The 143,286-nt window shown below is 42.0% G+C and overlaps 3 protein-coding genes, 1 long non-coding RNA gene and 2 pseudogenes across 12 annotated transcripts; 4 read left to right on the forward strand and 2 right to left on the reverse strand.

Annotated features, from left to right (window-relative positions):
* Window positions 1-3,006: 3,006 nt before the first annotated feature.
* On the reverse strand, window positions 3,007-41,178 carry Avl9 (AVL9 cell migration associated). Of its 6 annotated transcripts, none has more exons than XM_087210116.1 (16): window positions 40,883-41,178; window positions 31,129-31,249; window positions 29,433-29,518; window positions 26,525-26,596; window positions 24,536-24,625; window positions 23,214-23,280; window positions 21,921-21,961; window positions 18,037-18,075; window positions 15,699-15,768; window positions 14,809-14,855; window positions 11,531-11,665; window positions 10,040-10,259; window positions 7,589-7,706; window positions 6,051-6,104; window positions 5,490-5,578; window positions 3,007-3,504 (listed from the first exon to the last, which is right to left on the reverse strand). In XM_087210116.1, the coding sequence occupies exons 1-16, from the start codon at window positions 40,973-40,975 to the stop codon at window positions 3,389-3,391; spliced, it is 1,458 nt and encodes a 485-aa protein (XP_087066242.1). In that variant the 5' UTR covers window positions 40,976-41,178; the 3' UTR covers window positions 3,007-3,388. The 6 variants fall into 6 exon arrangements, 5 of the variants coding, with proteins under 5 accessions (XP_087066242.1, XP_004872265.1, XP_087066243.1 ...); XM_004872208.4 differs by having other exon boundaries at window positions 14,809-15,350; XM_087210117.1 differs by lacking the exon at window positions 11,531-11,665.
* Window positions 41,179-47,229: 6,051 nt separating this feature from the next.
* On the forward strand, window positions 47,230-51,486 carry Lsm5 (LSM5 homolog, U6 small nuclear RNA and mRNA degradation associated). Of its 2 annotated transcripts, XM_021250162.2 has the most exons (6): window positions 47,277-47,382; window positions 47,604-47,848; window positions 48,338-48,433; window positions 49,719-49,746; window positions 50,644-50,716; window positions 51,228-51,486. In XM_021250162.2, the coding sequence occupies exons 1-6, from the start codon at window positions 47,309-47,311 to the stop codon at window positions 51,258-51,260; spliced, it is 549 nt and encodes a 182-aa protein (XP_021105821.1). In that variant the 5' UTR covers window positions 47,277-47,308; the 3' UTR covers window positions 51,261-51,486. The 2 variants fall into 2 exon arrangements, with proteins under 2 accessions (XP_004872266.1, XP_021105821.1); XM_004872209.4 differs by lacking the exon at window positions 47,604-47,848 and having other exon boundaries at window positions 47,230-47,382.
* A 4,313-nt stretch (window positions 51,487-55,799) lies between these two features.
* Window positions 55,800-63,758, reverse strand: LOC101720900 (uncharacterized). The gene is made up of 4 exons (XR_206372.3): window positions 63,398-63,758; window positions 62,254-62,345; window positions 57,906-58,124; window positions 55,800-57,212 (listed from the first exon to the last, which is right to left on the reverse strand). It is a non-coding gene; the product is annotated as an uncharacterized LOC101720900 (long non-coding RNA).
* A 4,169-nt stretch (window positions 63,759-67,927) lies between these two features.
* On the forward strand, window positions 67,928-70,846 carry LOC101721138 (polypeptide N-acetylgalactosaminyltransferase 1 pseudogene; annotated as a pseudogene).
* Window positions 70,847-76,596: 5,750 nt separating this feature from the next.
* On the forward strand, window positions 76,597-116,100 carry LOC101703279 (cyclin-Y-like protein 1). 3 transcript variants are annotated; one of them, XM_021251581.2, is made up of 10 exons: window positions 76,597-77,159; window positions 87,460-87,534; window positions 89,218-89,252; window positions 92,427-92,527; window positions 100,129-100,164; window positions 102,005-102,056; window positions 102,951-103,070; window positions 104,920-105,086; window positions 106,428-106,590; window positions 113,976-116,100. In XM_021251581.2, the coding sequence occupies exons 1-10, from the start codon at window positions 76,940-76,942 to the stop codon at window positions 114,081-114,083; spliced, it is 1,077 nt and encodes a 358-aa protein (XP_021107240.1). In that variant the 5' UTR covers window positions 76,597-76,939; the 3' UTR covers window positions 114,084-116,100. The 3 variants fall into 3 exon arrangements, with proteins under 3 accessions (XP_021107240.1, XP_087066245.1, XP_087066244.1); XM_087210119.1 differs by lacking the exons at window positions 76,597-77,159; window positions 87,460-87,534 and adding an exon at window positions 83,853-84,035; XM_087210118.1 differs by lacking the exons at window positions 76,597-77,159; window positions 87,460-87,534 and adding an exon at window positions 84,426-84,555.
* Window positions 82,800-84,404, forward strand: LOC106008575 (BTB/POZ domain-containing protein 2 pseudogene; annotated as a pseudogene).
* Window positions 116,101-143,286: the final 27,186 nt, after the last annotated feature.

The raw sequence follows: 143,286 nt of genomic DNA on the forward strand, positions 1-143,286 counted from the left end.
TTCCGCTCCGGCCTGTAGGGTCACTGCAGGACGCACACATTCCGGGGTCACAGGCGTGTTTCTTGCACAGGGGATGGGGTACGGAAGACGACGTGCGAGTCCTCAGTGGAAATGTCGGGGCCGTTGTCAAGCGTATCCCGGGCAAACAAGGGGTGCCGCGGCTCTCGGGGCTGCCCATGGTGCGCTAAGCCATCGAGGTAAGAGCCATCTCTTCCGCACTTTGCGCATCACTGCAACCTCAGGGCCCCACGGGAGCGCCGGGGGTTCTTGGGGATATCGCCACCCGAAAGCCAAGACACCCTGAGCAGGTCCGAGGAGGCACCAGCCCGCACAGGCGCACGCAGCACAGAGGGCAGCTTCATTCTGTCCTCTTAGATACAGTATAAGTTTTACAATCCAGTATGATTAGATGTGATCTGTGATTTTAACATTTAATGACAACAAAGAACAAATTATAATCCTAGAGCAAAAAAACAACAACAACGAAAACCTTTCTGATCAAAACATATGCCGCAGCTAAACTTCCTTAGAAACAGTTTGTAGAAAGCCTTGAAACTCAAACATTTAACCTATATTTTTGTGACCACTAGGTACGTTCATCAACTTATTAATCAAATGCTTCCTAAATTTAGGAACTGATGACCAAGTGGCTTAAAAATGTAAATCTTGATCTTATTTTTCCAGCTATAAAGTAGTAATATTTTGCAAAAACAACAAAATATTTAAGCAAAGAAGCTTTTTGAAAACTTCCATGACCTTTTCTGGCTCAGTACCTGACTGAAATGTTCAGAAGTTTATATTGCACAGAAAAAAATTTCAGCAGCATACCATGTGTGAGAAGCTGATAAAAAACAAGACTGGGAAAACCCTCTAAATTTACATGATTTAAACATACAGTTTCTATATCGTTAATTAGTATAAGTAAAAAGGTAAACTTTTGAACAGCACAGAAATACAAATGTATTTAGAAGTTTACAAAATATACCCAACGCTTAGACGTGGTCTTTTAATGTGGAGCCACCACACAAGGGAGCTCGCCTCCTTCGTAATGGACACAGGAAGCCAAGTGCAGCTACAGGTATGGAAAGAATAAAGCCGCACGCCTCCTTCTGTCTCGGGAAGGCTGCACATTACAGAACGCACTTCCTGCGCCGAGAAGCCTGAGGGGCTGGAACGCCGTCACGCCGTGAGTGGGAAGCCCCGAGCGGTGCACCAACCCGACCAGAGCGCAGGCGAACCCTGACGGCAGTCCCCACGCCCTGCAGGGCCACCGGCCTGCGCTAGGGACAGGGACGAGGGCTGGAAAAGGGCAAATGGGTGGAACTCTCCCAAAAGTTTTCTCCACAGAACACAACACTGCAGCAACACCTGCCTGCCAGGGAGGCACTACCTCAGCTTCATATAGAAACTTGAAGCCAGCAGACTAAAATTCCAACTTCACTCTAAAGAATTCTCTCAGCAGATTAAATACTGCTCTCAAAATGCTCATTCAGACTTTAAGTACCTTGTTCCTCAGCCATGAAACAACTCACCTCTTCCTCCTCCTCATCTGCTTTCTCTGTGGCTTTCTGAAGGAAGTTACTCTAAAAACATTAAATGCTTAGTAACAGAGCTTGGAAAGCAGACACCCGAGGAAACGACATCCTACGCTCCGGTTTGCTGCCAAAGAAAAAGAGCTGCTGTAACGTAAAGCAAAAATCAATGAGAACTATTTTAGGGGTCGGGGGCCAGTGAATCAGGAGGGGACCTGGGGACAGATTACTCCCACTGGTCCCAGGAGGCACGCACATAGGCAAGGTCACGGGAAGCCCTTGCGATTTGCAGCTGCCTCTTGCCCTACTCCACGCCTGTAGCCGTACCTCCTCCTCCTCCGTGCCGCTGTCGTTAGGGTGCCTAAAGGAGTATGCACACCGGAGTCTTTTTCCAAATGCTACTTTTAAGTTGTGTGGGCAGCACGGAGGCTACTGACAGGCTGCAGATGTGCCCGCCTACCTGCAAAGGCTGGGCCTAGTCAGGCAGTTCTTGGACGCAAGTCCTCAGGGATCACAGCAGAAAGCGAGGCCCCAACAGACCCCCTTTCTGGTGATGTCACAAGATGGCCCGTGACTGCCGCTAGCCCAAGGCGTGTGGGCTCGCAAGGGCCAGGCACCCTGCCCTCAGCAATGGCCTCAGAACTTCCCTCTCCCACGAAGCACAGGTGGGTCTCGACAGCACCTCTCTTCTGAGGTGCTCATTTTATGCTGAACGCCGAAGTGTCCACTTTGAGAATTAAACAACTAAAAGTATGAGTAGAAGACTCAAAATACACATTCAAATGGAGAACCAGTGAGCAAAATGTAATTTCATGTGACTTTGTGGATTAAAAGCTATCGGCAGGACTGCTTCTGAAGAGACGGGACTCCACCCCAAACACCAGTCCGGTACCAGTGGAAGGGTCCTCAGCCTCTTGGCTGGGTGGGCCCTAGGGGGCGCTAGGCCACACGTACAGCAAGCTGCTGGCCCGAGGGGCGACAAGCACACCGGAGCACACCACCGCACTCCAACCTTCGGTGCAGCCCTGGGATGATGGTCTCAGCACAACCTAGAGAACCTTTCAGGGTTTCCTGCTGTTACTTAGGAGGGAATCAATGGGGTTCTCATGGTGAGCCCTCACTGTATCCGCTGAGTTTCGAGTTATTATGCTCAAACAGAAGCATGCTTTTAGGTGTGCTGGAGTTGTGTTCAAACACAAATTAGGAAACTGAGAGGTTCAGATTACGCCCTATGTTCACTTCGCATGCCTTAGGGTTACTACTCACTCACAGTAACTGTTTCGTACAGGATAAAGCCAACGTAACCTGGAACCCCAGCATTCCTTACAGACAACAGGTGACGCTGGCACGGGACTTCTCAGAGAACAAACCCGCCCTGAAGCAGAAGCCCCACGCCACTCCCGCCGGCTTGCAGTGCTTGGGAGTGAAAGGGTCAGTGTGCTTTGTGGACCGGCAACAGAAATCCCAGAGCTCAAACGGTTTACGGCCCTTTACCTTGATAAGCACATTTTACAGTTAACATTGGAGAAATTAGGAATAGTAATATAACTTAATTTTAGCAAATGTAAATTATAACAGGCATCTATATATTCAGACTGCAAAACAGAACAAAATTTACATACACATTTTTCTCAAGTGAACAGATGCACAATCTCAGAACTTAGGAATCACTGGAAGGTTCACTGCGAGTCTCCGGCTCAGAATGAAGGGAAAGTGGTTGACCTGGGGTCCCCGAGTGTCCCCGCCGTGGCCGGGCTGCCTCCTCAGCGCCTGCAGGCTCCACACACAGCGCACCTGCCCAGGCCCGGGTGGCCAGGGGCACTCACACCCGGAAAGGACATGGCCTCTGGCTCGGCTCAGGGCTTCCCATCGGGGGGCTCGGGGAGACTCTGAGGGGCAGAGGCGGTGAAGGTTGAAAGCCATGAGGACATCGCTGTCTTCGCACTGGAAAAAGCTCCTCCAACTGACTGGCCTGGTAGGAAGAAGAGGAAAAACCATGTGAATATGTTACGGAACTGCGAAAGAGGAGGGTTTATCAATAAATGGTAACCCCCCCCCATATGTTAGTTAATAAAACAGTGAATTTTCTAATTTCAAAATAGTCCCTGTCCCTTTCCATAGCAAACAGGACGGCTCCTGGTGTCGGAGCCCACTCTCGTCATCTGAGGAGTTCATCGATCTGTGCTAGCAAGGCTGGCTGTGCTTGAGAATTACCCGACTGCTTAAGAAGCTAACACTCTCTGGACCTTAAACACTGAGCTGATGACCAACTCCACCTGCACAGGGAAGCGAGGTTAAGCAGTCTGGGAGAAGTTTGGCTTTAGCATCTAAAACTGCTACATTGAAGCCATACAGCACTCGACCTGGCTCGGGTCTATTTTGTTCTAAAGAACATCTCAAAAGTTGAGGCTGTCAGAACCGGGGATGGAGCTCAGTGGTTTTGCCGCCTGCTGCGCAAGCCCGAGGACCCGAGTTTCGCCCCCAGAAAGAAAAAAAAAAAGTTGAGGCTGTCAAATTATACAAATTGAATCTACTCTTACGCAGAGGAACGTGGGAGAACGTGGTCTTAGGGTTTAATGCTGGCAGCAGCACCCCTGAAACCCGGGCACAGCAGTCTTCCCTTCTGCGTGGTTCCACTTTCCACGGGTTCAGTTACTTATGGTATGAAAATATTACATGGAAAATGCCAGAAATAATTTCTAAGCCTTAAGCTGCACGCTGCCCTGAGCAGGTGGGGTCACTGCCTGCCTGGCGCCTGCACTGAGTCCTTTCCTCGTGGCCCTGAGGTGCAGGCCGTACTCTGCCAGGACCCCGACCGTTGGGGCTGCCTCGTGCCCGGTCCAGGGCAGGAGCAGTGGTGCTGCCCTGGACTGGCAGAGTGGGGCCGGCAGGCGCTCCTCGCGTGAAGGGTGGAGGTGCCAGAGCTTCTGAGAGGATCACACTCAACTCACTTTCATTATAGCAACCCCACAACACAGTAAATAGCTTTAATACAGTAGACAGTATTTGTACCCGGGTTCCATTTTAACATTCTTATTAATTTCTTACTGTGCCTAGCTTGTAAGTCAAACAAATGAAAAATATTGTGACAAGATTTTAGATTTTGTATTCCATTTTATTTGCAGAGCATTGCAGATTTTCTGTTTCTTACTGCACTGGTTTTGTAATTTGAGTCTTTCAAATAATTTTTATATTTTATCTACGTTGTCAAATTTGTTGGCATAAAATTATTTACCATACCCCCTAACCTTTTAATTTCCGTAAGATCTGTAGTGATGTCCCTTCTCTTTTTTTGGTTTTTTGAGACAAGATCTCGCTATGTAGTTCAGGCTGTACTTGAACTCATGGCAATCCTCCTGCCTCAGCCTCCTGAGTTCTGGGATTCCAGGCTGGTGCCACCACACCCATCCGCCCTTCTTCATTCCTATGGTGGTCATTGTCTCTTCTCTATCAGTTGATAGAAGTTTTATAAATATTGATTTTTAGGGCTGGGGATTTAGCTCAGTGGTGCCGCGCCTGCCTTGCAAGTGTGAGGTTCTGAGTTCAATCCCCGGTAGCAAAAAAAAAAAAAGGAAAAATATAGATTTTTAAAAAATCAACTGTAGTTTTGTTAATTTTCTTTATTGAGTGATACTACCTTAGCAGACAGCAGCTCCTCTGGGCTACTCTATTATGAGAAGCTGCTGTCTATAAAGAACCAGTGCAGCCCAATGACCAGGGAAAACTTCTCATGAGGCTTCAACCAAGCTGGGAACAGAAAGTGCACTTACTGGGATATCTGGCTACTATCCCTCAGATGCATGAAATTATCTGCTATCACAATAACTTGTTAAACAACACAGAGTTTTATTATGTGATGCAAAGATTTCCACAACCATATCCTTTTATCAATTACATGCTGAGAACAAAGTGGGTCTGTAGGACTTGGGTCTGCTCCTAGCTAACGGCAGGCCTTACCCACAGCTTTTCCTGTTTGTACCACATTCCTGCTGGTTGTGACCATGGCGTTTCCAATTTTTTTGCCACGTTCACTATTCTGAACAGAACTGAATAAAGGAGAGAAGTGTTAATACAACTGAAAAAACATCTTACACACGCATGCCCATACATTAACCACTCTACAACCACCCCAAACCAGAATTACTGAGAGGATGAATTATTATCTATTATGAAAATTGATTTATGAATCTTCTAAAGGTATATTCAGAATAGAGTAAAAAAATGAAGATGAACCAAAAAGCGGGGAGGACATAAGTATGGTTAAATCTCCTCGAAAGACATGGTTTGCTAAGGCATTTCACCCAAATACTGGCAAGTCCTGCTATTAGTTCACACCATTCTATGGAACAGGACTGTTTTTACTTGAAACACACACGCTGCCGAGCTAGAGAATGTTATGCACATATGTGGTTACTATTTGAAGCACAAGTCTATTAGGGAAACGAAATTCCTAATCAGCAGCGAAACACACGGCATAAACTCAGAAGAACTTTCCTTGTGTTTTTCCTAAGTACTCACTGTGAGAATCTTAACTTCATGTCTGACATGGAGTACTGCCCTTGAAATGGATGGCTGTAAAACAAAAAGTGTGAGCTTAGGTTATGAGCGGTTTTTAACCAGTAAAGCTGTGAGGAGTTGGCACAGGAAAAGTATGAGTACATCCCTCAGGGGCACACAGCTCAGTGGCTGTGCTGATTTGCTGTAAGGAAATGAGGCTTGGATCCCAGCGTTCTGCTTATGCTCCGCGAGTCAGAGTGCACTTACCCTCCTGACGTTAGTCTCCTCCCTGTTAGAGTGTGAGCGTGCATGTGAGTGTGTGTGTCAGTACCATCCCGACACTCTGGCCTACTGGCTTGAGGGTGGGGGCACAAGTATCAACATTTCTTTTTCTTTTTCTTGAGACAGGACCGCTCTTGTCCAGGCTGGCCTCAGATTCCAGAGCTCAAGTGATCTTTCCACCTCAGCTTCCCAAGTAGCTGGGTCTACAGGTCTGTGCACTGCGCCTAGGCATCAGCAGGTTAAAAGCTTCCTAGAACAGTCAGGGAAGTCACTGATTTAGTTAGGTCATGGTCATGGACTGCATCTTGATCCTGCTCATCTTGCAAGTGTGGAGTACTGGTCATGAAGAGAATTATGGATGGACCAGAAAAGTCCACATTTTGTCCAAAAAAAGGAGAAAGAATAAAAGCAACTCAATATGCAGTTCTTAGCTGGGTGTAGTGGCACATATCCGTGGTCCTAGCATTTGGGAGGCTGAGGCAGGAGGATCACTGTGAATTTGAGGCCAACCTGGGGTACACAGTGAGACCTTGCCTTGAAAAAAAAAATGCAGTTCTTAAAAGTGGTGCTATCATTTAGTAGGGAAATTCATTAGTTTTACTTCCGCACGTTTATTACATGAAAAGAAAAAAACAATTATTAAAAAAACAAACAAATGGGACCAAATGGGTTTGCTTTAACCTATGGCTGAGGTCGGCCTGGGCAGTACAGTGAGACTGCATCTCACAAGTGCAAGTGCAAGGTCCAGAGTTCGATCCCTGGTACAAAAAAAAAAAAAAAAAGAACCAAAAAACCCCCACCATTTAAAGTCCGTGCCCAGTCGATCCCCTTCGCCTCGGCTGCCTTACACACACCCGGATGCTACTCTGCAGCCGCATCAGTGTAGTGTGCCTCTTCTGCCCCTGCAGAGGGAAGCCTCTGTCCAATCAGCATCCCAAGAGCAGTGTGCGAGCTGTGTGCAGTGCGAGGTATGACGGCGCTGCCTCCAGGCTTCTCCCTGGGCGAGCACTCTGCTGAGGCAAGGCTCAAGGAAAGGGGGCAAACCATCACGGCAGCACCACTGGGTGGCAGTAGCTGCCCTCTGAACTGTGCCCTGTGCTTTCTGTGTAGAACTTTAGAATACGAGAGCTGTTTTTACCTTGCTTCTCTTTCTAACCCACTTACAATGATTCTTGAAGAAGCTCACAGTATCAAAAACAAGACTCTCTTTGTTTTGGGCCTTGGTAAAGCAACCGGTTTATGTAGTGTGTCTACTGGTCTCCAGAAGATGCGCTTACTTGGGGTTTATTTCTGCAAGTGCTGGGTGCTTGTTGCTGTTCCATACCCTGTAGTTGTGAGTATTCTTCCACGCTGTAACAAAAGTGGTCCCGTAGTCCGACAGTATCTTTTCACTATCTGTCAAGTAAACATTTGAAAGAAGTTGAGCTGGACCGTGCCATTCAGGGATACGAAGGTTAACAACCACAAAGGGGTACAGAATGGCTTTATCCACCCAACCTCCCAGTTTTGTTTTTTTTTTTTGAGAGATAGCCTACCAGATGTCAGGAAACTTGTGTCTAGTTCCAGAAATCCTGTTAAGAAGCTATGTGGTCTTTGGCAAGTCACTTAATCACTCAGAACTTCATTTTCCTAACTGGAAAATAAGAGGGTTGAGCCAGATATTTTCCAAGGTTCCTCACAACTCCAACATGTTTCCATGGTCATTTTGATGTTGGGGAAGACCAGAAGTCACACGGTGGTAGATCCGGTGAACAAGGTGGAGGAGGACACACTGTCAACTGTCATGCTTTTACCAGCCCACCTTTCTGCTAAATACCACTTGGTAGCAGCATTCACCATATTTTTGATCACACTTCATAAAGACACTCATGAAAGGCTTCCAGAACTGCTTCAGAAAGTGGGAAGAACTGTGGGATGTGTGTGTTTTTAATTGATGGGGAGCATTCTGAGGGCTCATGGTAATGCGTCTTACTGTAATAAATTTTAAACATTTACTGTACACTTTGATCATCCCTTGTGTATTGATTACATGTTGCTCTGAAGGCACAATAAGGTACTGTCTGTGGCTGAGAAAGGAAGAGTAAGAAATACACAGTTTCATCTCTAACACAAAAGTGTTCTTCTAAGAACGTCTCTCTTAGCAATTCATTGGGCTCAATTTTCTCGCGATCAGGTAAGGGTATGGCCTGAGCCAGACTGGGTTTAGATGCTACCTCCGCTTCCTAACCACCTCGATGTGCAAGCTACGAAGCTTCCTGCTGCTCACTCTCTTCCCTACCTTGGGGAGGACAGGGACCCACCTCCAGGACTGATGAGGATGGAATGAATTACCAAGTGTAAAGTGCCTAGAAGAAATCCCTACATATTTTAAATGATAAAATAAAAAGCTAGCTAATATTATTATTCAGTGTGTTTTGGGCTCCGGAGAGATATTTTACAAAGGTAAATTAATTACTCTTGAAGCCAAAGACACTTTTTTGGTAGACTGCTGAAAGAACCTGGGTCAGATTATTGATGCAGCAGAAATTATCCCACTAAGAATGAGGACTTGGTTGTTAGGTTCCCTTTACAAATGATGAACATAGCCAAAGCCTGGATTTTAAAAATCCATATATAAATATATATCACATGGAGAGCCAACCTCAGAGGTGGTGGTGGTGGTGCTGATTTAAAAACCTGCTGCCAAAACACTGGGAATGCACTGAATGCCACTATGGAATTATATATTTAAAAACGTTAAGCTTGGCATGGTGGTGCATGCCTGTAGCCCCAGCACTCCGGAGGCTAAAGCAGGAGGACTGCAAGTTCCAGCCCAGCTTAGGAACTTAGTGACTTGGTGAGACTCTGTCTCGAAGTAATATAAAAAAGGGCTGAGGCTGGGTGTGGTGGCACACGCCTGTGATCCCAGCACTTGGGAAGCTGAGGCAAGGGGACTGCCTCGAGTTCAAGGCCAGCCTGGGCTGCACAGTGTGTCTAAGGACAGCCTGAACTGCATAACGAGACTCTGTCTCAAAATCAAAACCAGAAAGGGCTGAGGATATAGCTCAGTGTGAGAGCCCCGAGTTCAATCCTCAGCTCCACAAAAACAAAACAAAAAAGGCCAGATGGTAAATTTTGTTATGTGTATTTCTTCACAATTTAAAAAAATAGTGGCAACTGAAGAGAGAAAAACTCAAGCTCAACATTCTTTTATTAACAACAGCAAAACTACCGAGTATCTGCCAAACATCTAAGGTTGAAAAGCTCATTGCAGAACTTCAATTTCACTTTATATGCAGCTCCTAGAGCAATTACTTTTAACATGAGTTAATCTGTTTTCCTTGCCCCAGTTTAGCCATTTGATAGGCACAAGAATATACCTTAGATTGGGTATAAATTTGAAGGTTTACTCACTCAGAATGTTTTTTTCACTGAGTGACAAAAATCAGTATTTACTGTCTTCATATAGGCTTGTGTTTCTATTATAAAGTAAGAAAAAGTAAGTTTCAGAAAACACATTTAAAGAGATCCAGCTTTGCAAAAGGAGTACCAGAGACACCGTGGGAAACAGACATGGTGTGCAAATCCAAAATACATGCAAAGCAAAAGGTCTGGAGGGACACAAAGTACTCAAAGTATGAAGAATCTCTGTATGAGGAGCAGTGGGTTTCTACAGTAAGTATGTGGTTGTGGAGCTGAAAGCATCATGGATGTTACAACAGGATGGTGGCAGTGTACCCGAGTCTCACCTAGACGCAGCGTGGCAGCCAGGAGGGCATGGGTGTAGACAGCAAACTGGGCCCGGATCCACTCGTCGCCTCCCTCCCAGCCAGTGCCATCGAGGAAGACATCGTCCCGGTGGTCAGTCACGTGCCTCACCAGGAAATCTGCAAACCTGAGGTCCGCGGTGGTCGGGTGAAGCAGCTTCCTGAGCTCGGGGTCCTGGATCTGGATCAGAGCTTCCTCGACCTGAAGGGCACGTGGTGCAGGTCAGTCTGGGCAGAGGCAGCTGCCCACGCCACCTGCTAGGAGCACCTACTGGGAAGCTGGAGCCGGAATAAAGAATGCGAATAACAGCACTCCAAGGGCTGAGTCTAAGAAAGAGACAGGCTGTCACACTAAAGCTTTTTTCGTTTTGCATTTTAAAAAAAAGTTTATTTTCTGTGTTTTAGAAAAAATATGTATATATACATTATTTTTTTTTTTCGTACTGGGGATAGAACTCAGGTCCTTGTGCTTGTGCAGCAGGCGGCCAAACCACTGAGCTAAATCCCTGGCCCTAAACACATTATTTTGAATTATAAAAGTAATTCATGCTGATTGCATTCTGGAAAATAGATACATGTACATACAATAAAATCACTTTTATCTCACCCACAGAAATGAATTTAAGTATAAAGTTTTCCTTTTGAATACATACTTTAGAATATTTTTGTGATATACAGAGAAATATATGTAGCTTACTGCTTTGTTTTTTGGTTTTTTTGGGTACCGGGGATCGAACTCTGCGAGGCAGGCACGGTGCCACTGAGCTAAATCCCCGGCCCTGCTTACCACTTAGCTCTGAAGTAAAATAATAAACACCTGAGCCTGCTCCAGCTTCCCCACTGGCATGGACCAAAGTTGTCATCTGCACCTCCTATCCTGCATGGTGTATATGTTTTTCCTTCCTCAAATTTGAGATCAACATAAATATAATTTTAAGTCTTGGATTTTTCATTTCCTATATTATAACCATTTTCCCATAAACTCTGTACTTTGTGTCAGAAACTACAAAAACCTTGGTGCAGCTAAAATTTTTTTTTAAAAAAAATTACTTCAATTATAAAATTAAACTATTTAAAATTTTAATATACTAATACGATGTCAAGTAGGTACTCTTAGCTTTGTGAGTATTAAGAGAACACTAAATAGGCTAGAAGGATTCAAAGTGTTTGAGTGAGCTCACGGCAGGCTCACACTGCTCGGTAGGTCCTTGGCTACCTGTGTCCTAGGCGCCTCTGCTTCCTCGGATGTACACAGAACAGCAGCTCTGCCTACTAGTCCCTCTCCCTCACTGCCCCCTTGAAGGGCTATTACGAAAATTCAAAGGTTCACGTACACAAAGCGCTTGGGACACCCGACCCACCAAGCAATTATTACCCTACTATTACTGTTGTTGTTGTATTTTCATAACTACATTTCTGAAAGGAACAAAGGGGCCAGCAGGGCCGAGCACATGCGCTCCGACATAAACATACTTCCACAATGGCATCACTGAGGTGTTTCTGTTGTCGGAAAAGGATGTTAGTAGCTCCAGCAACGAATCCCCGAACGGTGACATCAGAGAGAAGGTGGTGCTGCTGCAGGGCCATGTAGGGCAAGCAGAGATATCCCTAGGGGTCACAAGAGCACCAGAAACATCAGCAAGGGAAGAAAGCTACGGCAGCAGAGGCAGTGAGTCTGGTTTCTAACCAGCTGATCTTCTGTACGAATGGCCAGACACTGGTGAGGTGGTTTAACATGAAGCTTGTTTTCCCGGACCACTTTGTTTTTGGTTCAATGTTAGACCCTCTACAGTAATGAACTGGACTTTAACATTGAGAAAACAGTTAAGCCCTTTAAAAAGTACCGTATGTTGTTTAGTAGAAAACTTAAACACATGTATCTCTACATAACTTCCAAAATACTACTACAAGAACAGCAAAGCACTGCACTGTTTTGCTCTATTGTTAAAAACCATGCAAGGGGCGGGGAATTAGCTAGGTGGTTCCGGAGCCTGCCTCGAAAGAGCAAGGACCCGAGTTCGATCCCCCGTACCAAAAAAAAAAAACCATGCAAAAATATGTCAAGATATTTGCTTCTAGTTAAAGGAAAAATGACACTGGCAGTAATTATGGGCACACCACCACACCGGCAGGAGACATTTTTTTGAGGCAGGGTCTTGGTTTGTAGCCCAGGCTAGCTTCAAATTCTTACCACTTCTGCCTTGGCCTCCCAAGTGCTGGGATTGTAAGTGTATGGGAGGCACCAAATCTGGCAGAAAGATTTTTTAAAATCTTGTTTTTTGGTGCCGGATACCAAATCCCGTGTGCTCTCAGCACAACCTCTGCCGCTACGCTACACTCCCTGCCACAGAGACATTTTATCATAGATGCTCTGGAAACTGACTGTTGGACTATGTGGCAGTATTTCATGTTTATAAACTGTTCAAACAGCAGTCCTCAGAATACTTTTAAAGCTTTGCCACCCATCTGATCCGTTCAGCTTGTTCTCTAATAGCCCGAAGGCACAGCAGTGGAAGAGCACAGGCCCCTCACAGGAAGCAGCCTCCACACCCAAGCCCTTCCTGGCTTTCCACTCTCCTAGGACAATTTCACCTCCACACTGGAAACTGCAGTGTACAGTGGTTAAAAAAGACAAAACACAATAACACAGAAGAAGGACCGAGCACACATCACCGTGATGTTCACCCGCAGGTTCTGCAGTTTTGCCCATGGTAGCTGGGAGGGGCAGCAACCCCAGGGCCCAGTGGAGAAAGAGTGGAGGAGGCTTCTGCACACTGCAGCTCCCGGAGCTGCTGCGCTGAAGGGCGTGAGGGCATGGTGACACCCAGAGAACACGTGGACCAACTATGGCTTGGCTTTCTCTGCCCAGTCTGAGGACGGCAGGTCTGGCACTGCAGTCTCCCTAGGCCAGGGGCCGACTCTGACATGCATCTGTGGCTTTAGGTGGAATCCCTACCCCGAACCTCCACCCACGTGTCCATGTGGAAGTGCAATGAGCTAGGAGACTCCTGAGGGGCAGCAGCAAGCCAGGAGGACTTCTCCATGGCAACAGCACTGCGTGTGGACCACTCTCGGGCGTACAGACAGACGCACACAGAGCGGAAGCCTGCAGAACAGGAGCCCTGCCCAGCCTCACGCAGGAATCCGCTCCGGCCAGATCAATTTGAAATGTGAAAGGCAAAACTGCAATGCTTTGCAAAACTAAGAGAATGTTTTGAAGACCTTGAGGTAGGGCACCATTGTTTTATTTTGGTACCGGGGATTGAACTCCTGTCTTTGTGCTTACGAAGCAGGTGGCAAAACCACTGAGCTAAATCCCTGGCCCCAAGGCACAATTTTTAAAAACAAGACTCTCAAGACACTGACATAAAATAAAAATTGATAACTAGAAAAGATATCTGGAAGTTCCACAAGTCAGCGACAAGCAGCAGAGCAATGCAACAGAACAGAGGACACTGAAAGAACCCATGAAACTCTGGTCATCTGATCCCTGACAGAGAAGCCAAAAATGCACATGGAGAAAAGTCGGCCTCTAACAAATGGTGTTAGGAAAACTGGATATCCACACGTAGAACACTAAAACTAGACACTATCTTTCACTGCCTACAAAAATCCACTCAAAATGGATCAGAGTTAATGTATAGGACCTGAAACTTTGAAGCCACCAGGGGAAAACATAAGGCAATCATTTGATGTCACAGACACAGGTAAAAAGACTTTCCGCGTGGCATGCACACAAGTAACAGCAAGAATTTAAAAAAATGGGCTTAGAACAAATTAAAAAGCTTCTACACAGCAAAGGAAACAACAGTGAAGAGACAACCCACATACTACAAAAATCTTTGACAGCTCCTCTTCTGACAGAGGATTAATATTCAGAATATATAAAGATACACAGAAAAGTTAATACCAAAAACCCAAACAGGAAAATGAAGTGAACAGACACTTATCAAAAGTAGTACAAACAGTAAATGCAAATCAAAACTATAGTGAAATATCATCTCACCCCAGTCAGAATGGCTATCATCAAGAATACAGGGCTGGACAGTTTGTTAATAGTTAAAGGTTGGAAACAGCCCAAGTGCCTATCAATTGGAAATTGGATAAAGAAGATGTGGTTTTTTTTTATAAAATGGAGTACTACTAAGCCATAAAGAATGAGAAACTAGAGACATTTATAGCTAAATGGATGCATATTGAGGCCATACTCTTAAGTGAAATAAATAAGACACATGTGTAAATACCGAATAGTTTCTCTGGTCTGAGAAATTGACAGTGTAAATAAGGACTAAAAGGATTAATAACTAATAATTGATACTTTGAAACAGGAAAAGGTCCAAAGGGGTAGGGGTGGTGGGAGGGGTAGGGGTGGTGGGAGGGGAAGGGGAAAGGAAAGGAAGGAAAGGAAAAATTATGAGAAAAGGAAAAAATGGAAACAAAGCTTTTGTAAATAGGGAAGGGTGGGGGGGGGGTGAAGGGAGGGCAGGTAATGGGGAAAAAAATAAGAACCAAGATACATCATGTACAGGTACAAGACCCCAAAGATAAATGTAAACATATTATATACCTGAAGTGTACCAATAAAAGAATTTAAGGAAAAAAAAAGAATACAGGGCCGGGGATTTAGCTCAGTGGTTCCGCTGTTTGCCTTGAAAGCTCAAGGTCCCGAGTTCGATCCCCCGTACCAAAAAAAAAGCATGCAACACTCAAAGTTACATTTTAGGTCCTCAACAAAGGCAGTAACACCTTACCTTTGTGAAGATGGCCAGGGGCATGCCGTACTGGTCCTCCTCCAAGCCTGAAACGAGTCCTGGTGTCAGTACCACTTGGCCTGTGTTAGCCTGAGGCTGTACAGTGATGGGAGGGCTGTCTGAGAGCACTGAGTACTTTGGAAGCAAGTCTGTCTGGTCTGACCCCACCTGTCCCCTTTCTTCTGAACTGGGCTCCTCTAAGGTACCAGGGTCCAAGGTTTCCCAGTCACTTTCTGAAGACTCTGGAGATGGACGAGGTGGAGGTTTCAAATGCTGACTGGTGTTGTCTGGTTCCTGTCTTTCCCTGTGCTCTGCTCCATGGAGCAAAGGCTCCTCAGTCTCAATGGCAGCACCTCCTCCATGGTTTCCTGCCACAATTCTCTTGGCAGTTCCCAGACTGGCCTTTGAAAAGTCCGCAGCAGAGCCTGACCCAGGAAGAGGGTCATCTGCAGGGAGATCACTGTCCGGAAGCCCAGCGTCTTCAGAGGTGCTTTTTCGGGGTCTGTACTGCGAACAGTCACGGAGACCATGCTCAATCATGCCTGAAACATAGCACATCGGTGGGCGGCCTGGCTGTGACAGCGCGGAGGAAACTGGGAGTGGTGTGCTCTGTCTTATACAGTGCAACCCTCTACAAACTTTTTTTTTTTCGGTACCGGGGATCCAACTTGGGTCCTTGTGCTCGCGCAGCAGACGGCGAAACCACTGAGCTAAATCCCCGGCCCCCTATACAAACCTTTAAAGTACACGGTTTAGTACAATTCCGAGAACACCCAGACAAAAGAGAAAGTGTTAATCCTAATGAGCCCGCCCGGGGACACTTCTATCACTTGAAGCCCAAATCCCAGTGAAGTTCAATAAAGAGCGAACAGACACTGCTCTTCTCTCACCTGGAAAGAGGGACAACACAGTCACCAGCACACCCACCAATTTGTTCACTGGAGAGATATAAAAAAGAACCTGAAACAGATGCAACCAAAATTAAATTAGGAAATCTACGAGGACTTAGGGGTACCACAAAACCCCCCAAAGACAAAACGGGAGGTTCTCTGTGGAGAAGTAACAGTTAATAAATGTACAAGTAATAGCAGAAATCAGCATGACTCAGGCAGTACTCATGAAAGGGCAACTAAACCGACAGATGGCTGGGCCTACTAAAGTGTGACAAGCAGCGTCTCAACCAAATGGTCAAACTGCGTCCCCAGAAGTAGACAAACAGTGGTGACCCTTCTGGGTCACACTCTGAGGACACACCATCATCTGTGTAGCATTCTTGCTAAAGAAAAAGTTTAGTCCCAAGCTAGCTACAGGAAAGCAACCACACAGCTCTAATCCTCTAACACTACTGTGGCACTTTAAAAAGTGCCAAGGCCAGCTGAGCATGGTAGTACACCCTTGTAATCCCAGCACTCTGGGAGGCTGAGGCAGGAGGATCACAAATTCAGGTTTAGCATGGGCAACTTAGTGAGGCTGGGGAGATAGGTCAATTGCAAAGGCCTTGGGTTCAATCCCCAGTAACACATGCACGTGCACACCCAAAGTGCCAATGTCACTAACTTAAAAACAAAAAGAAATGAACAAACAAGGAGGAGGAGTGGGAGATGGTTAAACGGTCTGAGGTTAGAGGGAGCTAGGGATGTAGTATATGACCCTTGACTGCATGCCAGACTGAAACAAGTCAGTTACAGATTTTTATCTCTAACAAAACACAGTTGAGTCCTCACTAGTTTTGCAAGTAAGAATATAGGTAGAGGGCCAGGGATTTAGCCCAGTGGTGCTGCTGCCTGCTTTGCAAGCACGAGGTCCCAAGTTCAATCCCTGATACCAAAAGCAACAAACAAAAAACCACCCCCAAAAATATAGGTAGGACTTGAGTTCAATACCTGGTAACAACAAAAAAAAAAGTATATAGGTAGAAAATTCAGCCCCTTACCTATTCTTCAAAACTGTAATTTCTTTGTTTTTTTGAGGCAGGGTCTCCCTTTGTAGTCCAAGCTGGCCCTGAACTCAGTATGTAGCCCAGGCAGGCCTCAAACTCACTGTGATCCTCCTGCCTCGACCTCCCGAGTGTTGGGATTATAGGCATGCACTACCACACTCAGATCTAAAACTATAATTTTTATTTTTTTTATTTTTAAATTTTTCTGGGAAAGAATTAAACTAAGGGCAGAATTGTTGAGTTGAAGGTAATGAGCCAGAGTGGACATGGTGCATAGTCCATTCCCTGAGACCCTTCCTACCCCTGCTCCACTGAGCACAGTAACACAGCATATCAAACTGGTCCTGAATCCTGGGATGGCTCCCAACTAGTCTAAACCGGAGGCTGGCAACATTTTTCTATAAGGGTGTGTTGGGAAGTATTCTGTTCCGCAGACCACAGGGGGTTTGTCACAAATACTCATCACTGCCACTACAGAGTGAGAGCAATCATGAAGAGCAAAGGAGTGGGGGTGACTCTTTTCCAGTGAAACTTCACTTACAGAAGCAGTGGCGGATGAGATCTGGGTATGAGGCCGAGCCGGCGGCCCCCACCAATCATGGGAAGTCCCAGGCCTCTGAACTAGAGTGGCCTGGAACCCCAGGGTAAGCCAGTGAGGAAAGGCAGATCTCCGACGGCAGTTAACAACTCAGGGCAGGCAAACAGCCTGCCAGGCCCAAGGGAAGAATTCATATTTAATGGTGTGGGAAGAGGTATTATCTGTGCCACCAGTTATGTCTGAGGAGGTAAACAGCCCAATTACTACTGGCCCTTTCTCCACTACAAGGCGAACCAGGGTCTGGACAAAGCCAGCACTGGGGACTGTACAAGATGAAAACTGAGCACTGTGACACTGTGAAACCACTGGGCCAGCCAACCCCAAAGTTGGAAAGAACTGGTACACTTCCTTTTTATTAAATTAGCTTAAAATTGGGTTTTCTGCTGCCTACTACAAAGACTATCCTGATAACTAAATGTACCATCAAACTGCCTCCAGAAAAAACAAGCAGATTTACATTTCTAAGGCACAGAGTATGTGCTTCAGCTTACACAATTTGACAGGCAAGAAACATCTTGTATTTTATCATTAGTTCCCATATCATGTAATATGTAAGAAATGTCAAGGGCCGGGAATTTAGCTCAGTGGCACCACGCCTGCCTCATAAGTGTAAGGTCCTGAGTTTAATCCCTGGTACAAAAAAAAAAAGTGACAAATAAACCATTCTTCTTTCTGCCCCTTCATGTCTCACCTTTTTTTCCAGAAGAATTAATTTAAATAGGATTAAGACCTACAAAAAGAAAGAACACTGTGTTAAAATAAGAAACTCAGGGCTGGGGATTTAGCTCAGTGGTTCCGCCACCTGCCTTGCAAGCACAAGGACCTGAGTTCGATCCCCGGTAGCAAAAAAAAAAAAAAAGAAACTCAGTTCTATTAATTATCTGCCATTTCCCATCCTCAAACATAATTGTATATCATTTAAGTAAGAGTTAAATAATTATAGCATTTTATTTTATTTTATTTCTTTTGGTACCGGGGATCGAACTCGGGTCCTTGCGCTTGCGCAGCAGGAGGTGAAACCACTGAGCCAAATCCCCGGCCCAATTATAGCATCTTAAAAGACAGGAAAACCATAAACTTATACTAAGAAATTAAACATTACCTGTATTCTCTAAAAAAAGTGACAGTCAGTTAAATCTCTAATTGAATTATCTTTTTTGGAGTATAGTGCTATCTTTGCTTGAAACAATACCTTAAAGGGCAGGGATCATTCACTTATTTTTGGATGTTCAGGGCATTCACACGACAGGTACCTAATAAATGTCTAATGCAGTCGTGGCAAACCTATGGCACATGTGACACAGTGGGCATGCAGAGCCCTCTCTGTCCGCAGGCGAGCTAAGTCGCCCCAGCAGCTGAGCAGCGGCTACCAGCACAATGAGTGGCCACGTGCATGCTCAGGAAGGGGTGGTGGCACAAGGCAGTGATGCCACAGGCAGGAACAGTCGGCATATGGCATATGTCTATATTATCATATGGAACACCACAGATATAATATCCAATATATGACCTGTACACGATATATAATTATATAACACCATGTATAATATGACATACTTATATATCATAATATACACTTATATACAATACATATAGTATACATTATATATGGTTGCATTGGACCTGAGGGTTTTTTTTGGTACTGGGGATCGAACTCTGGTCCCTGTGCTTGCGAGGCAGGCGGTGGAACCACTGAGCTAAATCCCCAGCCCAGGGTCTGAGTTTTAATCATTTTTATCAACACAAGACTTTAGCTTCTTTACGTATGAAAAACTGAAGTTGAGTATGTAGGATTTAGCAGAGACGTTCTAATCCAGAGACAGAGTCTGTTCATGCTATGCCGTACCCCTGCCTATTTGGATCTGCAGCATCGTGTTTATTTGTTCATGAATAATGTATGAAAACAGGAGCAAGGGGATACATTTTTGCTTGGACGGCTGTGATCTCAGCAGAAGCCCCACAAGGTAGGAAAGGCACTCAGATGCCTTTTCCAGAGCAGGCCAAGAGCTGCTCAGTGGAACACTGTCCCCTTGCACTGGTGGTCAGCAAATTAAAGAGGAACCCCAGCTGAGAATCACTGCAGCAGACTGTTGATTCAAGGAATAGCCAATTCTTTTTTTTTTTTTGAGACAGGGTCTTGCTCTGTAATTCAGGCTGACCTCAACTCACTATGCAGCCCAGGCTGGCCTTCAGCTCACAGTGATCCTCCTGCCTCAGCCTACCAAGTGCTGGGATTACAGGCGTGAGTCACCACATCCAGCTCCAATTCTTTAGTGTTCGCTAACAGTGTTAGCTGCTTCTGGTATAGGGATAGATTTGTATTGGGTGCTTCATTTAAAAAAAATTTTTTTTTGTTTTTGTAGACTCCAAGTCTTGAACACTAAAAAAATGACAACAAAAAGAGCAAAACTGAAAACAGACAGTGGAAGATCATTCCCAGAGGCCTGGACAGGGTCATGTGGAGTGACTGAATACAATGGGAAAGCGTTATGTAGTCTGTGTATTGAAAATGTTGTGTCATACATCAAGTGTCAGGCGCCACTTTGACATCAACCAAGGAGAGTTTCTTAAAGGGAAACTGAGGAACAGCATTTCCAGTATCTTAGCTTTTGCAACTATCTTTCTAAAACAAATCATGTGATAGCTGCCAGCTTTCAAATTTCACTGTGTATAGCAAAACATAGTAAGCCCCTCTCTGGTGGGGATTTTATCAAAATGGCCATGTTGTCCGGGAGTAATTCCCTTTTTCATGATTTCCCAAACAAAGATAAAATTATGCAAATGTATCTTGAGATGCCACTTACAAATACTGTGAAAGATCGAGTCCTGTGCATGGCAAGTGATGCTAGTCAGCAGCTCACCACTGACTTACAGGTACTCCATGTGCTTGGATGTAAGTGGAGATACAAATGATCATGCAAGGCTAGCAGTGACTCTCTGTTATGCTGTAGGTGACATTATGAGAGAAGAGCTGGTGCAACTGGTGTCTTTGCCTGAGCACACAAGGGATAGACACCTACAGTTCTGTGATGGAGGCTTTCTTGTCAGAAGACCTAAGATCGAAATCTACAATGTGTAGGGAGAACAGCAGAAAGGTATTTTGTGATATCAAAACATTTGGGAGAAAACTGCAAGTTTTTGAAATAGATCTTGAAAGTGAACAGCTGAAATATTTTCCAAATCTAAAAATGCACTTAGAAAATTCTGCAACATTTGTAGACAATCCTACAAGCCATCAGGAAATCTAGATGGAATCTTCTAGCATTTTAATAGGTGCAAAGGAGAATTTTAGTAATAGATTTTTACAGTGTAAGATGGAGATAACCTTGTATTTTCTTCTCCAGATAAAGGCAAATTTGAAGAACTTGATCTTTTCTGCTTACACTGGTGAGATTTTGGAAATCTAGAAATGGAGCTATTAGAATTTTAAGAAAGCTCTATCTGGAAAAATAAACTGTGACCTGCATGCAACACTCGAGAAGATGGAGTATGAAGGGAGGACAGAGGACAGCACAGTTAGTAGTTCTGAAAATGAAATCCTTGAAGTGTGGAATTCTCTGCCAAATTTTTTTTTTTTGTACTGGGGATCAAACTTGGGACCTTGTGCTTGCGAGGCAGGCAGCAGAACCACTGAGCTAAATCCCCAGCCTGTTTTCAGCTTTGAATTCTATCAAATCTGATACAGGAAACTGACAGATGACGTTAGCGCTGCATGTGTTGCTCTCAAACTACAAGGTATGAGCCAAGGTCTGACAAAGTATCAGTGTGCACACAACTGCAAGATCACCTTAATTGTGCAAAAGCACGCAAAATGCAAACTTTCACCTTTCAATGAAAAGCAGTTTGTATCACTGAAAGCTCTATTATCATGGTTTTCTTTCAAGACAAAAGATATTAATGTATGAGGTGGTTTTTTCTAAACTCAAACCTCACTATTCAGTTTGAACCTCAGTGCTGGCACCTTGCAATAAATAAGTGGGTTTGGGGCTGCTGTTTGGCATCTGGTCTCTGAAAGGCTTGCCCTCACTGGTTCACTGTGTCCCAGTCAATGTATGCTTTAACAAGAAAAAGCACAATTCCCAGCACCAAAACCAAAGCAGACCGAAAGACAAAGATCAGAGGAATAAGGACAGGTATTTTACTGGAAAATGTTCTATTCTTAGGGCAGCATAAAAATATTTTACAATATGGGCCGGGGATTTAGCTTAGTGGTTTCGCCGCCTGCTGTACAAGCGCAAGGACCTGAGTTCGATCCCCAGTACCAAAAACAAAATTTTTACAATATCAAAACATGTTTCCTTCTCCTCTAATCCTATGATAGCTGAAACTAGAAAGACAACAGAAAAAAACCCATCCTTCAATAAGTAGACAAATTGTATTTGTAGTCTTATAAATGTCTGACACTAGTACGCCTGACATTTTCAACTTCGTATAGTTGTGAAACCAAGGATCATCTGCAGCTGATGCAGCACACTGGATTTGCTCCTAAAAGCAATGCAGCATCATTATCATTTTAGTATGTCACAAGCACTGAGGCATCATTTTAGATCTCAAATACTATGGTATCATACGTACCTTGTGTCGAAAATGAAGGACAAGATCTCGAGGAGACAGACCTACAATATGAACAAAAAGCTCATCTGTGACTATTTTTGTTCAAAGTTAGGGAGGGAATATAAAAAAGAAAACAATATGCAAATATTCAAATATTTACTTAAATACACATGCTCAGAAAGTGCTGTCCAACAGAACCTTCTGCAAGGATACAAATGTTTTAAACCTGCCCCATCTAATGGAAATGTGGCCAAGTGTGACCCACAAAAATTAAACTGTATTTAATTTTTAGGGATTTCTTTCCTTTTCATTATTTATTTATTTATTTACTTACTTATTTTTTTGTACCAGGGATGGAACTTGGGACTTTGGGCTTGCAAGGCAGGCGCTGAAACTGCTGAGATAAATCCCCGGCCCCCTTTTCATTTTTTTAAACAATTTTTGATTAACACGTTTGCTGTGCACAATGATCAGACTCCTCACAGGGAGCTGGTGCATGTGCACGACACATCTCAATCTTTCTGCCATCCTCCCACCCTCCCTATTAATCGCAATGTAAATGCAGATGACCACACATTGCTCGTAGCTACTGTTTGGCTATTACAGATCTAACACCCTCCTCCAGTCTACAAAGCCAATCCTTTAAGTATGGTTTTGGTCACTGGATTACATGAGCTATTGTTTCTGAAACACAGTCTCTTCCAGTCACCTGCCTCACAGTATAAGAGCAAATAATGTAGAGGAAAACATGTCCTCAGAACAGGTGTTCTCTGTCTAGCTCACATTACACACGGGATTGCAACTGTAAACTTCCACCATTTGGCTACTTTGTGCTGGAATAGGAATTGAGGGGGCAGAAATCATTGTGTGACTAAAATGTTTTATTATGAAGATGATTCTGAGTTCCTTAGACACCAAAGGATAGTCTAGGTTGTCAAGATAGTATAAATTTAACAAAATCCCTAACCTAAAAAATCTTAAAGTAATTGAGAAGTTCGCTTTCTCTTCTTCTTCCCCTCTGTTTTACAGGGAACTGAGCTGGTCAGCATTAAAGTAACGAAGAGAATAAACTTCCAATATTCTGAAAAGCAGAAATTCACCCTGTGCAACAGTATCTGTGAAAGTTGCAACCAGTATGGGATCACAAACCTTCTCGGTATAAACAGGGCTAGAGGATCTTTAAAGCAGCAGCAGCACTGACTACCAAAGAATCAGGTCCCAACAGAGACATGGATTCTGATCATCATATTTTACATGCAACTCAGCTGAACAGAAACGAGCGCAGCTCCTCTAACCTGTGCAAAAGTTACTTACCAAGGTACACTTGGGACCCTTCTAACGGAGTTCCTCCCAAGGAACTATTCATGTGTTCATAAAGCTCCTACGAAACAGACTGAATTTAGATCATTTTTGACACTGAATTAGAAATATGATGATCAAAAAACAGAGGGCCCTTGACAAGGGAGGGTCTCTCTGACATTGCCAGCTTCCAGCCCTCACTTCCTACCTTCCAGACACGAGTGGTGCCAGAGAGCTGGCAGAAGGGGGAGAGTCCTCAGGGACTCCCTTCCTCCCTCCTCAGCCTTGTTCACCTTGCTGCATTCCTTCCCAAGCTGGTGTGAACCAGCAGGGTACCTTCCCCGCTTCCTCACCACATCCCTAACTGTCCCACTATGGCCAGCGTCCAGGAGCGTCCCAGGCTCTGCACACTGAGCATGGCCTTCGGAAGGACGTGCTCCACCTTCCAGAAAGTAATCATGTGGTCTCTCTGCTTCAGGCTATTGGAACTAGGAACCAGAAGCCCGATGAGTAATACGCACCCTATGCAGCTTACTGGTTAGATAGACAAATTTACAGAAGCAATGCCATAGCAAAAGGTTATTAGTCATTAAGAACAACACTTATTTAAGTGGTTTATAGTCAGTATTTCCTAAAGTAGACAGTCTGGTTAAATTTATTTTTATTTTTGGTTTTTTGAGACAGGATCTTACTGTGTGGCCAGGCTGGTCTTGGAACTCATGGCAATCCTCCTGCCTCAGCCTCTTGAGTGCTGGGATTATAGGTGCACACCACCATGCCTGGCTTGGTTAAATTTAGAAGTATCCTGCTGGAGCCATGGTCCTTCAATATTTTAATGTAAATGGATTTTCAAAGAATGTCTATTTTTTTTGGTGATATTGGGGATTGAACCCAGAACCTTCATACTGAGCTACAACCCAGGCCTTTGTTTTTTTTCTGGTACTGGGGCTCGAACTCAGGACCTTGCGCTTGCCAGGCAGGTGCCGGGAGCACTGAGCTACATCCCCGGCTCAGGCCTTTGTTTTTATTTGGTACCAGGGGTCAAACTCGGGACTTTGGGCTTGCAAAGCAGGCGGCAGAACCACTGAGCTAAATCCCCAGCCCTACAGGCCTTTGCTTTTTGAGACAGGGTCTTGCTAAGCTGCCCAAGCCGGGTTTGAACCTGCAATCTCCCTGCCTCATCCTCCAGGGTGCTGGTGTTACAGCCATCCACAATCATGCCCAGTTAAGAACATCTTTTTTAAGCTTATAACTATTTCACAGAATTACTGACAAGATTCACTTGATTCATTAATCTATCTTTACCCAAATACATCAATGAAGGAGTATAAAGTTACCTTTAGAATGGAAATTTGGGAAAAGTCCTTCTCTTCAAAATATGCATGTGTAATGAGCTGAAGTTTTGCTTGAAGTAAGCCATAGAGAGGCTTGAAGGAAGAGAAATTACCATTTATTAAGTTGATAACAGTAACACAAACCACCGTGTTTTAATTTAGAGGCCAAGGAGAAACAAGGAGTAACTGTCAACTCTCAGGGCCTCACCACTTATGGGTGGAAGCTGATGTCACTACTTTCACTTTGGGGCAGCAGACAGGAGGTGCCTGATGCCCTGGCAATATGGAGAGACTCCTGGGCTTAGTCCGTCACTCAGCTGCTAATTCTGGGCATTCAACCTCTCCACACTGTGCATGACAAGACAGTGTGTCTTTTTGTTGTTTTGTTTTTGAGACACAGTCTCACTATGTAGCTCAGGCTGGCCTCAATCTTGAGATTCTCCTGCCTCAGCCTCCTGATTAGGATTACAGGTATACTGCCAGTTGATAGTGCATCTTAATTTTCCTTAATTCTTATTTCTACTTAAGGTCCTCTTCTACTATATCCATCCTTTTAATCTTTTCTAGGTATTTTCTCATTTGTATGTCCTCTTTAGGATGCAGAGACCAATATATACTATAATTAGTTAAAAAAAAAAGTAACACTGGAATAGTTTTCTCCCCAATATTCCTGATGATAATGTATTATTACCATCTAAATATAAATTTATTGTATTTTTATATATAGACTACAATGCACTATGAACAACCAGGCGTTTTTGAGTGAGTTCTTCGCATTCCTGTGTCTGTTTCAGAGACAGATAAAACTAGATTTCAGCCAGGCATGGTGGTGCACACCAGTAATGTCATCAACTCAGGAAGCTGAAGCAGGAGGACTGCTACAAGTTGGAGGCAAGTCTGAACTACATAGTGAGACCCTGTCTCAAAACAAACAAACAAACCCTAGATTTCACCCCAGTTTTATCACTTAGTTCATGTCTATGAGAATTAGATATTCTATTAAGTATGTCTTTATAAAATGGGAATAGTAAACATATTTCAATGTTATACAAATAAATGACAATTATATAACATACAAAAGTGCCTATAGAATTAATGCCTGACCTAGAAATGGCTTCTGTTAGGGTTACAATTGTCCTTCAAAACATCATTACTTGGGGACACAAGGCACTTCCTTTCATAACCAACAGTTCCAGGCTCTTGTCTCTGGCCCACATAAAACAGTAATTTACTGATGTGCATTTCTCAGGTTACCCTTCTAGAAACTCTGTATAGGAATCAGATTAGCAATCTATCAATTTTCTGATAACAAGGTGTTTTTATAACAGTTTTTTTCTAGAAAAATATATTCTTGTCCTATTTACTTACTACCTTGAAGAAACGTTCTGATTCTCAAAATCTTATAAAGGCTCACAGTATTAAATTATTATTATTATTGAGTTTTTTAGCTTAGTAATAAAGACCAAAACTGGAAATCTTATAAAACTCCATTATGCAAAGTACATTTAAATTGCCTGTAGACAGAGGAAATGGACAATTGTAGAAGAAATAATGAAAATCTATATACATTTAGTGACTAGATTAAAAAAATATTCTGTTTTGGTTTAACTAGGGAAATGGTTGATAAGGTAATCATATACATGTAAGACAATATGACACAGATCTGGATTATTCCCCACAAAGGGGATTTTGAGAACTGTATCTCACATGCACAATTAGACATTTGATGTTATTGCATTATGAAAGCCAAAGACTGTCATTTATTGTCTTTTTAAAAATGATCATACATTTGCATCAACTTGTACCTAGAAGAAACACAATTTTGAAGTATTATTATAGTACAGTTTCACCAAACATTTTAAAATTTAAAGAGCAAGTTAAGGACAAAATTTTTCAATGCAATAGTGATCAATTTCTTTTATATTATCACTAAAATCTGAGTAACTGTGATACTTGACATCTCAATTATTACTACATTAGCTGGCACCTTACCAGCTTGCTGAGAACACACACACTTTTCTGAACGGTCTCTCTGGTGATGTCGGCTTCCCTTACTTTCAGTGCCTGTTACCAACAAACAGACAACATCAGATATTTCATAGCAATATGCAGAAAACATATTTTCAACAGGAAAATAGTATTTGAAAAGAAAGTGACTGTGAGGACGGCTTCTATCTAGATATCCCCACAAAGCCTTATGCACTCACAGCTGGGGCTTTTTGGAGGTGGCTGGATCTAGGGTGTGTGACACTGGGATTAAGGGTCTGAGGTACTAAATGAGTTCACTGACTGGTTTAGCATAGTTCTGGGTGTAGTTAATGGGAAGGTCCACCATGGGTGTGGGTGGCATCACCCAAAAGGCTTGCAGCCTGGACAGGATAAAAGGGACAGGAGGACAGCAGGCTGCTGCTTGCTGCCGCTGCCTCCTGCCTGGCCTGCCATGAGCTGTTTCTCCTCTGTCATGCTACTTTGCCTTAGACACAACCAACTATGGACTGAAACCTCGACAAACTGTGGGCTGAAATGAACCTTGCCTCCTTTAACTTGTGGGTATCGGGTATTGTGTCTCAGCAACAAGAAAAGTAACTGAGACAGTATGTGACATTTCTGCAGGTCTCTGCTAGTAAAAACAAGCCTTGATTTGGTCCATTTCAGACAAGGCAGAGAAGGAAGTAAAAATGACTTTTCCTGACATTTCCTTGGTCTGCCCAGAGAACTAAGGGGGCTCAGTGTCAAACTGGTCATTAAACTGGGACAAGAGTAGAGACTTGCTCTTGAGTGGATCCATCCATTATATCCTGCCTTTATTCAAAGAGAATGAAAGACTCTTTCCTGGGGTCCTAGGTCCTCTTCATGTCCAGTATATCTATTCTGTTTCTCAGAATAGCTAGGAAAACTTGAAGCCATGGGCAACTCTCATATATTCTGGAGTGGGTCAGGTGGAGGGGTTAGAGGCAATATTTAAAAGCTACACAGGGCATGAGGACTGCTGTTAATGATAACAGCTGTGAGGGGAAGAAATAATTTTACTATGTGATCTATGAGGGATAAGAGGAAGTAGAGGAGCTGATTTCTGAGAAAGGGCAGCAGCTCAATTTATTTCATAAATAATTATATAAAGGTAATAGCATGTGAAGAGGTCAGTGCACAGAATTATTAAGCTATCTTATTCTCAGGTTTCTTTTATCTGTCGGTTTCTTTTATAGTCCCCATTTTACTGAAGCATAACTGACACAAGATTGTGTATATTTAAGGTGTATGTGATAATGAGATGTAATATCTCTAATTTTAGATTGTTCATTCTATAGAATTAACTGATTTTGGGTATCCTAGAATTTACACTTATAATTCACACACGCGCAAACACACAGAATTGTTGAATCTCCGTGATGAGTACGCACATGTTTGTTGTACCATTCTTTTTTTTTTGGTACTGGGGATCAAACTCATGACCTTACGTTTGCAAGCCAGGTGCAGTGCCACTGAGCTAAATCCCTAACCCTATCGTTCCATTCTTTTGATATACCTGCATGTTGAAATTTTCATTAAAAAGTGAGAAGAAAATGAAAAGAGATTTACTAAGTTAAATGTCTACCTGAGAAAGCTTCTGAACCCAGTGATTGCCCAGGCTCTAGAACAGAGATACTAATTCAGTCAGTAGGAGAAAAGACAGCACATATTTTGGGAAAAAAAAAAAAAAAAAAGACCCCAGCTAATTCTGATTAAAAACTATTGCTCTAGAGCTGTGGTTCTCAATTCTGAGTGCGCATTAGAACCCCCTGGGTGCTCAGCATTGTCAGGGACCTGGTCACTCTCACTTTCAAAGCTCCTTGCTGATTCCAACTTTGAGCTAAGGCTGAGAAGTCCTCACTACTTTAGAGCATCAATGACCTCCCACTGATCTGCCCTGGGGTCCTGTGCTGAGACCTACAGACCAGACAATACAGAGTTTAACCACAGTAACTGAGCTTAAGGTGCTGAAGGAAGCCCCACAGCCAATTCACTAATATTAAGCTAGAACCAACTGCGTGGTTGAACGGCCAGGCTGTGGCCAAATAGGCTAGTTTCTATATCTCGCTTCTGTTTTCTAAAAATGCTGCCTGATCATTTCGCTGGCAGGAGTTCTTAGAACCTGCTCTGGTTCTGGGAGCTGCCCACTTTGTGAACTGTTTCTGTTTTGTTTTGTTCAAATAAACACTAAAGTTAACTGTTCTCAGGGAAGTGCTACGGTTTGGGTAAGTGTCCCCGGAGGCCAACGTGAGAAAGGCTTGGTCTCAGCCTGTGTGCAGTGGGGAGTGGTAGAACTTTGAAGGGTGGGAACTCACTGGAGGAAGTTGGGTCACTGAGGACTGCCCTTCCTGGGCACTCTGGGACCCCAGCCCCTTGTCTCTGCTGCCTGGCCACCAGGAGGTGAACAGCCTCCTCTGCCACAACTCCAGCCCTGATGCACTGCCTGACCCCCAGGCCCAAAGCAAGTAGCCATGGACTGAAACCGTGGAATCACTGAGCCAGGATAACCCTTTCCTTCTGTAAGCTGATTAGCTCAGGTATTTTGTCACAGGATGGAAAGCTGACAAACACAAGTACCAAATACTAGAAATAGAAAAGTGAAAGATAATATGAAACTTTAATACAATATTTAAAAGCAAAGGGATAATTTGAGGATCACTATCTAAAAACTGTACAAAATATACACCACATGATCATAGACACCAATGTCAATTTATAAAAATATTACCATGAATAAATTGGTACTATAGGAGTAACAGTGACAAATTATAAAAATCTGAAACATCACAGGCACCACATGAAACATACAAACTATGCATTTCCCTAAGTGACCAAAACCTAAGAAAAGATTCTGCAGTTTTTCTGTTGTTGTTCACATTAACTACCATACCTTGGCTTCAATTTGTCGATAGCAAGAGATACCATATACTGTGTCTCCATTTCCATTTCTGGGTGGCAAGTGAAAAAACACAGTATCTAAAAGATACACAAAAAAATATAAATACTGAGGTGAATTACCCTTATTAATAATGAAATTTTAAGTTACCATGGGGGTTAAGGTTAGGGTTAGGGTCTGGATTATGAGGGTGAAATATTCACTGGTAGATTAGTCCACACGTGAGTTTATAGCTAAATGTGCTGCTGGGAGGTGGCACCTGGTCACTGGGGCATGGGCTGGAAGAGTGTGTCTTCTTTCCTCCTCTCTTTATGTCTCTCTGGTTCCTGTTTGCTATACCATGTGTTGCTGCTCCTCTGTGATGCCTCTCTGCCATGCCACCCTGCCTTGGAGTCAGCTGAATATGGGCTGAAAGCTCTACAAACTGTGAGCCAAAATAAATTTTTCCTCCTTTAAGTTGTGGCTGTCAGGTATCGTGTCTCAGCATTGAGAGGTTAACTATGAGAATTCGCTATAATCAATTCAATTTTTCTGTAGTTTTGAAAACTTTTGTAATAAAAAGGGAGAAAAAAGATTTCTGGGGTTATAAAGCCTATATTTAAAAAATAAAGCCTATATTTAAAATGGATAGGAACAATTTGATTTATTTCATAAGGAAATTATTAAATACTATATTAGGAAAATAGGTTATCAAGCCAACTCTAACTTGGTGGAACCTCTAATACCATGGCAGGATACAGTCCTTTGTGAAGTCTGGCACGGCACTCATTTATAAGGTAGGAGGAGGCTCAGTAGGAACTTCACAGCACTGTTTTCTCTGAGGTACTCATCCTTGCGAGGAGGGCACTGACAACACTGGTTCTGGAGGTGGAGAAACGACCCCACCCGTTTCTGGGTGGGCACTGAGGTACCAAGCGCAGGAGGCCTGGGGCCAGTGCTCAAGCAGGGTGCAGCTGGTGCAGGCAGCCTCTGCTTTGTGCTTCTGAGAGCAGCGTTCAGTGTGACTGAAGGAGGGCTCCGAGCGCAGCCATGGTGCTCTGGACTTACTTAGCGAGGCTCCTGCAGAGGTGGCTGAGGATCACCACACCCGGCCAATTCACGCCGGAGGGTTCTTAGCGCATGACCAGCCATCTCCAAACAGTATTTTTCTGGCATGCGTGGCACAGGGGTTTGAACCTAGGGCACTGAGCTACAACCCCAGCATCCCTCTTTCTTGAGACATGGTCTTGCTCAGTTGTCCAGACTGGCCTTGAACTTGTGAGCCTCCTGCCTTTACTCTCCCAAGTAGCTGGCATTATAGGTATGTGCCACCTCTGGCTAGCACATCAATATTTTATAAATAGTTCCAATAAGCCAAGATATTTCTTTTATCAAAGTATTTAGAATCTTTAGGATGTCTCAGCAAACTTTTTTTTTTTTTGGTACAGGAGATCGAACTCGGGACCCTGTGCTTGCGAGGCAGGCAGAACCATCAAGCTAAGTCCCCCGCTGTCTTAGCAAGCTTTTATTTTATCAGTATGTGTTTGTGATACACAAGAAATCCATTGATCAGGGGAAACTGGTACACCTACATATCTTATCTCGATCCTTTTTACTTTTCCTTCCCCACCCTTCCCTCTTGGCTGCCCTTTACCCCATCCCCATCTTTAAAAATGGCACCTACTAATTATTCCACTGTCTTATCACCTACCTTCCTGGTAATTGTGTGCACCATCTGGCAAGGCAAGGAAGGGCAAATATCTCCATTCTTCAGGTACAGCATGGCTGGCATGTCCATCTCCCGGAATCAGGGGTGGGTAAGAGAATTCAACCTGAAATGGTGAGAAATGTTAGTGGTTAATCAAGGCACTATCTTGTCCTGAAGGCAACATGCTTTTAAACCCTGAGTGACAGATGTGGGGATAAGCCACACCTACTGATGGCACTAATGTCATTAGCAAACACGGCATAGAAGAGGAAAAGGAAAAGGAAGGAAAGATTTCTAAGTCTTTTCCACTTTCTGATTTAAGGGCTTTTAGTTGGAACTCAAAATGCTGTCTCATAGAATTATTATAAATAGGAGTTAAGTGCAGATACTACATACACTCCGAGAATTTTATGAGTAAACCTAAGGCTGGTCTTTGCTCATTTGGTACCAGAGTCCTTATAACATGGTTTTTTGGGAAAGTGTGTTTGGAATTTCAAACAGCCCACTTCTGGAACACAACTCATTCATAAACTGCAGACTGCCTGCACTGTGTTGGCTGTGCTCTAGAACTTTCGTTTCCTGTTGGGAGATTTGCTGCCAATCAATACTTGCATTTGGAAATTGCTAAACTTGCTAGTCAAGTTCAAAAGAGTTACAGAAATGCCTATGTTTACATGTATACAATAATTTTAACAGCTATATGCTACTATTTCCTTCTTTAATTGATCCTCTTGTTGAACATTTTCCTAGTTTTTTAACATTTTATAAAGTTATTCAGTATTATTGAAGTATCATATATACTTCTTTTTTCTTTCTTTGTGCTGGTTCCTAGAACAAAGCTCCCTTGGGTTCCTGAGGGAGAGGAAGGTGTGGTCAGCTGCCTCCCTATGCAAGATCAGGGGGAACCACAGCCATGCAGTTTACCTGAATGCCTCTCCCTGGAGTTGTTAAGAGTCTACACAGCTGTATCGCTGCTCGCTTGGCCTTCTGGCTAATATCAAGTGAAGTCTATACAGCTGTATATGGCAGCCCTACAAATATGAGCTAAATCATAGACAAAACCAATGTTAAGTCCTCCAAGACTAATAAACATTTAGATTAATAAACATTATTCACTATTAAATAGTGAATGTGGGGTGGGGATTTAGCTCAGTGGTGTTGCCGCCTGCCTCACAAACACAAGGTCCTGAGTTCGATCCCTGGTATGGCAAAAAAAAAAAAAAAGTGAATGTTTAGAGCCCCAAATCTAAGTTACCCTGGGGATCAAAGATGTTGTCTGGTAGGGGATGAACACATTCCACTGCCAGAGGCATTAAAGGTTCCCCCAAAGGACAATGTTATTAAATTATGCTCTCTTTATGCAGCCAATATTCATGTGGCCAAATCTACTTTGATTCCAATTATTTTACATCTTCACATGATTACAAAGGGAGAAGGGAAAGAGAAAAGACAATCCCTGACTTCTAAAGAATGAAAGCTGAGACCAAGTGTGGTGGCACACACTTGTAATTGCAGCACTCAGGAGGCTGAGGCAGGAGAATCATCTCGAGTTAGAGGCCAGCCTGGGCTACATAGTAAGTTCAAGTCCAGCTGAACTACATACCGAGACCTTGTCTCAAAAACAAACAGCCTAATTAAGACTCTGTAATCACAAAAAATTAAAAAGGCAATCTAAGAAAGGGTGACTATGCTTTTCCTTCAGAAATAGCAAAAATTAACACATGGCCTTTTCCACAATTTACAAATCAAGTCAGATCTCATTTACTTTGTTCTCAGGAAAAAATGATTGAAAAAACAACAAAGAATAACTAAAAACAAAACAATAGCATAGCTCCCTACTGTGAACTTTGGGTACCTCAGAAGTACCCTTTGTTCACTTTTAACAATGTGATATCCACTCAACTGTCAGAGAAACATCTCACAGACAGAAGATACCATTCCAAATTCCCGAGTGCACAAAGGAGCCCCATCCATGCTGCAGTCCAGACACTGAGGAGCAAGACACTCTGAGGGACGGCACGCTTCCCAGGGATTCCATCAGCTGCTCCTCTTTGTTCCCCTCCTCCCAAGCATCTCAGACTTTACTCCCTGACAGTCAGAAGCACAAAGTATTTAAGTCACATTTTAGGAACTACAGTCAGGGTTCTCTCATAACAATTTTCACTTAAGATGAAAAACAGAAAAACAGGCTGGGAATGTTAACTCAGCGTTAAGAGTTTGCCTAGCTTGTGTGAGGCCCTGGGCTCCACTACCAGCACTTATAAAAACAAAACAACCTCCCTGCCAAAACACTGAAAGAAAAGAAAAAACAAAAGACCCCTGGATGTCAAAGACATGTTTTCTTTGTTATGTTCTCTCTGCTAATCTCTTAAGAAGTCACTACAACAAACAACTGACCTTCTTCCTTTTCACTTTATTACAAAGTGGGCAACAAATTACTGTTGTCAACATGATTTTGGAAACAGCTTGTGTTTAATACTATGCCTCAGCATGATGCAGTATTTTAGTTTTATGAGTGTACTACAGCCCAGAAATAGAAAGTGTGGACTACAGAGGTACAATGATACTATTGAGACTTGCCAATTAAAAAGAAGTTTAGGGCCAGGGATTTAGCTCAGTGGTTCTACCGCCTGCCTTCCAAGCGCAAGGACTCAAGTTCGATCCCCAGGACCAAGAAAAAAAAAAAGTTTATTTTTAAATTAATGGACACATAAATCTGAGTTTAAAGCACTTGCTTTTATGGATTTAAGTAAATATAAGGCTGCTTCTGTAATTTCTCCCCCTTGGAATTAAAGAGCAATTTTACCATCCATATTGCTTAAGACAGAGTACTTAGATTATGAATAGGAAGATAAATAACATTCACTTTAATTTAAATGAAGAAATTTATTTTGATTGTAAATCCTGCTATTATAGACAGCTAAATTAGGTAGAAATAATGATAGGCAGTCAGACAGGGATAGGCCCTCAAGGGAGTCAATATAAAAAATGAAAACACATTACAACTGTGGCTGGAGAGGCATCATTTGGTGGCCAGGTCAAGATAAAGATGAATGACCAGGCCTACACATCTCCCAGAGGGTTAAGTGGTATCACCTGGTCCAATAAAGTCTAGATAGACATCAGTCACCTCCATAGGTGACCAAGACCCCTAACCCTTCCTAAAAAAATTCTATGTTCTTTCCAGGCTGCATGAGCTGGTTCTCTATTGGATCAATATTACCTAAGTAGTTATACTTGTAATCTTATTGGTTGATTGCAGCTTTTTTTTTTTTTTTGAGATGGGGTCTCGCTCTGTAGTTCAGGCTGGCCTTGAACTAGTGGTGATCCTCCTGTCTCAGCCTCTCAAGTGCTGGTATTATGGCACCAGGCCCCGCAGCTGATTGTAGCTTTAACCCACGTTGTACCCATCTTGTGATTTTGCTTTATAAAACTTCCTCTGTAAAGTGGGGTCCGCAGCAAACCATGCAGGTCCCCTCCTGCCTCTCAGGAGCTCTCTCGCTTCATAAATATTTCCTACTCATAACTTCTGTTGCTCCTTAGAATTCATTTTTCGATTTTGGGGATCACAAACTTGGCATATGTGACATTTAACAGGTTGGGAGTTACATCTATTTCCCATATATCATTTGGAGGCCCTATATCACTACCACAGTTAAATTAGAATCATGTATGACATTTTGCTAATGTCAATATAATTATATAATATTAAGTTGATCATCATACTAAAGGTTTGCAGGCACTAAATACTTCACTTTGTTTTCTGCTTTAAAGTCATAACTTTACAAGAGTGTGTATGTTTATTAACATGAAGCAGTGTATATATATAGCCACTAAGACTTTATAGAATCATGCTCCTTTTCAAGAAATATTTCTTCTAGGAAGGAAAAATCTTTTCATGCAAACAGCAATATGGAGAAACTCTTATGGATTCATCTCAATTTAATGTCTAGAGAAACAAATATAACTAATGTGAGAATAAATAGCACTGTTACAGGGATTTGGCATTGACTGATATATCAGTATTTACAGATGAGTAACACAAAAATCAGAAATGCCGGGCCGGGGATTTAGCTCAGTGGTTCCGGCGCCTGCCTCACAAGAGCCAGGTCCCAAGTTCGATCCCCGGTACCAAAAAAAAAAAAAAATCAGAAATACCTTCAGACATGGAGTTAATACAGCTTGACTTGTATTTCAGACAAACAACGTCAAGGAATCTGAGATTAGTTTTTGGAGAATTTCTTTCTATAAAGGTAGCTTCAAATGTGTTTAATTACAAGCTCTTATTCAAAAGTAAAAAATAGTTATGAAGGATCTTAAGTATGTGTCACTTACTAGGATTTTTTACACTAGTGAAATCTAGGAATCTATATTAAATCTACAAACCTCTATCACCCCAGGTTCCAAGTAAAAGAAACTGGTCATGTAGCACAAGTGTGTATAGCTAGGTGGAGAATGCACCAGCTTTTACACACTTAACCAAGCCTGGTTATTAAACATCGGGAACCCCATGCTCATTAACAGGTGCTGGGTAAATAAAATCATGGTATATTTACAGACTAGAACACTTTACAGCTACCAGTGGTACAAGCAACTGCAGCGATCAACCTTAAACAAAACACTGCCCTTGAACTCAAAGCGATCCTTCTGCCTCTGCCTCCCTAGTACTGGGATTACAGGCATGCGCCAGCACACCAGGCCACAAACAGTACCTCTTGAATTTTCATCACTGTCACCACAGGTGCCAACAGGCTTTTGGGCAAGCCATCTGTCACCAAAATCTGCACAGGCCAGGCTTAAGTACAGCTATGTTACCCTAACATATAACTATTCTCCTAATCTCAACTCACCCTGATTTGCACTGCAACCTTCTGCGACCCATGGGGCCATCCCCAGGCCAAGAGAACAGTGGCTGCTTCACTAACTCTGGAACTGCTGCTAAGATCAGCTCCCATTCATTTATAATTCTCTTCCGAAAAGGAGCCTGGCAAACCAGTTTCTCAACAAGTATTATTCAAGAATTTAAATTGGAAGTTGTGTACACAAACCATGAACTCAATCAGAAAAGTGGTAAAAAAATCAAGTAGTAATTCCAACTTTCTACACAGTGGTGGTGAACCCATGGCACACGTGTTTTTAAGACAAAAGATGTTCATGTGCGAGTGGTTTTTTAAGCACTGAGGTTGCACCGCAGTGTTGGCACTCTGCGGTAAAGTGGGTCTGGGTTGCAGTTTGGCACTTGTCTCTAACAGGTTCACCGTCACTGCTCTGTGATATCACTCTGGAGAGTAACTGTTCCCTCTTAATGCCAGCATTTTAAAACATTCCAGTCTGAACCAGGCACGGTGGTGCACACCTATAATCCCTGCAGCTGGGAGACTGAGGCAGGAGGATCACCATGAGTTCAAGGCCAGCCTGAACTACAGAGCCATACCCTTTCAATGTCCCCCCAAATTCCAGTCTATCAGTGAATGAGTTTATCTGATATATATTTAAATATATTATTTAGCAAAAATTATGCTAATCTGACAAATAGCTTATGTACTGGGACAAATAAAACTCTGGAAAGCACAATCCCTAAGCTGCAAATTTCCCGTAGAGAAGATGCGCAGAGAAATAATTTCATGTCAAAAATTCTAACTTCAGGGAAGTTTTTAAGAAAGAAAAGTCTTGCTAAATGGCAAAATTTTTTTAAAACTTAGGTAAAAGAGTTGAAATGGATAAATATTTCAAAACTATTTTGAATGTCACAGTAGTACTTTAAATCACTTAAACAATTCCAAATATTAAGCATATTAATAAGTGGAAAAGTCACCACTAGAAGCTGGCATGTTATCTACAGAATTCACTTCTTCCCAAAAATGAAAAAAATGAAGCAATACAGTTAGTTAAAAGATGTTCATTTTAATTTAAATGAAGAAATTTTTCACTTAAAATGTATCTGAAAACTTCAAAAAATCCAGAAAAGATGAACAAACATCTTACACCAGCCTATGTATTGGGTGGGCAAAGCTGTATTAGAAGATGGCTTTCCCTTTGGGGTCCACGTGAGATGACAAAGTAAGTCATCAAGCTTAACCAACCTGACTGGTAAAAGTAACAGTATTTTAAACAGAAGCGTTACCTCAGTTCACTTCAGTCTAAAGGGACAGATTCAAGTGCTGGAATTTTCCCTAGAATAATTCCAGTGCAGGGCAAGAACTGGTGATCAACATGAGCAGGGTCATTCTGAATAGCTGTAAGAGCAGGCTAACAAAGCCACGCCCGAGTTAAAACCATCTGAAGTCTGAGTCACCATCCAATGAGCCATGCACTTGTAATCCCTTATACCTAGAAGTAAATTTATAAAATGAAGAAGGAAGTAGCTGATTCACCCATCCTGGGAAATTAAATAATTAGAACCTCCAAAACCACCTGACCCACTGGTCAGAAAGAACGGCAGTGTTCATGAGTTGTTACACATGTAACACACTTTTTAAACATGAAATGTGCTTGAATTGAGAAAACAGAGTTAGTTGGGGATGTAGTTCAGCGGAACAGTGCCTGCCTAAAAAGCACAAGGCCCTGAGTTCGATTCCTGGTACCCCCCCCCCCCAAAGAAAGAAAACAGAATTGTAGGGCATCTAAGAAGACACTAATCTGCAGAAGTGAGGAAGATCCTTTTGGAACTCATATAACATATCCAGGGTACTTTAGTTTGCTGCTTTTATAATGTTCCTTTCTACCTGGTGAAAAAATCAATACTGTTTTCTTTTTTTCCAATATTTTACAAAAACTATAGCACATTCTTGTCTACAGAACCGGGTTCTTAGTGCTTCATTTTCTGCTACACTAAAGGTATATATATTTTTTTGGTACCGGGGATCAAACTCTGGACCTTGTGCTTGCGAGGCAGGTGGCAGAACCACTGAGCTAAATCCCTGGCCCTAAAGGTATAATTTTTAAAAGCTGTATACTCCAATTAATGTAAATGCTACATTCCACAGCATGAGCTAAGACAAGTAATATCAGCAAGTACGCAAAATGGGATGGGGGAGGCCGAGGAGGAGGAGGAGGCAGGGGAGAAAAGCGGATTAAAAACCAAGCCACAACACATACATGTACCCACTCCCCAAGATGACTGCAAACTGCATAAACTGCAAACGTACAAATAAAATTTCAAAAAATGTTTAAAGCTGCAATAACAAATCAAATGACTTTTGAGAATCTGAGGGGAAAAACTCAACTGGGATTCTCATCTTCCATTTGACTGTGACATAGTCTTCTGTATTTTTACCCCTTCTCTTAGTAATCCACAATTTCAAGAACTTGCCACCATCTCTGTGAAGCACCATTTGGATTATAGTAACAACTAAAACAAGGCATGTATTTTTATTTTCTAGGAGCATACAACCTAAAAATGCTATTTAAATAAATGTATATATAATATATATATTATATACATATTTTAGTGTTTTGTTGTCAGGCTCTTGCTATGTAGGTTGGGCTGGCCTTGAACTCACTATGCAGCCCAGCCTGGCCTCGAACTCACCATGGATCCTCCTGCCTCAGCCTCCCAAAGTGCTAGGATTACAAGTGTGTGCCACCACACCCGGCAGAAATATATACTGTTTAATGGGTATAGTTTTGGGGGATAATGAAAAAGTTCTGGGTATTGAGAATAGTGACAATTCCACAACAGTTGTGAATCTATTGTTGCTTATGAATGGCAAAACCTGACAATCATATTACATATATATATTTTTAAAAAGAGAAATGTAGGGCCAGGGATTTAGCTCAGTGATTCCACCGCCTGCCTCGCAAGTGCAAGGTCCCGAATTTGATCCCCGGTACCAAAAAAAAAAAAAAAAAATAGCCAAGTGTGGTGGTACATGCCTGTTCCCAGCATTCTGAGAGGGTGGGACGCGTTTCAAGTCCTACCTGGGGAACTTAGACTCTTTCTTAAAATTAAAAATAAAAAAGGGGGCGGCGACGTAGCTCAGTGAGAAGGATCTAGGTTCAGTCTCCAGTACTGAAAAAAAAAGAAAGCAGCCGTAACGACTCTGAGCTAGCTGTGCAAGAGGCTCCAGTCAGCCTCTCTGGGCGTCAGGGGACTGAGGGAAATTTCAGGGAGCTGGGAAAAAGAGCTCTAAGGACTGCTGCCAGGTCTAACGTTCTCTCAAGTCCCTGGTAGAGGAAAATGGGAAGTAAAGAAAGTTAGGTTATCTGGACCTGCTGGATGGAGGTCACCGTGCTGTGACATCATCCGGGTCTCCCGACTTCTAGGACGGGGTTCTTCTCACAGTCACTTCCGCTGACTGCTGAAAGCAAAAACCAAAGGTGGGCAGGCAAAGGCCACAGAGCCTCACACTTTACATTCTGCACTTCAGCATTCTCCAATCTCTAAGCAGCAGTGCGCGCTCTTTTCTGGAAATACAAATTGTATTACCTTTACCAATAAAACAGATAGAAAATAATAAATCTTAATTTCCAGATGACAGCAAAAATTAGGTTTCATCCTGTCTCCTGCCAGTACAGATATTTTCTTTCCTATCCAAAGTTCCATCCAGTGTGGTTCTCAAGTGAGTATCCCCGTCCTTCCTTAGCTGGAAAGACGTCTACAGCGGCACACAGAAGGAACGTGTCCCGTGTGGGAGGCAATACCGGTTCTGATTCTAGGATTATTCTGTAGTATGACTTCAACAAGATCATTTTACCCCCTCCAAGTAGCTAATAATTCACTAATACCCACAGGTGCCCTGCGATCCCAGCGCTCAGGAGGCTGAGGGAGCAGGATGACAGCACATTCAAGGCCAGCCTGGGCTACATAGTGAGTTCAAGTCCAGCTGCAACTACATTTAAAAAGGGGGGGGGGATGTAGCTCAGTGGTTCTGCAGCCTGCTGCGCAAGCGCAAGGACCCGAGTTCGATCCTCGGAACCAAAAAGAAAAAAGAAAAGACAAACAAAACACTCCCCTAAACCAAAACAAACATGGAGTTTTAAACTACTGAAAATCTTTGCGTACCACACTGAACAATGCTACTTCCTCTATGGTGTTCTTCTATACCATTTTTACCTGGGGGATGAGGAATATACCTAAAAACAGACATTTAAACACATACACAACCATCTTTGCGTGCCCTTCACCACTTTTCTGTTATCACCTTCTAATGAACGGAGCTGGTGCCAATAATTCCTCTAAAATACTCCTTTCTGTGAAAGGCAAGAAATCAAACGCCACTTTACCTCGTGATAGCAGTCAGTATTTTCAATTCCAATGTACTGTTCACTAGCACATTATGACATCACTGCCTTCCAGTGTTTGCCCACTCCTATTAAATAATTCTGCTTCTATTTTATTCCTTTGCCTTCAATACACAGACTGCAAATATTCCACCGCAGATGCTGAATTAAGGGTCCAGTGTAGAAACTGAAAAACACCTACTGGCACATTTCGCTTGGTAAATACACTTTCTGCATCCGATCTGGAGAGGTGAAGCATCCCCAAAGCAGAAGGGCCGCGCTGGCCCGGGGAGGGCAGCACAGGGGAGGCCGGCGGGGCCCAGCCCCCCTGCTCCGGCTCCGGGCTCCCGAGGAAGTCGTTTCCGGAGGCGCCGGCGCGCCCGACCCGAGGCTCCGGAGAGGCCCCGCGCCGGGAACAGCCAGTGCGGGTTTTCCTCCTCCAGACCCTGTTCCGGACAGACGCGCGTCAGCGGAGACCGGCGGGCCGGGGCCCGGGGCGGCCTGAGAAGGAAGGCCCGAGCGAGGCCGCGCTCACCTGGCAGCCTTTCTTGTGGTGGAAGCCGACCACCACAATGTGCAACACCGGCCCCCGGGGCGCGCCGCGGCCGCCGCGCCTGGCCGGCTCCATGGGCCCGCACCACGACGACTGCAGCCCCAAGCCGGCGGCGGAGGCCCGAGAGCGGCTGCCTGCCAGGGTCAGAGAGAGCGCCGCATGAGGGCCGCGCCGGGGGCCGCCGCAGGCCGAGGAGCCCAGCAGCTCCGCGCCGCCCCCACACGGCCGCAGCTCTTCCTTCAGCCGCCTCCGCACTTCCGGGTGTCACCTGACGCGGTGGTGGGAGGTGCGGGGCGGGCCCTGGAGGGGCGGGGCCCGAGGGGCGGGATTAAATGATCAGAGGGGACGCGGGCGGGGCGGGGCCTGGAGGAGCGGGGGCACTCGAGGAGGCCGAGGGGCGGGGCCTGGGGGCGGGGTCTCGAGCGAGGGCTACTCCTGCTCCTTTTTCTGTGGGTTCCGTGTTAAACCGCTTTTCTTTATTGCTTCTTCTTTCTCTTAAAATCTGCGCCCCTCCCACCTCTATTCTCAGCTTTCCTTCTTTGTAAATATCTCTGTCCCCTCTACTTCTTTCGGCTCGTAGTTGGAGTCTCTCAGGTGGAGACTGCGATCTGTCTTCACCTCTAAATTGCTTGCTTTTCCGAAAAGTTCTCTTTTGTTTCATATTGCATTTTTTTTCTAAATTAAAATTTATATATAGGAGTTTGGAATGTTTATGGAGACCTGTAAAATGATTATTCTAGTCTTGCAATTTTTTAAAAAAAGTAGTGTTTCCTTTCCACCTTTTCCTTGTTTTACTATGGTCAGCATGAAATACATGGGTCTTTTGTCACTGAAGTTTTTAATTCCTTTACTGATTTTATTATTTAAATTTTTTAAAAGTGATGAATCTCTTATCAATTTAAAGTGAAAAACAAGTCTATAACAAGTCTTTATGCAGCGGAGTTTTGGAATGAACTAAAGGGTAGGTAGGTCCCTGTTTCAGACAGGATTTGGCGTAGCACAGTAACTGGCCTTCAAGTTTACCGTGATGAGTTGCATGTATCAGTTGTAGGTGACCTTAGCGTTTTATATTTTCCGCTTGTGGTCTTGAAATATAACCAAAGTACCTCATTCTAATCTAAGCATAATGGAGAAAAACAGTAGGTTTCCTGAATGAAGTTTGATTTCTATGATTCAGTAGAACTTTTTTTTCAGTAGAATTTTTTAATGTTAATAAAAGTACCGTAGAATTTTTGCTGTGTTGTTATCCATGCTTTTCTATGTTAAAAAATGGCTCAGAACTGTGTGAAACTATACTATTTCCTGTATACAGAATATACTGTTTCTTGAAATGTCACCTGTTTGGTATGTTAACTACTTAATGTGTTGACTATTTTCTTGATGTAACATGGCTGATATTTTCCACAACTGGGATAGCTAAAATAAAAGTCTAAAAACAATTGAAAAAAAATAAAACTTTTGAAAATAATTGTCAGAACAGAGCATTTAACACTCTGCAGTGAACATCAGTTAATTCGTTATGCAGAAGGCCCAGTAACAACTTTATAAATATTTATCTTGTATCCTAGAGCTTTCACTTAAGATTAAATCATGTATTCATAGTTATTATGCTTAAATATTTTTAAAAGATACCATTTCAAATAGTGCTATAGCTGAGCATGGTGGTGCATGCTTGCCTGTCGTCCCAGCACTCCGGGAGGCTGAGGCTGGAGGGTCAAAAGTGCAAGCCCAGCCCGGGCAGCTGAGTGACTTAGGGAGACCCTGAGTCAAAGCAAACAAAGAAACAAAAAAGGTTTGAGATGTAGCTCAGTGTGAAGGTCCTGGGTTCAATCCCCAGTACTGAAATAAGCAAGTAAATAAGATAATGTTATAAATAAAGAAGCTATGAAAATTGGTAGAGAGTGTGAGGAAGGGAATTTGCAGGATTTTCCCCATTTCTAAATATACAGACTGGCCCAGTTAACAGTGTAGAATTAGGGCCGGGGATTTAGCTCAGTGGTTCCTCTGCCTGCCTTGCAAGCGTAAGGACCCGAGTTTGATCCCCAGTAACAAAAAATCAAACAAACCCCCAAACAGTGTAGAATAATAACTTCCTTACCTTAGTATTAATGAGTTGTATTAATGTAGAATTAATTCATTAGCAGTATATAGTCCACAAAGACAAATATCTATTGGAAAAGAATAGAAATGGGGCCAGGGATTTAGCTCATTGGTTTTGCCACCTGCTGTGCAAGTGCAAGGACCCGAGTTCGATCCCCGATACCAAAAAAAAAAAAAAAAGAATAGAAATGTCTCTCTTTTTTTTTTTTTGGTACCCGGGATTGAACTCTGGACCTTGCACTTTGGAGGCAGGCAGAGGAACCACTGAGCTAAATCCCCGGCTAAATGTCTTTTTTTAAAAAAAGTGAACTGAAGGAAATTATCAAGACTGGTTATCAACACTAGTTTTAGATAACTGAATACTTTTCTGAATTTTATTTATTTATTTATTTTTTGGTACTGGGGACCGAACTCAGGACCTTGCACTTGTGAGCCAGGTGTGGCACCACTTAGCTAAATCCTGGGCCCTCTTAATTTTATTTGAAAGAAAAGTCTTGGTTGTTATTTATGTGATGACATTTAATTCCAGGGGGAAAAATTAAAAATGCCTTCTGAACACACAATACATTCAAGAGCCTCTTCTAGTTACATATTTTATGATGAATTATAAATTCTATTCATGTCTGCTTGGTTAAAAAAAAGCTAAAAAGAGAAAATCTTTGACGTGTAAGGCTATGTCAAATTTTCAAGTTTGTCATTTGGACTGTTTCTTTTCATGTCTTGGCTCAGGAAAGAACACAATGAAATTGAACACTCCCATCTGGCGGTCCTTATTAATGTTATTGTGTAAATAAATTATCCATAGTACATTTTTGAGAATCTAAATAGTTTTTTCTTTAGTGGCGTTGAAAATTGCTAATATTCATTTTATTATTGTAAAGGAAAACTTAAAAACTCAATTTTTTAAAGATTTGAGGGTCTTGCTAAGTTGCCCAGGCTGGCCTTGAACTCCAGGTCACTCACAGTCTCCTGAGTGCTGGGTTAGGTGGGTGCAGCACCCAGGCCAGCTGGCACTGACTGTCTTCAAGTATATTTTTGAATGCTGTTATGAAGTGATGTTGCCTTGAATTTGGTTCATATTCTCATTCTGGTGTGATGAACATAGAACAGGGATAAGAACAGACAAGAAAAACCAAAGGGAGGAGGAATAGGGCTTCACAAATAAATGTGCCACTACTATGTATTTAGAACTTTATTTTATTTTATTTTTTAGAACTTTATTTAAAAAAAAAATTTTTTTTTGGTACCAGGGCTCGAACTCGAGTCTTTGCGCTTGCGAGGCAGGTGGCAGAACCACTGAGCTAAATCCCTGGCTCAGTATTAGAACTTTATGAAAATTAAGGAGGATGTTCATGGGTTCAAGTGAAATACAATCAATTTGGAGAGCATTCATTATACTTTGGAGTACATTTGGAAATTATGATAGCACAGTGAATTAAACGAAAGATTGCTGCCTTAAAGAGGTTTCTGTCTGGTTATAAAAATAAGAGAAATTAGGGGCCAGGGATTTAGTTAAGTGGTGCTGCTGCTTGCCTCCAAAGCACAAGTCCTGAATTTGATCCCTGGTATGGGGTTGGGGGAAGAGAGGGAAATTTGAAGCCAGCTAGTAATGCTAGCTCCATGCAGCTCCTACTCTAAGTGAATCGTCATGTTAGGTACCAAGAAACAAGGATAACAAGTAATAATAGCTCATGTTTAATAGGGTTTACGAAGTGCCAGGTCCTGTGCTCACCACTTTTCATGGATTATCTCATTTAATTTCACCATAAACTTACAAATAGTTACTATTTTTCCCAATGGGTAAATTTATACTTAAAAAGCTTAAATAAATAAACTAAATTAGGACTGGGGATTTAGCTCAGTGGTCCCCCTGCCTGTCCCACAAGTGCAAGGTCCTGAGTTCGGTCCCCAGTACCCAAACCTCCTCCCTAAAAAACAAATAAACAAAATTAAATAAATTAAAAGGAATTGTGGTGGAGTTGCAATTTGAATGTAAGCAACTTCATTGAAAACCAATAGATTTAGTCAATATACTCTACTGCTTCCTAATTTTCTTGCCCTTGAGGAACTCAGTGTTCTGGGTAGAGATAGCCTAGTTGAGTAATTAGAGAAAATATGATGAAAACATTCTGAGCGCTATTAACATTGCTACCTGAGGATGACAGAGTACAAGTCTGCAAGTCAGATAAGGTGGTCATATTTGAGCATGGTCCTGAAGGTCGAGCGAGATTTTATCAGGACTTGGGCTGTGGGAAGAACATCATAAAGTAAAATCACTGAAGGCTGTGGTTATTAAGGAAATACACTTGGGAAGGGAAGGGTTTTATCCTTAACTTAGTGGAAGTGTGTAAGATTACATCAAAGGTCAACAATAGAGGTTTGGAGGTGCACCAAATGCATAGTGTTCCCTTTGCTTGAAATGCTGCTCTTGTATTTTCTGTCTATCCAACTCGTATTCGTCCCTCAAGCCTAGACTGCTGTCAGTTCCTTTGTGAAGTTTCTTAGGTCAACTATGAGACCAGTGGGCAAGTTAACTTATCTGAATACAAGTAACTTTATCATGATATTTGCCTGATAGCATGCTTGTAAAATTACTTAGAAGTATATTTACTTCTGGATTCTAGTAGGTGTTCAATATTTATGGTGCCGGGGATGTAGCTCAGTGGCGCCGCACCTGCCTGACAAGTGCAAGGTCCTGAGCTTGACCCCCCTTACTGGAAAAAACAGCAACAACAAAAAACCCAAACCCAAAGAGCAACAACAGCCCCGGCCCCAATTATGGAAGCCCCTGTCCCTCTCAAAAAAGCTAGGACTGAATTGAAATTTAAACAGTTTAGTTCCCTAGGATTCTTGAAGCTCCTAGATATTATTATTTGCTTTATATGTTGTTTCATGGCGCCTTGAAATGAAGTTCATACTTGTTTCCCCCATTTTTTTTTTTAAATTCTTAAGTTCTTTTATTGGTACATTGTAGGTAAACAATACGTTTACATTTATCATTGGGTGTTTGTACCTGTACATGATGTATCTTGGTTCTTATTTTTTCCCCATTATCTGTGCACCCTTCACCCCCTCCAGCCTTCCCTATTTACATAGACTTCATTTCCGCTTTTTTTCTTTTCTCATAATTTTTCCTTTTCCTTCTTTCCTTTCCTCTTCCCCTCACATCACCCCTACCCCTTTGGACTTTTCTTCATATTTAAAATTATCAATTATTAATTTTAATCATTTTAATCCTTATTTACACTTTGAGTTTCTCATACTAGATAAACTAGTCAGTATTTACATGTGTGTCCTATTTATTTCACTTAAGAGTATGGCCTCAATATGCATCCATTTAGCTATAAATGACTCTAGTTTCTCGTTCTTTATGGCTGAGTAGTACTCCATTTTATAAAAAACCCACATCTTCTTTATCCAGTTTCCAGTTGATGGGCACTTGGGCTATTTGCAAGCTTTAGCTATTACAAACTGTGACGCTATAAACATGGGTACACATATATCGCTGTAGTAACCCCCATTTTTCTTTAAGCTCCTCCAAGGGCAGAACACCTTTTCTAGTCTGAAGATTGCTTTATACTCGGAAAACTGCAGGGCAAGCAGCATGCAGCAAATACCTATTTGTTAAAGGAAGGTATGACGGTTATCAAGCAACCTTTCAAAAGGTTGCTAGGGTGCAAAGTTCCTAGAATGCAAATATAAAATGGACCGCGGAAGAGTTTACTTTCTATCCTTTTTACAATAAGTGCAAAAGCATGATTTTTACAAATGACTTCCACATATAATGACAGCTGGTAGTTGCCTGTCAGACAATACTTGTGGAATAAAAAGCCTATAAATTTTAAACCAGACTCTGATAAAAAGAACGATGAATTACAGTAGTAAACTTAAATTTAAGTAAACTTAAATCCCTCGTAGTTTTCAGTCCTCTGGACTTAGAAGCGGCAGGTTCCTTAAGGAAATGAGTAGTTTTTGCAGAAATGGCAGCGTGGCGAGTCGGAGGCGGGAACTGTGACTTGATTTACTGTCCTGAACAAAGATCGTAGCGTGAGACGAGACGCAGTTTTCTGGGAAGGTTAGACGACTGTGATAAAACTTTCCGTTTAGTGGGCTACTGGCTTAGAGGAGGAATGCGTTCCCGAGGCAAGACACCGTTAAGGTCGGCCCGGACTTCGGGGCACAGTGGGTACTGCGGAGGCGCGTTGGAGCTTCACCGCGTCCCGATCGCACGCTCGGCCTCCGATTGGTCGTGCCTGCCCGGGCTGCAGGCGCAGCGGAAGCGCGCTCGCTTAAAGCCGCCGTCCGTAGATGGACGCGGTCCACTTCCGGCGTCGTCATGGCGGCCAACGCGACCACCAACCCGTCTCAGCTGCTGCCGCTAGGTAAGCGTGTGCCTTCGGGGAACCCGGCTGGGGAGCCGCGACCGAGGCCGCCCTGGCCGAGGGGGAAGCTGTGTGGCCCCCCGCGCTCCTCTCCGCGGCGGGGAGGCGGAGGCTGCGGGCCGGGCGCGCGGGAGGCGCGGGAAGCGCGGTGTGCGGGCGGGCGTGCTCGGCCGCCGCGCTGCGAGCTCTGGGGCGGTGTTAGGTTAGCGGCCCCTTTTCAGCTTATGCAGCCCTGCGAGTAGCGCCACGGCCCGCAAAGAACCGAAAAGAGGAAGGTGGAAGCCGGCCCTGCTTTTCTTCCAGTTGACCATCCTTCCTTCCATCTACCCATCCACCCATCCGTCCTGCAAGCGGTTCGCAGAACATGGCGGGGCACTGTCCAACCGCGAACTTAAACCCCAGCCATTGAATTTACATGGCACAGCAGTGAACATCAAGCTGAAGAAGGCAGCTGAGCGGGCTAAAGGTGTGCAGGCTGCTGTGCAGGAGGTAGACTTCCTGGGAAGAGGGGAAGAAGTGACAGGAAAGAGGTCTTGGCGAAGATAACTATGCCCCTTTCCTCTAGTGTTTTGTAGCTGAAGAGTGATACGTGGATGTGGTTATAATGGAAAACTTCACTCCTGCATAGGGCAGATTCTTGGAATGCCCGTATATGCCACGTTCTGTATCGGGGAAACAATTATGCCAAAAATAGCCACAGTCTGCCCTAGTGGAGTTAGGGAGGAGTGTTGTGTGTCTTTCTGTATTAGTCGAGTAAAGGATAAAGCCACAACCATATGAGTAAACTGCTACTCAGGAAGAAGAGGTGTGTGAAGGTGAAGGAAAATTTTTTTGTTAATGTTTGAACCGAAAGACCTAAAATCTTAGGTCTTGGTCATATGCAAATAATGATTACAAGTAGACACTCCAGTGATCTATTGAAATAACAGATAAAATAATCATTTTCTCTCCACAGAACTCGTGGACAAGTGTATAGGATCAAGAATTCACATTGTGATGAAAAGTGATAAGGAAATTGTTGGCACTCTTCTAGGATTTGATGACTTTGTCAGTATCCTTTTAAAAAGTGGTGGCAGCATAGGTTTTTTTTATATATTTAATAGCAGCATATGGACTATACACAGTCAGTATGTTTTTTGATTTTTTTAAAAAAATTCTTTTATTGGTACATTTTAGATAAACAATATGTTTACATTTATCATTGGGTGCTTGTACCTGTACATGATGTATCTTGGTTCTTATTTTTTCCCCATTACCTGTGTGCCCATCCCTATTTACACAGACTTCGTTTCCATTTTTTTTCTTTTCTCATAATTTTTCCTTTCCCTTCTTTCCTTTCCCCTTCCCCTCCCACCACCCCTATCCCTTTGGACCTTTTCCTATCTCAAATTATCAATTATTCATTTTAATCATTTTAATCCTTATTTATACTTTTAGTTTCTCACACCAGAGAAACTATTCGGTATTTACACATGTGTGTCCTATTTATTTCACTTAAGAGTATGGCCTCAATATACATCCATTTAGCTATAAATGTCTCTAGTTTCTCATTCTTTCTGGCTGAGTAGTACTCCATTTTATACAAAACCCACATCTTCTGTATCCAGTCTCCAGTTGATGGGCACTTGGGCTGCTTCCAAGCTTTAGCTATTACAAACTGTGCTGCTATGAACATGGGTGCACATATATCACTGTGATATGATTCTTTTAATTCTTTTGGGAAGATACCCAGCAGGGAAATAGCTGGGTCAAATGGGACCTCTAGCCCTAGTTGTTTGAGGTGTCTCCATACTGATTTCCACAGTGGTTGCACCAGTCCACAATCAGTATGTTTATTATAATGAAAATCATTTTATTTTTAGGGAACTTGTGATAGTTTTTACTGTACTGGTGATCAAACCCAAGGCCTCACGGATGTGGGGCAAACACTCTACCTCTGTGCTATATCCCTAGTCCTTTGTGATAGTGTTTTTTGTTTTTTTTGGTACTGGGGATCGAACTCGGGACCTTTCCCTTGCAAGGCAGGTGCCGGAACCACTGAGCTAAATCTCCGGCCCCTTTGTGATAGTTTTAAGAGGAAGTGTATTGAAAGAAGATTAACTTTCCAAGAGCAATAACTTTTTTTTGTTTTGTTTTTGGTTTTTGAGACAGATTCTCTCTATGTAGTCCAGGCTGGCCTCAAACTTATGGCAGTCCTCCTGCCTCAGCCTCCTGAGTGCTGAGATTGCAGGTGTGCACCACCATTCCTGGCTAGCCTTTTGTATTTTAACCATTGTTTTAGGCATAATTAAAACAATTCAACCTAGCACATTTATTTTCTTAATACCAAATTTCAGATATGGTGCTGGAAGATGTCACTGAGTTGTAAGTAGTATCAAAGAATTGAGGAAACCTCTTCAATTAAAGTTAGTTTTAATTTTAGGGCCGGTGATTTAGCTCAGTGGTTTTGCTGCCTGCTGTGCAAGCGCAAGGACCCGAGTTCGATCCTGGTACCAAAAAAACCCAAAACAGAATAAAGTCAGTTTTAATTTTAGTACGATTGAATTGCTAAAATGATTGATGAGAAAACACTTTCCACTAGATTACCTGAAGACAAATTTTATTTGCGGATGTTTGTAAAATTGGATCAGGTTATTACCTTAATGTAATCATTGCTAAATTGCTAGGAAATTAGTGTAAACAAAGCTGTAAGGTAGAAAATACTAAAAACAGCCAGCAATTTTAGGGCTCAGAACCATCAAAGAACTGATAAGAGCATTTAACTGTGCAACATAAAATGTAAATAATGGCTCAATTATATTATGAAGCTTACAACTAGTGTTTCTTCAAAATTAATTTGATTATAAATTGGTTTAATGGATAAGAATGAGTAGTAATAGATGAGTTTAAAGAGAAAGACTGGAGCATCCAAACATTTTTGTTTCATATTTGATCTTGGAAAGTTTTAGCTTCTTTTTACAAAGAAGCTTCAGTTATGTGGGTTGTAGGCTAGCCCATCTAGTCTGTTGCCTTTGATGAAGAATGTACATTACCTTTGTCTCTGAAAAGTATAAATGTAATTGCCTCACCTCAAATTCATATGCAAGAATAACCTTTTTGGTGCCGGAAATTGAACACACAGCCTCATGTGTGCTGAGCACGTGCTTTACCACTGACCTATACCCCAGTCCCAAGAATAACCTTTTTAGGGAGGAGAAGTATTTCTAAAATGTTGGCTTTGATTACTTGTTTATCCTGACTCTGTCTTATCTCTTCATTTAGTGAGATCACACCAGAAGGAAGAAGGATTACTAAATTAGATCAGATCTTGCTAAATGGAAATAATATAACCATGGTGAGATATATAAAAGCTGTTTTATTTAGATGCTTTTTGTGGTGTGGGGATTGCAAAACTAACATGACCTGCTGGTGCTTGCTTCATTTAAATCCTCATGGACCAGTAGTGTTTAAGATGGGAAAGGGATTCTCTGATGGTCCAGGCCCTAAAGCTGAGCTATTGAAAAGGCATTGAGCCTAAAGATTACTTAGCTTGAGCTTTTTTTTTTTGGTACCAGGGATCCAACTCAGGACCTTGTGCTTGCGAGGCAGGTGCCGGAACCACTGAGCTAAATCCCTGGCCCTTAGCTTGGCCTTTTTAATCTTTAGTTTTGTTAGAAATCATTGTCGAGACACTTAAGTACTAACTGATGATGACAGGAATTGTGAACAGATATGAATGACTTGGAGAAAATGAGAATGTGAGAAAGAGGCAGGGGTGGCTTTGGCTGATGGAGAACAATTCCGGGTTTTGGGATGATGGGACGTTATTTTATTAAACTCTTTTTTTTTTTTTTCCTTCAATGCAGCTGGTTCCTGGAGGAGAAGGACCCGAAGTATGAATGGATTTCCTTAATTTAGGCTAGCTTCTGTTTTGTCTTATGATGACAAGAAAATAGAATTTTTTTAAATGTTTTAATGTTTAGAGTCTATAAAGCTAAGTTTCCCGTTAAAGGGAAATGCTTTGAAAATGTATACACATTTTTCTAAGTTAATCATGATTATCTTGGAAAAAGAGAAAAGGAGTTTGTTCTTTGAAGACTGAAAAATAAAGATGTTTTTGGTTAATTGTTGTTTATTATGGTACAGTAGCCATTGGAACAAAGATTGTACTTTGTTACTTGCATTCCTGTCATTTTTCCTGTTTGTGTTGTCATTTATTTGACCATTTGATTCTCAAATAGTTTCAAGGAAATTGATGAACCTTGATTTTGAACAGGTGCACTTAAAACACCTGAAATGATTTCTTAGAAAATTCAGTTTGAACTCTGATGTCTCATAATGAAGATTTTTCTTTGGCATTGTTCACTTTTGGGTTCCAAGACTGTACTTGGCAGGACCACTGAGGATAGGAGTTGGCAACTGAGTTTTCTAAATTTCGTGTGGGGACTGGTGATAGTCTTTTGCCTCCAGTTAGCTCTGGTCTCATTAAAAAGTGAAGCAAATCCAAACAATACAAGAAATAAATAAGTCAGACTTCCACAAAATTAAAAACTTTTGTGCTTCAAAGAACGCCATCAAGAAGATGAAAAAGGGCTGGGGATTATTTAGCTCAGTGGTTTTGCCGCCTGCTGTGCAAGCGCAAGGACCCGAGTTTGATCCCCAGTACCAAAAAAAAAAAAGATGAAAAAAAGATAGCTCACAGAATGGGAGAAAATATTTGTAAGTCATATAGCTGATATGGGACTTGTATCTAGAACATATAAAAACTGTTATAACTCAAAAGACAAGCCAACTAAAAAATGGGCAAAGGATCAGAATAAAGTTGTCCCCAGAAAATACACAGACCTATAAGCGTGCAATTGTCATTAGGGAAATGCAGATGGGAGCCGTATCCTGTGTACTGTGGGGTAGCTATAAGAAGAGCAGGAAAAAGAGGAAACTCAAAGTGTCGGTGAGAAAATGAAACCAGAGCTGATAGGAATGTAAAATGCAGCTGCTACAGAGAAAAATTTGATGATTCCTCTAACAATTCAGTAGGACTATTACATGACCCAACAAAAATGCCCACACAAAAACATACACAAGTGTTCACAGCAGCCTTATTTATAACTGTCCCAAAGTGGAAATAACTGCAAATGCTCATCAGTGGTTGGATAAATAAAACGTACCATGTCCAAATAATATTAACTGCAAAGGGAACAACGTGGATGATTCTTGAGAACATTACGCTAAGAGAAGCCAGACAAACCACCATGTGACTTCATTTATGTGAACTGTCTAAAATAGGCAAATCTATAGACAAAATCACTGGTTGCTAGGAGCTGGGTAGGGAAAAGAAAGTGACTGCTAAAGGGAATGGTGCTTTTTGAGCAGTGACAATGCGAAATTGGTGATGGTTTGCACAACTTTGTGAATATACTAAAACCCACTGAATTCTTTAAAAGAGTGGTTTTTATAGTATATGAAGTACATTTCAACTTACAAGCTACCTTTTCCCACCCTGTACTGGGGGCTGGACCCAGGGCCTTCACACTGAGCTACATCCCAGCTTTTAAGATTTTCAGTGTCCTGCTGAGCTGCCCAAGCTGGGCTTGAGCTTGTGGTCCTGCTGCCTTGGCCTCCCGGGGTGCTGGGATAATTACTGTGTGAACCACACTTGGCTCGTCATTTCTGAGGCCCTAAAAAGAAGTCACTTTCTTAGGAGTGACAGCCCAGGCTGTGGCTGCTGAGAGGACCCTAACTCTCCCCAAGCACGAAGACCCCTTATGGTTAAGATTTATTTATTCATTTATTTATTTATTTATTTTTGAAACAAGGTCTTGTTGTGTAGCCCAGGCTAGCCTAGAACTCAGCAATCCTGGCTCAGCCTCCTGAGTGCTGGAATTACAGGTGTGCACCACCACACCAAGCTTCCTTCTGGTTAAGTAGAATAAGAATTTAGGGAAGATTGGCTTGGGCCTTTAAGAAGGTTGGAGTTTAAAACTTTTAATTCACAAAGATAAGGAATTTAGTTTTGGATTTTTTTTTTGGCACCGGAGATCGAACTCAGGACCTTGTGCTTTCAAGGCAGGAGCCGGAACCACTGAGCTAAATCCCCGGCCCTAGTTTTGGATTTTAATTCTATTGGAGTTTAACATTTGGGAGTTTGGTTTGCAAGGAGATTTACCTTTAAGAAATTTCTATGTATAAATTTGATGAGATGGATTCTATTTAGATATGGGTCTCTCTATTGGCATTTGGCAGTGCCGGGTTAAACTGTGTGGCTGGGCCTACTTTGGGGTGGGAAGTGGAGTGGATTTTCATACTTGAATTGCAGAAGCCTTAAAGTTGTAGTTAATGGGTGCACCCCTGCCCCTGTGCTGAGTGTTAAACCCAAAGCCTGAGTGCTAGACAATGTGCCACTGCTCAGCCCCACCCCAGCCCTAAGCCATGTATTCTGACCCCTCCTGAGCCTTTTGGGACGAAGTCTAAACTGCTTCCAGTGATTCCAGGAAGATAACCACAGGGACAGTGGTTGGCTGTGGGAGTGACTTCAGGAGACTGTTTTGGTCCTCTGTGGCTCTAAGGGTTAAGCCTAGGGGCTGAAAGTGAAAAGACTGTAAGGGAGGAATGCTTTTCTGCTCCTGATGTTTTCTCCCATGTACAGGAAGTTTAATTATCCCCCAGAAGCAGGACTTAAAAAAAATTTCCCCAACCTAAGCAATACCGCTGTTGTTCTTTGTTCTAATACAGATAAAATCAGTAACTTTGTCCCTGTCAATAAAGTTTTATAGCATCCTGCTTTACCTGACCAAGGCCACTGGGATAGGTTAAATTGCAAACTGCCTTTGTTCTGCTTGCCCACCCCCAATTTATGCACCACTAGGTACAATAGCCCCCTTGGCAGCATGTATAAAACTGGAGCCCTTTCTTTGTTTGGGGCTCAGCCTTTGGGTCAGCATACACCTGAAGAAATCCTTCTCTGGTCTCTTGAGGTCCTGTAACATCCCATGCCTCAGGAGATTTGCATAGATTTATGTATTAATCAAATGTGGGAAGAAGGAAAGTAGGCATGCATACTTCATTTTCATTTGAAGGTGGGGTTGCTTGCAGGAAGCATTGGGTTCTGCTATTCTGTGTTTCAAGTTTCATAGCTGTAGGCCCTACATGAAGAAGTCTGGGCTGGGCCAGAATGCCTGCAGTTTGATGGTGAATCTGAAGAATTCTGGAGTTGCATACAAAGAAGTTAACACAGGCCATTGATATTAGTTACATCTTCCACCTAGCTTGTCAGTAATTGAAGCGATCCCTGTCTACCATTTTGCCTTTTTTCTCAGTTGGTTTGGAACTCATTTGTGGAGAGAGGTGTGCTAATTATTGGTTCACTTGACTCTCTTATCCTGGAGCCTGCCATCCTAATACAGCTTCCTGTTCCCCACTGTCTCCTGTCTTACCCTACCACATGAGTTCCACAGCATGCAAGGATTTGAGTGCTTTATCTGAAATGCAGAATTTGGCATGTAACGCTGACTCTGAAACCCTGCAGGAATGGACCTATGAAAGAGCACAAGGTCCTGGCAGGACACTGTGAAGGGTACCTGTGGACCTTGCCAACCACGTGCTGTGGTGATACAGAAAGTGCAGCACGGGCTGTTTCCCTGCTTTGGATTTTCCCTCCAGGCGGGCCTCTGGCGATAGCCTTGTTTCTGAACTACTTTTGTCTTGGTTCACTTCTGCTCAAGACTAGCTAAAGTGCCTCCTCCTCTAGGAAGTCCTCCAGGTCCCCCACGCCCCCCTCGCCCACTCAGGGCAGTTCCCGGAGGCTGCACAGTGCATTTCATTGTCTATTATCTGTCTTGCCCCGCTGCTGGCCTCTGGGGAAGAAGTGTCAAGCAGTGCATACCACACACAATCCTGGCTTCAGGGAAACAAACTGTTTTGGGGTTTCTGTTTGTTTTTTGAGAGAAAGTTTTGCTCTGTAGTGCAGGCTGGCCTTCGACTCGTTTATAGCCCAGGCTGGCCTCAAACTCGCTGAGATCCTCCTGTCTCAGCCTTCCGAGCGCTGGGATTACAGTGTGCGCCACCATGCCCGCTGGAAACAAACCATTTAGCCATTGGATCTGAGATCAGAATGTGGGCTGCCACTAATGCCAGCATCAGGCATAGACAGTCGGCCCACAGTGCAGTCACAGTGGTCTCGGGGTTGGGAAGCCTGGATATCTGCGTGGGAGGAGTCGGGCTCTTGGAATCCGAGCCCGGAAGACAGCAGCAACCTCCCTAGAGTGGAAATGCCCTTGATCTCAGACCAGTCGGCTGCCCACATCTGTCCCTTGAGTGCCCCTCACAGGGAGGTGAGGTTGGTGGGCATGGGAGAGCACAGCGAGGGACAAGTCAGCCGTGCTGTCTTAGCCAGGGGCGACCCTGGTGGAAACTTCATTAGTGAATCGGCTCATCTGGGGAAAAACTATGCGTGCTGTTTACTGAGCACCAGAGGGCACCATGGAGCAGGCTGCGACGGCTAAGGCCACTACTGTGCTTGTAGCTTTCCCTGGAACCTTACTGGAACTCAGGTTTTTGGTAGCCTGTGCTCCTGTGCTTACTACTGGATCACAGGACAAGGACACAAAGAGGGTTGATCTCATGTTACATTTCACACTTTTATTAGAGAGAGATCTATTTTCCATTCATATATTCCATTCATACCTCCTACATGAGGTGCCTTTTCTACCAGAAAATATCTCCTTTAGCGGACTCTAATCCTGATCAATCCTCGTGACTTGTGTAGTTGGACAGGTGACTTAACCTTGCTGGCCTCGATCCCCCACTTTGTTCATTGAGTTGTAAAGATAACAAAGATTATATATGTAAAGCATTCAGTATAGTTTCATTTCTACAGTAAATGCTGCAGTTATTACTATTACTGAAAGTCTCTGAATCAACTTGTGTTTATGGTTTTCCATTATAGCATTTCCTTTCCACTTGCAACTGCCAGTTAGTCCGTAATATCTGCCTGAAGAATGGAGTCCGTAGTCATCACACAAGGCGTAGTGCCTGAGGCACAGAGGCTTGGACAGTGTTTGTTGTGAAGTGGTGAGGATAGAGTAGGAAGTCACCTTTTCTTCTTTGAGGCAGGGTCTCACTGTGTAGTCCAGGTTGGTCCTGAACTCAGTAGGTAGCCCCAGCTCACTCTGAACTCAGTAATCCTACTGCTTCAGCCTTAACAGTGCTGGGACTACAGGATGTGCTACCACGCCCACAGAAAATGGGCTTTATGAATTGGGAAAGAATTGAACTTATGAAGCAATTAACATTAAGATAGTAAGGGCAGTAAAATCAAGAGGCAGGAAGACTCCAAGATGTGTTCATGAGTATCGTAATTCATGAATACAGAGGTACAGAGACAACCATTGAGCACCTGCATTGTGCCTACCCTCGGAAGCTCACTGCTGGCCAGGGAGACAGCATTCTCTGTTCGTGATACAGTGTGATGAATAGATTGGCTTTCCCTCCCCTCCTCTCCTTTTCTCTCTCTCTTTTGGGGTGGAGGGGACAAAGGATTTGAGTTCAGGATGTTCACACTGTACTACAACCACAGCCCTTTTAATTTTTAATTGTGCGACAAGGTCTAACTCAGGTGTCCAGCCTGGTCTTGAACTTCTTGATCCTTCCTGAGTAGTTGGCATTGCAGGCGTGCACCATGGCACCCGGGTCACATTAGCTCTTGAGCACGTGGAGAGGTCTGGGTTCTCCTTAGGGCAGTGGGGAGCAGGAAGGCCACCTGTGTTAGCACTTCCGCCTGCCCCTCACCTCCACATCTGTGGGTTGCTCCTGATGTACCGTCTTCTGTGACTCTAGCAGTTTTATAGGTAACCCTGTAAAACAGTGATGCTTGGTGTTTTCCTTACTCTCTCCCTCTTTCCTCTGTTGTTCCAATGAGAGAGATCCTAAAAGCCATCAGGGTGGAAATTGCTTTGGGAGGAATCATGGCTGGATGTAGAAGCCCTGTTGTGTACAAACAGGCGAGCTCAGGCATGTCTTTTATCCCTTTTGGGTCTTGCTTTCCTCATCTTTTAAACCAAGGCAAGAACTCATGGCTTTCCTACTCCTCACAATTATTCTGGAAATCAAGGGGGTTCATAGATGTGACATGCCTTATTTAACATGAATAACCTTCCATACTGATGTGTGGGCCAGCTCTGGAACCGTTTCTTCATTTCTGAATACCAACTGCTAACATCCCAAATGGCTTTTAACTCTTCACCCTCCCACTTTCCAGAAAGGGATGTGTACAAAATAATTGCTCATTATATTTCCTCGAGAGATAAAGAGAAGATCATGAGCATGGGCTGTGATAAGCCACAGATCTATGGGTCAGACTCTCCTTCTTTCCCTGCTTTCTGGGAAGGATTCTATTTCCTTTAAGTACTTTAGTCTCTTAATTGCTGCATTTTGGGCTATAGGCCCATTAACTCTTCCTCACAGCAGCCCTGCTACTTGTCATTGGTCAGTGTCTCATGAGGGTATCGAGAGATGGAAAAGTCCTTGTTCTTCCTCTATGGAATTACCTGGAGAGCATCTCTTGGGAACTACAGCTGCAGGTGTGACATTTAGTTAGTGGAGAAAGTCAAGGGGGCCAAGAGGCAGCCTGTGTCAGCCAGAGGGCAGGAAAGCTGTGAGGAAGAAGTGCGTGTTCAGCAGGGCAAATGGCTGAGGTTTTCTCCTAGGTCCAGATTAGGTGTGCTCATCAGCATGGTGAGAATTGCAGAAACTCAGGGAGATTTCCACTGTGAAGAGAACCACAAATGAGTTTCCATAGACATCTCTTTTCCTTTATCCCACTTGGCATCTATGCTGAAATCCAAGACCCGAGCCCTGTCCCCAGAGAAGCCTGGCTCCTGCTGTCCCAGGGTCTGGTATAGAGGATGGCACAAGCTTGCACTGGGATCTGTGGCTTTCAGAGCCCAGGATCCAGAGAGTGATGCAGTGGAAGGGGCTTGCAGCAGCTCTAAGCCTAGCTCCACACTATATGGATAAGGATACCTAGGCCAGTGTTATAGCTTGTGTCTAGCTGTCCCCCCAAAGCCTCATGTGGTCATAGGTGGGGCTTTTCACAGTGGCTGGATCTAGAGAGTATGATACTGGGATCGACTCATGGCACAGGCTGGGGCAGTGGATGGTGTCCACTGGGAGGTTAATCTAACAGGCCGCATTAGAAAGAAGGAGGAACCTCCATGTTTGGCTTTATCTAGAGGACCATCTGCATTTTTACAGCATGAATGTGATCTGAAATGAGCCAAATAAGGCAATTAAGTACACAGAGGCCATCAAGGCACAATAACAGAGTAGCCAAGAGTCCCAGAAGAGAATGGAGCCAGGTGGATTTAGAAGGCAACCAAATTTTGCTTTGGGATAAGATCTGTATTGCCAAAGAGTCTATAGCTCCCTGGTCGTGGAGCCACTTTGTGTTATCTATGTGCCTAGTCAAGGTGAGGGTACTAGTAAGGCCTGAATCATGAAAAGGGTTAACAGATTGATAAGAAAAAACTGTAGGTAAGCAAAGTAGAGATAAAAAGTAAGACTATGAACAGAATCCACAGCAGAACACATAACCAAAACAGGGTGTTCGAGGCTCTCTCAGTCAATAGCCATCATTTACTGTCTTTTTTTTTTTTTTGGTACTGGGGATCGAATGGGGGTCCTTGTGCTTTCGAGGCAGGCGGCAGAACCACTGAGCTAGATCCCCGGCCCGTCACTGACTGTCTTTTGAAGAGAAGTTTAAGAGCTTCCAAGTTTTCACAGGTGTAAGTGGTCTTGGGTATTGTCTCTTGTTGTAACACATGGGAATTGCTCTCTGGGTCTCCAGAAGCAGCCACTGTTTAACCTAGGAATGATGAATCCAGGCATCATGCCCCATCATGTTAACTGCAGTGAGGATGGAAAGATCACCGTGTAGGGACTCTCCCCTTGGGGACTAGTTATGTCCTATGTGTCTAGACCCTTGACAAATGGCACAGTTCCAGGGCAGAGGAGAAGCTTGGTGGGTGGAGTATGTCTGGAGTCTGTCTCAAGGCTGACAGGATTTGCTGGAACTGGGCTAAGACCCTCAATTCCCTCAAGGCTCCCTTGGTTTCCTCATTGAGTAGGATGTTGTTCCTGAGGGTCTCCCATACAAGAGCTCAAAGGGAGAAAGCCCCTGAAACCTGGGTGCATTTTTGGCTCATGTAAAGGTCACAGGTAGTAGCTGTTTCTGAGGGGCCCTGCATTCATGTACTGACTTGTGCAAATGCCTTTCTAGTACCCCATTATCCCGTTCAACCCATCCTGATGACTGTGGTTGGCAAGGACAATGCAGACCATAATACTGAGGGCTTTGGGGATGCCTTGAATAACCTCAGAATGAAAGGCAGGGCCATTATCACTTTGGAGCTTATGAAGGATCCCAAACCATGGAATAATCTAATTGAAGAGAGCTCTGATCACCTCTCTTGCCTTTTTTGACCTGGTGGGGGAGGCCTCTATCCACCCTGTGTGGGCATCAAACAGAACCAAGAGAAACTGGTGGTTGTAGCCTCTTGGCATCTGAGTGAACTCAAGTTGTCAATCCTCTCCAGGATAAGCACCTCAGTTATGGCTGTCTGGTAGCTGCAGACAGACATTTTTTAGGTTTGTCTTTAAGCATATTTCACAGCCCTGGACTATTTGCTGCACTACTATTTTTAACTTATTTCCATGGAAGGCCTTTGTAACCAGGGTAAGAGTATTTTTCTGCCATAGGTGGCAGGCGTCATTGGTCATCTTCCAGGCTAGGCAGCCAGGTAGAAAGAGGTACCCAGTGGGGCTGACCCAGCATCCATCAGAATTAAGGGTCTATTCCTGTTTCTGGGCCGGTAAAACTTCTTGGTCAGAATATACAGGTGGGTTAGTGGGCAAGACTGGCTGACCACAGAAAAGGACATTAGGTGTTGGTAGGCAACTGACTTGGCTTCCTTGTCAGCCCTTTCATTGCCCAGGGTAACAGGTTTTTGCTTCTTTTGGTGTCCTGAGCAATGTAAAACTGCTATTTCAAGGGGCAGGTGTACAGACTCAGCAATTTGTAAGATCTCCAAAGCATGCTTAGTAGGAGACCCTCTTGAGGTTAATAGGCCTCACTCCTTCCAAATAGCCACACGAACACACAACATGAAAAGCATACTTGGACTCAGTATAGATGTTTACTTTCTGGCCTTTGGCTAGTCTGAGAGCTTGAGTGAGGGCTATTAATTCTGCCCTTTGGGCACTGGTGCCTGGGAGACCTGGCTCCAGAACTTCCAAGTGACCCACACTAGATATCTAGCTTTCCTGACTCCTTCTTGGACAAAGGAGCTGCCATAAGTAAAAATCTCATCCTCAGAGTCCTTCAGATGTTGATTATATATTCTGTGTCTTAACTGCTGGGCCTAGATTAACATCTCAGGACAATCACGTTGATGCTCAATTAACTCCTTGGGACAAGGCAGAAAGGTGGCTGGGTTGAGGCCTTGCTAAATCTATGTCCACTTCAGGACCTTCTAGTAGGAAGATTTGGTATCTTAAAATCCAGGCATCTAATACCCAGGGACAGATTGGTCCCTCAAGGAGCCTCTCAATGTCATGGAAAGACTATTGTAAGTGCCCATCCTTGCATGAATTTATGGACTCTGGGGACAAAAATATCCATGCTGGCCAATGCCCACAAGCAGATTGACTATCCCTTTGACAGCAGATGTAATTCCTTGCTCAAGTAAGCTATGAGCTGCTGGATAGGTCCCAGGGGTTGGGTGAGACCTCTCCAAACAACCCCCATCTCTCTGTCAGAAAGAGGGCATTTTTGTTTGATTGCGGAGCCCTAGCATAGGAGCCAGCAGGGCCTGCTTCAATCCCTGAAAAGCACAATCAGCCTCCGGGCTCTAAGTAAGGAGGTGGGTCTGAGCCTTCTGATGCTCCCTGAGAAGCTTGTAAAGGGGCTGAGCCTTTTCAGCAGATCCAGGGATCGAGATTCTACAAAATCCAGGGCCTCCCATAAAGGCTTTCAGGTGTTTAATATGTTTAGGCTTTGGGAAATCTACTATAGACTGTATCCTCTCAGGGCTAATAGTACTTCCCCCATGTGAGATAAGTAAACCCAAGTAAGTAACTTGAACCTGACAGATCTGGGCCTTTTCATGGGATTTCTTCTAGCCCTGGAAGGTCAGGTGAGGAGGGACACAGTGCCCCTATGCATTGCATCTTTAGTCTCCCCACAAAGCATTAGGTCATCTACATATTGGAGGAGGGTAATTTTTTTCTCCTTTCAGTCCAGGAGATCTTGGGCTAAGGCCACGCCAAAGGGGTGAGGACTATCACAAAAACCTTGAGGAAGACATGTGCAAGTCAATTGTCCTATTCCTTAAGAAGACCACTTTTTTTTTTTTGGTTCTGGGAACTGAACTTGGGTCCTTGCGCTTGTGAGGCAGGCGGCAGAACCACTAAGCTAAATCCCCGGCTCCTCAATTGTCCTATTCCTGTGAGGGGATTCTCAAAGGCAAAAAGATCTTGGCTTTCAGGTGCCAGGGTGATATAGAAGGCATCTCTGAGGTCCATGACCAAAAACCAACTGATTAAACCCAGAATTTGGGCCAACAATGTGTAGAGGAATCCTGGAGGGCGGTGGCTGGATGTCTCAGGTAAAGGCCTGACATGCTAGATGACAGAGATCTAGAGTCTTGGAGGATGGTAACCTGGAGTTCTGAAGGCAGTGGGTCCTCAGGAACCAACCTACCCAGGAGTTGGTTCTGAGGATGAGGGCCAAGGCTGCAACCTGATGCTTCTTACCCCTAGTAGGGACGCTAGATTGCACTACTTCATTATAGTCTGCAGACTGCAGAAACACCCAGGCAAGTAACTGGGTGAACCCACCTCAGGTACATAGGCTCCCATCAAAGCAGGTCACCAGTCACAAGGAGGAGAAGGTTGGGCAGGCCATGGGAAGGGTTGGGCCAGAACAGGTCCTAGGAGAGGGTTAAGTCATAATTATTCAGAATGTTGGGAGGATAAGATTATTTGGAGGAAAATGCTATTCACAGATTAGGTTTAGGGACTCCCAGCAGACAGTACAGAGGGTATAGCACAGAAGTAACACTTGCTGAATAAACAAATGGAAACCTTATACACAACAGTACATACAAATAGTAACAGGTACAAAAGTTGCAGGTACAGCATTACAAATATGCAATCTCTCTGACATTACTCCTTAGTTTACAGATATAATTTATTCAGTATTGTGCTGGAAGGATATGTACCAATGTATCACTTACCTTCCAGTTATCAGTTTATGCTGCTGTTAAGAAAAACTTATGATGGAAAGATTTTTTTTTTTGTGACCTCTACATTAATTTGGTGTCATACATAGTCACTAGGTCGGTAAAAACTAAAACTTTACAGTTGCAACAGCTCATTACATTTGCTATTTCTGCTTCACAGTTCTGGTTTGAGTTGCTCTTGCTTTGTCTTCCTTTGTAAATACTCTTGTATTCCTCGTAAACATCTCGTTTGCAGATGAAACAAACTTGCAACTCTGTATAGTGTTTATATATATATATATATATATATATATATATAGCTTTTCCATAGAGCTACTTGCAATAAATGTGTTCATGTAAATTAAAAAAAAAGAAAGGGGACCAGGTGTCAGGGGAAGGGGAGGGGAGGATTAGGAGAGAGAAGGGGAAAAGAGTGAGGGGGATGGGTGGAACAAGGAGGGGGGAAGGGGAAGAGAGGGAGAGGGTCTGAAAAGGGGAAGGGGCAAGGTGTACCAGCCAGGGAGGGGAAAAGGGATTGGCAGGGAGAGGGGATCTCTGTTGGCCCATGTCACAGGATGGGGTCAGGGGTCCAGCCAGATCCAGGGAGCTGGAGGGGGGCAGCAGCAGGGCCCCGGGGGATGAAGCCGGGTGTGAAGGCAGCAGTCCCTCAGGCCCCAACCCACTCCGGCAGGCACCGTCTCTTTGGAGGAGAGTTGAGGCTTGGAGTGGGAACACTTTGCAGGAAGGTTGAGGCTCCTTACCTGTGGAATGGGAACACAGCTCCAGTCCTTCCTCCCGGTCTGCTAAGCATTAGTGAGGTGCATGACCGCCCGCTCCTATGCCACGGGAACTGGGGTCACCAGGGCAGAAGGGGAGGGACCTTGGAGGGGCAGGACTGGGATACTCGGGACGGTACAGGGACGACAAGACTAGGACGATGACGACGGGCCACAGCCTTTTGAGATAGCTTGTTCCCTGATGCAGCCGCCTTCCTCCCACTCCTGGAACCTGGCTCAGCCTCCACTCCCTAGGCCTGCACTCGTGACTGGCTTCCGGTACTCTGCCTCAGGGAAGCTGATCCAGCCAAGGCGTGACCTGAACACGAGCCTGTCCGACCGCGGCCACGCCCCTTCCCCATGGTGCGCCCAAGTCCCCAGGCGCATGCGCGGGCAGCCACGTGCCTCGCACTGCCTGCTGGGTAGACTGGGTGTGCGAAGCCGAAGAAAGAGCGGCCTGCAGGGCTCCACCGCACCCCGAGGATGGTCCCCGGGGGCTGGGGCCCGAGGGTCTGCGTCCTCGCACCCGCTTCATCCCCCTGGACCCTGCCGCCTCCTGCCCGACTCTTAATCCAGCTGGGTCCTGCACCCCGCCCCAGGGCACCTTCCCGGCCCCTTCCCTTCCTTCCCCTCCCTGCTTTCTTCTCCCTCCCCTTCCCCGGCCTTCTTCTACCCAGCCCCGCCCTCCCTCCCCTCTGCACCTTCTCTCTCCCTCCTCCCTCTCCGGGTCCCTCACCTGCCCTGATGCTCCTTAGACCCCTACTGGCCCTGCCCCCTTCAGGATCTCCCAGCCCTTTGGCCCTGGAGTTCTGCAGTGGCAGGGGCCTGCCTGAGTCACAAGCAGTCACACAGGTACACACTTTACAGACAGGAGTAATTTGTTCAACCTGAATGATTTAGATTTTATGCAGCCTTAAAGGATGAATAGATTTTAGGCAATGAAGGAGGAAAATATTTAGCATTTTAGGAAGATAATGTTGTGACCAGAGAACGACAGCTGCACCGGTGTTAGAGTACAAGTGATAGGGATAATGCAGTTGGACTTTTTCAGGTGTAATTACAAATAGATGAAGGTTTTCCTTAGGGAAGTTACAGTGTTACATTTATTTTTAGAGAAAGTATTTTAGACACATTGTGGAAGATAGATTTGGGTACTGGGAGAAGGTAAGGGAAGTTTTCATTGTTTATTGGATATGATAAATGCCCATATTAGACTACTAGTACAAAAGAAGAAAAGGACAGGTTTGAGAAATATTTAATTGGTATAATACACAACATCTAGTGAAAGTGAAAGGAAAGGTATTATCAATGAATAGAAATGAATATTAGAGGGAAGACAAGATTTGATGAGAAGATGAGATCATAATCACTTGCCACATACTTTTTTTGGGTCTTCACATTTATCGCTTGATTGGGAAGATCCACTGTATTGGCAGGTTTTATTTTTTCTATCACTTGAATTACTAAAATAAAAACTAACAACTAAACACAACTAGTACATATAATTGCTACTTGAAGTGGGATATACTTTTAAATATTTCAGAATTCATTCCCCCTGCCAAAGACTCTTTGGATGTTTCTTCAGTTGAATTGTGTAAGTTTCCATTCATTTAAATGTCATTGTCTTAATAACCTCTGTTGAGTACATTACTTTCTATAATTTAAAGTAATAATTATTAGAGTAACAACACAGATTCTCTGGAGTTAGGAGACATACAGTTGTTCCTCTGCCAAACTACTACTGAAGTTCCTAGTTAAGGCTACAGGTTACCAAAACTAGACTGAATTTTCAAGAGTGCTGTACTAGTGCTTGGAACAGAGGTTTTGAATTGGGATTATAATTTGCCACTTAAATGTTTGCAGGGCTTTGAGGTGGCACAATGATGACTTACGAGTTTGTAGATTTTGTTACTAGCAATTATACATCAATTAGATCTAGTTCTTTGACTGCCCTGAATACTTGTCATTTCGTTACATGTAAAGAGCAGCTAGAACTTGTGTGAAAAGTTTCTGGCTACTTGTCTAAAGAAAGGAAAAACTACATTATGTCTTCATATTGGAGATAGTTTCCAAACACTGATAATGGAATACAGGTTAGAACTATAAAATAGGATTAGGTTGGATTAAGTTGTTGGCAAATGCTCCCTCTTTCACCTTGAACTTTGAATTTCCAAATTCTGTGGATGCTTCTGACCTAAGGGCTCTCTGGTCAGCTATGTGGGGTGAAAAGGAATCCAGGACTTCAGAGAGGACAGTGAAAGCCTGTCTGTAATCAGGGTGACCTCTGATCATGTATGGAGATCTATCCCCCTCCTACTTGTGAGATTGCCTTTCTCCTGTCCTGTGCCCCATGAATTTTAGCTGCCTTGTCTTTCCCAACACGAACTTTGTCTCCTGAATGACCAGCAAGGTCTTTGTTTGGGTTCCTGTTTTTATAATGTGACCTACAAATTCCAGTCAGTGAGTGTCATCATTTGAGCCTTCTTTGTTTTCCTTCTGTTTTATAGCTAGTGTTTTCCAGTTTCTGAATACTGCTCTTTTACATATTTTCACTTATTTTCTAAGGGGTTTAAGGTGGAAGGATAATTCTGGTTCCTGATAGCCTGTCTTGGATGCAAACAGAAATCTCTATGACCAATTATAGACCAGTGAAACACTTGTTCCAACTACAAAACCAAAGTTCAAAAAGATCAAATGTAGTAGAAAATTTTCTCCTGGTTTTTGAGGAAAGCAGAAGGCACGGTTACATTGCACTATATGGAGGAAACCCCCTTACAAATTTCTTAGTACCTTTTCCCATGGCTGTTGTTTCAGTCTCTGGGCTTCATTAATATACACATAGTTTCTCTCAGTATAGCTGTTTTACTTGATTATCTCTTTTTGTTTTTTGTTTTTTTTTGGTACTGGGGATCAAACTTGGGACCTTGCGCCTACGAGGCAGGCAGTGGAACCACTGAGCTAGATCCCCAGCCCTTGATTATCTCTTTTCACCTTAAAAGAACCTCCTCTGTTATACTCCTGGCCTAATTCACTCTTTCCATTCTGTGAATTTTATTAGAGTCCATGGCTTGGCTAGCTGTCAAGGAAAAAAAAATCCCTTATCTTTGTATTGCACTCTCTTTTTTTTTTGCAGTACCAGGGATCCAACTCAGGACCTTGCACTTGTGAGGCAGGCACGGTGCCACTGAGCTAAATCCCCAGCCCTGCACTTTCTCTTCTTTTTGACACATTTTATAATAGTATTTCATTTAATAATTAATAGATTATTTTTAGAGAAGTTTTAAATTTACAGAAAAATGGAGCAGAAATACTCTAAGCTTTTATGAACCCACTGTCCCTACACAGTTTCCTTTAATACTAACATTTGACATTGCTGTGGTACATTTGTTATGACTGATGAACTGATATTGATGTATTAATGAATGCCCATAGGACTCCTATTTTCTGCAGGATTTTGATAAATGTGTGTAATATATCCAGCATTTAGTATCACATAGAATAATTTCTCTGCTGTAAAAATTCCCACTGCTATACCTATTCACCTCTCTCTCAACTCACCGGAATTCCTGGCAGCCATTAATCTTTTCGCTGTCCATACAGCATTGGCATTTCAAGAATGTCATGCTTGGAGTTACAGTCTTTGTTTTTCTTAATCGTATGTATTTAAATTTTTCTGTCTTTTCATAATTTGTTGGGGTTTTTTTGGTACCGGGGATCGAACTCCTCTGGTCCTTGCGCTTGCGCAGCAGGCAGCGAAACCACTGAGCTAAATCCCCGGCCCTCTTTTCATAATTTGATAGCTCATTTGATTTGTTGCTGTGGTGTTGAAATTGACTTGCTGGTATTTTGTTGGAGAATTTTGCATCTATTCCTCAGAAATATCTGCCTGTATTTTGTAATGAACTTGTCTGGCTTTGATAGCAGGGTAAGACTGACCTCCCAAACCAGTCTGGGCATGTTGGGACCTCTTCAGTATTTTGGAAGAGTTTCAGAAAGACTGTATTTGTTCTTTAAATATTGGGTAGAGGCCCGAGCGAGCGGCCTGCGGGCGGCCCCGCGGCCCCGGCCCGCCGCGCTGAGGGCCCCCGAACGAGCGAGCGACCTGCAGCGGCGGGCGCGGCTTGCGGGGCGGCCCGGACTAGCACGCCCAGCCCAGGAGGCCCGGCGCGGAGACCGAGGCAGAGGCGGGGGCGAGCAGGACGGAGGCGGGGCCCGCCCGCCCGCCCCCTGGGGGCGCCGCAGGCAGTGGGTGAGGCGGCGGCGCAGCGGCCCGCGGCCCGAGAATAGCGCCCGCCGGACCGCGCCGGAGCCGCCCGGGCTGGCCCAGAGGAGCGCCCGCCGCCGCCGCCGCCGCCGCCGCGCTGCAGCGAGGTGTGGGACATGTGGATTGCGAATATGTATTCATTTGAAAAACCAGTTTGGGGCTCTGAACGTGATTTCTGATGAAACTGGAGTGGGATAATTTTCATGATCTTTGTATATATATATATATATATATATATATATATATATATATATATATGTATGTATTTTAAAATTTTGCATTTGACTTAAAGTGCCATGAGAAAATTTGCATATTGCAAGGTGGTCCTAGCCACCTCCTTGATTTGGGTACTCTTGGATATGTTCCTGCTGGTTTACTTCAGTGAATGCAACAAATGTGATGAGAGAAAGGAGAGAGGACTTCCTGCTGGGGATGTTCTAGAGCCAGCACAAAAGCCTCGGGAAGGTCCTAGAGAAATGGGAAACCAGTCGTCATTCCTAAAGAGGATCAAGAGAAAATGAAAGAGATGTTTAAAATCAATCAGTTCAATTTAATGGCAAGTGAGATGATTGCACTCAACAGAAGTTTGCCTGATGTTAGGTTAGAAGGCTGGGAAACAAAGGTGCACCCAGATAATCTTCCAGCAACAAGTGTTGTGAATGTTTTCCACAGTGAGGCTTGGAGCACACTTCTTCGAACTGTTCATAGTGTCATTAATCGCTCACCAAGACACATGGTAGAAGAAATTGCTCTAGTAGATGATCCCAGCGAGAAAGACTTTTTGAAAAGACCTCTAGAGAGTTGTGTGAAAAAACTAAAAGTGCCCGTTCATGTAATTTGAATGGAAGAGTGTCCTGGATTAAAAGGAGCTGCTGTCTCCAAAGGTCAAGCCGTCACCTTCTTAGATGCTCATTGTGAGTGCACAGTGGGCTGGCTGGAGCCTCTCTGAGCCCGGATCAAACAGGACAGGAGAACAGTGGTATGTCCTGTCACTGATGTGATCAGCGATGATACTTTTGAGTATATGGCAGGCTCTGACATGATGTATGGTGGATTTAATTGGAAACTCAATTTTCGATGCTATCCTGTTCCCCAAAGAGAAATGGACAGAAGGAAAGGTGATCGAACTCTTTCTGTCAGAACACCTATAGTGGCAGGAGGCCTTTTTTCAATAGACAGAGATTACTTTTAGGAAATTGGAACGTATGATGCTGGAATGGATATTTGGGGAGGAGAAAATCTAGAAATTTCCTTTAGGATCTGGCAGTGTGGAGGAACTTTGGAAATTGTTACATGCTCACACGTTGGACATGTGTTTCGGAAAGCAACACCTTACACGTTTCCAGGAGGCACGGGGCAGATCATCAATAAAAATAACAGACGACTTGCAGAAGTGTGGATGGATGAATTCAAGAATTTCTTCTATATAATCTCACCTGGTGTTACAAAGGTAGATTATGGAGATATGTCATCAAGACTTGGTCTGAGACACAAACTACAATGCAAACCTTTCTCTTGGTACCTTGAGAACATCTATCCTGATTCTCAGATTCCATGTCATTATTTTTCACTGGGAGAGATACGAAATGTGGAAGCAAATCAGTGTCTAGATAACATGGCTAGAAAAGAGAATGAAAAAGTTGGAATTTTTAATTGTCATGGTATGGGACGTAATCAGGTTTTCTCTTATACTGCCAACAAAGAAATTAGAACAGATGACCTTTGTTTGGATGTTTCCAAACTTAATGGCCCTGTTACCATGCTCAAATGCCACCACCTAAAAGGCAACCAACTCTGGGAGTATGACCCAGTGAGATTAACCCTGCAGCATGTGAGCAGTAATCAGTGCCTGGATAAAGCCACAGAAGAGGACAGCCAGGTGCCCAGCATTAGAGACTGCAGCGGAAGCCGGTCCCAGCAGTGGCTTCTTCGAAACGTCACTGTTCCAGAAATATTCTGAGACCAAATTTTCAAAAAAAGAAAAAGAAAAAAAAGATTGACTGGGCTATCTCAGCATACATTTCTGCCACATTCTTAAGTAGCAAAACAGGAAAAGTGCTTTCCTCCTCTGCAGGATGCAAGGTTTATCAGCCATTAAAACTCAGGCTCCTCTAGCTTTTCACTAGCTGTGAACCAGCCTTCCTGTCCAAGGACGTGAAACTGCATAGTAGTGAGACTGTGGACACTGATGTTTACAAGATGGAAAGAGTCTTTCATCAAGAGACACGGGGGAGAATATTCAGACAGCAAAACTTAATCAACAAAATGTGCTTTTTGAAGAACTGCACCTTTTATGGTTTACTTGCACATCAGTAATTTCTGCTGAGTGTGCTGTCATAATGAAGATATTTCCAAGATTTTTTTCCTGATTAGAACTGGTAGCCAGTATATTAACTATTGATATACAAATAGATGAAAAAGAACTGGAACCAGACGCACAATCATGAAAACAACATTTTTAAAACAATTAAAAAAATATATTAAACAGGGTTTAAAGAAAATTACAACAGAGCTATGAGAAGTACAATTTGTTATAGTATCAAATTTCTATATAGATTTTATACCTCAGTGGGGAAAAATAACTGATTCCAATGACATTTTGTTTTCATCTGTGATAGTCATGGATGCTTTTATTTTTCTTGGGGTGCTGAAAATGAGCTGGGAAAAAAGCTCTTTGAACATAGTTTTAATTTCTACAACATTTTTTATTTGGTTTGTGGGCTATTAGAATTGTAATTTTTAATTGCCTTCTAAAAATGGAGAAGTAACATGGTGGTGTCTGGTCTCAACTGAACAAGTTGAATATTTCAGTTTCTCTTGGGTCAACTGGCTTACAGTCTGTCTCTCCCTCTGTCTCATACACACACGCGTGCGTACACACACAACAGAAATTTCTTGCCATATCAACTTCTTAACTTCATTCAACAGATTATGCCTAATACCCAAGATTCATACTACTGTATTACAGATTTGTTTTCCTAGCAATAAATTTTTAGTTCTTTATGACTCCACTTAACAAAAGGCTTATGGAAGTGTTTATTATTTGGGTATTTGGAGATAATACATTTGATGGTTTTTTTGAAAACCTTTTTCACTCCATACCCAGATGTACTTCATTATCAAGTGCATACTTAGATTAGATTCTTGAATTGTAATGTTGATCTGCTGCTTTTTTAAAAATAAAATTTGACTGAAAATGTTCAATTGGCAGTTTTTACTGATTTAACCAAAGAAGTGCAGCTATTTTTTCATATGACTAGTCCTGCATTTCTTCCCTAAATTACATTTAGGTTAAATTGGTTTTATTTTTGTCTGATTTTTAATATTTAGGTATCCATTAAAAGTTGATGTCAGTTGAAGGTAATTTTTAATCTCATAAAAGGAAAATCTCGTTGTGACACTCTCCCCAATATGTAAAGCAATCTTTTGGCAAAGGTGCATATATTTTTCCTTTCTGCTTGTAAGATTATATTTAATGGTCATCTTTTCTTTGATTATCAAAGACTGTCACTGCAGGCAGTGCTATTGTGCCTAAGAATGTTTCTGAAAGTCATATCACTAATGATACTTGCCAATTTGGGTATACACAAAGCTTCTCATGTCCTTTTATTAAAAGGTTAATGTACATCAAGCACCCGTGGATGTTTTAGGGTGAGGCTATAATACAGAATGAATAAACTGTCCCCAGGAAATTTGAAATGATGCAGGTGCTGGATGGAATTTTTTTTCCTACTCCATAGCTGTGTTCAGTAGGCCTACTGCTTGAATAAATCAGATGTCTAATCAATAAATTATTTTCATGCTCAGAAAAAAAATATTGGGTAAAACTAGGCTAAAAAGACATCAAGTCCTGGATTTTCTTTAATTAGAGATTTTATTGTTGATTCAATCTCCTTGCTTACTGATCCTTTCAGATATCCTATTTCTACATGTTTGAGCCTTGATAGATTGTATATGTTCAGGAATTAGCAATCCCTTTCAGGTTATCTCTCTCTCTCTCTCTCTCTCTCTGTCTTTTTCTTTCTGAAACGGTCTCACTGTGCAGTCCAGGCTGGCCTTGAATTCACTGTGTAGCTGGAACTGACTTTGAACTCGGGACAGTCCTCCTGCCTCAGCCTTCCCAGTGCTGGGATTACAGGTGTGTGCCACCATGCCTGGCTCATGTTATAAAATTTTCAGGCATTTATTGATCATAGTAGTCTCTTAGGATCCTAGGTATTTTGCGGGTATCAGTTGTAACGTGACCTTTCTTTTCTGATGAGATTCAAAAACTCTCTTTGATTCCTCGTTAGCCTAGCTAATGTTTTGTCAATTTCATCTTTTTAAAAATAACTCAGCTTTGGGCTGGGGATTTAGCTCAGTGGTTTCGCTGCCTGCTGTGCAAGCACAAGGACCCGAGTTCGATCCCCGGTACCAAAAAAAAAACAACAAACCTCAGCTTTGTTGATCTTTCCTATTTTTCTATTCTCTGTATCATTTATTTTCTTCTCTGGTTCTTTATTTCCTTCCTCCTGCTAACTTTGGGGTTAGTTTATTGTTCTCTTCCTATCTTTTTGAAATATAAATTTAGGAGGTTTGAGGTCTTTCTTGTTTCTTATGGTAAGCTTTTATTGATACAAACTTCCTTCTTTTTAGTAGTACATTGTAGTATTCCATTAGTCTTGGTTTGTTGTGTTTCCATTTTTATTTGTCCTAAGTTGTTGTGATAAAGAAATAATGTGCAACAGGGCAGGCCTTTGTCTGTTGCCCCCCACCCCCCCATTTTTCCATAGGATGTTCTGTTCAAGCAGTGTAACTGTTTGTACTGCAGGGTGCTTATAGCTAAGGTTTCAAGAATGTTCTGTTAAGTCTGCCCATCTGCCTCAATGAGCATGTTCACCCAGTAGGTGGGCCCACCCCCTTATCTCAAAGATCTCTATGTAAGGTTGCTTGCATTACCATTCAGGGCTCAGCCTTCAGAGTATGAACTCTTCTGAGTCCTCCAGCAGAATAAAAAATCCCTCCATCTTTCTGAGCACCGCTTGACTTCTTCACCTCCAGAGACCTTCAGATAACTAACATTGGTTGTAACACAGACCTATAACACTTGGATGCAAGGCTGAGCTGTTGCACTTTGCTGTAACAGTTGTTTTTTGAGTATCTTTTGGATTTCTTTTTTTGACCCATTTTCTGTTTAGGGAATGGTGTTTAATATCTACATACTTGTGCACTTTTTAGTTTTTTTCTTGCTACTGATTTCTTGTGTAATACCATTGTAGTCAGAAAATATTCTTACTGTGATTTCAGTCTTCTCAAATTTACTAAGAATTGTTTTGTGGCCTAATATGTCTTCCATCCAGAAGAGTGTTTTGTGTGCACTTTTCCTCTTGTACTTTTGAGTGGCATGTTCTGTACATATCTTTTGTAGTATAAATTCAAGTCTTTATTGATTGCTCTCAGGATGATCTATCTGTTGTTAAAAGTAGAGGATTAAAAGCTAGTGTTTTTGTATTGCTGTTTATGTCTCTCTTCAAATCAATTAATATTTTTTCATGTATTTAGGTGCTCCAATCGAGTGTATATGTATTTGCAGTTTTTATGTTCTCTTGATAAATTAACTCATTTACCATTATACAATGAATTTGACTCAGAGCAGAAAAAACTTAAAAGTTCTTTTTGCCGGATAAAAGTAGATCAAGTCGCTGACTTACAAACAAGTTCATTCTCAGAGAACGTTTGTAAGTCAGATTCATTCCTAAGTCTGACAAAGTGAGTCATATGGTTTTGCTTCTTGGATGTGCTTATATGGGGTATTACATTTGTTGATTTGTGCATGTTGAACCATCCCTGATCCTTGGGATGAATCCTGCTTGGTCATGGTGTATAATTTTCTTGATGGTTTGCAGCATTCTGTTTGGCTGTATCTTATTAAGGATTTTTGTGTCCATGTTCATTAGGGAGATTGGCCTGTAGTTCTTTTTTTTAGTTGGATCCTTCTCTGGTTTTGGAATTAAAGTAATGCTTGCTTTCAGGAATGAATTGGGAGTATTGCTTCCTTCTCAGTTTCGTTAAAGAGTTTCAGAAGCAGCCGCGTTACGTCTTCTCTACATTTCTTTTTTTTTTTTTTTTGTATTACATTCTTTTATTGGTACATTGTTGGTATACAACACAATTACATTTCTCATTGGGAATTGTACCTTTACATAATGCATCTTGGTTCTTATTTTTTCCCCATTCCTAGCCCTCCCTTCATGCCCTCCACCCTTCCCTATTTACAAAGACTTTATTTCCATTTTTTTCATTTCTCATCATTTATTCTTTTCCCTTCTTTCCTTTCCCCTGCCCCTCCCACTACCCCTACCCCTTTGGACCTTTTCTTCATATTTTACATTATCAATTATTCATTCTAATCATTGGTACATTTTAGGTATACAATATAATGACATTCATCATTGGAAATTTGCACCTTTACATAGTCTCTCTTGGTTCTTATTTTTCACCCTTGCCCAGCCCTCCCTTCAACCCCTCCAGTCCTCCCTATTTACAAAGATTTTGTTCCTATTTTTCCATTTTCTCATATTAATCCCATTCCCTTCTATCCTTTCCCCTAGCCCTCCCACTTCCTTCCCCTTTGCCCCTTTTCTTCCTATTTCACATGACCTATTATACATTTAGTCCTTATTTACACTTTCAGTTTCTCACGCCAGAGAAACTATTCAGTATTTACACATGTGTGTCCTATTTATTTCACTTAAGAGTATTGCCTCAATGTGCATCCACTTAGCTATAAATGTCTCTAATTTCTCATTTTTTATGGCTGAGTAGTACTCCATTTTATAAAAAAACCCACATTTTCTTTATCCAGTCTCCAGTTGATGGGCATTTGGGCTGAATTTCATTTCTTTTTTTTTTTTTTTTGGTACTGGGGATCGAACTCTGGACCTTGCGCTTTCGAGGCAGGCACTGGAACCACTGAGCTAAATCCCTGGCCCTTCTCTACATCTCTTGTAGAATTCAGCAGTGAATCTTTCAGGGCCTGGACTTTTCTTTGTTGGTAGATTTTAGTATATGTGCTGCTGAAGTAAGCACTGTTGGTAGATTTTAAATTATATCTTCGAGGAGGCTTCTGGGTAGGTGTGCCATGGCTCCCAGCCCAGAGGAGACCTCCACATCGGCGTGCCTTGGCTCCCAGGCAGGAGGAGGCTTCCGGGTAGGCCTGCCATGGTTCCCAGCACAGAGGAGACACAGAAACTGATAATATTAATAAAAGGGACAGAAGGAAACTTTGGGATATGATAGATACATTTATGGTCTTGGTGGATGATGCTTTCATGGATATGTAATTACCTCTGAACTCCTTAAGTTATATACATTAAATATACCCAGATTTTAGATGTCAATCATTATTCAATAAATTATATTTTTTAAAAAGGCTAAGACTTATCCAAAATAAATGAATATGTAAATAAATATACTGTAATGTATCTTATTTCAAATTTGATTTTTATTAAAATCCTTAAAAATTAAAAAAAATAAATTATATCTTCAATTTCATTGGCTGATATTGGATTATTTAAAATTTTTATATCATCTTGGTAATTCATACAAATCTAGGAATATGTCCATTTTTTCTGAATTTTCCATCTTCTTATTAGAGTACAGGTTCTCGAAGTAGGTACTGAAGATCCTCTGGATTTCTGTGGGATTTGTTGTAATTTCAACCTTTTCATTCCTAATTGCATGGATTTGAGTCTTTTTTCCTTTTTTTAAAATAAGGTTAGCTAAGCGTTTGTATATTTTGTTTTATCCTTCAAAGAACCAACTCTTTGATTCATGGATTCTTTGTATTTTTTTAGTCACAATTTCATTAATTTCTGCTCTGATATTTATAATTTCCTACCTTTGGGTTTGGATTGCTTTTCTCGGACCTTGAGGAGTATCATTAGCTTATTTATTTGAGTTCACTCTGTTTTCCTGATGTGGAAATTCACCTTTATACACTTCCCTCTTCAGACTGCTTTCATTATGTTCCATAGGTTCCAGTATGTCATACTGTCATTGTTCGATTATAGCAACTACTTTCTTCATTAATTTCATCTGTGACCCTTTGATCACTCAAGATTATTATTCAATTTCCATATGTGTGCATAATTTCTGTTGTCTTTTGCCATTGCTTTCTAGTTTCATTATGATCTGATAATATAGATGGGATAATTTTGATTCTTTTGCATTTATTTATGCACGCTTTATGGGCTAGTATGTGGTCTGTTTTGGAGAAAGTCCCATGTGCTGCTGAGAAGAATGTGCATTTTATTGTTTTTGGATGGAATACCCTGTAGACATCTATTAAGTCTATTTGTTCGAAGGTTTGATTAAACTCTGACTTTTTTGTTGATTTTTTTTGGTCTAGTTGATCTATCCATTTGTGACAGTGGGGTATTGAGGTCCCTCATTACAACTGTATTGGTGTTTATCTGATTTTTCTTGTCCATTTGTTTGTTTTTTGAGGTTGTGTGTGCCAGTGTTTGGTATATATACTGTACGTTTATAATTGTTATCTCTTCCTGTTGAATTGTTCCTTTAGCCAATATGTAGAGAAAGTGGATTTCAAACCAAAACTGACAGTAGAGGAGCATTTAGGTACAGAAACAGCCAACAGTTTGGGTGCACCTACATGCTCTGAGAAAAGTGAGAGCTGGACTACTCAGAGAAGCTGAATTGCCTATGGAACCAGCTTCTTATTAACTGGGGCTTTCTATAAAGTCTGTTGACCCAGACCACCTGTAGAGTTACAAAAGGCAGAGAAGCTCCAGGCAGCACCTGAAGAATGGAAACAGACATCCTTGACCCTATGTGTGAGGGCGATGACAGCCCCAGGTGGGCCGGGGTGTTTTGAATCAAATGCCTGGGTGCCAGTTGGGTGGGCATGCGGACGGAACTCTGGTCGTGATTGGCTCCTGGTAACCAGGTGACGCAGGATGCATTCCAGTTGGCAGGTGCTGACCTAGTCAGTTGGTCGGAGGTGGTCGGAGATTGCTGAAGGAGAAAGAACTTTGACTTGATCTCTGGCAGGGGCTTTGGCTCTTAGCATTTGTGGGATCTCTAATCCCTTTAAATAAGCCAGATCACTGCCCCTCAGAAGACCAGTCAGCTTAGGGGGCTGGGGGGGGGGTGAGGGTAGGGCCAGCCTGCTGGCCAGAGGGCAGGTGAAAGAACAGCAGATGAGTCTGCTCTGCATTGCTGAGCTCCTCAAGTGGGACTGAGCCAAGGCGCAGTGGTGCCCCATGGGGAACATTCTGACCTGTTGTGTGGGCTCCAAGGCCAGCCGCAAGCCGGGCCGGCGCAAGGGGCCAGTGGAGCCAGATTACGAGTCTGAGATCTGTGGAGCAGTGGCGGGAGCTGCCGTGGCACAAGCACCTGCTTCCCAGGAGACTGAGGAGTTTTCCATGGGAACCAGGCATGGTCACCACCTGCAGCACATCAGTGACCAGGAGAGGCCCCGAGGTAAGGAGGTGGCAGTGGGGACACTGTTTGCCTCAGGTGAGGCTCTCACGTTTTGAACCCTCAGGGCCCGGGGACTTCTGGCTCCTCTGCTCCAGGGACTGGCTTTCTTGGGCCTGGTCTTGGGTGGCTGTGCCTTGCTTTCCCACACTTAGTCCTCTCTGTCTTTGAGGCCAGTGTCTTTCCCTCTCTACCCTAACATCCAGTTCATGGCCCCTTTGGTTCCCAAATCCCATTCTGGATCCTTCATGTTAAGAGCTCTATACCTTGTCCTGTAGGACTTTATCAGGACTTGTTTGATCTACTCATTCACTCCCTTTTCTCAAAATTCCAATATGCCAGTATTGGAGCCTCCCTCCCATCTCCCTGTCCTCTCCTCAGTTGGTATCTAAGTGATGGGACAGGTAAGACCTGGTCCTTCCCTTCCTCACTCCAGGTAGGGGTATTCTAGCAGTTCAGAGCCAAACGCTTGAGGGTTTCTTATGTGAATTCAAGTAGAGGAGTTTATGTGGTGTTCTTGTGTTACCTCTAGATTTAGTCTTCCAGATGTAATTTTTTTTTTGGTACCGGGGACTGAATTCAGGACCTTGTGCTTGCAAGGCAGGCATGGTGCCACTGAGCTAAATTCCTGGCCCCTGCCCTAACCCTTTTTTAAAAAATGTATTTTGAGACAAGGTCTCTGCATCATTAAGATTCCCAGGCTGGGCTTCAACTTGGAGCTGGGTTTACAGGGTAACCCTGAGTCCTGTGTGGAAAGCATTGCATCAGATGATGTGTGAATCTTGTCGGCCCTTCATTTCATTTCAGTGGTAGAGTTTATTTCATTACTACACAGGAAATGTCTTCTAGGTCTTCGTTTTAAGTTTAGCTTGGCTCTCAGTTTCTTTGATAGGCTAATTAAGTCTCTTGATTGACATGCCTTTGTAACTTTTCAGAGTATTGAAAAAAATCATTAAAGAATGAATAAGTATATGAATTATATCTTTAAACACAAAGCATGTAAGTACTTGTGAAAACTTACACTTTGCTTGATGGTGTAAAGTAGGCCCCCGATTGATTTTATAAAAAAATTAGTAGATGGGCTGGGGATTTAGCTCAGTGGTTTCGCCGCCTGCTGCGCAAGCGCAAGGACCCGAGTTCAATCCCCGGTACCAAAAAAAAAAAAAAAAAAAAAAAAATTAATAGAGCTGTCATGTATTGCAAACATGTACTAATAAAAATGGGGAAACCCCAAATAGGATGTTTACATAATTCTTTATGCTTTACAACATGTTCTCATCTGTTGAATGTCTCATTGGGCCCTTCCAAATACAAAGGAAGCCTATGTATAGCCTCTGTGTATTGCTGATTAATTAAGACACAAAGGCAGGAAATGACTGTGTAAGACAGCTCTGGACAACTCCTAGCTCAGGGTGACATAGAAGTGGTACATATGCCAAATTCAATTCTTTATAAAAACCTTTTCAGAGTGCATCTTGTATTTCATGCATAAGATAGACCTTTCTCTTAGAACTCACTCTGTCTTTCTTAGTCACTTATGTGTGTGCGCAAAGCAGAGGCAGCAGTTACCTCTCTGTGTCATATGTGTGCATTCATTTTAATGGATGAGAACAAAAGTAAAGTAACAGGTGGTCTGAGCTTGCTAGTGAAGCTGGGGCGTCTGTTCTGGGGACTGAGCGGAAGGTGAGGATGCTGCGGACAGTGGAATGTCAGGAGAAGCTGGCCAGAGGCAGCAGGCACAGGAGAGTGACAGGCAGTGCTCAGCCTGAGGTGCTGTTGTTTTGTGTTTAAGACATGAGGGTTACATTTTCATTTCCATTTGTCTTTTGAAATTGAATGTTTAGGGCCAGGGAGGGAGCTCACTCACTGGTGGGGCACTTCTGTAGCATGCCTGGAGCGTGGGTTGGATCCCCAGCACTGCAGGGAAATTTTGTAAAATGTTGGTATTCACTAAAGTGACGAGAATCCTCAGCTTCAATATTCAGGTATTACTCTTAAATTTGCATAGAAGTAATGCCAGAACACCAACTATATAGTACAGACACGTTGGAAGTTTGCTTTTTGTCTTTATTTCAGATAATTTTATATCACTTTCCCTGGAAACCGCAAAATGCCCACTTAAATAAAAAAAAATTTTTGCTCTTCTACAATATACAGTTGGATTTTAAGTTTTTAGATAAAATTATACTTAAACTATGCTTTATTCTTCTGTTCTCAATCATTTCAGAATAACATTTTTTCAAGTAATTATAGGGATTCCTAACAACCTAAGAATTTCTGATACCCTCAAAAGTATTTTCTACTACTTTGGCTTCAGTAAGTTAGGTTGGCCCATCATTTATTCATTGTACCTTATGAGTGAGTATCTTTTATAATAAAATCATACACAATTCCATTGTTTGTTTCTTGAGACACAGATAAAAATATTTTGATGACTGATGAATTGTACCTCCCTCCAACAGAATCGAGATGATATATTTTGTCTTATAATTTAAGTCTACAGGATGAATTATTTTGTAGTTAAGATATGTTCGAATTGACTCTTTTTATGCCAAATTGAAGTTACCTTTGACTTCTTTATGGACATGAGAATTCAAATTCCTCTTTAAGGTTTTTGTCATTCTTGATAGCCTATCTCATATCATGTCTCATATCTAATTCTGAATAGCTACCACTCTCAGACATCTGCAGATAATACTGATCTTAGATGACAAACAAGAAAGAACATTAGATAAATCCTTGAAGACATGAGAAACCTGGGAGGAATTAACTAGTTTTGCATAGACTGAGCTGAATGTTTAATGAGCAGCTGGTCAGTGTTCCAGATACAGGGCAGACAGTGCTGTACAAGTAGCCTCCATCTTAACACTGATCCTTACGTTCTAGAGGGGCCAGGGATAGACAATATATGTATGCATAGTCAGGAAGGTCAGGTAGTGAGGTGAGGGGAGAAAGTGAAATTGGGTAATGAGTGGAGGGGGAGGTCAGTTTTACACGGCCAGCGGAAGATGGCTGTGCTCTTTAAGTGATGGCTGAACAGCCCTGAAGGTGAGAGTGATCTAGGTATTGTGCTCCCATGCAGAGGAGTACCTCTCTTCATTTGCACTTCCTTAAATGGAAACAAACTCGATTTGGGCAAATGACAGAAGGATATAAAGGTGGCTGCAGAAGAGTGAAGGAGATACCAGGAGGAAGTGTTATGGTCCTTGTGTGCCTGGTGAGCTTTGACAAAGAATATGGACTTCAGATGTAACAGAAAACCAGGGGGACGATTATAGAAGAGATCTGTCCTTTAAAGTAAAATGAAACTCACTGTAAATTCCAGATACGTGGCATATAGGTAGAGACATCATGGAATGACTCATATGGGCTGCCTTAAATGTCACATTTTCCTCCCCCCCGTTAAAGTAAACCAGTCATGTGTAATAAAAAAGAAGTAGTAACTTGTAACCTGGAAATGTAATCTCAATGTCTTAACAAACTGAGCAAAGTGTTCCTAAGGAATCCATAAATGAAGAGGTTTAATACATTGTATGCAGTGTCACATCTCAGTCACAGTCACTAGGATTGAGGATTGAGACAGGGCAAGACTGAGGATTGATGGAGAGGTGGATCCAGAGTGTGGCTCCGGCAGAGAAGTCAGGAGGGAGAGAGCACTGAACTACGCGGTGCACGGGGGCCCTGCTCTGTGCTGTGCACCCTCGGATGAGCCTGGCCAGCTCGAGGCAGTGGAAAGGGTGGACTCAGACAGAATCAGCAGTTTGCAGGGTAACTGTAAGTCTAGACTGTGTTGTGGGGCATAAAACTAATGTAATGTGTACACCGAGGTATTGCAGCAGGTTAGTAAGGGCAGTGGCCTTCAAATAAATGAGTGCCCAGCAATTGGCTCAGAAACTGTGGACCTCTCCTATTTAAGTGGGATACATTGAAATTAGTTTCTCTTCCTGAAACATGCATTTTCCAGATACTTTGTTGATCACTGCCTTCTCTCTTTAAAATACTGACAAGAAAAATTATTTCTTCACAGTTTGCAGTTACATAATTTTCCTTTCAAAGGCAGGTTGGCACTGTATGGAACCAGGAAATCGATCCCTTTTTGTCTCGTCACTGCACTTTTGGAAGTCTTTCCTACACAGACAAAAGGAATTATTTAAAAACACCACAGACATGAACGTTTTTCTCATCGAAGACTAGAAGAGAATTTTACAAACGCCTAAATCCTCAGCCAGTAGGGGATTGGCTACAAAAAGTATAGGAATAACATTTGCTGCACCATTGTGTGTATTAAACAGTAAATATGCCTGAAAGGGCTGATTATTTTTCTGTAATAAAATGTCAAATTTTATACATTGATAAAGATTTTTTTTTCTCTTTTTATGGTCTTGGAAATCAAAGCCAGGCCCTCGTGCTTGCTAGGTAAGTTCTTTACACCTAAGCGACATTCTTGAGGCCAAGAGCTATTTTTAAAACATGCATAATTAAAGCAACTAAAAGGAATGGTTGTGAGTGTATTCATAACTTCTATACAGAGCATGATTTTGGCATTTGAAAATTTCTGTTCATGACATTTGTTAAATGAGCCAGTGACTTTTGTGTGTCCCCACCTGGAGTGAGATCATCAGCACTGCTGATGTACCAAGACTCTTTAACAGTCACAAGTTACAGAAAACCTACCTCAAGGCAGACGCGTATAACCAGGGAGTTCATGAAGGTTGATTAGGTACAGAGGAACCCAGGAATCAGATCTTCTCAAAACCCATCTGGGCTCTCCTCCCCTCGGCTCGGCTCGGCTCGGCTCTTCTCTCCTGCAAAGACTTTCCTTTCGTGATGGGTGTGGTCACCCCCCTCCCCCCCAGCTGCTCCCTAGCTGGCTGATGGTCCTTGTGGGCAGCTCAGTCTTTCTCTTCTGGTGTTGGGAGGTCTCAAGAGAGACCTTTCTCTCAGACTTTCTCAAGTCTGAGGAAGACTTAAAAAAATTCTTTAAACATTCTTTAATAACTTAAGAAACAAAACGTGCACAACCAAATATTACAGTCATGTAAGTTACGTGTATTCTTAAATGTTCTCTTTACTGGGAAGAACGTTTTCCTTCACCTTGGAATTTAAACACGTATGGCAAGCCAAAGCCATCGCTTGTGGATCTTTGTGGAATAAAGCCTGCTTTGAACCTCTTCATAACCAACGTGACATCTGTATTTTTTTTTCCCATTAAGTTTATTGGTACATGTTAGGTATACAGCACAGTTACATTCATCATTGGGATCTTGTACCTTTACATGATGTATCTTGGTTCTTATTTTTTCCCATTCCCCGGCCCTCCCTTCACCCCCTCCACTCTCCCTATTTACAAAGACTTTGTTTCCAGTTTTTTCATTTTCTCGTATTTTTTTTCCTTCTTTCCTTTCCCCTTCCCCTCCCATTTCCCCTGCTCCTTTAGACCTTTTCTTCCTATTTCACAATATCAGTTATACATTTTGATCCTTGTTTACACTTTTAGGTTTTCACAGCAGAGAAACTATTCGGTATTTACACGTGTGTCATCTTTTCAAAAAAAAGTTTTAGCACTCTTCGCCCCGCCCCGCCCCGCCCCGCCCCGGCGCCCCGCCCCGCCCCGGCGCCCCGCCCCGGCGCCGCAGCGACAAGATGGCGGCGGGGGGTGGCGGCGACAAGTTGGCTGCGGCGGGGGGCGGCGGGCGCGCGTCCTGCCCGCCGGGTCGGCCCGGGCCCGGTGCCAAGGCGGCCGCCCGGCCCGTGAACGCCGCTGCGGCGCGAGCCCGTGTACAGCTGCCAGGCCACCAAGCCCGCGGTGCCGGAGCGCTTCGCCTTCCTGCTCAGCAGCGAGGTGCTCTCGACGCGCGCTTCCTGGCGGGCAAGGGGCTCGGCTGGCAGCGCGTCCCGGCGCACGGGTTTGCGCTGGCCCTGAGTAGCGCCGTCTTCGATCCCACATTCAATGGCGGCATGGCCACCACATCCACGGAGACTGAGCTGCCCGACGTGGAGCCGCAGCCTCTCTGGCGCTGCTCAAGTTCCTGTACTCGGATGAGGTGCAGATCGGCCGAGACCGTCATCGCCACACTGTACACCGCCAAGAAGCACGCAGTGCCCGCGCTCGAGGCCCATTGCGTGGAGTTCCTGAAGAACCTGCGGGCTGACAGCGCCTTCATGCTGCTCACACAGGCGCGCCTGTTCCATGAGTCACAGCTGGCGAGCCTGTGCCTGGAGAGCATCGACAGGAACACGGCCGACGCCGTCACCGCCGAGGGCTTCACGGACATCAACCTGGACACACTGGTGGCCGTCCTGGAGCGGGACACCCTGGGCATCCGGGAGGTGCGGCTGTTCAGTGCGGTCGTGCGCTGGTCTGAAGCTGAGTGTTAGCGGCAGCAGCTGCAAGTAACACCAGAGAACCAGCGGACGGTGCTGGGCAAGGCCCTGGGGCTCATCCGCTTCCCGCCGATGACCATCGAGGAGTTTGCCGCAGGGCCTGCGCAGTCCGGCATCCTGGTGCACCAGGAGGTGGCCAGCCTCTTCCTGCCCTTCACCGTCAACCCCAAGCCGCAAGTGGAGTTCATCGATCGCCCTCGATGCTGCCTGCTCTGCAAGGAGCGCAGCATCAACCGCTTCCAGCAGGTGGAGAGCTGCTGGGGCTACAGCGGGGCCAGTGACCACATCAGGTTCTCGGTCAACAAGCGCATCTTCGTGGTGGGCTTCGGGCTCTACGGATCCATCCATGGGCCCACAGACTACCAAGTGAACATCCAGATCGTCCACACCGACGGCAACACAGTCTTGGGCCAGAACGACACGGGATTCAGTTGCAACGGCTCGGCCAGCACCTTCAGGGTCGCGTTCAGGGAGAAGGTGGAGGTGCTGCCCAAGGTGAACTACACAGCCTGCGCCAGCCTCAAGGGCCCCGACTCCCACTATGGCACCCGAGGCTTGTGCAGGGTGACACACGAGTCACCCACGACGGGGGCCAAGACCTGCTTCACATTCTACTACTCGGCAGGGAACAGCAATGGCACCTCGGTGGAGGATGGGCAGATCCCAGAGGCCATCTACACCTCGGCCCAATGGCCCCGGGGCGTCATCCGCGCATCCACTCCCTGCCCCCTGAGCATCCAGAAGGGGCGTCCCTGGGTCCGTGGTACAGCGTGGCTGGTGCCCAGAGCCCTGGGTGGCTGTGAGACAATCCCTCAAACACCATGGGCCGGACAGGGCGGTGTCTCCACCCTGGGGCCAACCTAGGCCAAGGGTGGCAGGCCCGTGGGGGTGGCTGTCCCCACTGTCCCTGCAGCTCAGGGCCGGCAGCTGCTCACCTAGGCGAATGGAACGGTGTGGTCGCCTGTCGAGTGCACACGCAGTGCCTCAGACCCCCTTTCTGAGCTCAGAAGCCTAGGTGAGGGGTCCCACAGGCCCTAATTGGGGTCTTCTTTCATTCTTGCCTGCTCCCTGGGGACACCGGGGCCTGGCCAGCCACGTACCTGAGGCCACCCTGACCCCTGGCCTGCGGGGGGCGTCCCCCCTCCAAGACACTGGAGACACAGGAGTGGGACTCTGGCGGGGCTCAGCCTCAGTGCTGTCCCCAAGGGCAGCCCCTGTCCATGTAGCAGGTGGTTTGCTCTTTCTGTTCTCGCACCACCCGTGGGCCAGTAGGGCCATCACTGTCCTCTCTGGACAGAAGGCTCGCACCCAGCCCCCGTGGCTAAGCAGGGCCCCAACCCCATGTGCCTGGAGGGATGAAGCTGGAGGCTGCCCCCTGAAATGGGCGGGACCCCAGCTGGCCTGGTGCAGGGTCCAGAGGCGCTGCCCACCCCTGTGCATACTGTAGCCCCAGCTCGCCACCCCAAGCACCCATGTGTCTGTCCCGGTGACTACCCGGAACCTGCATCCTCCCTAAAGCCACAGAAGGAGTGCCCTCCTCGCACCGAGTCATTTTTTAAATAAAGGAAAGAAATGCAAAAAAAAGAAAAAAGTTTTAACAGTAAAAATTAAAAAAAAAAAGGTTTTTTCCCCCAAACTTTCACCACACAGGACAAATTTTGGTCTCTAGAATCTAGTACAGTAACAGTAGTAACTATACCAGTATTAAAATGTTAATGAAATGAAAGCCAAGTACTAAGGTGAGGGCCATGCCTATAATCCCAGCACTGAGGGCTAAAGCAGGAGGATCACAAGTTTGAGCCCAGCCTGGGCAGCTTAGAAGACCCTGCCTCACCAGGCATGGTGGTGCATGCCTGTAATCCCAGCACTCGGGAGGCTGAGGCAGGAGGATCACAGTGGGTTCAAGGCCAGCCTGAACTACATAGGGAGACACTGTCTCAGAAAATTAAAAAAAAAAAAGACCCTGTCTCAAAGAATTTTTTTAAAGGGCTGGGGATGTAGCTCAGTCAAAAATCCTGGGTTCAATCCCTAGCACACTCTCCAAACCAAAAAGAGAAAATAAAGAGAGTACTGAAATAAAAGTGTCAAAAATTAAATGGAACAGTAAGTTTTATGCTAAAAGATTCTTGAGGGAGAAAAAAAGCAGTTTCACATACTTATCAACACTTCCTTTTCTCATGGTCTTTCTTTTTTCATGTGATTAACTGACCAACTGTGGATCACGTGTTCATCCTAAAGCCCTGGAGAGAGGGCCAGTCTGTTATTTGGGCTGGTTCCTCTTATTTTCTGCATGTTGTCATTTTTTTTTTATCCCACCCTCTTTGAATTTTATCTGCAGATACGTAGTACCACATCTTGGTTTGGAAGGAGAGAGAGTGTGTGTGTGTGTGTGTGTGTGTGTGTGTGTGTGTGTGTGCGTGTTTTAAGCTGGTTCCTCTTATTTTGATACTTAATTTTCCTGGACTTCATTGAAAGTTTGTCATTATAAAGGTGCCGATAGCTAAATGGCTCTTGCTGTAAACTAGTTTTAATCGTTTAATTAATTTGAAATTCAAATGGTAATATATTGATGCTTTTGTAGGAAGTGGTCCCATATCCCTTCAGAAACTTTAGTCAGCCATGAAAGTCTCTGTCACCTTGTGGACATAATTTTATTTTTCCACATAACTAAGATTTTCTCATCTTCTAATAGATATGCCAAAAACATGAATTTTTGTTGGAGTCTTTTACATAAGAATAGTTTTAATGAACCTGTGGAAGGAATACCATGAAGAGCAATGAGTAGGCCTCAGTCAGTTTCTAGTGACCTGCACTGAAGTATATTAAAGTGGGTGATTAAAGCTCAGGTTAAACCCAGAAGCCTCATGTTATGCGTATGCAAGATTCTAAGCATATTACCGGGAGGGGACAAAAGAAGGACTCTTAGGCCGTGTATGAAACAGTGAGTTAGATGGTAGTCACTACTAGTCATTCTCTTTTAATGTATTGGTATGCATTTTGATTTTGTCAGGGTGAGGGAGGTGTGATTTGACCATTGAACTCCCTTTTTAAAAAGTAGAATAATTTTTAACACGTGGTTAAGGAAATATTACTTTACTGTTATTATATCTGAATCTTGGCACAGTTTGTCACAAGATTGGTTAAGTAGCTTGAAGTCACTGAGGAGGGTCATAGCTGCCCATGTGATGACTTTTATTACCTCATGTAATAGCACAGTTTGTATTACAAAAGTTTAGTCTTCACTAAGTGAATGATTCTCCCAGTTTGGTTCCAAGAATCAAAAGTATATGGAAATTGACAAAAAGTAAAAAAAAAAAAATCAGTTTCCATCCAGGAAGAGTTTGTAGATCAGGAGATTGCATCTCTAAGCAGTCTTAAGTCTGCCATGGTGAACAGCCACCAAACAAAACAGCTAACAAAACGTGTTCCCTTATTGAGTGCAGCTAGGATTAACCGTGCAATTGGTTGTCTACAGAATGTTTGCTGTTTGAAAATACTTGTTTCACTGAACTGGTATCTGACAGTGTATCCGTGATGCCAGGGCAGTGCTTGCTCTCGACACTGATCCTGCAGTGTGGCAGTGTCAGCACAGAAAGGCGTGCTTGTGTTTCTGTTGGGTGAGTAGGACAGGGGAAGAGGGCATATTTGATTCATCTAAAATGTGTTTTAGATCGTTCAGGTGCAAGTTTAGAAAAATAAATGTAAGACATAGCCTATTTCATTCCATAGGTGTAGAGAGAGTCTACAGTCGGACAGTTCCCCAGGAGAATTCTTACATGCTTGCCTGTGTTTCTTTCCTATTCATAACTAAAAACTTTCTCAACACTACTAAATGATGAAAGGTGTCGTTTAGCTACTTTGAAGACCATCTACTTTCCTACTGAACTAAATCATCACATCCTTTCCTTTTCCTCTGTAGGTGAAGCTCTGGAATCAAACCCTGCTGACCATCCAAGGGCAAGCACAATTTTCCTGAACAAATCTCATGCATACAGTAAAACGCTACTCCCCATCAAAGATGGGGCTGAAAACCATTGCTGTTTTATGTGCTATATTATAGACAGTGTTTAGAAGAACTCATACATTGGCTTCCATTTTTCAACTTTCTGTATGTTACTTTACTTTTACTGTGTGATTATGCATTTTCTTTTAAATGTCACTGTTTGAGAGCATGTGGCTTACATTAACACATTTTGGCACTTTGTCAGTACAGTAGACCACATGATTAAGACGCGGTCATGGATTTGTACTTACTTTTTCACACTCTTTTGGATCTTTTCTCTAACTCCACAGAGGAGAGTTTAAAGAGAAATGATAGGACTTAAGTTAAACTTAGATTATCATATCAACAAATTAAAAAATCATGTATTATATGCATGTATATGGGAGGGAAGAGAGGGAGAGATCTTGAATCATCTCTTTGACCCCATTCCCCACAGTGCTCTTACCAAGTGAGCCTGCCTCACACCACATTTATGATTTATGGTGTTCTCAGAAATTTTCCGTTATTCAAAACCTTTTCACCCTCATTTCAGAATCGGTGCAAACATGCTCCTCTAATATTTCCTAAAAGGATAGCCAATGTGTGGAATGAGTGTAAATTTCTTGTGTCCTATTTGCTTTAGGAATCAGATGTATGAACTTGTGTGCACCTCAACTTCTTTTTCTTAATGTTTGGTCAGTTCTTTTTCTGTTGAAAAAACACATGTGACCAAAATTTTAGTTGATTTCAATGGTAAGAATTTAAGGAAGGTAGGTTCGATACTACCTGGAGAGATGCAGCACAATGAAAAATGTTTTTTACCTGCATTTCCATTGGTGTGAAATTTTCCTTCCTGAGCGGGTCATTTCTGGTTAGCATTGCTGTTTCTCCATTTCCTCGAGGGCCGAGGGCCTCTCCTGGGGGAGCATAGGAAGCCCGAGGGGCTGCCCTGGGCTCCCCTCTTCAGGGGAAGGATGGGCCTGCAGCAGTTTCAGGGTTAGAGGGGAAGGCAGGGGGCACTGTGGCCCGTGTTGCTCTCGGAGCATTTACTCTGTTAGAGCAAAATGAATTTGTGTGCCATTGACACTCTGCTCAGCTAGATCAGCACACTCATTTCAAGTCCAGTATTTAAGGAGGATTACTTTACAGTTGTTTAAAGGCCCACTCATTTTTTAGTAACATATTTTCAGTGCAGTATCTTTGTAGACTCCCAGTCAGTGTTTTAAGATACTTCCAGGAGTTCTAGTGCAGTGAGAGGTCAGTGCTTAGCCAGAAACTGGTTCTTAGAGCTGTCTGCTGTTAGATACTTGTAATTAAGCTGTGTGGTAATGTACAATTATAAAATACTATTTATTTGCTCAAGAAAGTCTGTACAGTGGTTGAGATTTGCAAAAAGTTAACTTAAAAAAAAAAATTAGCTAAGTTTCTCATCTGGCCCAGCTTGTTTTATAGTTTTCTTTTATATAAGGAGAGTCTGTCATCTTTTAGGTTAAAAAAAGATATAACTAAGTTTTTGGTTTTTACTTTATGGAATTCATCCTGGCAGATGATTTATTTTAAAAAATAAAATAGATTTTTATTTCATTCTGTATGTTTGTAATCCATTGGATAATTAGTAGCGACTTCTGTGTACTTTTCTAAGACATTTGTATCAGAATGGATCAGTTAGTTTTTTTCTTTTTTTTTTATTCTTAGCACAAGATCAGAGGAAAAGCAACTATTTCAACCACGTAAGTAAATAATTGGAAAGATAAGAAACTAAGAATGAATCAAAATATTTCTGCCATGATTTCTAAATATATAAAGAGGAGCCAGTCTGTTACCATGGACTTCTTTTTCTGCATTTTGTAAATCTCTTACATTTTCCTGCAATGCTTTAAATCTACTCAGGAAAGGCTTTGACTTAGTAATTTCCGTTTTTGAGGGGTTTTGATGTATAAGTTCAATTACAGTAATATGGATATAGAGTTAAAGATCTACTTGAAATATTTTGCCTTGATTTAGTCCCTTAAAAAACCATAGTAAACTATTTATTTTGGTACTGGATATCGAACTCAGGACCTTGTGCTTGCCAGGCAGGTGTGGTCCCACTGAGTTATATCCCTGGCCTGAGTAAACTACTGAATACATCAGTTTTTAGCACTATTTATTATTTTTCTGTCATTAACAGTTGAATGTTTAGCTTCCTCTTTCCACCATGACCTTATTCTCCCCGATTTCCTTGCAATGTATCATAGTTTTTAAATTAAATAGCAAATTGGTATTGACATTGTGACTGTTGTTCACTGCTGAGTTATGCAATAATAGTCCCACTGCGTTGCCTCTTTGTACACCTTTAATTCTTTCTCTTAAATATTTCTGAAGTCTGAGCAGTTCTGTACTTCTCCTGGGTGATCCTCCTTCCCTAAGCAACGTTAGTTCACAAAGTCAAGTACCATAAGTAACCCCAGCTAGTCTTTCTGTTTTCACATTCTTCCTTTTTTGTGGGGGAGGGGGAATTAATTTCCTATTTTCAATTGGACGGTGTTCTTTTTTTTTTTTTTATACTGGGGATCGAACTTAGGACCTTGCTCTTGCGAGCCAGGCGCCGGAGCCACTGAGCTAAATCCCCGGCCCAAACTGGACAGGGTTCTTAACAGCCACCCCCATGTTATAACATTTGTCGCATGCTTATCAAGATATTTTCCCTGTCCTAAACATAGCTGTTTCATTGCTTCCCTGAGGCCGCCCTCGTAAGTCTTTCCTACCTTAGGAAGGCTGGCTTTCCCTCAGGCCTGCTGTCTCGATCTTTCTCCGGGATGTCTCCTTGAAGTCATCTGGTTCTTGTATAACTGCTGTCCTCGCTGTCCTGGATTCTTTTGTTTCCTCTGTCTTGCTGCACTCCCCTGTGTTACTGGAGCACACTTTGCTGGAAAAGGGCATATCGATGATTTTTTTTTTTTTGGTACCGGGGATCAAACTCGAGACCTTGTGCTTGGGAAGCAGGTGGTGGAACCACTGAGCTAAATCCTCGGCCATATCAATGATTTGAAAGATCTAACCTGGAAGGAAACCCCTCCTACTTAATAAAACATAGACTTGTAGGTTGAAGCTAATTTTCACAACGGTCTTCTCATTTCTAGTGATGCTCTTAAGTCTGTTGCCATCCTATCATATGCATAATAAATAACTAGTTCTAGCCAGCTCCCGGAAGCTTGTGGTATCTTCTCTATCTCTGGGATGCTGAAAGAACACAGTAAGTTTTGTTATTGACTTTTCGTCTTATTGGGATGGCCATTAAAGTCTGCAGTCTGCCTGATATTTTCTCCAATTTTTTTCTTATAGTTTGGTTATTCAGATAGTGTGGCTGTCAGACCAGTATTTCTTCACTAATGTCAAATTTCCATCCCCTTTCCATTTTCTAGTTTTCCCTTTGGCACTGATTATGTACTAGATTCCTTGACTTTGTGCTTTGAACCTTGTATTGAAATGTTTTACAGTTTTCATTTGCCTGAATTTCGAGAACTCCCACAAATTCCTTTGTCCCTGTTGCTCTTGTTGGGGGCTTCCCTGAAATGTGTGGCTGTCCCAGCATTCTCTGGTAGGAAATACTCTATGGGCACAAGACTTTTTCTTAACTAATGGGCCTCACTGCAAGAATTTGTCAGCGAAGCTAGCTCTTCATTGTTGGACTCTAGTATATTATCTGGGACCGGGTCTCTGGGGCAGCCTGATTTCTTCAGAGAAGAAGCTCCTGGCCTTCTACCTGAGGAGTACAATCAAGGCAGCCTGGTTTCCAGAAATTGTTTGGTGCACAATTTTCCCCTGTTATTTTCCAGTTTTAGTCTTGGTATACTTGGTATCTCCAGGGCTGTCAGGTTCAGTATCTCTAGAATATAACATCTGCATTCTGCAGTGATGGGGGACAGGTTTGCATGTTTATTTCTTATGGTTCTTCTTGGCCTCTGTTTCGCATTTTACTCCAAGGTGCTGTGTGCTTCTGAGTTGGGAACCTGCTGTGGGTTCTGCCATCATAGACAAACTGGCTGGCTGGTTCCTGTCCCAGTCACTTTCCATAGGCACCAGATTTGTGCTCCAACTGAATGAAGGTAGATGGGGTCAAATGTGCAGGACATGGAGGAAGAAAAAGGCAGTGTAGGCAGAGAGCAGGATGGATGAGACTGGAATGTGCCCTGATGTGTATCAGATGGCTTAGAGAATAAAATTAATAACACCTTGAGTGGTTGAGGCTTTCCATGGGAGTAATGTAATGGGAGTAATGTCTACCTAAAAATGTACTGAATGTTAAAGTCCCAAGGTTGTTTCTGTCGTCTGTTTTAGATGTGAGGGAATCTTAAAGATTCTGCACTCTCGGTAAGGGGACAGGCGTGGAGAGACCCATGGCCCTGGCGTGTTTGTAACTGAGCAGCCCTGGCACAGAGTCCTTTGACTCTGAAACATTTGTTTCATCACACTAACACACTCATATCAGTTAACTAATTAATTAAGTACTAGGCTTTTGTTTGCTAATATTGTGCCAGTATTATTTAAAGCATTACATTTTATTCTGGTTACTGAATAGTAGAAATAGAAAATCTCAGCTGTTTTTTTATTGCTTAAGAGAAAATCTCTAAAATCTTACTTTACACTTGTTATAATATTTATAAAGGGATTCACACTAAATGCTTGTCAGGTTTGATGATAGGTACCATACTAAGGGCAGCACTGTATAACCCATTCCCCGAGCATCCCTGGAAGTAAAGGGCCTCTGCAGAGCTATACGCATGATACTACTCTCAAACAGTTTGTACAGTGTAAGAAACATCTTAGTGGTTTGTCATTTGACATTTTAAGCAAGGGAAAACTCCCACCTTTTATGGATGTAACTTACTATGACATTCTCTTCTACTTTCCTTTCCCTTCAGGTGTTTCCAGGGCAGCTTACTAGGAGATATAACTCTTGCTCAACGATATATGTAGATGACAGCACACTCAGCCTGCCTAACTGTGCAGACATGGTGGAATGGTGAGTACAGGAGGTTGCAGGGGCCCTAGTGGCGGATTCCCACTGATAAAGCATCCCAGCCAGTGCTGGGTAATTTCAGCCATGTGATTATCCTCCTCTTTGCTCAGTTTAAGACACTGGGACCAACTTTGTGAATTTTCAGTTTTTGTTTTAATCTCAGACTGTATGGTAGAAGGGAACACCAATTAGCAAATAAAGAATCCTGGGAAAAGTGTACTTCTTTATTTCATGGATTTATGTTAAACTTAAAGAGAGGAGGTGCTTTCTATTGGATGGTTTCTAGAAAAAACAATTAGTTCTGTGTGAGTTACAGGCCTAAAAGAGTGTTTAACACTTTAGCAATGAGTCTCGGAAGAAGGAACAGCGTTTCTTCTGTTGGCACCGCAGTATGTCAGCATTTGAATGCTCTCCATCGTATGTGAGCAGCTCACCAGGATCATAAACTCAGCACCATAACAAACTAAAGATACAAAGTTTAGAAAGCAGGATACTTTATTGGAAAGGGAGAAAAAGGAGCAGATAGATAGCTACCCTGCCAAGAATCAAGATGAAAAGATGGAGGACCAGTGGCTTTTGTCCTTGGCTGCCTTTACTGGGTGCCAAGGACTCTTTGCCTACCTGGAACTTGCCATAACCCAGCTGGTTCCCTGGGCGGTCTTGGCATTAGACTGAGCCTCCTTCCCTATGTCATTGTCATTTCTTGGGGGCAGGGGTACATGTAACTTCTGTCTATTTGTCCTTGAACAGTGTCTTACCCCCAGGTGGCAGGTGACTGGCTAGGAGGTGCATATTCATGGTTAGTTTAGGGTTAGTAAGGGGAGGTGTGGGTCTCTGTTGTAGTAGTAATATGGTGGCCTTAGAGTGGATACATATGTATGTGTATATGTGTGTGTGTGTGTGTTAGTTCACACCTATACACACTGAATAGAGCTTTCCCCAGAGTTAGCCAGCCCCCTCCACCTTCTGCTTCCCCTGCATTCTACTGAAAGCAGAAAGGGATGGCTAGTCTTGGCTTTGTGTACTTGGCTTTCTCTGTACTCTGCTTGTCAGCTCTTTCTCTGGTTTTGGGTGCAACTTTCAAGGCCATTTGGTGCCTTTCTTTAAGTGTTTTTTTTTCTCTCTACCCTTGAGCTTGAGACTGTTCTCAGGGGAATTTTCCCAGTAAAGTTTTAAGTCCTTCTAGTTAGGGTTAGCCAGAAAACCTAACGAGCCCCCTATTTTATTCTTTCCCTGCCTACAGACCCCTTTCCCCTGCACTGATGGGTCACAATCAGAGATGCGCAATGAGAAGAGCCTGACAGGAATCTTTCAAACTTATCGAAAGCCAGGTGCAGAACTTCCCCACTGAGTTGGGGTTGTCCAGGGAACATTATCCATGTCCCCTTGGGTTATGAGTTTTGGTTTTCAGAATGGAGCTTATATTTCTTTAGACTGTTAATGCTCTTATCCTTCATTTTACTTTTTCTGTCAAAAAATGTAAATAACATAAGAATTTAATTTTGTTTCTCACATGTCAGCTTTTCTTTTTAGCTAATCATCAGCACAGTGGTACCTTGGTTCACGAACTTAATTCTTTGCACAGTTCTGGTCAAAACCCAAATTGGACGAAAGCCAATCAAATCCAATGGTTATGTCTAGTGTTGACCTTATGGGGAAATTTGATTCAGTTCTCATTCAATTTACTTTGCACCAGAATTGTAGAAAGAATTAAGTCTGTGAACCAAGGTACCACTGTAATTTCTACTTGTATTAAAAACTACAAGTTCACATACCTGGTAATATTTTTCTCTCACACTTACAATAGTAAATGAGATCAAATTGTGTTTCACCAAAAACTCAGCACTGTGTCTAAGTTTTGAAATTTGGCATCTATCAAGTAATTCCTGAATGTTTGTATTCAGCCAGCACCCCAAATCCATGACTAAAAAGCTGCTCTGCTTTGTTAGGGTTGCCAGCTTCTTTTGCATTAAAAACCTTGTGAAGGTTCAATTTATAACTCAGCATAGAGTTTTAAAGAGTAACCTTCCTCAATCAAGTAGGATTAACACTTGTTTTTCTCCCCATCTTAGTCTAATGTTTAGAATTTTGCTTTGAAGTACAGTAAGTTTTAGTTGGCTTTCATTGTATTTTGTTAAATCATTGTGCGCACTACTTTTCAAATAAATATTTAGTAATTAATAGGACAAGTAACCATTTAGGAAAATTTAAAAAGTGTTTATCATGGGGTAATAGTTCATTGTTCTCATTAGTACACTTTTTTTTTTTTTGATACCGGGGATCGAGCTCGGGACCTTGCACGTTTGAGGAAGGTGGAGGAACTACTGAGCTAAATCCCCAACCCAATAGCTCATTGTTCTCAATAAGATGGGTAAACCTTATTAGAATCACTTACACAACTTTTTCAAAACACGTGTCTGCACACACGTGCATTTTCCCCACCTGTACCTTCCCTTCAATCTATGGGTACTCGCGAGCACTAGGAAATCAGGGATGAAGGCAAGGTGTAATAATATACACAAAAGCATTCCCAGTGATTCTGACTTGGTCAGGGTGTATGATCTTCTTGATGACACTCTGTATTCTGTCTGCCAGTATCTTGTTGAGGATTTTTGCATCTATGTTCATTAGGTAGATTGGTCTGTAGTTCTCTTTTGGTGTTGGGTCTTTCCCTGGAATCAAAGTAACACTTGCTTCCAGGAATGAAGCCTTGCTTCCCTTTCAATTTCCTTGATGAGCTTAAGGAGTAATGGTGATAGTTCTTCTTTAAATGTCTTGTAGAATTCAGCAGTGAAGCCATCAGGACCTGGGCTTTTCTTTGTTGGTAAATTGTTTATTACATTTTCAATTTCACTCATTGTAATTGGGGTGTTTAGAATTTCTATGTTGTCTTCATTTAACTTTGGCAATTCACATGTATCTAGGAATCTGTCCATTTCTTCTGTGTTTTCCATTTTATTAGAGTACAGCTTCTCAAAGTAGATATTGATGATCTTCTGGATTTCTGCTGGATCTGTTGTGACTTCACCTTTTTCATTCTTAATTGCATGGATTTGAGCCTTTTCTTTCCTTTTTCTGATAAGGTTGGTTAAAGGTTTATCAATTTTATTTATTCTTTCGAAAAACCAACTTTTTGATTCATTGATTTTTTTGTATTGTTCTCTTAGTCTCCATTGCATTGATTTCTGCTCTGATCTTTATAATTCCCTCCCTTGTAAGAGCTTTGGGTTTGTTGTGCTCTTCTTTTTCTAGGAGCTTGAGGTTCTGCATTAGGTTCTTAATTTGAGTTCTCTCTGTTTTCCTGATATGGCCATTCACTGCTATGAATTTCCCATGTAGAACTGCTCTCATTGTGTCCCATAGATTCCTGTATTTTGTACTGGCATTATCATTTACTTGTAGAAACTGTCTAATTTCTTTTTTAATTTCCTCTGTGACCCATTGGTTTTTCAGGAGGGTGTTATTCAATTTCCATGTGTTTGTGGGGGTTTTGAGATTTCTTATGTTATTGATCTCCAATTTTATTGCACTATGGTCTGATAATATATAGAGGGTAACTTCAATTCTTTTACATTTACTTAGACGTGTCCTATGAGGTAGCACATGGTCTGTTTTGGAGAATGACCCATGTGCAGCTGAAAAGAATGTGTATCCTGATTTTGCGGGGTGGAACACTTTGTAAACATCTATTAAGTCCATTTGTTCAGTAGCTTGGTTCGGTTCTAGAATTTCATTGTTAAATTTTTTGTCTAGATGATCTGTCTATTTGTGATAGTGGGGTATTGAAGTCTCGCAGTACAACTGTATTAGTGCTTATTTGGTTTTTCATGTCCATTAATATTTGTTTTGTATAGTTGGGGGCATTCATATTTGGTGCATATGTATTTATGATTGTCATCTCTTCCTCTTGGACTGTTCCCTTCACAAGGATGTAATGACCATCTTTGTCTCTCTTATTTAGTTTTGGTTTGAAATCTACTTTGTCCCTAAATAAAGATTGCTACCCTTTTTTTTTCCAGGTTCCTGTTGCATGGAGAACTGTTGTCCATCCTTTTACTTTCAGTCTATGAATTTCTTTTTGAGTTAGGTGTGTTTCTTGTATACAGCATATTGTTAGATTTTACTTCTTAATCCATTCTGCCAGTCTATTTCTTTTGATTGGTAAATTGAAGCCATTAACATTGATGGTTATAATTGATAGATATTGACCCTTCCGTATCATGATGTTTTACTGTTGTTGGGTCTCTTATTTTTTATTTTTCCCTCTTTCCCTTTAGTTTCTTACCTTGCCTGGTGGCTTCCCTCTGTTGGGTCTCATGGAGTTGTGACCTTCATTGTCTTTTTCTAGGATATTGTTTAGAATTGTTTGGAGTGCTGGTTTGGTGTTCATGAAATTTCTCAGGTGTTCTTTATCGTGATAGTATCTAATTTCCCCATCAATTTTGAAGGATAATTTTGTAGGATACAACAGTCTAGGTTGGAAGTTATTTTCTTTTAGGGCTTGAAATTAGGTGTAGATTTTTTTTAATTGTGGCTAATTGGAGTTCTATATGCCTCACTTATCTGTATGTCCGATTCTCTACCTCTGTTTGGGAAGTTTTCTACTATTACTTCTGTGAACAGTTTTTTATGTCAATTGTACTTTCTTCTGCTTTTCCATGGACTCCTATCAGCCTTATGTTATTCTTCTTTGCATTATCTAGCAGCTGCTGGATTGATTTCTCACGGTCCCTTACTATTTTGAAGAAATCTCTGTTTTCATGGTCATTAACCTCAATCCTGTCTTCTATATCTGATATTCTACCTTCAGATTCCCTTAATCTGCTGTCCATACTTTCAATGGAGTTTTTAATTTCCTGGATATCTGTAAGAATCTGTTTCATGGATTCCATTTCTTTCTTATGCTGGTTGATCATGGTTCCATTTCTTTCTTATGCTAGGCATTCATGGTTCCATTTCTTATGCTGGGCATTCATGGCTTCCAGCATGTTTCTGAGCTCATCTATTGTTTTTATCTGTTTCTGTTCTACAGGCTCTAATCATGTCTTTCACTCTGCTTACCATCTCTGTGGTTATCTGGGAAATTATTTCTGTTTTGAATTTTTCTAGGGCCTCATTCATCTGTTTTGTTACTTCCTGCCGTAACAGTTCAGGTTGTCCAGGTGGTTGATTATCGGACTTTTCCACCTCATTTCCCCCAGAATTTATCCTTGGTAGGGTGGAAATATGAGTTTGTGCCTTTGCTTAAATGTCTTCTCATTTTTGTTTTTGGTACTGTCCTTGGTTTAATTCCTGGGTTGATACTTCAAAATTGCTTATTGTAAGTATCTTTATTGATTGTAATTAGAACCCTTATGGAATGATTGGTTCTCAGAGGTGTCTTCCAGACATAGCTGGTCTTTAGGTTTTGAGTCTCTAATGACTCTGAGGCTATCTCATTTTCATTATACCAGAAAGGACAACTGATTAGATCAGTCACAACACCTCAGCCCAAGTGATACAATCAGCAACACTATAGCATCAAGCACATCTTAGAAAATGACAATTTGTGGTAGTTATTAATCTATCACCTTTAACTGTGTGAATTAAATCAAAGTCAAAGACCAAACCAACATATGTTTATAGTGAATAAATTCTTCAATATAGCAACTTTACCCTTCAGGATGGGGAGTTAGAAGGAGTTGGGGAGGGAAGGATAAATAGGCAGAAGGATAGGAGAAGGTTAGCAGTGAGGCCAGAGGACACAGGCGAGAGAAGGAAAAAGGGAAGAAAAGAAAAATAAAGAAGAAATCTGAATTAGGGCCAGAACAGGAACAAAAAGGGAGCTGAAGAACATTGGGGGACAGCAAGAAAGCGAGTGTGAGAGAGAGAGAAAGGAAAGAGAAAAGAAAGAAAAAAAGAAGGGAAAAATAAAAATTTGAAAAGAGTAGGAAAAAAAAATAAAAATAAGAGCAAAAAAAAATTGAAAATAAATGATAAACATGAAAATGAAGGGCCTCCTTTAGGGTATGTCTCTGCTGTCACAATAGACAACATGGGCAGCCATGTGCAGATATAAGTCAGTGAGTCTCAGCAAGTCAGTCACAGACCCGTGGGATTCAGGCAGATTTCTGGCAGCAAGGCCCAAGTTGAGCTCCCTGTCCTCCTGCAGGGTTGAACTCTGCAAGGTTCTACTGCAGGTTCCTGCTGGCCTTCCCCTGAAGATAGTCCAGGTCCTGATGGGAGGTGGTGATCCCTCTAACTTACCAGTATGGTGGTCTGGTGTCCCCTGTGGCTTTGTAGTGTACAACCAGGTAGTGGCACAGCCAGGAGGCCAGAGGTGCCCGAGGCGTTAAGTGGGTCGCTGCTGTGGGCATGGCAAGTGGTGAAGGGTCCTCACCTTCTGGTGGTCGCGGGTGGGCCTGGCACGGCTTGGATGGAGTGGGGCTCCCTGCTGCCAGGCTCTCTCTCTCCGGAGGGCTCCCGGATGGTTTTAATGATTCCAGTGTGCAGGGAAGTTCAGGAACCACTGCTTAACAGAGTCTCGTACAGGAGAACTGCTGCTGACCCTCGCTGGCTGTAACAGGCTTACAGATGAGACTTCGGGCAAGGTTTGCTGTGATGTCAGTCCGCGATTGAACTCGATTTGGAGATAGAAGGGAAACACTATGGAGATGTTTGTCTTTGATGCCTACAGTGTGAGACTGTGTAAATTTGAAAACACTGCCAGGACTTCTTTTAAAATTCACATTTGCCTTCCCTTGATGATGTTAAGCTTCATTTTAGATGGTGAGGGTAAGTGGAAGCATGTGACACACCCCACAGAACCCCTGTGTTCCCTAATATACCATATCTGTGCGTAATTTAGAAACACGGAAATGTGTTATCTGAAGAGTTGTGTCTGTTTGTTAATATTTCATTTAAAACAAATTTGGAAATACTTGCCATGAATATTATATTATATAGACATATGCTGCATTATTATCACTGATTATTTCAGGATGGCCAAAGGTGTCATCAGTTTGGTGGGCATTTGCATTTACTAGTAAGTTTTCTTGTCTTGGAGAAGTGATTTTCTTTTATTTGGTATACAGCACTTTTATTATTTACTTTTAGAGAAGTAATGAAAAAATGATGGGCAGGTAAAAAATGAAGTAAGTTAATGGAAACAAATGCATGGCCTTCCCACTTAAAAAAACAAACAAACTATTGTGGGCTGGGGATTCAGCTTAGTGATTCTGCTGCCTGCCTCACAAGCGCAATGTCCTGAGTTCAATCCCCGGTACCAAAACAAAACAAAACAAAACTATTGTGTGGTTTAAGTTTAAGCATGTGGGCAGATATGTAGCACTTTCCCAGGGATGAGGTTTTAGGGGTAGAAATCCGAATGACAGGGAAATATGCAATAATGTGTAATCAACGGAAAGGTGTTCTGACAGCACATTGCCTAGAATTTGCTGTTTATGTTTGCCAAAAGCCAAAAAATTACAACGGGAAAGTGCCAATATGGTACTGTGCTGAAACTGGAGGACTTCAAGGCAGTGCCAGGTCTCCTCTTGAAAATTTGTCTTCAGTTTCAACAAATGATAGACTCAATCATTAACAATTTTTTTTTCCTTCCACAGCATGACCTTAGCAGTATATTACCACATAAAGAACAGGTAAGCTCTTAAAAATCTGTCTTACTATGCCAGTTAATTTGCACTATACCAAGTGTAGTATTAGGTCATGACTGCAGGCATCATAAGCTGTAGTGTGTTTTTAGTAACATATGGAAGCAAATCATTTTAGGTTTTTTGTTGCTGTGATTAGAACTGTTGAAAAAAAAGATCCCAGAGAATATTTGCTTCTATGGATTATATTGATATTTACTCTTTAAAAATTAAAATTGAGAGTTAAAAGTGTATATGTTTGTGTGTGCCTATGTGTGTGTGTGGGGGAAGGTGTTAACATAGGGTGTGTTGGTCTTAGACCTGTCAATATTTTGAGCTAGGTGATCCTTTGTTGTGGGGGGCTGTCCTACGCAGGGCAGGGTGCTTAGCCAGGATAACTGCCCTTGGCCTGGTGGATGCCAGGAACTTTCTGATAAACAAAAATGTCTACTGTTGGGCAAGATTCCTGCTGAATATGGAGCACTTTGTTAACATAAATACCAAAAAACCTGTCTTCTGTAACTCTTCTACATTTTTTGTTCCTTTTTTCACTGGGTGAAAAATACATCTCTATTTACACTTCATTTGACTGAATAGAATACAATTAGATTCTCATACTTCATGGTTCATTTGCAGTTACTTTTGAAGAAACAAGAAGACAACTTAATATCATGGAGATGCACAGTTGGACATACACATGTTTTTAAAAATTTCAGATAATTGTGGATAGTCTTTTACTTTACATTAAACACCATAACCATTAGTTTCTTGAATTAGGTTCAATGAGATTTTACATGGTATCTCTGAAATTGTTACATTAATACTCATGGCTGCATCTTGCACAAAGAATAGTTCTTTTACCAGTACATGATTTATACATTGGTCAGCTTGGAAAATATTGGTTCAGATTTCTTTATAACATTCAAAACACTTTTATATCATCACCAGTCTTAGCATAGTTTCATGTAAAAGTGGTGGTCTATGATAAGCAGCCTGTTCAGTTTACAGCTAAATCACAAGTGCTTTTTCTGAACACAAACATACTTCAGTATGCAGAAATACTTTATGTGAACTTTTCACTTATTCATAGTATTAAAAAGAAGGGCCAAGATTTATTAACATTAGTCTTCACTGCTTCACCAAGGACAACCTTAAGAGAAGCAGGGTTTTAAACAAAACTCCAAGTGACAATGAGAAATAGAATGACTGCTGATGCAACTTGGTGCTGCAGTCTTAAAGCATGCTGAGAAATCAGAAGTTTTACTTCCTTTTGCTTTTCTACAAGTGTTCCAAGTGTCCCAACAGTGAAAAAGCAAGTAATGTCTTCCTGTGTTTGTAAGGACAGCTTGATCTCCGAGCCTCCTGAAACAGAGCCTGGGAATTCTGCAGAGGTCACAGACCACAGCAAACCACTGGTTCATGGGAGTGTATTAGTCTAATGAAAACACTGGTCTCTTATAAAAAGACAGCTACATTTTAAAACTCACATAACAGAAACAAGAAATATAGTGAAAACATAGAGCCCTGAAGGAGGAAAAGCCTGGGAAATCTGAATCTTATTCACATTTGTTACATTTCTAGACTTGAGTCCCCACCACTGCTGGTTTACTAGCATTGCCCATTGAGGAGAGTCATTACTTACAGGCACCTTTAGCTGGTCATCTTAGAAAAGTCTTCACAGTCCTTGATGCCCTGAATAAAAAGAAGTCTAAAGGGCAAAATCCAGGAAAAGAATTTGTAAAACTAGGGCATTGAAGGTTAGGCCTCTTTCTCCATCCTCCTCTACTCCTAGCAAGAATTTTACTAAGATGAAAATGAATGCACTTAGATGTACTTTCTTCCTTTATAGAGATACAAATAGATCCCTGGATATTTTGGATGAGAGACTGCATCCACTCACAGTAAGTGTCACCTTTTTTTAAATTATAATTTTTTACTTCATGGAGTTGTGTTTCTTTCATGCTATTTTCCTTTGACACGAATTGCCAGAAGTCAGTCACACTCTTCTATTTGAATTTAAATCATGTCCTTTCCCACCTCATGCTGTATTGCATCTTTCTCAGAAAGGAGGGTTTTTCAGGGCTGTGATAGAGTGAGAAGTGACTTGCAGGTTTGTTATTGATCTAAGGTAAAAATGTGCTACCCAAATAACAGAAAATGTAGCTTTTCAAAAAATAATTTTCAGTAGCATCCAACAAATATAAACATTAGTTAATAAATCTTATAACATGTGAAATCTCTCAGAGAATTAGGTTAAAATGACGTAAAAATGTAAAAAGTCACTTCCTCAGGCATTTTTGTCACATGGCTGCTGACTATTGTATGTGACTGCATCCCTAGAGGCTGTGGTTGCAGGACACCAATTACATCATTTTAGACTTTATTACAGAGAGTACAGCATATAATCAAAAAGACTTTCAGGCTAAAAATGAATTTGTGGAGGCGAAAGTAGCAAGGGGTATCGATTTGCTGAGCCTGTGGCCTTCTGTGTGGCTCACCAGTGCAGGACGTCCTGAGAGATGCGTTGACAGCGACTCCACCTTGGGCAGACCTCACGGAGTGAAGTGGCAGTGGCACACGAGGTGGTCGTTTCTGGGGCCACTGTGGTCTTCACTCACCAAAGTGTCATTATGCACAGCAGAAGGTCCCAGTGTTTCTAGTTGAAGATGAAAAGACATACAACCCAACTGAAATCACTTTAAGGAACACAGGAGTGAGAGGTGGAGACTGCTGTCTTCAGAGTACTTAAAAGCTTTCTTCAGTGGATTCTCACATTGCATCATTTCTCATTTCAGAGAGAGAAGCTTCCAGAGGAATACTTTGAGCATGCTCCTGAACACAAATGTATTTACAGATTTGTTGCCTTTATTTTTAGTGCTGCATGGTTACCAACTGAATGCGCAATACTAACTTTGGTAAGATGTTACTTATTTATCAAGCATGCTTAGAAACTGGTCTGGTACACAGAGCAAGGTCTTTTTTTTTCAAATGAAACTCCTGAAATTATCATGAGAACTTTATTAAGAGAAGCCTATCAGAGGAAAGCAAATAAACATACTTGGGTCCCATAATCATCATCATTTAATGATGTCTTCACTTTTCTTACCACAAGACAATTGAAGGCAGTTGGAGAGTTTTGCCCCGTACCTCAGTGCACATGCTCACTTAACACCGTGAGCCCTTACAAAGCTGTGGGGTGGGAAGGAGAGCAGGAGCAGGGCCCCATGAGCCACAGAGACTGGTTCTGTGCAGGTCAAGCCAGGTCCCAGGCTGTGTCCCCGGACACTGCACTGCCTTCAGCTCTCTGTTCTCTGGTTATGGGCATCAGTCCATCCCTGCTGAGTGCTGCTGTCTGCTTGCAATGCTGCCCAGGATGGCAGTCCATCAGTTCTTAGAAAAGCTTTGTTAGCCTGAGGAGCTGAGGAGCTTTGTATTATCCACACAGAATTCTGAAGGTGAGATTTTATCATTTATGATAAATAATGTGTAAGATTTATAAAACCTTTTCTTTTTGTTTTGATACAAAGAGTTCAAATAGCATATCCAGTCATCCCTGCCATGTCTGTGAGCTCTACATCTACAATTTCTAGCGTTTAGGGAAAATGTATGTCCTCTTTTGCCTTGTCCTTAGTGCACGACAATATAGTATAACTTCCTTTACCTGCCATTTACATTGAAGTTTGTGTTGTAAGTAGCCTAGAACTGCTTTACAGTCTGTGGGTGGGGGTGTGTAGATTATGTGCAAACCGTAAGCCATTTTATGTGAGGGACTTGAGCATCTGCAGACTTTTCTATCGCTCAGATTTAAGTAACAGCAATTCACAGCTCCCTCTACAGTCTTTACTCAGCGGGTAGCTCACCCAGTTCTTTGTGGAATAGATGTTTGATGTACATAAAGAATATGTGAGATTGTCTCACCAACTGCGTGGAAGTTTATGAGTCCCAGGAATAGACTGGCAGCTCTGTTCTTCCTGTCATGAAGCCAGCAGAATGGACTGAGGTTCTGAGTATGTAGGAGGGAGAATGGGTTTTCATGAGGAGTGGGGATGGGAAAACAGAGGCACCAAGAAGGACCATCCTGTTTACACATGGGTTCTTTATAAAGGCCCTGAGTTTGAGGAAACTACAGCTTGAAGTCCTGCACCTGACGTGGTGCTCTGCTCAGCTGCCACAGGGAGGTGGTCCTGTCCACCAGATAGTGCCACAAAAGGGTTCATACTGTGAAAAGAAGATAAAAATGTGCTTTCTCTGAGTCGGGCATTACATTTGACCATGACCTGTCTAAAACCATTCTGAAACTACCGGCTGGGAATGCTACAGTGCATGTTGGAGAAGCTCAGCATTTACTGAAAAGCTTTACACCAGGCCTATATCTGTGGCCTCCGTGAGTGTGTAAGATAACAGTGCCACTCTGCTGGACGACCTTGGCTGAGCTGTCCAGTCGTTTCTGTCACCAAAATTAGACAGGAAATTCATGAGCAGCAGAGGTGTCTGATTTCCATCTGTGATCTGACCCCTTACTGTAGCTGAGCAGAATCTCTGGAGCACCCAGAAGTAGGAGGGACTTCCCCTCTGTTCAGACACAGAAGAAACCCGTCATTCACAGTAGTCTTTTTTTTTTTGGTACCAGGGATTGAACTAGGAACTTTGTGCTTTCAAGGCAGGCAGCAGCACCACTGAGCTAAATCCCCGGCCTCAGTAATCTGTCTTAGCACAGCACTTACACAGAGCGGAAATCGCAGAACAGTGTTCTTCTCTTTACAGGTCTACTTAGAAAGGCTTGTGTCATACGCTGAGATAGACATCTGTCCTGCTAACTGGAGAAGGATCCTGCTGGGAGCCATTCTTCTTGCCACCAAGGTTTGGCACGACGAGACTGTGTGGAACATAGACTTCTGCAAGGTCCTCGGGGATGTTTCTCTCAAGGACATGTGAGTGTTTAAGGCTTCAGCGGGCTTTCTAGCCATTTTCCAGTTTATTTGCTCCTATAAGGTTTGCATTTTAAGAAATATTTTCAAATATCACTTTATGCAGAAAGTGGAAATAGGCACAAAATGATTACTTTCTGTTCAGCTACAGTATAAATATTCATATTTTCCATCATTAATTGCTAGGTTTTTGTAGAGTATTATTTAAATGATATGCTTGGTAAGTTGAAATTTTTCTGGTGGTTTTGCCAGACATCTTACAAGCTTACCACCGGAATAGCATAGAACAGGGCATTCTTCACGGCTTTTTAAAAGTTGCTGGGCCCAGTCCCTTCTGTAAGGGCTGTTGCACCTGGCTTTTGTTTGGCCGCTGTTAAGGTCTTAGGGCCAGTGAACTGTTGAGTATAGCTTCCGCCTGAGCCACACATTGTCAGGTTTTTATCTGAACGCGTGTCCTTGGAATAACCGGGACGTACACCAGGAAAGGTTCCAGATCGCCATGCTCCCCCTGGCTAGGAGATGGGCTGTGTGTAGCAGTTGGTCTGATGGGCTCTCACATTCTGTGTATTGAGTTTGCGCAGGCAGCTGCATGGCCCCGCAGCAGAGGACTGCTCAGAGGTGAGACTCCGAGTCCAGTGCTCTGCCAGAGGTCCTGTGCCAGCCACAGTGGTTCTACTCCAGCCAGAACCTTTCTGTCTTCCCAAGTTTAAAGTAAATTGTCACAGTCACAGTCACAGTTTGTCACCGTAGTAATAAGAAGGTGCCCTTTGACAGAGCCTCATCTGCTGCCACAGGGAGGCGTTTGCCTTTCCCACACAGTGCAGTTTGGCTTTTTCTTTCTTTCTGATGAATGCTTGTCGCCTGAAGAGTTTTCCCTTCAGAGGGAGGAGTGGTGGTTCTTTGGTTGGTGCTTCACTACTTCTCTAAGTCCTTCCTCTCAGGAGCCCCTTGAATATGCCTGCAAGTTCTTCAGAGCTAAGAAACGGCACACATCACTGCTTTTTTGCTCACTGTAGTGGGGCCTCATGAGTACGTGTGGAGTGTGAGTCACACAGGTGTGTTGATGGACTCTGAAGAACAGGCCGAGAGCCCACAGCAGGCGGGAATGGGCAGGGCATAACCTTTCCCCTCCACCCAAACAGAAAAGTGTGGGATACAGAAAGTATCCAGATACAGAAAATAGCTGTGCCTTGTTGGAACATGGGTGTTTTCTTCCAGTTGGGTAGCCTTCCTAGGTCTCAAAACAGAATTTACAGCAGTCCTAGAACCTCAAAATGACATTTCTTAAGATGACCCACTTGACTAAAATCGGCCTGTATTTGTTTTGGTGTTTTTTCTCCCCAGAAATGAATTGGAAAGGCATTACTTGATCCTGCTCAAGTATAATGTTAATGTGTCTGGCAGTGTGTATGCCAAATACTACTTTGATCTTCGTTCTTTAGCAGTTGAAAATGACATACATTATGAGTTTGCGCCTCTCACCAGAGAAAGAGCCCAGGACCTAGAGGTAAGGCTGTGCTTGCGTTCAGTGGGGTTTCTGTGAGCACAAGGCCAGTGTCTTGACTGCATCATATTAAGCGGTGACTAGGGAAAGGGAAAGCGTTCCCATTAACACATCTAAGAGCTCACTAACCCTTCGTGTCCTATTTCTCACTTCTTTATGGTGCAGCTAGAGATTCACATTATTCTTTTTTTCCCCATTAAGTTCATTTGTACATTTTAGGTATACAATACAGTTACATTCATCATTGGGGTCTTGTACCTGTACATGATGCATCTGGGTTCTTATTTTTTCCCCATTCCCCGGCCCTCCCTTCACCCCCTCCACCCTTCCCTATTTACAAAGACTTTGTTTCCATTTTTTCCTTTTCTCATATTTTTTTCCTTTCCCCTTCCCCTCCCACTTCCCCTACCCCTTTAGACCATTTCTTCCTATTTCACCTTATCAATTATACATTTTGATTCTTATTTACACTTTTGGTTTCTCACACCAGAGAAACTGTTCGGTATTTACACATGTGTCCTATTTATTTCACTTAAGATTATTGCCTTAATATGCATCCATTTAGCTATAAATGTCTCTAGTTTCTCATTCTTTCTGGCTGAGTAGTACTCCATTTTATACAAAACCCACATCTTCTGTATCCAATCTCCAGTTGATGGGCACTTGGGCTGTTTCCAAGCTTTAGCTATTACAAACTGTGCCACTATAAACATGGGTGTACATATATCACTGTGGTATGATTCTTTTAATTCTTTGGGGAAGATACCCAGCAGGGGAATAGCTGGGTCAAATGGGACCTCTAGCCCTAGTTCTTTGAGATATCTCCATACTGATTTCCATAGTGGCTGCACCAGTCTGCACTCCCACCAACAATGGAGAAGGGTTCTTTTCTCCCCACCCCCCCCCCAACATTTGTTATTGGTTGATTTCTTGATAGCAGCCACTCTTTCTGGGGTGAGGTGGAATCTCAGCATTGTTTTCATCTGCATCTTTTGAATGACCAGTGATGTTGAACATTTTTTCATATGTTTATTTGCTGCTTTTACTTCTTTGAGAAATGTCCATTCACTTCAGATGCCCATTTTTGAATTGGATCTGTGAATTTGGGGGGGGGGTCTGATTTTTTAAAGTTCTTTATGTATTCTAGATAGTAGTCCTTTGTCTGAGGAACAGCTGATAAAAACTTTTTCCCACCTTGTAGATTGTCTCTTAGCTCTGTTGGTGGTTTCTCTTGCAGTGCAGAAGCTTTTTAATATGATGAGATCCCAGTTGTTGATTCTTTGTGTTAGCTCCCATGCTATTGAAGTTTTGTTCATAAAGTCTTTTCCTCTACCAATGTCATTGAGAGTTCTACCTAACTTATCTTCCAGCAAGTTTAGTGTTTCTGTCTTGATATTTAGTTGTTTAATCCACTTTGATCTTAGTTTAGTGCACAGTGATAGGTATGGCTCTAGTTTTAATCTTTGGCAGGTTGAAATCCAGTTTTTCCAACACCATTTATTAAAGAGGCTATCTTTACTCAAGTGAGGATAGTTGGCTTCTTTGTCAAAGATGAGATGGCTGAGTGTGTCTGGAGTTGTTTCTGCATCTTCTATTCCACTAATCCTCATGTCTGTTCTTTTGCCAGTACCATGCTGTTTTTATCATAGTAACTTTGTAGCATAGTTTAAAGTTGGGGCTTGTGATACCCCCTGTCATGCCTCTGTTGCCTAGTATTGCTTTTGCTGTTCTAGGTTTCTTCTGGTTCTAAATGAATTTTTGGATCATTTTTTTGTAGTTCTGTGAAATATACTGTTGGGATTTCCATCGGGATTGCATTGAATCTGTATAGCAGGTTTGGAAATATGGACATTTTCACTATATTGGTTCTTCCTACCCAGGAGCAAGGGATGTCTTTCCATTTTCTTATATCTCTTCCATCTCCTTTTTCAGAGTGCTGTAGTTCTCAATGTAGAGGGCTTTTCCATCCTTCATTAGATTGATTCCTAGATGTTTCATTTTTTGGGATGCTATTATAAAAGGAATTGTTTCCCTAATTTTTCTCTCAGTGAGTCTGCTATTTGTGTATAAGAAGGCTATTGATTTTTGAGTGTTGACCTTATATCCAGCTACTCTACTGAGTCTTGCAATTAAGTCTAGAAGAGTTTTTGCAGAGTTTTTTGGGTCTTCTATGTAGAGTATCATGTTGTCAGCAAATAATGACGGTTTAAATTCTTCCTTTCCTATCTTTATTCCTTTTATTTCTTTCTCTTATCTAATCACTGTGGCTAATGTTTCTCAAACTATATTGAACAGGAATGGTGATAGTGGACATCCTTGTCTTGTTCCTGATTTTAGCATGAAGGTTTTCACTTTTTGACCATAGTATGATGTTGGCTGTTGGTTTTTCATAGATAGCCTTGATCAAGTTGAGATAAAGACCATCTATTCCAATTTTCTGTAGAGTTTTTATTTTTAACATGAATGGGTGTTGAATTTTGTTGAATGATTTTTTTCTGCTTCTATTGAGATGATCATATGGTGTTTGTCCTTTTCTGTGTTAATATAGTGTATTAAATTTATTAGTTTTATTTTTGTTTTTTCCCCATTAAGTTTATTGGTACATTTTAGGTATAAAATACAGTTACATACATCATTGGGATCTTGTATCTTTACATGAGTATCTTGGTTCTTATTTTTTTCCCCTTCCCCTGCCCACCCTTCCCTATTTGCAAAGAATTTGTTTCCATTTTTCCCCTTTTCTTATATTTTTTCTTTTTCCTTCTTTCCTTTCCCCTACCCCTCCCACTTCCCCTGCTACTTTAGACCTTTACATCCTATTACACAATATCAATTATATATTTTTCAAATTACAATATCAAGATCTAGGAGACATTACCACAGATTTTACAGAATTTAAAAGGATGTAGAAAGCATATTACAAACATCAGTTTTGAAATAAATTTGACAACTTCTAAGAAGTACCTTGGAAGACAAATTAATGAAACTAACTCTGGAGGAAATATAAAATTTGAATAGCACCTATTAAAGAAAGTATATTCCTAGCTTGAAAACCTACCTATATGACAACAACAGGCTCATATATATTTTTCATAAATTATATCAAACATTTAAAGCAGAGAAAAGAAGGAACACTTCTCCCCTCATTTTAGGAACTCAACATTGTGCTAATCCTAAAACTGGATAAAGATAATAGAAGAAAAAAGTATGAACATAGATAGAAATTTGTTTAACAAAACAAACTATTAGAAGTCAGATCTGGCAGGATGTAGAAAGTGGTTTTATTATAGGGATGGCAGTGTTGGTTCAACATTGGAAGATCCACCCCCAAAAGTCATCATTTTAACAGAGGAAAGGCAAAAGCCATATGATCCTGTCACTAGTTGGAGAAAAAGTATTGGATTAAATTCTACAGCTGTTCATGGTAAAAGCTATCAGGAGACTAGGAGTAGAACAGAACCTTCTCAACAGATTAAAGACATGTACTCCATACTTCCAGCAAAAATGCCTTATATGAATGGAGAAGATACAATGCTTTCTCCCTAAGGTGGGGAACAAGGGCAGATATGCCTACTCTTCTTCTGTCCATTAAACTTTGAAACATTGGCCTAAGCCAAAATAGTCTGGCAATAAAATGACACAATTAGGATAGGATTGGCAAGGTAGAAGCAAAGTCTTTATATGTAGATGAAATGATCATCTACAGAGAAAATACTAAGAAATCTCTAGGAGCCCCTAGAATTTGTATTCGAATTTAGTAGGATTAGAAAACACAAAGTATATATAAAAGTTCAGGTCTGTGTATACTTGCTATAAATGAAGAATTGGATGTTGAAATTTAAAAGTTATGTAGGAGTACAAAGGACCTAGAAAAGTAAAAAGAAAAAGAAAAAAAAAACAGTGTTGGAAGACATTTAGTACCTAATTTTAAGACTTCTTCTAAAGCTACAGTAATCAAGGCAGTATTGGTGTAAGGAAAGACATATAGATCATTGGAATAAAACAGAGAATCTAGAAATAGAACCACACATATATGGTCCACTGAGTTTTGAAAGATTATTTAACATTAGCATTTTATAGAATATAAACTCAATTAAAGAGCCGAGGAAAAGATAGTGTTTTCAGCAAATGGCACTAGAACACCAGGTATCTTTATATACAAAATTAACCCCAACCCTTTGTTTCCATACATAAAAATAACTTTAAAGGATCTATGAACCTAAATATGAAAGCCTAAAAGTATAAAACTTTAAGAAGAAATTATAAGGGAAAATGTTTATGAATTCAGGGTAGGCAAGAACTACCTAGGATACAAAAAACATGATGTATAAAAGAAAAAAATTGATACATGAGATTCCATCAAAATTTAGAACTTTAAATGACATCGTTAAAATGAAAAGTAGTCCTTAAACAGACCATATTTACAATGCATATAACCTATGACCAGAATTTATAAAGAACTCTTACAGCTCATTAATAGACAAGCCAATTAAAAAGTAGACACAAGAAGATGATTAATAGCCAGTACAGTACAAGGAAAGGTGTGCAACACTAGAATCAGAAAAATACTAATCAGTACAATAACAAGATTGAATTATACATTATACTCATTAGGGAGATGAAATTAATAGTTTTAAAAGTCTTCTCATGACTTTTTCTTTTTGTTGGATTCTCCCGCTTTGCATTTAATTTGTCATGCCCAATGGATTCATTCTGCTGGGCTTCCTGGGGTTCTGATCCTCATTGTCTTTTCCTAGGGTATTGTCTTAAATTTTTGGAGTGTTGGTTTGGTATTCATGAAGTTCCTAAGGTTCTCTTTATTATGAAAGTATCTTATTTCTCCATCAATTTTGAAAGATAGTTTTGTAGGGCACATCAATCTGGGTTGGAGGCTGTTTTCCTTTAGAGCTTGAAATACATTACTCCAAGCTCTTCTTGCCTTGAAGGTTTGCATTGAGAAGTCTGCTGTGATTCTGATGGGCCTTCTTTTGTATGTGATTTGTTTCTTTTCTCTCACTGCTTGTAGAACTTTGTTCTTCTGTTGGATTTCTGGAATTCTAACAATTATATGCCTATGTGTAGATTTTTTTGATCAAGGCTAGTTGGAGTCCTATATGCCTCACTTATCTGTATGTCAAGTTCTTTTCCCCTGCTTGGGAAGTTTTCTGCCATCACTTCTGTGAACAGTTTTTTTTATGTCATCTGCACTCTCTCCTCTTTCTTCATTGACTCCAATCAGTCTTATGTTATTCTTCTTTGCATCATCTAGCAGCTGCTGGATTGCTTTCTCATGATCTCTTACAATTTTAAAGCAATTTTTCTTTTCCTGGTCACTAATTGCAATCTTATTTTCTTTTTTGGGTACTGGGGATCGAACTCAGGACCTTGTGCTTCCGAGGCAGGCACTGGAACCACTGAGCTAAATCGCCGGCCCTGCAATCTTATTTTCTATATCCAAAATCCTGTCCTCACATACGCTCATTCTGCTGTGCAGACTTTCAATGGAGTTTTTAATTTCCTGGAAATCAGTTTGCATCTGCTTTATGGATTCCATTTGTTTCCTGTGTTGGGATTCCATCATGTTCCTCAGATCCTCTATTTTTTTTTATCTGTGTCCTCTGTAGATTTATTAATCATGTCTTGCACTATGGGCACAATCTTTGCTGTTATCTGAGAAATTATTTCAGATTTCATTTTTCCCAGATCCTCTTTTGTTGCCAGTTCAGGGAGTCCAGGTGGTTGAGTATCAGAGTGTTCCATCTAGTTTCCCTTTGGGGTTGCTGTAGATGATCTGGAAGTCTGTTTTTGAGGCTTGTTTATGTGTCTTCTCATTTCCACAGGGTAGGGGAGGAGGTGGTGTTGCTGGCGACTGCGCAGCTAACCTCCTATTCCCTGGGAGAGGTGGAATGGTGGCTGGGGAGCCTCCTCCTTGGCACTGGGATTGGCTCACCTCCTCTGCCCTAGGAGTGATGGAATGGCACCGGGGGAGCCTCCTCCTGGGTGCTGGGATTGGCTCACCTCCTCTTCCCTAGGAGGAGTGGAATATATTGACTCATCGTTGTCATCACGTATTACATTTATTGATTTACATATGTTTAACCATCCTTGCATCCCTGGGGTAAATCCAACTTGGTCATGGTTTATGGAGATCCATGTTATTCTCAAAAAGTAGATATTATCTCTTTTCTGACCGTAATCCAGAATATTTTAATCAGAATTAATCTGTTTGTATTGGTTTTCCTTTTGAACCTCTGCCTTTCTCCATAGCCATGTATGATTAACTCCTTGTGGTTGTTTCCCTTATGTCTACAAATACAGCTCACTTGACTATTTGTGCCTGTCTTTTACTCAGTTTGCAGATTCATGTCAGAGTTCAGCTATCATAGTTCAAACCTGTGAATTCAAACCTTAGTGACTAATATGAGAATCCTGTACTTAGGATGTGGTGTGTGTGTGTGTGTGTGTGTGTGTGTGTGTGTGTGTGTGTTTCAAATACTGGGGGTTGGAAGTACATAGGTTTTAAATGTAAGTGGTAGCTCACATGGGGCAAAATAATAAACATGGCTTATGACTTTAGGTGAGCTTATGCCAAAATACTTCAGACCTGAAATGGACACATAGATTCACATCACACTTTCTGTGTGCTTTGGTAGCACAGCAAGTCCCCAACTTACGAATGTTCACTTCACCAACTTTCACAGATAGGAACAGATCTCGCATTTGGGTTTCTTTTTAGTGCTTTACATTGTATATTTGTGTCAAAAGTGTGTAAGACTCACTTTGTCAGACTTACGGATGAATCTGAGTCATGAATGTTCTCCTGGAACAGAACTAGCTTGTAATTTGGGACTTACTGCATTTTGGAACATGTTCACCTAAAGGAGCAGCTTTTCATGCTTCAGTCATTAGGCCTGTCCTGCCCTACAGTAGAGTTCACACTTCCCTCTGTGGAAGTTGCTTACAGTTAGTAATAACTAAGGAAGATCAGGTCGAGTTGGAGTAGCTGAGCCAGTGTTTACTGATTGTTTTGCACAGGTGTAGGTTTATCGTTTTAATGAATACTTGCACAGGTAACAGATGCTGCTGTTAGGAGCCTAGCATATCACAAAACCTTTGACATCTTAGGAAAGTCCATTGGTAAAGACTGTAACTGAACAAACTTCCCCTTTCCTGGTAATGGAATCATCACCCTTAAGGATGTTAGTGAATTGGCAGGAAGTAGCATCCTCATGACCTGGCATGCAGGCCTCAGGCAGGCAAAGCAGCAGTGACCACCAAGTGGCTGAGGAGTCTGAAGCATGACTGAACATTAGTCATAGGACTTTTTTCTTTAAGGTTTCAGTCTTTTAAAAAATTCTTCCTGTGTTCTGTTTGATTGACTTTCCTAGGCCATGTCTGGATTGGATGAAGACAAAGACTTGCGCAGAGCTGCTATGAGAAGATCTTCCAGTGATGGCGTTTTTGGCATCGGACTGTCTAAAGCCGTCCTCTCTTAGAAGGGAGAAATGGGGGCTATGACATCATGGAGCCCTCATTTACAGAGCTGGAGAAGTACCATCCCTCTTGCTAAAACAAGAAGAACAACAACAAGAACAACAACAACAAGAACAACAACAGCAACAGCAACAGCTAAGTTAGTATTTTCACCAAAAGGAAAGGCCTTGAATTTAAGAGCCTCCTGGGCAGTGTCAGCTGCACTGCATGGGAAGGAGAGAGGCCCTGTCAAAGCAGCAGCGCACTTCCATCCTCACTGATGTGAGCAGAGTTGCCAGGTCTGCAGAGCAGAAGCTCCTGGCTCACTCTGGCTTTTGCTTACTCCACCGGCCAATGCCTGTGAGCTCTGGGAGACTTTTGAATTGAGAGTTTAAATTTAAACTAAGTTAAAATTTTAATTATTTTTAAAAATTAGATTTAAAACATTACCCAGATAATTGTATGTTTTTCTACTTGCCTCTCCCCATGTTGCTGCATATGCCTTTAGGGTTGATGTAGTATTACTATTGAAATGTGGGGATCTTTTTTATTGCATGGGGCTGAAAATAAAACCCAGGGTCTTAGCCATGTCCTCGTAGCAGGGTCTCTCCCACTGAGTCCCTTACCCAGCCCCAAACATGGGAGTGTTCACACTCATGACACCACTTAGAAGTAGACTGTAGCATTGTCAGGTATTGAAGGTTCTTCCTCCCATGATATCATAAGTTGCTAGTCATTATTGTCAATCAGTTTGAACCAAAAAGCTGCTGGATAACACTTGCCAGTCATGTTCTTTGCAAGCACTGCTTGGTAGCACTGTGACATGTTTGTGGTCTTAAAGAGAAAGCATCAGTTGATGCTATTGACTGTCTATTTCTATGAAGTCCATGCTGCATCTTGTGAACGATTAATGGTGATTCTCATTTTCTGATGATTATCCTGCTGTTAAGTAAACATATTAGAAGATATTTTCATAATCCAAACCGACATAGAGGTCCAGTGATTGCCCATCGATAGTGAAGTACAAGGCGTCCCAAAAGTTTCAGTGCAGTTTTAAGCCATAGACTACTATGCCTGTGCCTTCCAGGGACTGTAGCAGGTGTACAAGCCACAAACTTTTACCAGATAGCATTTGAAAGTTTCAATTTTGCAAATTTGGAATATTAAGATTTTATTCTTAATTTTTTTCTAGTCTCTCTTAAAGGGAATAGAAAGAGGAACTGGAACAAAAATTAAAATTAAAAGCTTAATATTTTACATTTACAAAATTAAAACTTTTAGATGATATTTTATAATGTTGTAGCTTCTGTACTTCTACTGGTATCAAAGCTTAAAATTACACTAAGATTTTTGGGATGCTTTGTATTGCCAAAGAATTTTCCTCATATTTTAAAATAGTTCTTTGAGAACTATCTGCTTTGGTCACCTAGATTTCTTTTCTCTAGATTTTGTGAAGGAAGATTTTTAGGAGCAATGTTAATTCACATGTAATGAAAAGGAATTGGACCCCAATAGCAGCAAGTGATATGAAAGTTTCTTTTAAAGTTTAGCCTACATTTCAAGGTGCCCCTTTCAAGTCCTCCTATTTAATAGGGAACTTACCTGAGCCTTAAGAACATTACTGAAGACTTTAAAGAGCAGAGATTAAGTAATTTGAGGAGACTTACAATGTCATCTAAGGTTGAAATATTAAAACAATCAGTGCTCTTTCCATATGAAATCTATGTCTCTTCCTTTTCAAATGTAATCCTAGGAATCTTGCCTGTAACAAAGCTCTTGTGGGCTAGGAATACTTTCTCCCAGTGTAGCAGTGCCTCACGCAACATTGTGTGCTGTAGTTTCCACCATTTTAAAAAAGACATAAGTGATACCCAGTGGCATAAGAAATACCACAATCTACCACCTCTAAAGAAAATTATTTATGGAGTTTCAAGCTTGAAGATGTGAATATTAGTTGCAGCTTTATGTTGAAAAAAATGCTACAACTTAAAGTGGGTTTTCATCCCCATGTTTATATTTTTAAAATAAACTATTTTGATTAAAATACAGCTGGTGTGTTAACATGTTTCTTTTCACATAACATTACATCACTCCAGAATTTAAAAGTTTTGTGTCATTTTTAGTGGTTTTAAAGTATTCTCAAGCTGACTCCATTAAAGCTGACATGATTCAGGGCTTCTGGTTAGGTGTAGTAATTAATAATCAACATTTTTTGCTTAGCCTCTTTTTCCACCTGAACATATTGTAGATAGACAGTGTGTCTAAAAGAGGAAAGCACATGAGAAGATAAACTCAGGTGATATATAGCAAAGAGAAATCAGTGACTGGACTAGTATAGAATTAGAACATCAGGTGTTTGAAGTTTGTAGGCAGTAATGGTAAAGAAATGAAGGTACTGGAACTGAAGTTGCTATACAGTAGTCACCTAAAACAAGCCACATAAGTTGACATTAACACACTATTTATTCTCAACTATATATTTCATTACCAACAGACCAAATATCTGCAAGGTTTCTTTAATATGGAAGCCTAGTCACTCAGCTTCAGAAGTTCTTAATCTAGATAGCATTGATGTATGTTCATTCACTTGTAATCTTTCTTTATCTACAGTTAAATCTAAATGACTGATCCCTTTGCTTTTGTTACATTGCTGGTTAAGATAAACAACCTGATTTAATTTACAAAGAAAAAAATGTAGAATGAGTGTGATTTTCACCCTATGTCAGTTTCTCAGCGGAAAAGTTCATGAATAATCAAAAATTAATTTAAAAAAACTTGGGAGGGGTCCATTGGCTATAAATCTGTAACTTCAAGAACAAGTTGGAAGAATAAATAGAATCCCTAAAAATTGCTCTTCCCACTTGGTCTTGACTCTGGAAGGTCATACAGTCATTTTGGAAAACCGGAGATTGGGCCACATTACCAGTTCTCTGGCATATTGTGAGGCACAGAAACCAAGGTGCTGGTAGGGCAGTTCATCTCAGGTTTCCACACATCGGAAAGGTCCTACTGAAACCCAACCGAACCGAGTCCTTCGTCCCCCACTGCTATACTGGGGATTGAACCCAGAGCCTTTGCACTAAGCTACATTTCCGGTCTTTTGTTTGTTTTTTTTCCTTTTGAGACAGTTTCTCACTAAGCTAAGTTGGTCATTGTGGGCTCTAAACTGTGATCCTCCTCCCTCATGAGTCCTAGTTTAAAACAGGTGAACTCTTGCTTAGTTTCCTACATCTTATTTTTTGCTTACAAAAGAAGCAAAAGCCTGTTATTCAGGCAGTTCAATCTTCATTCTGTGCTGAAGCAGGCAGTAGTTTTGGAAACTAGTTTGGCAGTGGCACGCAGCTTAGCTTAACTATCTTCCACCACCCAGCCCGCCTCTTTAGCCGTGTTGTAACTATGGCTGACTTCCCTCACCCAGAAGGTGCCTTCTTGCATATGATGCTACTTGCTAAGCCTTGATACCGGGCACAGAAATATCCCAGGTAAGTGCTAGTTGCTGTCCTGAATCTGTAGGTTGCATCCAGAATCTATTAACATGTCAAGCATTAGATTAATGAAAGTCTAACTGCAGGGCCTCGAAGGCCTGGAATTGTGTCACCAAATACTAATAACCTAGCAGCCCTTCAGTAGGGCCTGTTCCCCTAGAACAATATGATCCACTTGATTTCTAACGCAACTTTCACTGAAGTATTTTAAATGAGAGTGTCAAGCAAGAAAACTACTTCCTGTGAGGTAAATGTTAAGACTACTGATTAGTGGTGTAGGATCTCCAAGGTGGAAGGACGACCTGGAAAGTGAAAATACAAAAGTTAAAAAAGATTGAATTCTGAATCTAATGGGAAAAACGTTAACACTGTGAAAAGGGACAGGTGAGGTTAGTTGATTATTAGGAACTTCTGCAGCACCAAGCACCGTGAATGTGAGGAGGGAAATTCAGTGATAGTCCCAGAGCCAGTAAGAAAGTAGTGTCTTCTTCAGAAGCCTTCCAAGCAGACCCAAAGGAGTCACCTTTAAGAAAGAGTATTGCTGCAGCTTCACCCTTGTCAAATTTCACAGCTCTTTACCTGTATCCCTAAGATGGTGACTCTGGTGCTCAGTGTGACAAGTGACACCCCTAACGGTGTGCGCTTCCACCTCCCCTCCCACCTGTGATTTGCTGAAGTCCTTGGGCCTTTCCACAGCAGGACCATCCCACTTCACCCTGTGACCTCCATCTACGGCCCACCATGACAACGGTTGATGTTGGTTTCTGTGACCCACTTCCAAAGCATTAGAACCAGCTTCAAGGAATTGACAGTTTTTGTTTTACAGAGCTGTAGATTGAACCCAGGACCTTCAATTTCAGCTGCATCCACAGCTTTTGATTACTTTTTCCTTTAAAGGCACAGTCTCACTAGGGAACTTGCAGTCCCCCTGTCTCAGTGCCTCAGAGTGCTGGGGTCACGAGACTGCACCCCTATGGCTCAGTGGAAATGCAGGGCTTATATGGTGCACAGGCTCTCTGACCCCTAGTCATCTTCTTTGCTCACCTATTTGAACCTTCCTGTGTTCCCTAAATTAGCTATGCACAACTTAACTACATTTATCAATTCTCCTGACCTGCTCATAACCCTATGGATGTATCTTCAGCCTCCCCTCCAAAATCTAGTACTTAATCAGGCATTCGATGTCCCCTTTCAGGGTAACACCATGTCTTCTAATGGGGGTTCCATTTCTAAAATCTCTACCCATCTCCACCAATTTATCCCCTTTCTGCTTTAAAGTTGCTTTCATTTCCCTGACGTGGGGATGGGGCAAATCCAATTTTATTCAGCTCTATAAATGCTCCAGTTTTTCTCAAGATGTCCCCGAGCCATATGGCTCACATCAACTGAAAGTGCTTGGGAAAAGAAGCTTCTTGAAATGCAGTGGATGGGATCCCAAAACAGATAATACTGGTGGAGAGTCCCACGAAGTCTGGATTGAACCGTGATGTACCACACTGACTCCTTAGTTGGAACAAATGCACTGTGATAGTGTAGGATTTTAACAGTATGGGCACACAAGAACTGTGTGGAATCCTGACAACTTTTTTAAACTTGGGAGTAATTTTAGATTTACAAGAAATGTTTCCAAAATTAAGAGTTTATCATCAAGACAAAAATGCTAGTGAGGATGTCAAGGAGAGGGGAGGAACCTCTATATTGGTGGGAATATAAAGTAGTTCAACCATTGTGAAATCAATATGGAGATTCTGCAACAGTCTAAAAGTAGAAGTCCCATCCTGAGTATATTCTCAAGGTACAATACAATAGTGTTACGTGCACACAATAGTGATACCTGCATACCCTTGTTTATAGCAGCACAACTCACAGTATCTAATCCGGAAACAGTCTAGATACCCTCAACAGGCAAATGGATAATGAAAATGTGATTGAGAAGGATGGATGGATAGATTAGACAGAGATAGAGATGTTATTCAGCCATAAAGAAGGAAATTGTCATTTGCAGGAGAATGGATGGGATTTGAGACCATAACGTTAAATGAAATATGTCAGACACAGATAGTTACATATTACATTACCTGAGCAATCTAATACATAAGTAAAGGAGTTAAAGGACACAAAAATGAAGGCCTGTTGGAAATGTGGGAGGGAATCTTGGGGGACAAGGGGGAGAGTGGGAAGGGATCAAACACAATGAAGACATGCGCTATTCATGTACCAACCTCCAAAAGGAATGTAACTGTGCTGTGCTGCAAACATCTGATTTGTAAGGCTTTATTAAAGTAAACAACAAACATTGTGGGCTCCAGAGCTACTGAGGTTCATTGTCAGGGCTGAAGCTCAGGAATCCCATTTTTCAGAGGACCCCGAGTGACTCTCATGCCCTCTGAAATGTAAAGACCTCGTCTCTGCTCCCTTTCCACTCTACGTCGGAATGGCTGCCCTTGCTTTACTGTCGTTAATCTTGTCTTTGCCTGCTTTAATCCTTCAAGTCTTCAGCAGGAAGTATGAGACTCCTTCCTCTGGGTCCTGCCCTGCTCTGTGTTACTGGTAGGGGCCTCAACAGGAGTCCCAGATCCTCACTGTGCTCAGGGGACTCTAATACTAAAAATAAGCAGGGTGTGGGGTGCACATCTTAACCCCAGCACTCTGGGAGGCTGAGGCAAGAGGGTCACATGCGAGCCCTAATCTCTGCCAGGTCTCCACTGCAGACCGCAGCTCTAGCCAAGCCTTCCTGTCCAGGGCGCCAGCTTCCTGGTGTCCCATCTCTGCTTCATTTCTGCCAGCAATGGGGAATCAACTGGGCAGGGCGTCAGCAAGCGGGGAGGGAAGGTGTAGCCCTGCTGCTGTTCTGCAGGCTGGGGTGTAGCCCTCCCTGCACGATTCTGCCCCCACTTGCATCGGGCCAGGGACAGGGGCAGCCCTTCCCCAAACCCCCACAGGGTCATAAACTAGCCTGGAAAGTTCCTATCCCGGCCTAGCTCTTCCCTTGCTGACTGCCAACCTCAGCCAACAGGAGCTGCCAACCAGTGAGTGGGTTCTGGACCAGCATCAGCTCCAAGTCCTGCTCCCGCTTCTGCCTACAGCCCTTACTGTCCACTGTCCACTGCCTGCATCTCACTTCCTGGGTGTGGAGTCCCTGAGGTTCTTCAGGCATTTGAGCTACTTCCGGGCCTCTGGAGAGGAGCCCCTGCTCCTGCCTCACGAGCTGCTTGACTTGTCTGTGGCCTGGGGCTCTCAAGCCAGATTCCTAGCCTCACACAGCAACACAATGAAGAGCTATGAGAGCTAAAGGACCGCTTCACCAATGTCATTGAGATGTCCTCGCTGGAGCCGCAGAACGGGGCTTTGGCCAGGAAGTTCAGCCAGCCCCAGACATCCGTGCCACCAGGAGCTGCACCTCGATGCATGGAAGACCACTGTGCTCTGAGCTTGTCTCCTCCCTTCTCCATGCAGCAGCTCATAAGACTTTCACGTGGCAGCTGCTCTCCCCATACTGAAGGAGAGGAGTGTCTATAAGAACGTCCTTGTCTCTGAAGATCTGGGATCACAGAGAAGAGCCTGAACAAGGAGGCCTCAGTACAGTGCCCATCTATCACCGGAAGATCACACCCCCGTTTGCTCTGTTGCATTTCTCCTTAACTATGCATTTCTTTAAACCTAGCCTAAAAACTCACAGATTGCCCAGGCATGGTGGCACACACCTGTAATCCCAGCTCTTCAGAGGCTGAGGCAGGCAAGTCACAAGTCCAAACCAACCTGGGCAGTTTGGTGAGACCTTGTCTCAACGTGAAATAGGAAGCACTGGGAATGTGGCTCAGTGCTGGAGAGCTGGGGTTCAGTGCCTAGTGCAGTAAAACAACCACTGCAGCAACAGCACAAACTCCACAGGCTAAACTGTTACCTTGCAAAGGCTGCATGTCAGGTAAATGAATAGCTGTTAAATAAATCTCAGTGCTTTTTCTTTGTGCATCTGTGAGAAAGACCTCAGCCACAAACCTAGGCTGGGTGAAGAAAAGGTATTTTCCTTCCCTACAGTTGAAAACTCTCACTAGCTTTGAAAAGAATGGGTAACATTGCACTTACGTGGCACTTCTCTTCTCCTACTTCTTAAATTATATCTTACATTTTAGAAGTACCTTTTGAGAAAACAAGGCCATTCTGATGTTTTACTTTCCTATGGTTAAGCAACAGAACATGTCGTAATTTGAGCCAAATACCTGAGTACTACAGGGAATCATTCCATTTCATGGGTCTGAAACAATTATGAAAAGTCATTGAGGCATCTTCTTCAAGAAAACATGGAGAAATCATGGGGTGGTCAGTTAGTAAAAATTAAGCATATAGGGCCAGGGATTTAACTCAGTGGCACCGTGCCTGCCTCACAAGTGCAACGTGCTGAGTTTGATCCCGGGTACAAAAAAAAAAAAAAATTAAGCATACTGGGGTTTGGTGGGAGGAACAGGAAGTTATTGCTAGTGAGTACAGGACTTCTTTCTGGGATGATGAGGATGCGCTAAAATTAGATGATAGTGATGGTTATACACTTGTAAAAACACTAGGGTATTGAATTATATACTTTAAATTAGTGGCTTGTATAGTATGTTAAGAGTATTTCAATAAAGCTATTTTAAAAAGTAGCCATAGAATTGAACCTGATGCCAGAGAGATGACTAGTATAGTCTGTATCCTTGTACACTGCTTGTGGCCATTGAAAAGGATATAGTACTCTTCTAAGGCAGGTTGGTTGTTAATTACAAAAATGTTCTTGGGTGCTGTAATGTAACTTAGGAGACTGTATATTCAATAACGATCCAGAACATGGAAAAATCATGAGTTGCCATATACAGTATTTATTTCCCTCCTCTTCCTGCCCTCCCTTCTTCGTGTATGTACATATATGTATTTATTTGTATTGTGGAGAAATTAGAAGTGATTTTAACTGGATGATAGAAAAGAATAAGTACGTTTTGATGTGTAAATTCAGGGGACTATTATGAACCTATAAGATTAAGCTTTGTGGAAGTGAATATCTTTGTACAAGAACTTTGGTTTACATTTGATTATTTCCTTAGGACAGAATGTAGAAGTTGAGTTACTAAGTCAGATGGTTGTAAAATATTTTTTCTTAATATGAAAGCATCTTTCCAGCTTGAATACTATATAAATAAATTGTTAAAAATTCAGATCTTGGGAAGAAGAAAGTGAAAGTTACCCCCAAGTTATACATATTTCAAAAGAATTCATTTTCTAAGCCTCATGGCTTTGGAGTGTTTTAGTGGGTAATTATTTTAATTTGAAGACTTCCCTAGAGTTAATATGAGTGTTATAAGAGAAACTTAGGATTTCAAAAGAGGAATTAAGAAATAACAAAATACAGTACTATTTTAAACAAGTGTATTTTAAAATACAGAAGGGCAGATCTGTTTTGTTTGTGTATCAGAGAAGCCACCGCTAGATGGCAGTCCTCTACAGCTTTGCGGCCCAGTGAGTCCTGTGTTTGCACAAGGTAGAGTAGGAATCACTAATGGAGGATTTTGATCTCACAATAATGCTTTGCTTTTTACTAGAAATAAACGCAACTTCTTCACATTGCAGACAAGTAACAGAGCGGTTGTCATACTAGCTAGCATCTTGTAGAATATAATGTAAAAAGTGCCTGCTAGTTGTGCTTCTCAAACTTTAATTTGCAGCTGAATCACAGGGAGATCATGATAAAAATGCAGTTACAGCTCCAGTTAAATCTGGAATGGGACCTGAGGTTCAGAATTTCTTACAGTATTTCAGGTGATGTCAAGTTTCAGGTTCTTGAGGCCTGTTGTAGCCCTTGTCTGCCAAAGGCTTCCCCTGTATTAGGCAGTCTTCTAAGCGTCTTACAGATTGAAGAGCTTGCTACAACCCCTTTAGTAAATGGTTGGGGATTCCAGCCAGGCACCCGCATCCTGAAGCCTGTGGTGTTAAACACACTGCGCTGGCATCCACCATTGCCTTTCCATGGTGGATGCCAGTGAAGTGAATTTACCTCCATCCAGACTCAGAAAACAACTTTCCTATCAGAGAGAAGTGTAGCTTGGTTTTGTTAAGGTTACGTCTGTAACTTTGATTTTTCATAGATTATGGAGTATAGCTTTTTTTTTTGGTACCAGGGTTTGAACTTGGGTCCTTGAGCTTGTGGGGCAGGAGGTGGAAACACTGAGCTAAATCTCCAGCTCATCTTTTGTAACTTCAGGTCATATATCTATCTTTTCAGTTTCATTGTTTTGGTTAGTTCTGTGGTTTGTAAGTCCAAAAACTTTTTTAAAGTCCCCAAAATTCAATATTAATGGCTGTGTGTGTGTGTGTGTGTGTGTGTGTGTATTTGCAGAGAGAGATGTGTTTGAAGGTTAAAACCAGTTTTTAAAATTGTGAACTGCTTTTTTAAAGGAACATGTAACTCTGGGTTTTATGAAAATGTTAGCTTATCTTTGCTTTTTATATTCTTGACAAATTAATGCTTGCAAGATTTAGTGAGTGGTATAAGCATGGACAAACAAGTTCTAATTTAGAAATGTAGTAAATTACTTCTCAGTTTCTGTGTTTTTTGGGGGGGACAATATTGGGAATGGAAACCAAGGCCTTGTGCATGCTGAGCAAATGCTCTACTATTGAACTACACTCCTACTCTTTTAAATTTAGTTTTTCTGAGACAGGATCTTGCTAAGTTGCCCATATTGGGCTTGAACCAAGATTCTCCTGCCTCAGCCTCCTGAGTAGCTGCTAAATCAGCTTTGAAAAAGTGGATTTGGATTTGAATTGATTTAATAGTATGTTAGTAAAATAAGTGGGATTTATTTAGTTTGGTAGTTTGAACTCATTTTTTTTGTATGAACTCATTTTTGAGGAAAGAAACAATGATATTTTGGCCAGATTTTTTGGCTTTTGTTTCATTGTGTTACTGGAACTTCTAATGGTTGTTAACATGATAGTTTACCTAGTTAACATAAATTTGCCTTTTCCAAATAGCATTTGGACAAGGATAGCTTTAATATTGAGTGGATAGGAAGCCAGCGGTAGAGCAAAGAAAAATGTTATCAGTTTAAGGTCAACTGTGTTCACTTAGCTTAATAAAATAAGATACTTAATGTAGTCTATACAATATGTCTGGCTACTGGCAAGCTGGCTTTTAAAGATATTTGAATTAGAATTTTCTTTACTCACAGTCTGTTTTAGACTCTGAGTAAATAGTTATATCTGCAGCTCCCCAAACTTTGCCCTGCAGGGCTGTGACAGAGTGATAAACCCTATAGTGCAAGGCATCTTTTATACTTGAACTGCAGTGCAACAGACACCGGAAAGGAGTTGTTAATTTGTTGGCAGTATGTGGGAACTTTCAGGTTTCAGCAGCAGGTCTGGTGTGTTAGTCCTTTCTTGCATTATCTCTCTTCATCCACCCATTTGTCTGTCTCTTCTTCCATCCACCTATCCACCATCCATCCATCCATCCATCCACCCACCCACCCACTCATCCATCCACTCACCCATCCATCCATCCATCCATCCACCATCCATCCATCTACCCACTCATCCATCCATCCACCCACCCATCCATCCACCCACCCATCCATCCACCCATCCATCCATCCACACACCCATCCATCCACCCATCCACTCATCTACCCACCCATCCACCCATCCATCCATCCACCCACTCATCTGTCCATCCAATGTGTGTTCACTAAGAATCTGTCAAGTGCCTGGACACTGCACTAGTTGCTTGGAACAGAAAGATCAATAAAAGATAGTTTATGTTTTCAAGTGGCAACCAATCTAGGGGGCAATGAACAATCAGAACCAAGTATATTTGAGTAAAACATAATGTAATAAGTCACAGTAGAGATATGCACAAAGCTGCTCCCTGTGGGCTGTGTGTATGTGCGTGTGTAAGGTGGGGAAGTGAACGTGAGTGGGGAGTGTGTTATCTTTTCTACGTCAGCACATCCTGTTGATCCACTTTAATACAGAGGTCGGTAATCTCAGTTTCTGATAAACAAACAACTTCATGGTCTTTTGTAGAAAGCTTCCATTGCCCAAAGGATGCACTATTCACATTCCTTTTGGGATAGTTTGTCCCTCTCAAGAAGATTATGTTTTAGACCTCAAAATTACTTTCTGTAAAAACTGTCATTTTCAGGCTACTAGATTGACTTTCTTACCTGTGATTCAAAGCCCTCAGGCAAAACTATCTGCTTTAACTGCCAGCTGATCTCTGGTGGAGAAGGCTATACTCCTTTTGAGATGACTATGGCCATGTCTGTTAAGAATGACAAGTTTAGAGGGAAGGATAGGAAGATGAAGTCTCACAGAGATTAGGAGATTCAAATGGAGAACAGCAGAGCATATGGGCCAGAAGGGCAGGGGAGAGTGAGTTTCAGGAGGTAGCAGAGGAGTCAGAAACATCACAGGCTAAGCAGCTGGAGCACAGAGAAGAAAACCTTGGAGTTGGACACTGGAGTCATTGGTGATCACAGGGGTGCAATCTTAACAGGAGGGAAAGAAGGTGGTCAGATTGCCCAGGATGAGGAATCCATAGGAAAAGGAAATCCCACTGGCAAGCTGCTATTGAAGAAGTTTGGCAGGAAGAGCAGAAGAAGGCAAGGGCATAGCTACCATGGAAGAGCATTTATAAGCAGGGAAATGTTTTTGAGGCACAGAATGAAATCTCAATCTGATGGCCAGAATGCCTTCATAATATTTTTACTTTAAAATTGTTATTTGAATTACAAAGTGCCTGTTTTGTTCCTTAAAATTGTATTTCTCATCACATAATTTGTGCTTCTATAGTCACATTGAACTATTGCCTTCTGATAATGAATTTGTGGTTTATGGATAGACTTCATTAGAGATTATCCCAACCATTTGAATCTTCCACGTTTATCCTTCTCCAACACTTTGTGCTTCTTTGTTCTGTTTTCAGAAATTATTTTTCTTTTTTTTTTTAAGTTCTTTTATTGGTACATTTTAGGTATACAATTCATTTACATTTCTCATTGGGTGCTTGTACCTGAACATGATGAATCTTGGTTCTTATTTTTCCCCCATTACCTCTGCTCCCTTCACCCCCTTTGCCCTTCCCTATTTACATAGATTTCATTTCCATTTTTTTTCTTTTCTCATAGTTTTTCCTTTCCCTCCTTTACTTTTCCCTTCCCCTCCCTTCACCTCTTCATCTTTGGACCTTTTTTTCCTATTTCAAATTATCAATTATTCATTTTAATCACTTTAACCCTTGTTTACACTATCAGTTTCTCACACTAGAGAAATTATTCAGTATTTACACATGTGTGTCCTATTTATTTCACTTAAGAATATGGCCTCTATATGCATCCATTTAGCTATAAATGACTCTAGTTTTTCATTCTTTATGGCTGAGTAGTACTCCATTTTATAAAAAAAAAAATCACATTTTCTTTATCCAGTTTCCAGTTGATGGGCAGTTGGGCTGTTTCCAAGCTTTCACTATTACAAACTGTGCTGCCATGAACATGGGTGCACATATATCTCTGTGGTATAATTCTTTTAATTCTTTTGGGAAGATACCCAGCAGTGGAATAGCTGGGTCAAATGGGACCTCCAGCCCTAGCTCTTTGAGGTATCTCCATACTGATTTCCACAGTGGTTGCACCAGTCTGCACTCCCACCAACAATGGAGAAGGGTTCCTTTTTCCCCACACCCCCACCAGCATTTGTTATTGGTTGATTTCTTGATAGCAGCCATTCTTTCTGGGGTGAGGTGGAATCTCAGTGTTGTTTTCATCTGCATCTCTCGAATGACCAGTGATGTTCAACATTTTTTCATATATTTGTTTGCTGCTTTTACTTCTTTGTCTGAGAAATGTCTGTTCATTTCAGATGCCCATTTTTGAATTGGGTCTTTGAATTTGGGGGGTCTGATTTTTTTCAATTCTTTGTATATTCTAGATAGTAGTCCTTTGTCTGAAGTACAGCTGCTAAAATTTTTTTTCCCATGTTGTAGGTTGTCTGTTATCTCTGTTGGTGGTTTCTTTTGCAGTGTAGAAGCTTTTTAATAAAATGAAATCTCAGTTGTTGATTCTTTCTGCTAGTTCCCGTGCTACTGAGGTTTTGTTCATGAAGTCTTTTCCTATGCCAATGTCTTCAAGAGTTCTATCTAACTTATCTTCCAGCAAGATTAGTGTTTCTGTTTTAATATGTAGATCTTTAATCCACTTTGATCTTAGTTTAGTGCATGGTGATAGGTATGGGTCTAGTTTTAACCTTTGGCAGGTTGAAATCCAGTTTTTCCAACACCATTTATTAAAGAGGCTATCTTTACTCAAGTGAGGGTAGTTGACTTCTTTGTCAAAGATGAGATGGCTGAGTGTGTCTGGGGTTGCTTCTGTATCTTCTAATCTATTCCACTAATCCTTGGGTCTGTTCTTTTGCCAGTACCATGCTGTTTTTATCACAGTAGCTTTGTAGTATAGTTTCAAGTTGGGGATTGTGATACCCCCAGCCATGTCTCTGTTGCTTAGAATTGCTTTTGCTATTCTAGGTCTCTTCTGGTTCCAAATGAATTTTTGGGTTGTTTTCTCTAGTTCTGTGAAGAATATTGTTGGAATTTCAATCAGCATTGCGTTGAATCTAAATGGTAGTTTTGGAAGTATGGCCATTTTCACTATATTGATTCTTCCTACTCAGGAATGTCTTTCCATTTTCTTATATTCTCTTCAATCTCTTTTTGCAGAGTGCTGTAGTTTTCAGTGTAGAGGTCTTTTGCTTCCTTTGTTAGATTGATTCCTAGATATTTCATTTTTTGGGATGCTATTGTAAAAGGAATTGTTTCCCTAATTTTTCTCTCAGTGAGTCTGTTATTTGTGTATAAGAAGGCTATTTTTTTTTGAGTGTTGACCTTGTATCCAGCTACTCTACTGAATCTGTCAATTAAGTCTAGAAGTCTTTTGGCTGAGTTTTTTGGGTCTTCTATGTAAAGTATCATATCATCAGCAAATAATGACAGTTCAACTTCTTCCTTTCCTATCTTTATTCCTTTTATTTCTTTCTCTTTTCTAATTGCTGTGGCTAATGTTTCCAGCACTATATTGAACAGGAATGGTGATAGTGGGCATCCTTGTCTTGTTCCTGATTTTAACATGAAAGTTTTCAGTTTTTCACCATTTAGTATAATGTTGGCTGTTGGTTTTTCATAGATAGCCTTAATCAGGTTGAGATAAAGACCTTATATTCCAATTTTTTGTAGGGTTTTTATCATGAATGGGTGTTTGATTTTGTCAAATGCCTTTCAGAAATTATTTTTCTTGAGCCTAAGCTTCACTATACATGGAGATGTTTGCACTTTGAGCTTTCCTGGTGTCACACAACTGAAGACTTAAAGTAATGTTATCATAAAAATCCAGAGCAGCTCACTTCCAGCAGTGGCCAGAATTCTGTTTCCATGTAGATTTGGATGTGCTTCTCTTTTGGTCAGCTGAAGATTTGTTTGGTTGCAGCTAACAGTTGCCTGAAGCTGAGATAGGAACCTGATGTTGGCTAACATCATTTGGGCCCTTGCTGAATCAGATCTGAGGTCTATCCTTTTGTCTCTTTCTTTGGTTTCCACGGACAGGAGATTTCCTCCTGGTTACAGAGGCTGCAGAAGCACTGAACCTCGCATGTTGATTCTGGTCCAAGTAAAGTGAGTGTACCTTGCTCCTTGACTTCCTTTTTTTCTTTTTTTTTTTCTGGTATCGGGAATTGAATTCAGAACCTTGCACTTGCCAGGCAAGCGCAGTGCCATTGAGCTACATCCTGGCCCCCTCCTTGATTTCTGAGCAAAGGTCTCTTTCCAGCTCAGTGGCTCAGTGTCACAACAGGAATGCCACTGAGCTTGGGTTGAGTGAAAGGCACAGGAAGTAGGCCAGTCCTCTACCTGGTAAGAGTGGCAAGGGTTGGATCCCCGGGGATATCAGTGGATAATTAACTGTGGTGAGTTTGAGGATTGAGAGCTGATAAGGGAAAAGACATGACTGAGGTGCTGCTTTATCTGGCAGGTGTTTTGACAGGATTGCATGCCAGGGAAAGTCCAAATGGGCAGCCTCCTCTCCAGAGCCAGTGCCATGGGGCCAACAACAGAAGGAGCAGAGGGCACAAGAACTCCCAGGGGAGTGACAGCAGGGCTTACTTGTCCAGCAGTGGTGCTCAGAAGAGGATGGGTGGTCTCTGGGACAGAGTTCAGAAAGGCAGCAGTGATTCAGTCTTTTAACGTCTCACGATTGCCTGTGGCTGGCACTGTTGGGTGCAGTTTTATGGGGTATGCAGAGCAGGCTGACTCCAAACAACTGAAAATAGGCCAATTTGGGGTCGGCTTAAAGCGATTGGTGTAAGTTTGAGTTCCCAGTCACCTGCTTGAAGATGTGCTCAGGACAGGCCAGTGTGTAGAGGGCTACCTGCAGTCTGCTGTCGGATGGCCCCCAAGAGAGGGGGTAGGTCTCGGGAGGCCCCGCACTGTAAAGGTCCATCCTACACTGATTTTCCTTTCTCTCCTAGAATCTCTCTGGGGTGCTGCTTTAGCTGTTGCTGGAGAGGCAAGCAGTGGCGACTTGGGAGTGTGCTGGAGTGGGCACGGTGGGCTCGGGAGGGCAGGGACTGGGCAGCTGCAGGTGTGTCCAGCCCTGGCTTGTCTGGGCTGCAGAGTGGGGAGCAACTGCCTCAGCGCACATGTGCAACGTATAATGCAGTTCATGTGCACAGGTAACAAGACCCCTTCCCCTGCCCGCCCCTGTACCTCATGCCCTTCCTTCTGCCCACCTTTCTCCCGGCCTGCGTGTGGGTGTGCGTGTGCGCGTGCGTGCGTATCCGGGCTTCCCGTGCAGGTCGTCCTCCAGCCTGTCATCTGCTCCCCAGCCCCGTCGTCATCGCTGGAGGTGGCCTGGATGCTAATTTTTACAGCGTCATAGCCTTTCCTGCTCTCTTTGTTTTGGCAGAAGAATATCCAAAGTGGTAAAATTAGTGTTTTCTTGTCTGACAGGAAGGGAATACGGTGGACGTAGGGCTCCTGGAACTATGAGCGTTTCTCATCCTCCGGACTACGCCCCTGGGTCCATCTTCCTGTAAAATTTGGGAGTTTAGTGAGGGTTTTCAGAACTGGATGCGTTCACAGGCTCGCCACTCGTCCTCTCTGTGTGGACTTTGGGGTTAGGAGCTTCATAAACTGCACCCAGTCTGCCCTGACGAGTCTCATAAACAGCTGCGTCATGGCCTCCGGGTTTCAAAGCCTGCGCCCTGCAGTCCCAGCTCCTCGGCAGTTGTTTCTGCTGGCCCACGTTTGCTGTGTGTATCATTTATCTTGCTAATTCCCCATTTCACACTTTTGAAAGAGGTTTTTGAAACTAGTCTCTGTGAAATGAATCTCTGTGCTGGATTTGAAAAGCAAATGTTCATCATAAAAATTCTTGTGGACTCAGTAGTTCAGTTATTTGGATGATTCTGCTAGAATCCAGGACAATCTTCTCTTTCTATTGTATGAACTGTTTATGCAGCGCAGATTAATTTCGTTGTATTTGATATGAATATCTCTTTTACTAGATTGTTCTTGGCTTTTAAATTTTGTGTTTTGATGTGGCCAAAGTGTTTCTTTCTTGAATAATTTGTTCTATTTCTTGTAAGGCCTAGAAGCTTCTTTCTCATGTGGTTTTTATGTTTCTGTTTTCTGTATTTGATTTTCCAGCAGGGATTTTTATATTTATTTCTAGAGAAGACTACGTGGAGACGTTGCTATTGTCTATTATACCCTTTCGGGTGTGCTACTGAATTGAACCCTGTTTGTTGCTGCTTTTCAGAGTGGAGAAGCGAAGGGTTCACTCCAGACCGTGCCCAGGCGTGGTGAAGATTTGCATTCAGAGTTGTTTAGTCTGAAGCTCAAGTTCTTTCTATGTGTTATCTCCCACTTCCTTGCTTTGAGAGTTGGAGGGAGGGCTGTATGCACCAAGAGGGGAAGGGGAGGGGATTTTCTGAAAGCCTCCCGAGGGCGGAGGCTATGTCTTCTGTTCACTGTGTGTCCTTCCTGCCTTGCAGTTCTTGGCACAGAACGGTGCCAAATAGTGTTTGTTGAGTGAATGAACCACAGTAACTATGCCTGGGTGGTGCTGACCACACACCAGGCTTTCAGGGCAGTTGTTGGCCAGTGCTATCCGTGTAGCCAACTTCCAAGGGTTGTTTTGTTCTTGTTTTTCCTGTACTGGAGATTGAACCCAGAGATTGCTGAGCTACATACCCGTCTCTTTCATTTTTAAAATTTGAGACGGGGTCTCTCTAAGTTGCCCCGGCTGGCCTCTAATTTGTGGTTTTCCTTTCTCAGCCTCCTGAGTAGCTGGGACTGCAGGCTGGTGTCACCAGGAAATTATTTCTTAATATTCCAGTGGTACAGCATTCACATAAGTCAGGTCTGCCTGGAGAAATAACAAGTGCTCATTTGCTACAGGTCCTGTACATTATAAATCCTTTCTTATTAATTTTTTAATTAGTGTAAAATGTAACATTTAGCTCAACTGAGTGTTTGTGGTGATGGCCACAAGTCAATGCTTTTGGTTTTTAGGTATTATTTTGGTTCTTTAATATTTAATATAGAAGATATTTTCCTTCTTTTCTTTTTTTTTGGTACTGGGGATCAAACTCAGGACCTTGTACTTGCAAGGCAGGTGGTGGCACCACTGAGCTACATCCCCAGCCCTCCTTCCTCTTTTTTAATGGTACTAGAAATTGAACTCTTTACTCCCTCTTTATACTTCTGTTTTTCTTTTCTTTGTTCTTGGTCAAAGTTTATTTTTCTTTGAGTCTTCCAGTCACTCTATTTTCATTTTTTCTCAATCAAATGGAAGTTCAGAAAAGTGGATTTTTTTTTATCAAAGAAAGTTTCATGTCAGAGTGTGGGCATAGTAGGGGCCTGATGTAGATTGAGGAGGTCCAATAGCGCAGTATTCCAGTGCTTATGACCAAGGTGAAAGAAAATAGTATGTTTCTAATAAAAACTTCAATACATTTGAACTGTAATTGTCCAAAAAAGAGGTGAACAGAATTTTATCAATAACATGTATAAGTATAGTGGAACATTTTTAAATCATAAAATGGCTTCAGTAAGCTTGTATGGTATTATATTGCCACAAAAATTTTAAAAAAATATGAAAAAAGAAAAGGAAAATGTTAGGGAAGAACACAAAGTTGAGATGATGAAAAGTTGTAAGGAAAGAAAAAAGTCTTTAGAAAACGACTAAAAAGAAATTCACTTTTTATTTCCCTTCAACAGTCTGTCTGAATTCATTTTATTTTCAGTTTATATATATAGCTTGGAGGCAAAGTAAGTTGAATATTACAACAAAGAGGATGTTATAAGGACTTTTTTCAGTGATAGAATGTAACTGAAGTGTAAACTGAGCAACCTTGTAACAGGAAACTTTATAATAAGGGAAGACTGTGGTTAGCTTTTCCACAGTTTTGGAAGAATGAATTTTATTAGGTGTTAGACACAGAAATTTTCAACTGATTTTTATGCTGTGAGGCTGCAAAGTTTGCTGACCATTTCCAGACTTTAGCAGTGGCTTTCACATGGGTCCTGATATATTAGGACCAGTACCTAGCACTGTTAAAATGCCTGCTGTTGCTAGTGTGGTTTTCTCCACAGTACTGAACTGTTCTTGAATTGATCAACACACAGTATACTTTGGGAACCCAATCAGTGGTTCTTTTCTTTTTGAATGATGGCAACAAATTCTTCTGAAGCCTGTGAAATTGGCCCCATCATTCAATTCTTATTCTTTCTTTGCTTTTCCCATCCAGCTTCCTAAAAACCATATTGTTTTGATGTCAATATGTGGAATAGAATATCTGTTGGGAAATCAATGTGTATTAATTATTTGGAATAAACGTAATGGCAAATTATATCAGTTAGCAGGCATTTGGCTTCTTGGGTTTCTCAGTGAGGACACTAAAATTAGGGAGATCTAATATCCCTAGCTCGTACTTCCTGTAAATTTTTCTTGGTTTTCAGATTAACTGGCAAAAGCTATGTTTTTCTGGCTTTTGAAGGCTAGTATATCATGGTAGAGTTTTAGATTTATATAGTGTTTATTATGGAGTAGTCAAGCTCTTTGTATCGCTCACCCAGTTATTGAAGCAAGCTAGAAGTGTCGGAGTCATTGCCCTAGCTTTCAGCTTTTCAGCAATCTTTTTTTATAAATTATAGCTACTGACTCCCCTCCCCTTACTCTCCAACTTTATTATATACCTCATGCATTTACATGTGCTTTTATTTTTATTTTTTTATTTTTTGGTACCAGGGATTGAACTCAGGATCTTGCACTTGCAAGGCAGGGACTGGAACCACTGGGCTAAATCCCTGGCCCTATATGTGCTTTTAAATGATGGAGGGAGAATTTAAAGACATCCTGTAGTTCGATTCTTTAAATTGCAGGACTGTCGGAGTCAGTATCAAGGGCGAAGTTCCTGGGAGATAAGCTGTTAGCAGGAGAGTGACGTGAGAAATACACCAGCAAGATACATTGTTATACTTTAAAAAACATGCCATTTACATTAAACCTTGCAAAGAAGAGAAACGTTCACCGGAACTAATTTGGTAGAAGCAGAAAGCCCCATAGAACAGACAGCTTGTGAGTGTCCCACCCTCCCTTCCCCTCTACTCTGAAGGATTCCTTGCTACCTTATGTTTTCTGACGGTTAACTGCTTATCTCTAAACAATATGCACTGCTGTCTTTGAGTCTTCCTATCTGGATTTTGCCTCTTGATGAAGCACAGTTGATGAAGGGTTCGATTGTTGACACTTCCTCTTTCCTTTCTTCCAGTTATGTCATATTCCCATCATCCCAGAGGCAAGGGATTGTCCTCCCCTCACCACCTGGTTTTCAACACTTGAATGATCTCATTTTATTCTGGAGTGATTTTCACTTTGCTTTTTTGCTTTTCTTATTGCAAGCTTTTCTCAAATGTCCAATCATCAGTTTTTATTTGAATATGAATTAATAGAAAGATTAGGTATCTTGAAGATGGACCAGTTAGCCTAGCTTTAAAATGGGCAGCTGGGTGTGAGCCTAATTTAGGGACCTCCAGAAGGTGATATTTTATTTTATTTGGAAGCTATTATGAATGGAATTGTTTTCCTTATTTGTTTCTCAGTGGATTCATGATTGGTGTACTGGGATGCTATTCCTTTTTGTGTATTGATTTTGTATCCTTCCACTTTGCTGAGTTTATCAGATCTAAAAGGATTCTGGTGGAGTTTTTTTGGGTCTTTTGTGTAAAGAATCATAATATCTGCAAATAGGAATAATTTAACTTCTTCCTTTCCTATTTATGTATATCTTTTATTTCTTTATCTTCCCTAATTGTTCTAGCAAAAGTTTCAAGTATTATATTGAACAGGATCGATGAAAGCAGATACCCTTGTCTTGTTCCTGATTTTACGGGAAATGCTTTCAATTTTTCCCCATTTAATATGATGTTGGCCGTGGGTTTGTCAAATTTGGTTTTATCAATTTGAGCAAAGATCCCATTATATCCTTTTGTTCAGAGTTTTTAACATGAAAGGATGTTGGATTTTGTCAAAGGCTTTTTCTGCATCTGTCGAGACGATAGCACAATTTTTCTCCTTGATTCTATTTATGTGACTTAGTACATGTATTAATCAATGTATGTATGTTGAACCATCCTTGTGTCCCTGGCATGAAACGGTTTGGGTCATGATGTATGATCTTTTTAAAGTGTGTTGAAGTCTCTTAGCAAGAATCTTATTGGAGATTTTTGCATCTATGTTGTTTAAGGATCTTGTTTTGTTGTTTTCTTTTTTTTTTTCTTGAGTCCTTATCCAGTTTTGTGTTAGATCAGTTCTGGCTGTGTATAATGAACTTGGAAGCATTTCTTCCCTTTCTGTTATATGGAAAAGTTTGAGGAACCTAGGTGTTAATTCTTCTCTAAAGGTCTGGTAAAATTCAGCAATAAATCCACCAGGTCTTGGACTTTTCTTGGTAGAGTTTTAATTATTGCCTCAATTTCATAGCTTGTTATTGATCTGTTTAATTTTTTTTGTAATTTCTTGGTTCAATTTTGGTAGGTCATATGTGTCTAGGAATTTATCCATTTATTCTAGATTCTCTGATTTATTGGAAAAAATTTCTAATATTTATTAGAAATTTTCAAAATAGCTTCTAATAACCCTTTGGATCTCTGTGTTGTCTGTTGTAATGTCACCTTTTTATCTCTTATTTTATTAATTTGGCCCTTTTCTTTCTTTGGTAAGTTTGGCTAATGGTTTATCAATCTTGTTTATCCTTTCAAAGAGCCAACTCTGATTCATTACTCCTTTTTATTGTTGTTCTAGTCTCTATTTCATGAACTTCTGTTTTGATCTGTATTATTTCTTTCCTTTTTTTTTTTTTGGTACTGGGGATTGAACTCATGTCCTTGCATTTGTGCAGGGAAACCACTGAGCTAAATCCCCAGCCCTATTTCTTTCCTTTTACTGGTTTTGTGTTTGGTTTACTTCTGTTTTTCCAGACCTTGAGATGTGTCATTAGGTTATTTATTTGGAATTGTTTTGTTTTGCTAATATAGGCACTCATAAACTTCCCTCTCAGAACTGCTTTCCTTTTCCTTTTTCTTTTTTTTGGTACCAGGAATTGAGCTCAGGACCTTGGGCTTGCCAGGCAGGCGCCGGAACCACTGAGCTAAATCCCAGACCAAATTGATAGCATTTGGGGTTGTTTTAACTTTTCTTTATACATTTTTTTGATTATCTACAATAGACTTACATTAATTTTTCTTTTTCTTTGGTACCGGGGATCGAACTTGGGTCGTTGTGCTTGCACAGCAGGTGGCAAAACCACTGAATCAGAACTGCTTTCCTTGTGTCCCACTGGTTCTGATATGCTGTGTTTCCATTATAGTTCAATTTTAGGAAGTTTTAGATTTCTCCTCTGATTTTCTCACTGATTGTTCAAAAGTGTATTATTGAATCTCTATGTGTTTTTGTAGTTTCTTTTTTTTGGTATTGGGGATCGAACTCGGGACCTTGTGCTTGTGAGGCAGGCCGTGACACCACTGAGCTAAATCCCTGGCAATTTTTGTAGTTTCTTTTGCTGTTGATTTCTAGTTTCATTCCATTGTAGTCTGACAAGCTGCATGAAAATTTTCTTTTAGTTACTGAGACTTGCGTTATGGCCTGAAATGTGGTCTATTTTGAGGAAGTTCCATGGACTGCTGGGAAAAACGTATGCTGCTGTTGTCAGATGGAACACTATGAAGATGTCTGTTAAATCCAATTTGATCTATAGTGTAGATTAACTCTGATTTTTTTTTCTAGTCTTAGGGATTGAATACATGTCCTTCACACTAAGCTGCATCCACAGCCCTTTTTAATTTTAATTAATTTTTAAATTTATATATTAATTGGTACATTTTAGGTATACAATACATTTACATTTATCATTGGGTGCTTGTACCTGTATATGATGCATCTTGGTTCTTATTTTTTCCCCATTACCTGTGCGCCCTTCACCCCCACCACCCTTCCCTATTTACAAAGACTTTGTTTCCATTTTTTTTTCCTTTTTCATAAGTTTTCCTTTCCCTTCTTCCCTTTCCCCTTCCCCTCCCACCATTAATTAATATATTTTTGAGATAGGGTCTTGCTAAGTTGCCCAAGCTGTGCTCAACTTGCAATCCTTGTACCTCAGTCTCCCAATTACTGATATTTCTTTGTAGAGATTTTTGTCTGATTGATCTCTTTATTTGTGAGAATGGGGTATTGAAGTCGCCCTCTATGATTGGGGTTGGTCTGTTCTTTTATATCAACTAGTATTTGTTTTATGAAATGTGGTATACCAACATTTGGTGCATATATATTTATAGTTATTATATCTTCTTGGTGAAATTTTCTGGAATAATTTCAGTGAATACATTTTTTTATGCCATTAGCCTTTATTTCCACTCTGTCTTCAAGGGCAATTAATCTTAAATTTGTTCTTTTAGAGAGATCCAAGAGCTCTTGAATGATCTGCCTGAGTTTTTTCTCTTTTCTCTATTACTGTATGAATGTTCTAGTATGTCTACTTCATCTTCATTCTCAGATTTCTCTGACTCATCTTGGCTACTGATGAGACTTGCAGTTGAGTTTTTTATTTCACTAACAGAGGTTTTCATTTCTGGGTTTTCTGTTTGGTTCCTCTTCAGAGCCTCTGTTTCTGTACTGAAGTGATGGCTCATATCCTGCATTGTTATCCTTAATTCATTCTGCTGCTGGTTCTCCTTTGAGCTCATTGATAGCTTTAGTAATTGATTTCATTCAGCTACTTATTTGTCCCTTTTTAAAAATTAAGTTTATCGGTACACTTTAGGTATAAAATACAGTTACATTCATCATTGGGATCTTGTACCTTTACATGATGTATCTTGGTTCTTATTTTTTTCTCCTATTTGTACCTTTTTGAATCTCACTGGTCATTGTAAGTATCAGTTTCTTAAATTTTTTTTTTTTTTTAGTTTCTTAAAGTTTTGCCTGGAATTTCATTCAGTTCACTGTCTGTGTGGAGTTTGGAATTTTTGAGGCATCCATTTCCTTGTTTTTTTGTGATACTTATGTTTTTGTACTGTGATTTGCAGACCATTTGGAGAGATGTCTCTATCACTATAGTGTGAGTCTTTTTAATAAGTGGCTTTCTCTTTGTGATGTGCCTGAGTTGTGCATATGTCTCCACGTGAAAGTACCCACTCAGTGTTCTGGCTGCTAAGTTCAGTTCCTAGCAATGCTTTGAAAGGAGAGAGTTAACTATCAGTGACAGCAATAACTGAGAAATGAATCATTTGTTACCATATAATTAAAAACTTGTTTCTGAAGATCTCCACTATTTCACTAATCCACAAAAAGACAGGAAGAGCAATAATATATAATAGGTAAGAAAGTTAAACATTGATATTCAGATTAATAGTATTATACAAATATGAGAGAAACAAAGCAGGACGTGCAGCTGACGGGCTGAGAGGTTATGGGACAAGAAGGAAAAAGGGGAAAGGCAAGGTATGTAAATGGGAAGTAAGAGATGAGGTAGGGAGACGGAGTCCTACTGTTGACCTCCCAGTAGAACAAAGCTAGCCAGCTCTGTGATGCAGCCACTGACGTGGGAGAATAGGGCAAGGTAACAACACTACAGAAGCAAAAGCAGAGAACGAATACACACAGACAATCCAGCCCAACCAAATGAAAAGCAAGCCAGCAAGCAGGAAAACATAGGAAATAAGCCCCCAAAAACCCAATCAGGAGGACTGTGCATCCTTGGGAGGTACTGGTGTGTAGTTGGTAGAGGGGTGCCCTGGGAGGCCGTACCTGGTGCAGCCCGCAACCTGCTGTGGTCAGGATCTTCTTAGTGTGCAAGGCCATAGGGCCGAGGCCGAAGACACACTGGCCCGGGCTGAGGCCCTCACCGCTGTGGCCTCTGTCCCCACAGCTGCCCTGCCCACGCCCTGCTGTTGGCCTGGTCCCAGCTCCATGCAGCTGGGTGCCTGCTGGCTGTGGAGTCTGTGAGCCACCTCTGAGTGCTGCTGCCTGTGTCCGTGGTGGTGGATCTTTTCTGTTCTTTCAGAGATAAAGATCTTGCAATGTTGCTCACGTTGGCTTCCAACTCCTGGCTTACACCATCCTCTGTCTTGGCCTCCTAAGTAGCTAGGAATGTGCCATTGTGCTTGGCCCATCATTTAAATCTTACATTAACATGATCATTAATGGTTATCTTGGTGCAGTGGTCTGTGCTTGTAGAGCCAGTTACTCAGGTTCTAACAAGTGAGTGTCTTTGAAAATTCTGTTCATTGTGGAAAGAGATTATTGTGTCTAGTCTATGAAAAGTAATTCTTTTCCACCCTGAAAAGTATAGGTACTATATTCTGTTAAAAGTAACAATTATGGGGTAAAAATGAGTTGTCTTTTGATTATGAAAACAATTGCTTAAAAAATATGGCCAGGAGGGCCAGGGATTTAGCTCAGTGGTGGCGCACCTGCCTTGAAAGTGCAAGGTCCTGAGTTTGATTCCTGGTACTGGGGAAGAAAAAATACGGCCAGTTGATGGGGAGTATAAAAGGAGTCACATAATAAAGCTACTGAAAATCAGTTACAGGATCAGACTAACCATTATCTACTAGTTACTTAAAATATTATATAGATTCCATATAATGCTCATAATGTAGACATACTTTAATTATATTTGATATAGAATAACATTCATAATTTCCACCATACACATATATCCTACCTGTTATGATAACACTAGTATTCAAACAGCAGTAGCTGTTTTGATGTTTGAAGAAACACTTGCTAGCTGAAGGACATTTCCTTGAGGCATAGACTGGGAAGTATACTAAGTGATTCCATGTGACCTGCAGAAAATCACTAGGGCCTGCGTTTTCACTTTGCATACATGTCACTGGCAAAGCCAGCTGGCTGGGGAGGCCTTTGAAATGGACCTTTCTGGCTAGGCTTTTGGAAGACTACAGTTTTCAAAAAAAGTGAAACAAAAAAGCACTATTCACTGGTTGTACATTAAAAGCAAATGGTCAAAGCCCTACATCACCTGGAGAGGAGCTGCTTGGAGCCGTCCATGCTTCACCACTGCCTTGTGGGCCTGCCAGCAGAGGCACACCGGCAAGGAGTGGAGCCTCAACCGTGAGTGCCCGCAGCACCACCCGAGCTCCTCCCCGCTGCCCCAGCCTCCTGGTTGTGCCGGTACCTGGTTCCACACTACCGAGGCACAGGGGGTCATAAAGGCCATTGTCCTGAGCTCCACAAGATAGGGCAGAAGTGAGCAACAGAAAGAGGGCCTTTCTCAGGCTCCTTGATGAAAACTGAAGCCCACTGGAAAAGTGAAGAGAATCTCTGCAATAAAGGCACACCAGACCACCGTGCTTGGTAAGTTGGAGGGATCAGCACCTCCCGTTGGGACCTGGACTATCTTCAGGGGGAGGGCAGCTGGACCTGCAGTAGAGCCTTGAAGAGCTCAACCCTGCAGGAGGACAGGGAGCTCAACTTGGGCCTTGCTGCCAGAAATCTGCCTGAATTTCACGGGTCTGCTACTGGCTTGCTGAGACTCATTGACGTATATCTGCACATGGCTGTCCATGTGTCTATTGTGACAGCAGAGACACACCCTGAAGGAGGCCCTTCATCTTTATTTTTTTGTTTTCAAAATTATTTTTTTCTTTTCTTTTTAATTTTTAGTTGTTATTTTTTCTATTCTCTTCAATTTTTTTCTTCTTTTTCTTTTTTATATTTCTTTCTCTCTTTCTCTCACTCTTCTTCATTGTTCTTCATCTTCCTGTTTGTTCCTGTTCCTGCCCTAATTTGAATTCCTTCTTTCTTTTTCTTTTCTTCTCTCTTTTTCTTTCTCTTGATTGTCATTAGTTTCAAAGGAAAGTGAATACAGTTTCTAGCTTCCCTACTGCTGTTAGGTTGTTCTGTTCTTGTCTTTGTTCTTTCATTCTGTCTTTTCCTCTTGTCTTCAACAGTTCCCTAGAGTGTGCGTGATCTTCCTAATCTTCCCCTATCCTTTTACCTATCTATCCCTCCCTCCGCAACTTCTTCTAAGTCCCCATACCAAAGGGTAAAGTTGCTATATTGAAGAGTTTATTCACTATAAACATATTTTGGGCTGGTCCTCAATTTTGATTTAATTCATACAGTTAAAGGTGATAGATTAATAACTACCACAAATTGTCATTTTCTAAACTGTACTTTATACTATTGTTATTGTTGATTGTGTCACTTGGGCTAAGGTGTTGTGATTGATCTAGTCAGTTGTCCTTCCTGGTATAATGAAAATGAGATTGGGTCACAGTCATTAGAGACTCAAAACCTTAAGAGCAGCTATATTTGGAAGACACCTCTGAGAAGCAGTCATTCCATAAGGGTTCTAAATATAAGCATCAAAGATACTTAAAATAAACAACATAAAAATATCAACCCAGGAACTAAACCAAGGATAGTACCAACAACAAAAATAGAAATGAGAAGACATTTAAGCAAGGCACAATCCCAGACTTCCATCTCACTAAAGGCAAACTCTGGGGGAAAAGAGGTGGAAAAGTCTGATAATCAACCACCTGGACACTCTGAGCTGATAGCACAGGAAGTAACAAAACAGATGAATGAGGCTATAGAAAAATTCAAAACAGAAATAATTTCCCAGATAACTACAGAGATGGTGAGCAGAATGAATGACATGATTAGAGGCTCTGGAACAGAAACCGATAAAAAAGTAGATGAGCTCAGGACCATGATGGAAGCCACGAATGCTCAGAATAGGAAAGAAATGGAAATCATGAACACCCAACATAGGAAAGAAATGGAATCCATGAAACAGATTCAAATGAATATCCAGGAGGTTCAAAACTCTATTGAAAGTATACCCAGCAGGGCTGGGGATTTAGCTCAGTGGTTCTGCCACCTGCCTCACAAGCGCAAGGACCCAAATTCAATCCCCAGCACCAAAAAAAAAAAAAAAAGAAAAAAGAAAAAAGAAAAAAGAAAGTATACCCAGCAGACTGAGCCAATCTGAAGACAGAATACCAGATATAAAAGATAGGATGGCAGTCAGTGACCATGAAAAGAGACATCTCTTAAAACTAGTAAGGGACCATGAGAAATCAATCCAACAGCTCCTAGATAATGTACAGAAGAATAATATGACTGCTAGAAGCCCACAAAGAAGCAGAAGAAAGTACAAATGATATAAAAAAAACTTTTCACAGAATTAATGACAGAAAACTTCCCCAACAGAGCAAAAGAATTTGACATACAGATAAGTGAGGCATATAGGACTCCAACTAGCTATGATCAAAAAAAAATCTACACCTAGATATATAATAATCAAGATCCCAGAAATGCAACAGAAGAACAAAATACTAGAAGTGGTTTGAGAAAAGAAACAAATCATATGCAAAGGAAAGCCCCTCAGAATCACAGCAGACTTTTCAACACGAATCCTCAAATGATGGAGAGCTGGGGGTGAGGTATTTCAAGCCCTAAAAGAAAACAAACTCCAACCTAGACTGATGTATTCTGCAAAACTATCTTTCAAAATTGAGGGGGAAATAAGATACTTCCATGACAAAGAACACCTGAGAAACTTCATGAATACCAAACCAGCACTCCAAACAATTCTAAACAATATCCTAGAAAAAGACAATGAAGGTCACTCCATGAGGCCCAACAGAGCAAATCCATCAGTCAAGGCAAGAAATTAAAAGGAGAGGGGGAAAAATAAAAAGAGCCAACAACAGGAAAACAGCATGACAATGATAAGAGAATACATATCAGTTATAACTAACAATGTTAATGGCCTCAACTCACCAATCAAAAGAAACAGACTGGCAGGATGGATTTAGAAGCAGAATCCAACAATATGCTGTATACAAGAAACGCACCTAGTTCAAAAAGAAACTTATAGAATGAAAGTAAAAGGATGGAAAACAGTTCACTGTGTGACAGGAACCTGGAAAAAAGCAGGAGTAGCAATCTTTATTTGCAGACAAGTAAATTTCAAAGCACAACTAATTCAGAGATACAAAAAAGGTCACTACATCCTTGTAAAGGGAACAATCCAAGAGGAAGAGATGACAATCATAAATATATGTGCACCAAATACTAATGCTCCCAACTATACAAAACAAATATTAAGGGACATGAAAAACCAAATGAGC

The sequence above is a fragment of the Heterocephalus glaber genome, unplaced genomic scaffold (genome assembly GCF_053883595.1).
Source record: "Heterocephalus glaber isolate CG9 unplaced genomic scaffold, H.glaber_assembly_v1.0 deba00001111, whole genome shotgun sequence".
In the NCBI taxonomy this organism is placed as follows: Eukaryota; Metazoa; Chordata; class Mammalia; order Rodentia; family Bathyergidae; genus Heterocephalus; species Heterocephalus glaber.

Coding starts and splice junctions, on each gene's coding strand:
- Avl9 (XM_004872208.4), bottom strand. CDS start 40,975: ATGGAGCCGGCCAGGCGCGGCGGCCGCGGCGCGCCCCGGGGGCCGGTG. Junction 6,105..7,588: donor CTTGCAGAAATAAACCCCAA/GTAAGCGCATCT, acceptor TTTGTTTTACAG/CCATCCATTTCAAGGGCAGT. Junction 5,579..6,050: donor ATGAAGTTAAGATTCTCACA/GTGAGTACTTAG, acceptor TCCTTTATTCAG/TTCTGTTCAGAATAGTGAAC.
- Lsm5 (XM_021250162.2), top strand. CDS start 47,309: ATGGACGCGGTCCACTTCCGGCGTCGTCATGGCGGCCAACGCGACCAC. Junction 47,383..47,603: donor GTCTCAGCTGCTGCCGCTAG/GTAAGCGTGTGC, acceptor GCCCCTTTTCAG/CTTATGCAGCCCTGCGAGTA. Junction 48,434..49,718: donor AGGATTTGATGACTTTGTCA/GTATCCTTTTAA, acceptor ACCAAATTTCAG/ATATGGTGCTGGAAGATGTC.
- LOC101703279 (XM_021251581.2), top strand. CDS start 76,940: ATGGGGAACATTCTGACCTGTTGTGTGGGCTCCAAGGCCAGCCGCAAG. Junction 87,535..89,217: donor GAACAAATCTCATGCATACA/GTAAAACGCTAC, acceptor TTTTATTCTTAG/CACAAGATCAGAGGAAAAGC. Junction 106,591..113,975: donor AAAGAGCCCAGGACCTAGAG/GTAAGGCTGTGC, acceptor TGACTTTCCTAG/GCCATGTCTGGATTGGATGA.